Source organism: Oryctolagus cuniculus, chromosome 19, assembly GCF_051225735.1.
Source record: "Oryctolagus cuniculus isolate XC-2025 breed Fujian yellow rabbit chromosome 19, ASM5122573v1, whole genome shotgun sequence".
Classification (NCBI taxonomy): domain Eukaryota; kingdom Metazoa; phylum Chordata; class Mammalia; order Lagomorpha; family Leporidae; genus Oryctolagus; species Oryctolagus cuniculus.
In genome coordinates this window covers 43,860,484-43,979,379 of record NC_142885.1, presented here as the reverse complement: position 1 = coordinate 43,979,379, position 118,896 = coordinate 43,860,484, and the positions used below count along the sequence as shown (strand labels likewise).

At 59.9% G+C, this 118,896-nt stretch overlaps 8 protein-coding genes and 3 long non-coding RNA genes across 38 annotated transcripts; 3 read left to right on the top strand and 8 right to left on the bottom strand.

Moving 5' to 3' along the window:
• Nucleotides 1-15,184: 15,184 nt before the first annotated feature.
• LAT (linker for activation of T cells) lies at nt 15,185-19,906 on the bottom strand. Of its 5 annotated transcripts, none has more exons than XM_017342569.4 (12): nt 19,504-19,906; nt 19,342-19,372; nt 19,194-19,228; nt 18,930-18,999; nt 18,739-18,803; nt 18,444-18,473; nt 18,269-18,332; nt 18,088-18,182; nt 16,331-16,393; nt 16,164-16,226; nt 15,979-16,075; nt 15,185-15,850 (listed from the first exon to the last, which is right to left on the bottom strand). In XM_017342569.4, the coding sequence occupies exons 1-11, from the start codon at nt 19,604-19,606 to the stop codon at nt 15,993-15,995; spliced, it is 702 nt and encodes a 233-aa protein (XP_017198058.1). In that variant the 5' UTR covers nt 19,607-19,906; the 3' UTR covers nt 15,185-15,850; nt 15,979-15,992. The 5 variants fall into 5 exon arrangements, with proteins under 5 accessions (XP_017198058.1, XP_017198057.1, XP_051703605.3 ...); XM_017342568.4 differs by having other exon boundaries at nt 18,076-18,182; nt 19,504-19,903; XM_051847645.3 differs by having other exon boundaries at nt 18,269-18,473; nt 19,504-19,903.
• A 464-nt stretch (nt 19,907-20,370) lies between these two features.
• On the bottom strand, nt 20,371-27,882 carry SPNS1 (SPNS lysolipid transporter 1, lysophospholipid). Of its 2 annotated transcripts, none has more exons than XM_051847643.3 (13): nt 27,744-27,882; nt 27,200-27,492; nt 27,033-27,098; nt 25,224-25,360; nt 24,095-24,246; nt 23,898-23,964; nt 22,589-22,734; nt 22,152-22,307; nt 21,799-21,988; nt 21,553-21,618; nt 21,226-21,324; nt 20,860-21,031; nt 20,371-20,720 (listed from the first exon to the last, which is right to left on the bottom strand). In XM_051847643.3, exons 2-13 carry the CDS (start codon nt 27,438-27,440, stop codon nt 20,626-20,628), a joined length of 1,587 nt encoding a protein of 528 aa, XP_051703603.3. In that variant the 5' UTR covers nt 27,441-27,492; nt 27,744-27,882; the 3' UTR covers nt 20,371-20,625. The 2 variants fall into 2 exon arrangements, with proteins under 2 accessions (XP_051703603.3, XP_089177341.1); XM_089321215.1 differs by having other exon boundaries at nt 24,095-24,146; nt 27,744-27,834.
• A 5,050-nt stretch (nt 27,883-32,932) lies between these two features.
• NFATC2IP (nuclear factor of activated T cells 2 interacting protein) lies at nt 32,933-43,234 on the bottom strand. Of its 3 annotated transcripts, none has more exons than XR_016225911.1 (8): nt 42,777-43,234; nt 42,430-42,502; nt 41,028-41,145; nt 40,368-40,448; nt 40,107-40,293; nt 39,138-39,423; nt 38,897-39,006; nt 32,933-35,148 (listed from the first exon to the last, which is right to left on the bottom strand). XR_016225911.1 is itself a non-coding variant. In XM_002711880.6 (8 exons), exons 1-8 carry the CDS (start codon nt 43,155-43,157, stop codon nt 34,990-34,992), a joined length of 1,254 nt encoding a protein of 417 aa, XP_002711926.3. In that variant the 5' UTR covers nt 43,158-43,232; the 3' UTR covers nt 32,933-34,989. The 3 variants fall into 3 exon arrangements, 2 of the variants coding, with proteins under 2 accessions (XP_002711926.3, XP_089177342.1); XM_002711880.6 differs by having other exon boundaries at nt 39,138-39,282; nt 42,777-43,232; XM_089321216.1 differs by lacking the exons at nt 32,933-35,148; nt 38,897-39,006; nt 39,138-39,423 and adding an exon at nt 39,545-39,686.
• Nucleotides 43,235-51,543: 8,309 nt separating this feature from the next.
• CD19 (CD19 molecule) lies at nt 51,544-57,380 on the bottom strand. Of its 4 annotated transcripts, none has more exons than XM_089321214.1 (15): nt 57,259-57,380; nt 56,824-57,087; nt 56,369-56,539; nt 55,959-56,237; nt 54,615-54,739; nt 54,278-54,326; nt 53,900-53,988; nt 53,385-53,498; nt 53,153-53,257; nt 53,005-53,073; nt 52,839-52,895; nt 52,701-52,757; nt 52,116-52,202; nt 51,919-52,025; nt 51,544-51,755 (listed from the first exon to the last, which is right to left on the bottom strand). In XM_089321214.1, exons 6-14 carry the CDS (start codon nt 54,295-54,297, stop codon nt 51,934-51,936), a joined length of 690 nt encoding a protein of 229 aa, XP_089177340.1. In that variant the 5' UTR covers nt 54,298-54,326; nt 54,615-54,739; nt 55,959-56,237; nt 56,369-56,539; nt 56,824-57,087; nt 57,259-57,380; the 3' UTR covers nt 51,544-51,755; nt 51,919-51,933. The 4 variants fall into 3 exon arrangements, 3 of the variants coding, with proteins under 3 accessions (XP_089177340.1, XP_008256174.1, XP_002711925.1); XM_008257952.5 differs by having other exon boundaries at nt 54,615-54,725; XM_002711879.6 differs by having other exon boundaries at nt 51,927-52,025; nt 54,615-54,725.
• Nucleotides 57,381-61,837: 4,457 nt separating this feature from the next.
• RABEP2 (rabaptin, RAB GTPase binding effector protein 2) lies at nt 61,838-71,753 on the top strand. Of its 6 annotated transcripts, XM_051847638.3 has the most exons (13): nt 61,838-62,378; nt 62,873-63,082; nt 66,022-66,179; nt 67,820-67,930; nt 68,028-68,375; nt 69,006-69,101; nt 69,183-69,281; nt 69,662-69,820; nt 70,187-70,364; nt 70,517-70,528; nt 70,612-70,667; nt 70,837-70,953; nt 71,231-71,753. In XM_051847638.3, exons 1-13 carry the CDS (start codon nt 62,318-62,320, stop codon nt 71,330-71,332), a joined length of 1,707 nt encoding a protein of 568 aa, XP_051703598.3. In that variant the 5' UTR covers nt 61,838-62,317; the 3' UTR covers nt 71,333-71,753. The 6 variants fall into 6 exon arrangements, 3 of the variants coding, with proteins under 3 accessions (XP_051703598.3, XP_089177337.1, XP_089177338.1); XR_016225904.1 differs by lacking the exons at nt 70,837-70,953; nt 71,231-71,753 and having other exon boundaries at nt 62,184-62,378; nt 70,164-70,364; XM_089321211.1 differs by lacking the exons at nt 61,838-62,378; nt 62,873-63,082; nt 66,022-66,179 and adding an exon at nt 67,484-67,643 and having other exon boundaries at nt 69,666-69,820.
• Nucleotides 64,049-65,955, bottom strand: LOC149120521 (uncharacterized). Its single transcript, XR_016225909.1, has 2 exons — nt 65,821-65,955; nt 64,049-64,678 (listed from the first exon to the last, which is right to left on the bottom strand). It is a non-coding gene; the product is annotated as an uncharacterized LOC149120521 (long non-coding RNA).
• On the bottom strand, nt 71,708-87,845 carry ATP2A1 (ATPase sarcoplasmic/endoplasmic reticulum Ca2+ transporting 1). Of its 2 annotated transcripts, XM_070063745.2 has the most exons (23): nt 87,541-87,845; nt 87,209-87,226; nt 86,738-86,820; nt 85,206-85,310; nt 84,376-84,514; nt 82,584-82,664; nt 81,816-81,901; nt 81,379-81,676; nt 81,045-81,211; nt 78,215-78,303; nt 77,923-78,025; nt 77,525-77,656; nt 75,304-75,429; nt 74,970-75,188; nt 74,273-74,608; nt 73,930-74,150; nt 73,606-73,808; nt 73,264-73,349; nt 73,041-73,174; nt 72,811-72,928; nt 72,595-72,712; nt 72,315-72,356; nt 71,708-71,964 (listed from the first exon to the last, which is right to left on the bottom strand). In XM_070063745.2, exons 1-22 carry the CDS (start codon nt 87,656-87,658, stop codon nt 72,352-72,354), a joined length of 2,985 nt encoding a protein of 994 aa, XP_069919846.1. In that variant the 5' UTR covers nt 87,659-87,845; the 3' UTR covers nt 71,708-71,964; nt 72,315-72,351.
• Nucleotides 87,846-91,528: 3,683 nt separating this feature from the next.
• SH2B1 (SH2B adaptor protein 1) lies at nt 91,529-101,213 on the bottom strand. Of its 10 annotated transcripts, none has more exons than XR_016225902.1 (10): nt 100,876-101,024; nt 97,975-98,999; nt 97,706-97,807; nt 97,399-97,490; nt 97,126-97,301; nt 93,567-93,770; nt 93,164-93,358; nt 92,832-93,053; nt 92,421-92,556; nt 91,529-92,268 (listed from the first exon to the last, which is right to left on the bottom strand). XR_016225902.1 is itself a non-coding variant. In XM_051847634.3 (10 exons), coding segments are annotated over exons 2-10 (2,082 nt in total). In that variant the 5' UTR covers nt 98,911-98,999; nt 100,876-101,024; the 3' UTR covers nt 91,529-92,266. The 10 variants fall into 10 exon arrangements, 8 of the variants coding, with proteins under 8 accessions (XP_051703594.2, XP_051703595.2, XP_051703596.2 ...); XM_051847634.3 differs by having other exon boundaries at nt 93,164-93,375; XM_051847635.3 differs by having other exon boundaries at nt 92,421-92,520; nt 93,164-93,375.
• Nucleotides 101,206-111,964, top strand: LOC138847129 (uncharacterized). 3 transcript variants are annotated; one of them, XR_016225908.1, is made up of 2 exons: nt 101,206-102,183; nt 108,814-109,353. It is a non-coding gene; the product is annotated as an uncharacterized LOC138847129 (long non-coding RNA). The 3 variants fall into 3 exon arrangements; XR_011384752.2 differs by lacking the exon at nt 108,814-109,353 and adding an exon at nt 103,503-103,757 and having other exon boundaries at nt 101,280-101,506; XR_016225907.1 differs by having other exon boundaries at nt 101,288-101,506; nt 108,814-111,964.
• Nucleotides 111,965-112,605: 641 nt separating this feature from the next.
• On the bottom strand, nt 112,606-113,818 carry LOC138847130 (uncharacterized). The gene is made up of 2 exons (XR_011384753.2): nt 113,656-113,818; nt 112,606-113,152 (listed from the first exon to the last, which is right to left on the bottom strand). It is a non-coding gene; the product is annotated as an uncharacterized LOC138847130 (long non-coding RNA).
• Nucleotides 113,819-114,049: 231 nt separating this feature from the next.
• Nucleotides 114,050-117,096, top strand: TUFM (Tu translation elongation factor, mitochondrial). The gene is made up of 10 exons (XM_002711878.6): nt 114,050-114,177; nt 114,268-114,462; nt 114,759-114,925; nt 115,017-115,121; nt 115,215-115,379; nt 115,474-115,606; nt 115,844-115,948; nt 116,031-116,182; nt 116,277-116,396; nt 116,768-117,096. The coding sequence occupies exons 1-10, from the start codon at nt 114,132-114,134 to the stop codon at nt 116,939-116,941; spliced, it is 1,362 nt and encodes a 453-aa protein (XP_002711924.3). The 5' UTR covers nt 114,050-114,131; the 3' UTR covers nt 116,942-117,096.
• Nucleotides 117,097-118,896: the final 1,800 nt, after the last annotated feature.

Sequence of the window (118,896 nt, the reverse complement as noted above, 5' to 3'; positions counted from 1 at the left end):
AGCCAGGAACTCCACCCTGATCTCTTACATGGGGTAGCAGGGACCCAAGTACTCGAGCCATCACCCCTGCCGCCCAGGGTGCACATTAGCAGGAAACTGGATGGGGAACTGGGATTCGAACCAGGCGCTCTGATATGGGATGTAGGTGACCTTGCGGCGCCCACCTGCATGGCAGACACGTGGAGGGGAGCAGGCGGTCCCCAGGCCGTCCCCGGGAGCACCCAGTACACCTTTATTCTCCAACCAGTAAAGGCCTGACTCTGACACTTGCCCCTCCCCCCCAACACAAGGGAGACAGGCTCAGGTTCAGGCTCAGGTTCAAACCCGTCATTATGTTGGTCACCTTGATCCTGAGGGTGGGCCCCTTCCCCGCAGTAACCATCATGTTCTCTCCTCCCCGGCACTCAGCTCCGGGGCTGCCCTGGGACTCCCCTGTAGTTGCGTGGCAGGAAGGGGCAAGGGGCTGGTTCCCACCCGGCCTGGCCTGCCCACTTCAATTTCTCTCGAAGGCTGAAGACTTTCCTCTCCTGTCCTGCTGTGGTCCAGTCTCTTCAAGCCTCCTGCTCAGGCCTGACCTCAGCTACCAGGTCAGGACCCCTCCTAAGCCCCCTTCTGAGCCTGCAGAAGGTTCTAGAAGGCCTCGGGCTATCCTCCCCACCTCTTGGCCGTGTCCTTCGAGCACACCACATGCCGGTTTGTCTCATCAGGCGTGGGGCACTGAGTTACAGCTGAATTCCAGGTAAACAACAAGCAGTGTTGGGTATATGCAGGCCCCCATAACACCTCCTGTCTTTGCCAAACCTGGCCACCGACAATGGCTTTCTCCTCTCTGTGTCTCTCCCTTCCTTCCCCCTCTCCCCTCTCCCCTCCCTCGGCCCTTGGCTGCCTCCCTCAGACCCTCTTGCTGGTTGGAGAAACCTGCCCTCCCTCTGGGCTCACCCTGTCTTGTCTCACACCTGCCCCCACTCCACCACCCCAATCCTTTGAACTGACAGCTGGGCCTCCAGCCTCGCTCCCAGCAGCCCTGTACAAAAAGCACAAGGCATTGTTTGATGTCTCCAATTACGAGGCCGCGGCAAATCCATAGTCCGCGCCACACCAAGCCCATTGGAACCCTCCCATTGCACAGATGGGGTCACTGGAGCTCAGAAGGCCCAAGGGCTCGCACTGGGTCACATAGCTTGCGAGTGGTGGGTCAGGGGGGCTGCCCAGACAGGCTGTCACCTTCTAGGAGACTTGGGGTCCCTGCGGTGAGCGGGCAGGCTGTGCAGGGCGGGCTGAACCACCGAGCTTACAGGGCCCTGAGTCTGCAAGGCCTTGTCACACGGGAGCTGGAGCTGGAGCCGCAGCCGCCCGCCCGGTGCAGCCTCCCCACCCCCTGCAGCTGGTGTGGCCTCGTGTGTGACATTTCCTCCCCGAGGATCAGCCACAGCTGCGCCGGGCTGACAGGGAGGCAGGAAGAGGAGGCCTCGCGCCACGAGAGCTCCAGCACGGGGCATGTAGCAGCAGGTGCAGCCCCCCTCGGCACCAGTGCCCCACTCAGCAAGACCCAGGAGAGCCGCGTCCTGGCTCCAAGCCTGTTTCCTCGTCGCCCCCAAATGCAGTCGCCTTCATCTGTCGCAGTGCTGAAGGCAGGGTTAAAAGTGGCCTCAAAAGGGTGGACATTTGGTGCAGCTGCTAAGACGCGGCTTGAGACACAGGCATCCCATACCCGAGTGCCTGGGTTCAAGTCCTGACTCTGCTTCCAGCTGATGCACACGCTGATGCACACACCGCGAGGCAGCAGGGTTGGCTCAAGAGCTTGGGTCCCTGCCGCCCTGTGGGAGACCCAGATGGAATTCCTGGCACCCGGCTGCCGCTTAGTCCAGCCTTGACTGTAGTGGCCACTGGGGCACTGAACAGATGGAATCTCTCTCTCTCTCTCTCTGTCCCTCCCCTCCTCCCCCATCTCTCTCTCTCTTTCAAGATTTATTTATTTATTTGAAAGTTAGAGTTACATAGAGAGAGAAGGAGAAGCAGGGGGCGGGGTAGTTGGGTCTTCCATCCGCTGGTTCACTCCCCAGGTGGCCACAATGGCTGGAGCTGCACTGACCGAAGCCAGGAGCTCCTTCTGGGTCTCCCTCCCAGATGCAGGGGCCCAAGGACCTGGGCCATCTTCTACTGCTTTCCCAGGCCATAGTAGGGAGCTGGATCGGAAGTGTAGAAGCCAGGACTGGAACCGGCGCCCATATGGGATGCTGGTGCTTTGGGCCAGAGCTTTAACCCACTGCACCACAGCGCTGGCCCAGGACAGCACTCACTTAACATAAATTCCGTGCCAGACCATGCCCTAGGCACTCAGCTTAGCCATTGGAATGATGAAATCCTCCCCACCGGTGAGGTAGGCGCTGTTCCTCTCCTGACTTGATGGAGGAAGACACTGAGATGGGATGAAGGCCCCTGCTCCCCGGCTCGTGGCTGCTGGGTGTGTACCCAGTGTGTGGGAGGCACTCGGCAGGGAAGGGCTCGTGGAACCAGGGGTCCCCTGGTGACAGGACCGTACAACAGCCATTAGCAGAAAATCCAGAGACTTCAGCCCCATTTAACCATCTGGAAAAAAAAAATACTAGGTTCTCACTTTATCTACCCCTAAAATTAAAACAATAGAGAGGCCAGCGCCCTGGCTCACTAGGCTAATCCTCCGCCTGCGGCGCCGGCACACCAGGTTCTAGTCCCGGTCGGGGCGCCGGATTCTGTCCCGGTTGCCCCTCTTCCAGGCCAGCTCTCTCCTGTGGCCCGGGAGTGCAGTGGAGGATGGCCCAAGTGCTTGGGCCCTGCACCCCATGGGAGACCAGGAGAAGCACCTGGCTCCTGCCTTCGGATCAGCGCGGTGCGCCGGCTGCAGCAGCCATTGGAGGGTGAACCAACGGCAAAGGAAGACCTTTCTCTCTTCTCTTTCTCTCTCTCTCTCTCACTGTCCACTCTGCCTGTCAAAAAATTAATAATAATAAAATAAAAAAAATTAAAAATCCAAAAACAATTTTAAAAAAAGGATTTGAATGGAAGACATGTTGGAGTTTTTATTTTCACTCTCTGGATGGGAAAGGTCTAACCAACAAGACGTGGAATCAAAGACTGATCCACTTAACTATGGAAAAACAAAAGCTTCTCACAGCCAGAGCCCCCAGGAGGGGACCTGTGAGCCCCGGGAAACATGGGCAGCTGCGGGCTTGCAAAGGCGAGCCGGGCGTGTGAGACTCGCAAACAGGATAAGTGACAAACTGAAAATATGTTTGCTCCTGGTAAGGAAGCAAAAGACTTGGAGCCACCCCCAGAAAGCTTCATCAGGAGACGTGCCCAGAGAGAAGGACCCACGGAGACGCTCAGGCGCGCGGGAAGGCACTCACTGTGATAGGAGAAACGCAGGTTCCACCAACACCCACCTAGGATCCCACTTTGACCTAACCGTCTGGTAGCGCTTTGAGTGGGAGAGGATGTGGAGAGCAGGCGCCGTGGGCTGGAGTGACAACACGTCCCCCCCCCACCCCCCGGCCTGGGGAAGGCGACATCTGTCTAAATCCCAAGTGCACTGCGGCTAGGGAGTGGTTGCCCGAAAGTCCCCCCCGACTCGCAAATGACTGATGTCCAAGTCCAAGACTGTTCATTGCGGTGCTTTATAAAAAAAAAAAAAAAATCTGGTGAACTATTGGAAAGGATCTAAACGTCCATCCCTGGAGACTGAATTAGCAGCGTCCACCATGGCATACGATGCAGCTGTCAAAACCAAGCTGCAAGCATTTGGGTAACAACATCAAGCAAGCCCCAGGGCACAGGGTCTCCCCTCCCCCCATTCAAGGAGGATGCTACCCCTGGTAGCAAAGCCTGCACTCCACATAGGAGGTCAGAAAAATTTGCATAGAAAATGCATATTATGGGGGCCGGTGCTGTGGCACCGCCTGCATCGCCGGCATCACAAGTGGGCGCCAGCTCGAGTCCTGGTTGCTCCACTTCTGATCCAGCTTCCTGCTAAGGTGCTGGGAAGGCTGGGAAAGATGGCCCAAAGTAGTTGAGCCCCTGCTGCCCACATGGGAGACCCAGGTGAAGCTCCTGGCTCCTGGCTTTGGCCTGGCCCAGCCCCGGCCATTGTGGCCATCTGCAGATGGAAGATCTCTCTCTCTCTCTCTTGCCCTCTCTCTGTAACTCTGCCTTTCAAATAAAATATATTTATTTATTTATTTGACAGATAGACAGTGAGAGAGAGAGAGGAAGGTCTTCCTTTTTTTTCCTTTGGTTCACCCCCCAGTGGCCACTGCGGCTGGAGCTGCACCGATCCAAAGCCAGGAGCCAGGTGCTTCCTCCTGGTCTCCCATGTGGGTGCAGGGCCCAAGCACTTGGGCCATCCTCCACTGCCTTCTCCAGGCCACAGCAGAGAGCTGGACTGGAAGAGGAGCAACTGGGACTAGAGCCCGGCTCCCATGTGGGATGCTGGCACTGCAGGTGGAGGATTAACCAAGTGAGCCATGGCACTGGCCCCAATATTTTTTAAATGCATATTATGGGGGCCAGTCCTGTGGCTTAGTAAGCTAAGCACCCGCCTGCAGTGCTGGCATCCCATATGGGTGCTAGTTCATGTCCTGGCTGCTCCACTTCCGATCCAGCTCTCTGCTGTAGCCTGGGAAAGCAGTAGAAGATGGCCCAAGACCTTGGGCACCTGCACCCATGTGGGAGACTTGGAGAAAGCTGCTGGCTCCTGGCTATGGATAAGCCCAGCTCTGGCCATTTGGGGAGTGAACCAGCAGATGGAAGACCTCTCTGTCTTTCCCTCTCTCTGTAACTCTGCCTCTCAAATAAATGAACAGATTCTATAAAAAATGCATATTATGAAAAAACTCTGTATAGGTTTCAAATTTCATAAACCAGAATAAACTTTTTGAAAAGATTTATTTATTTGAAAGGCAGAGTGATGCAGAGAGAGGGAGAGAGAGAGAGATGTTCCAATCTGCTGGCTCACTCCCCAAATGGTCGCAACAGCCAGAACTGGCTCAGGCCGAAGCCAGAGCCAGGCGCTCCATCCTGGTCTCCCACACCGGCAGCAGGGACCCGAGCACTTGCGCCATCACCTCCTGCCTCCCAAAGCGTACATCAGCAAGCAGCTGGAATCAGAGGTGGAACTGGGACGCCCCGGTGGACTGTGGGTCTCTAGTGCCTTAACCAATGCAACAAAGTCCAGCCCTAAATGTTAATTTAAAAAAAAAGTCTTGGAGAGACAGATACAGACAGATAAAGCTCCCATCCAGTCTTTCACTCCCCAAACATCTGGAACAGCCAGGCCAAAGCCAGGAGCAGGAAACTCAATCTGCATCTCCCCTACTGGGTGGCAGGGCGCTGAGTGCCTGAGCCATCACCTGCGGCCCCCTAGGGTGCATTAGCAGGAGGCTGGAATCAGGAACAGAGCCGGGACTCGAACCCAGGCCCTCCAAGATGAGATGAGATCACCCCAAGAACGAAATCAACTTTTAGACTAAATGCTTTTCCCAAATTTTAATTTGAAATCAACATATTATAATAGTTTTCCAGCAGGTGGAAAGAAAGAGAATGGGCTCCTTTTCTGATTTGGAGACCCGCCTGCCTCCGCCTACTTTTTATTAAATTATTATTATTATTACTATTACTATTTATTTGAAGAGCTGGTGCTCCAAGGTGTTGGGCAGGCATCTTCACCACTAGGCTTGATGCCTGACCCTACAGAGTAGTTTGATTTTTTCTAATTGATTTATTTGAAAGGCAGAGTTATAGAGAGAAAAGGAGAGACACAGAGAGAGAGAGAGAGAGAGAGAGAGAGAGAGAGAGGACTTCCATCTGCTGGTTCCCTCCAAATGGCTGCAATGGCTGCGGCTGGGCCAGGCTGAAGCCAGGAACCTGGAACTCCATCCAGGTCTCCCACCAGGACGGCATGGGCCTGAGTAGAGTATGTGGGCCATTTCCCACTGCTCTCCAAGGCCCGTTAGCAGGAAGCTATATCGCAAACAGAACAGCCAGGACTCAAACCAGCACTGTCACATGGGATGCCCATGCCTCAAAGGTGGCTTCACCCACTGCACCACAACACTGACCCTCAGCAGTTTTATTTTATTTATTTTTTTAAAGATTTATTCATTTATTTGAAAGGCAGACTTACAGAGAAGCAGAGGCAGAGAGAGAGAGAGAGAGAGAGAGAGAGAGAGAGGTCTTCCATCCACTGGTTCACTACCCAATTGGATGCAATGGGTGAAGCTGGGCTGATCCGAAACCAGAAGCCAGGAGCTTCTTCCAGGTCTCCCACACAGGTGCAGAGGCCCAAGGACTTGGGCCATCTTCTATTGCTTTCCCAGGCCATAGCAGAGAGCTGGATTGTAAGTGGAGTAGCCGGGACTTGAACCAGTTCCCATATGGGATGCTGGCACTGGAGGTGGTGGCATTACCCATAGGCCACAGTGCTGGCCCCTATTTTATTTTAATTTTGAGGGCCTGCACACTGTTTTCTATAGTGACTGCTCTGTTTTTTACTCTCACTGACAGTGAGCAAAGGTTCCAATTTCTCTATATCCTTCCCAACACTTGCTAGTTTCTCTTTCGTTTTTGTTTTTCTTGTAGCCATCCTAACGAGTAGGAAGCAGATCTCGCAGTGGTTTTGATTCGCACGTCCCTAACCACTGCTGGTGTTGTGTGTCTTCTCACGTAACAGTTGACCATCTCTAGAGCATCTTTGGAAAAAAGGTCTGTTCAAATCCGTGGCCCAGGGGCTGGCGCTGTGGTGCAGCAAGTTAAAGCCCCAGCCTGAAGCGCTGTCAATCCCATATGGGCGCTGGTTTGAGTCCTGGCTGCTCTCTGCTATGACCTGGGAAAGCAGTAGAAGATGGCCCAAGTGCTTGGGCCACTGCACCTGTGTAGGAGACCCAGGAGAAGCTCCTGGCTTCTGACTTCAGATCAGCGCAGCTCTGGCTGTTGCAGCCATCTGGGGAGTGAACCAGCGGATGGAAGACCTCTCTCTCTCTCTGTGGTGGAATGAGAAGGCCATGCCAAGATGGCCACTGGCAAGCAATAGGCTGTGATTGGATGGCTTTGGAAACCACATGGCAACAGGGTGTGATTGGTTAGGGCATAGGCCGCCCCTTGACTGGATTGGCTGCCTTGGCTATTTAAGCTGCTGTACCAACTGAAATAAACAAGTCTGCAGGCTGTTCGCCTCTGGCTTGCTATTACCTGACTCCCGGGGTCTGTGTGGTGACTCCCTGCCTCTTGCCCCTACCACGCTCCTCCTCTCAGAACAAATCCACCTCAACATCTCTCTCTCTATCTCCGCCCCCCCTGTAACTATTTCAAATAAATAAAAATAAAATCTTAAAAAATAATCCGTGGCTCATTTTTTAAGTGGGTTCTTGGGTTTTGGTGTTGTGGTTGTTGTTATTGAGTTGTTGGAACTATTTACATATTCTGGATCTTACCCCCGCATATGATTTGCAAATGTTTTCTCCCATCCATAGTTTGCTTTTTCACTCTGCTGATGCACAAATTTCACACTTCATTCAGTCCCGCTTACCTGTTTTTGCTTTGTTATCTGTGCCTCTGGTCATGTCCAAGAAATCACTGCCAAATTCCATGCCATGGAGCTTTTCCTGCATAATTTTCTTCTAGTGGTTTTATGTCTTGCATTTTGGTCATTAATCCAGTTGAGTCAATGCTTGTATATGGTGCATTCTTTTCTGTGTGGATAGCCAGTGTTCCCAGCACTGTCTGTTAAAGAGATTGTCCTTTTGCCAATGAGTGATCTTGGCACCCTTGTCAAAGGTCACTTGACTGTGTGAAGGTTTTTTCTGACCCTGCTATTCGACTCCACAGGTCTCTATGCCAGTGCCACAGTTTTGATTATTGTAGCTTTGTGATCATTTTTAAATCAGGAAATATGAATCTTGTAATTTCATTCTTTATCAAGATTGTTTTGGTTCTTTGGGGTCTTTTAAGATGTCACATGATGGGGCCAGCGCTGTGGCGCAGCGGGTTAAAGCCCTGGCCTGAAGTGCTGGCATCCCAGATGGGTGCTGGATCTAGTCTCAGCTGCTATTCTTCTGATCCAGCTCTCTGCTATGACTTGGGGAAGCAGTAGAAGATGGCCCAAGCCCTTGGGCCCCTGCACCCAGGTGGGAGACCCCAAGGAAGTTCATGGCATCTGCTGTTAACCTAGCCCAGTCCTGCCTGTTGTAGGCATTTGGAAAGCGAATCAAAGATATCTCTCTCTCTCTTTCTCTTTCAAGTGGATGAAAATAAGTAAATAAATTTTTTTTAAAAATCAACATTATGAAGTCAATTTGGTGGGGTAGCTGGAGGCAGGTGAGTTTGGGGTGTCCGGAGCTGAAAGACCACGCCCGCTGGCCCAGGGAGCAGATGGGAGGTGGGCTTTCATCACAGTCTTTCATCAGGGACTGAGTCCCACAGCAGGTGGCTGTGCTGAGGCCCTGGGTGGGGAAGGGGCTCCGGGAAAGACAGGGGCAAGGCGGGAGGAGCCGTGGCGGGAAAGAGAGCTCCATGGCCATTGTCCCTGCTTGCTTATGTGGGGGAAGTTGCCATTGGGGTGGGGGGTTGGGGAGGCTTGGCTGTGGCTGGGCCAAGGGTGTAGGGCAGGTGATCCAACAGGCAGAGACAGTGAGAGCTCAAGCCAGTGGCCTGGCGGTGGGGCTGGGGGTGACTGGTGGCGACAGCAGTCACCTGCTCAGTGTACCCACGCCCACGCCCTGCTGCTTCCTGCTGGTTTTCCAAGCCCCTTCCGCCCCACCCCCACCCGGGTGCCCCCACCCAACAGCCCACGTGTGAGTCTCTGGCTTCAGAGCAACCCCCTGTTTATGCTGCCTCCCGCAGCTGCAGCAGCTCCACAATCATCCTGCAAATCCCACCCACCCACCCCGGCCATGGCTGCTTGGGTCCTAGCTCAGCCACTGACCGGCCGTGGGGTCTCTCGAGCAGGTGATCAGAGCAGCTATGGAGACAGGGCAAACCACGAAAGGGCTGTCCGTCCCCCGCCAGCTCAGGGCTTCCTAAACAGCAGGTCATCTGATTCTACATCTTTGCCTTTGACCATATCCTTAGCAGCCTGGACCTGGGGTTCTCATTAGTTTTCTATGAAATGACTTCCCTTTTTAAACTCCAATTCATTTCAAAGACAACCACATGTCACAGTCCTAAATAGAAAGCCAGTGTTGCTTGCCCTAAAGAACAGGAAGCCCTAAAAAAATGAACCCTGCAAAATCCAGGCTGAATCCCACAGGGCTGCCTGCTCGGGGGCACGGGACTTGCGCCTTCCGCCCTTAGGGTAAGAATGGAGATGAACAAGATAGGGACCTGCATGGCGGTTGATCTGCTGCTTGCAACGCCGGCATCCAATAGACATGGAGTCCCGGCTGCTCCACTTCCAATCCAACTCCCTGCTAATGCACCTGGGAAGGCAGTGGAAGGTGGCCCAAGCACTTGCCCCCTTGCCACCCGTGTGGGAGGGCCGGATGGAGTTCCTGGCTCCTGGCTTCAGCTCTGGTCGTTGCAGATATTTGGGGAGTGAACCAGCAGATGGGAGCTTGCTCTGTCACTCTGCCTTTCACAAAAATAAAATAAATCTTAAAAAAAAAAATAAGATGTTAAATAGCAGCCCCAGACTGCAGCCCCAGACGGCAACAATAATGAGAAGTGCAGAGTAGACGCAGGCATTGGGCATAGCACTGAAGTCACCGCCTGCAGCCCGTGTCAGAGGGTCGGTTGGAGTCCCAGCTGCTCCACTTCCAATCCAACTTCCTGCTAAGGTGCCCTCAGAGGCAGCAGATGATGCCGGGGTCCCTGCCACCTACATAAGACCTGAATTGGGTTCCAGGCTCCTGGCTTCAGCGTGGCCCAGCTCTGACTATTGCAGGCATTTAGGGAGTGAACCAGCGGATGGAAGAGCTGTTTCTCTGCCTTTCAAATACAATGAAAATAAATAAATAATGGAAGTGTGCGGGGGGGGGGGGGGAGGGTGAATTGAGATGTCAATGACTCTCTCCCTGCTGGAGTTAAAGGTGAACTTAAGATGCTTCTATTCAGGGCCCAAGAGCTTGGGCCCTGCACCTGCTTGGCAGACCTGGAAGAAGCTCCTGGCTTCTGGCTTCAGATCCGCCCAGCTCCAGCCATTGCAGCCAACTGGGGAGTGAACCAGCGGATGGAAGACCTCTCTCTCTCTCTCTCTCTCTCTCTCTGTAACTCTACCCCTCAAATAAACAAATAAATCTTTTAAAAAATGGGCGTGCACACAGCCTGCCCGTCTGGGAGGCAGCCCATCTAATTGGATCAGAGTCCTGTCTTGTTGCAGGTCCCCGTGGGCGGGCCACTCCACTGCTCTGTGTCTTGGTGTCCCAAGCTGTTAGGCAGACTCAAACAGTTGGGAGGAGAATGGGGGTGGGGGACATGGAGGGAGGGGGCGTTTGGCGCCATCAGCTAAGACCCCATTTGGGGCTCTGCTGAGTGTTTAGGTTCGAGTCCTGCCTCCGCTCTCCATTCCGGCTTTCTGATCATGTCCCTGCACCCACATGGGAGACCAGGACGGAGCTCTCAGCTCCTGGTTTCAGCCTAGCCCAGCTCCAGCTGTTGCGGGCATTTTGGGTCTCTGCCTTTAAAACAAATAAAATAGAAAGAAAAAGGAAAACACTAGGAGGCCCAACACGGAACAAGTGCTACCAAGCCCAGCCCGCAGGGACACCAGGGGGAGCCCCTGGGAGAAGACCCCCCCGCCATGCCTGGCCGGAGCCTCCCTCCTCTCAGCCCCTTGCTGTACACCCGCTCCTGCCCTCAGCCCCGAATCCCTGCTCACAGCCGCCCGGGGACAGTAGCAGGTGCAAGGCCCAGCTCTCAGGAAGGAAGAGTGAGGCCGGCACGGTGGTGACACAATTCCCCTGCCTGCCATCGCGCCTCGGGCCAGGCCAAGAGTGGGAGCCTGGGCCCCCACCCCCACCTGCCCCACCCCCCACATTATCTCGGTCCCGCAGCAGCTGAACGTCCTGATATCTCTCTCTCTGATCCTTCCGGCTCCCCCAAGACAACTCAGGATGTGGGGAGGGAGGGGCAGGGAGAGGAGGAGGAGGGAGCCCGAGAACCAGAGAGAGAGAGAGAGAGAGAGAGAGAGAGAGAGAGACTTCTGAGACCGAGAGAAACTCAGCAGAAGATGGAGAAGCAGAGAGCGAGAGAGGCAGGGATGGAGAGAGACACAGAGCGAGACAGGGGCGGTGGCCCCGAGACACGGGGGCAAAGAGAGGCAGAGGCCGAGACAAGAATGAAAGCAGTGCGTGGGACCGCGGCGGGGGCACACCGGGGTGCAGGGTGTTGCGGGGGACCTGAAAACAGAGAGCAAGCGGGTGAACTTGAGAGCCGGGGGCGGGGGAGGGGTGAGAACACTCAGAGGCCTGCCAGGCCCTGAAGGCGGACTCAGAGCCCCAGCAAGGGGGCAGGAGGGCCCCTAGGGAAGAGGCCAGGACCCTCTGGCCCGGGGCTCCAAGGCCCTGCCAGCCCCCAAGGGATGGCACCCTCCTGGACAGTCCCGGTGCCCACAGCCCCAGTGAGGGCCTGGGTGGGCAGAAGGCACCCTGTGAGAGGCCTCAGCTGCCCACCAAGCTGGGGGCGAGCTGGAGAGAGGGGCGCTGTGGGCAGGGCAGCCTCGTGGTCTGGCCATCTGCCTCCTCTGGGCCTCTTCATTTCCGACTATCCAAATCAAGGCGAATGAACCTAGCCCAGGGCCAGGGGCAGAGGCCTGAGTGTCTGGAGCACTTGCTGGCGGCACGGGCGGGGCACAGGGCAGGTGCCTGGAGGAGGGGCCCTTGTTGATGAAGGTGGCGCTCCCACGCTCCCACGGCATCCTGTCTCTGTGAGTCACGGCTCTTTCATTTGCAAACGACACAAAGCCAGCTGAAGCTGAGCCAAGCCAGAGAAGTGTTCGTTAACCCACATCACTGAGCCATTCACGGGCAGAGCCAGCTTCAGGAATGAGTGGATCCAGGACTCTGATGCGTGTTCTCACGCAACCCACCTCCCTCTGTGCTGCCTTCCCTCGGCCAGCTGCCCTCTCGCATGCCCCTGACCTACCTGTTGAGTGATCCCAGCTGGGAAAAAAAAAAAAAAAAAAAAAAGGAGCTTCATTCCCCCAGAGTTTTAGCAAAAGGCACTCTGACCCTCGGTGAATTTCGTTTCGGATTTGCCTTTTTGCTCTCTCCTTTTCCCACCAACTTCTGAGCAGGCTGTGGGCTTTGCTGTGTGACCCTAAGCAAGCCACCTGGCCTCTCTGAGCCTGCTTGCTTTTGTACAGAGCAGGGCTGGCTCCTCGTACGCTACAGACAGAGCTGTTGTGAGGTTCGGGGTAACACTGAGTGTGGCGCACACAGGAAGAGTGGGATAAATGTGTCCCAGTGGGCATCCTGTCTCCTACCAGCCCATGGCCCCCCAGCTTTCTCTGGACCCCACTTCCAGTCTCTTGGAGATGGGGTGGTGTGCTCCCGGCCAGGGACTCGGTCAGGAAGCCACGTGTCCCAAGCCAGCCCCAGCAACGCACGTTCAGGGCCTTTGCTGAAGATGCTGGGACGTTCTGTGCGTGCTGGGCTCCCTGTGGGCACCGGGGAGATTGAGGTTCCTGGAGCTGCCCGGAACCAATGCGTGACCACACAGGAGGGAAAGACGGGAGATGGAGCGCTCACGGAGGCAGAGAGAGAGGACACAAACCGGAAGCTGCTGGTGGGCATCTCACTCCTGCCAGCATTTGGAGAGTGAACCGTGGGATGGGGGCTCTGTCTACCTCCCTGTCAAATAAATATAAACGAATGACTGAATAAATAAAACGAGTTGTGAAAGCCCAGAGAGCTCTCTGAGGGGACAGAGGAGGGAGGCGGGCGCTGGGTGAAGAGGCAGGCCGGGCGCCACACGATGGTGATGGTGACAGTCGGGATGATGCTCATGCAGGCGTCTCAGAGGGGCAGGAGTAAGTCTGCCTCTGGGGCTGCCCACATCCCAAGAGAGCACCTGAGTCTGTGTCGCGGCTCCACTCCAGCTCCCAGCTTCCTGCCCAGGTGCACCCTGGGAGGCAGCAGGGATGACGGCTCAGACGAACAGACGATACCCATCCACACCACCCAGCCTTGCCCGTCCACCCACTGGCCGCTGGGGAGCGGCTGCCACGTGCCTGCACCGCGCCTTTCCCACCCCTCCTCCGGGGACTGGGGTCCAGGCTGTGTCCAGCCGTAGCCATGACAACACTGCTTGCACCTGCCTTCCCGGCCCAGGCGCCGCAGCTGCTCAGGGTTCAGACCCAGGAACTTGCTAGCAAGGGGAAAGGCACACACGGCGGCCAAGGTCCCCCAAGGTGGCTTCATCAGCGTGTCTCGGTCCCCTCCACCCAGGCACAAAGGCGCCTCAGCTCATTCCGATTCTTCCACATAAAAGGACTTCACGCCACCAGCTGATGTCCAGCCTGTGTGATCACTTTCCCAGACCCTCGCACCCCATCAGCTCTGACTGCTTCCCCATCGGCAGGCTGCCCAGTTACCAGGGCAACGGGGGCTGCTGAGCCGGGTCCCGGAGTGGGCCAGGCTCAGAGCAGCACCCAGAGCCACCTCTTCGGCTCCACTCCTGCAAGGCTGTTTTGCTACCTGAGAAACAGGGTTACTGACAGTGATGGGGGCGGGGGTGTCACGCAGTTAAGTGAGAGAAGTGAGAGACAGATCCACAGAGAAGCTCCAGATCTGGGTGTCCATCAGAGCGCCTGTGGGGGCAGTGACAGGAACCCCAAGCCAGGCTGGAAGGAGAAAGCCATCACTTAAGGCCCATGCAACTGGGAAGCCTTGGGGGGCGGCGTGGGTCTTGCTTCAGGTGTGGCTGCATCCAGGAGTTCTAACGTCACCACTAGGAGCTGGCCCTGTCTGTCTGGGACCACACTGCCCTTGTCGGTGGCACGGGGCAGGCTCTCCTGGCACCAGCTTCAGGATCAGATCCTTAGGAACGGCCGTGAACAAGAGCTGCTTCTCTCCAGCACTTCTGGCCCAACCCCCAGAGCTGCTCCTCCCACGCCCAGCTTCCCTGCATGCCTGGACCTGGGCCCGCACGGTGGCTGGGGGCAGGGCGGCAGCTGTGGTCCAGGTGCAACGCAGGTGCTCACCTCCTGGGTGGGGGTGGGGGTGGGGTAGGATGGCCCAATCTCGCCAACCAAACACAATGAGATCCCAGAGGGAAACTGAGGCAGAAATCCCATGATTATGGGAAGTGGATCCCAGCCAGGTCAAAACAAAGGTCTAGGGGCTGATGCTGTGGCGTCGTGAGTAAAGCTGCTGCCTGCAGTGCTGGCATCCCATATGGACACCAGTTCGTGTCCCAGCTGCTCCACTTCCGATCCAGCTCTCTGCTGTGGCCTGGGAGAGCAGTGGAAGATGCCCAGGTCCTTGGGCCCCTGCACCTGCATGCGAGACCCGGAAGAAGCTCCTGGCTCCTGGCTCCTGGCCTCAGATCGGTGCTGTTCTGGCCATTGTGGCCATCTGGGGAATGAACCAGCAGATAGAAGACCTCTCTCTCTGTCTCTCTTCTCTCTCTGCCTCTGCCTCTCTGTAACTCTTTCAAATAAATAAATAAATAAATCCTTAAAAAAAAACCAAAAAACAAACAAACAAACAAAAAAAAACAGGTCTTGGGGCAGCACCGTGGCACAGGTTAAACTGCTGCTGCCTGTGACACTAGCAGCCATATGAAGCCTGGTTCGAATCCCAGCTGCTCCACTTCCAATCCTACTAACTCCCTGCTAATGCACCTGGGAAGGCAGCCCAAGTCCTTGGGCCCCTGCACCCACGTAGACCAGGAAGAAGCTCCTGGCTTCAATTTGTCTCAGCCCCAGCCACCGCAGCCATTTGGAGAGTGAACCAGCAGGTGGAGGCTCTCTCTCTCTCTCTCTCATTCCGTAACTCTGCCTTTCAAATAAATAATTATTTTAAAAATACAGGTCTCTACCACACCGCTCCCTCCCCGAGGTGTGGCTTGTGGAGCGTAGTTTTGGAACCACATGGGCGTCCTAGGCCCCACCCCACCCAGCCCTTGGAACTGGACGCTCAGAAAGTGAGCGCGACCTGGGTGAGCAGCGTCTGAGCTGCACCGCGTGGCACGGGATCTTTCACAGTCGCCAAGGCCATTTTCACTGTTCTGTTTTATTGAGGACCACAACAGGTTACGGAGTAGGAGAGTCCTGGGAGGTCAGGTCCGGTGAGTGAGGATGGAGAAACTGAGGCCAGGAGCGGCAGGGCAGGGCGTGGCTGGTAGCGCCCTGCTCCACCACCAGCACAGCCAGTGGCTGCACCCCCGCCCCATGGGGACCTCCCTCCCCGCTGAGGACGGAGATTATTCGAGCCCCACAAGTGCCGACTGGGGTCCCAGGCCCCACGCAGAAGGTGAGACCCCTCCATCGCCAGCTGCCCTCTCACGGAGCCTGGCTGGGACCCCAGGGGTAGGGGGAGAGGGAGCCCCTGCAGAGGGGAGCCCCAGGACGCACACACAGAGGACAGGGACACACGCGGCCCCCTCCCCAAAGCCAACCACACACGGACCTTTCTTCTCTTACAAAAGGTAGGGCAGGGACGGGGGACTTTGTTCTCAGGCTGTGTCAGAAGGTGCAGAGAACTGGGGGAGGGGGGCACAGGCTGGACCCCAAAGTGATAATAAGTTAGGGGGAGAATTCTCAGGCTGTTGTCGGGCAGGGTGCCAAGGGGTCCCCCGCCCCCTTCCCTCCACTGGAGGATCCAGAGGCAGCTGCCTAGCCCAGGGGTCCCGGCAAGGCTGGGTCTGGGGGTGTGGCCGCAGGCTGAAAGACAAGGTAGGGAGCTGGGTCAGAAGGTGGCAGGAGAGCCGCAGGACCAGCCCCCCGGGGGCAGGGAGGGGATGCAAGGGGGGTGCCCAGGGCAGGGTGGACGGGCAGGGAGGGCCTCTCACCAGGTCCCCCATCTTCAATTAAGGCCCTGTAGATTCTCATAATCTGGAGCTTCCTCGTCTTCCTCCTGGTCCCCAGCCTCTGGGGCACTCAGCGTGGCTATGGGGAGAGGAGAGGGTGGGCTCCAGCCTCCAGGGCCACCCCCACCCTGCCCCTAGCCTCTGTAGCCCCCTGCCCTGGCACTCACCAGGTTGGATCCTGGCCTCCAGGGGCAGCTCCTGGGACACGTTCACGTACTCCCGGCTCCCATCTGTGGGGACAGGTCAGAGGAGGGACCGAGGGAGGGCTGTGGGTGCCCCACCCTGAGTCTGCAAGGGGTTGGGGGAAGGCCAGCAGGGCGCCCCGGTCACTCACCCAGGGACGCGTCTGCACTGCCCCCGCTCTCAGGCACGTTCACGTAATCATCGCCAGACTCCACTGTGGAGAGACCAGCAGGGCCCACCCCGCCCCAGCAGCGTCAGCCCGGCCCCAGAGATCCCCTAGCCTCGGGTGCCCGACTCCCAGGCAGTCCCATGGGGACGCGAAAGGAGCAATGGCAGTGGCCAGGGTGAGGGCCGGGGCCAGACAGAGGTGGCCCAAGCGGCCCCGGGGAGACGGGGACCCCAGCACGGCTCCCGGGCTGGGCGGCAGGGACACACAGCAGCTCAGAGCATGCGCACATGGCCCCCGGGCTGGGCCGCGGGGACAGACAGCAGCTCAGAGCATGCGCACAGAAGGGGGCTGACAGCAGTGTCACGGAGCCTGCCCCAGCTGCTGGCCCCCGTCCCTCAAGCCCCTCCTGGACACTGGTCACCCTCAGCGTCACTCTGTGAGCCGTCTGTGGCGTCATGTCACAGAGACATGGACAGGTCGGGCCTCAAAACCAGAGACTCTGGCCGCTCACCCAAGCTCAAGACCCAACTCCAGCACCAACACTGTGCAACCTCAGGCAACAGAAAACGGCCCACGTGCTTGGGCCCCTGCACCTGTGTGGGAGACCCGGAAGAAGCTCCTGGCTCTTGGCTTCGGATCAGCCCAGCTCCGGCCATCTGGGGAGTGAACCAGCGGATGGAAGACCTCTCTCTGTCTGTCTGTCTGTCTCTCTCTCTCTCTGTAACTCTGCCTCTCAAATAAATAAAGTGGCAGCCCTCAGCCAGCACGAGACGCTGAAGTCTCTGTGCTTTGCCTCAGTGGCTGTCACAGCCTGGCCTCAGCCCCATGGAGGCATTTGCAGGACAATGGGTGACAAGTGAATGAATGGATGGATGGATGGATGGGAAGCAGCACTGGGACAAACTGATGCAGCCCAGGACTTGGGATGGTGAGGGACGGCAGCTTGCAGGTGCGGGAGCCAGGGACCAGCACACGTAGCAGGCGAGAAAAGCCCCGGGGTGAAACCAAACTGAAGGGAGAAAGGCAGCTCCAAGGGGAGCAGAGGAAAAGGCGCCCCCTCCCCCAGCCATGTGTGCGCGCACACACACACACACACACACACACACCATCAGGTCCTCAGACCGACCAGATGGCGGTGGGCACTGGGCACAGCGGTGAAGACCCTGCGGGGGATGCCCACAACCTGTATTCCCAGCTCAGAGAGCCTGGGCTGGAGCCCCCTGCCCCTCCCCCTCCACTCCCAGTTCCGGCTTCCTGCTGCGGTGTACCCTGGGAGGCAGCCGTGGACGGCTCGAGCGGCTGGGTTTCTGCCGCGCACATGGCTGAGTTCCAGGTTCCAGGCTTCAGTTAGGCTGAGCCTTGGCTGTTGCCGGCATCTGAGCCACTGCCTCTCAAAATACATTTTTGCAAAATTTCTTTTTAATCTTTAGTTAAAAAAAAAAACAGAAATGTACAAGATGCTATTGCCTCCATGAAACAAGAACAGGGGGCTACAAAAAAGGAACATGCAGAGACCCAGAAAGAACTGGATAGGAGGGGAAAACATATATACAGCACAAGGGCTGCGAATAAAGGCAAGGACATCTCCCAGACAATAAAGGAGAAATCAAGGCCAGGGCAGAAGTCCGGCACCTGCAGCAGGGGAGCCCTGGAGAGGGAGCACAGGGGAGCGGGGTCGCTAAAACCTTCACAGGGCAGGGGAGCATGCGGGGGGGGGGGGCCGGCACCTCCTGACTCACTGGAGAAGGCACTGTCTCGGAGACCAGGGTTTCCGGGCGCAGGGGCGGAGGGGCCAGGGCCGCTGGTGGCCGGGCTGTCATCGGGAAGCACCTCCCTGAGAGTGAACCAATGGGGGAGGGGGTGAGGAAGCTCGCCCGGGGCCCCAGCACCCACCTGCCCACCTGCCCCCTTGCCACTCACAGGTAGCCCTCATTGTGAGAGTCCTCCTCATCCTCATCTTCATCCGCGTCCTCACAGGCCAGCTCTGCGGGCAACGACACGGGGTGGGGAGAGCTCAGCACAGCCCGAGACAGGCCCCCGCCTCCCCACCCGGCTGGGCCCCCCAACCCCGCCGCCCCCGGCAGCCCAAACGTACCCTCGTTCTCGTAGCTCGCCACGCTCTGGGCTTCAAGGAGAGAGCAAGAGGGAAACTGAGTCAGCTCAGGGTTGGGCTTCCTCGGATGGGTGAGTGGGTCCCCTCCACCCTGTGCCTGTCCCCCGCAATTCCCCACGGAGGGCTGGGCTGGGGGTGGGGGGTCTGGCTCGGCTCCAGCCCCCACCCGTGTCTCTTGCCAGTTTGTATATCCCTGTGAGTTTGATCAAACCGCCCTGTGAGTAGTTGGAGGCACCCCTGCCTTCCCGGCAGAGTGGGGGTGCCCTGCCACACTTACCGCCACCAGAGTCCCTCCGGGAAGACGGCATCCGGTGGGAATCCCCAGGGGGCTGCGGAGATCTCCTGGGAATCAAAGGTCAGAGGTCACACTCGATGCCAGGAGGGTTACAGCAGGGCGGGGCGGGGGGCACTGGAAAAACAAGGGAGTAGAGAGAGATTTGGAGGCGAAGGAGTTGGGGGGCTACTCACGGGATGGGGAGCAGGTCTGGCTGGCTCAGGGGTGGAACGGAGGTAACAGCCGGCCAGGGGGCAGGGGTATCTGAGGACACAGAGCTGAGCTGGGAAGAGTGACTTCCGACCCGCATCTCCCGCCTTCCTCGAAGCCCTGGTGCCCTGACCGCCCCCCACTCCCCATCCCAGCTCAAGCCAAAGCCATGTGGGCAACCTAGAACGAGGGGGCACCCAACGGAGGGAGCCTCTCTCCCAGAGGCAGGGGCGCCTCCAACTACTCACAGGGCGGTTTGATCAAGATGCTCCTGGGATACAAACTGGCAAGAGAGACACAGGTGGGGGCTGGAGCTGAGCCAGACCCCCCATCCCCCGCCCAGCCCTCTGTGGGGAATTGCGGGGGACAGGCACGGGGCGGAGGGGACCCACTCACCCATCCGAGGAAGAGGCACTGTTGTAGGAATCTGGGGGAAGAGAGGGGTTGGTGAGGCGGGGGCCAGGGCTCGGGGCGGTGGCAGGCGGAGGCAGGCGAGGGGGGCCGGGGACTGTACAGCGACTCCAGCAGGTGCACCCCCGCCCTCAAGCCCCTGCTCACCTGACAGCCGGCGGCAGCGCACACACAGGGCCATGAGCAGCACAGCCAGGAGCGGCCCCAGCAGGAGGCCCAGCGCCGAGTGTCCAAGGACGTTCACCTCCATCTGCTGGGCAGAGCCTGGCCCAGGTCCTCGGGGAAGGGCGCAGCGGTGGGGGGTAGGGGGCAGCGGAGCCCTCTGTGGGGGCTGGGCTCTGTGCAAGCTCTGGGGGACCCTAGCCCCCTAGGTCAGGCCAGGGCCCGGGCTGGGGTCCAGGGCTCCAGCCACGCCATGCAAGCGTGAGACGGGTCCCTGCACCCCAGCGGTACCTGCCCTGGGCCAGACGCCCGCCTGGCCTCGCCTCGCCTCGGCGCCCGTCCTCGGCAGGAAGCTGTGGTGAGCACCGGGTGAAGGCAGGAAATCATCGGGCTCCCAGCCCGCTGCACCGCCCCTTCCCACCCCCACCCAGCCGGTGGGGAGGGGGAGGCCTCCCCGTCAGGGTTCTCACGAAGGGACACTTGCCCGTGGGACGAGAGGCAGCTCCTCCGTGGGAGTGAAAGCCCGTGGCAAGCCACCGGGGGTCGGGGTCGGCGGCAGGCATTCCGCCAGGCAGAGGGCAGCGCCCACCCCAGCTCGCCCAGGCTGGCCAGGGGTTGTGTGCGGAGGGGGGGCGGGCTCCAGTAAGCCCGGCCGTGACTCAGGGTCACACGGAGCCAGCTCACTGGCACGGCGGTCCTCACTGCTGGGCGCTTAGCCCCACAGCACAGGGACTGGCCCGGTGGCCCCCCGGCAGCGCCCCCGCCGCCCCCAGGAGCCCTGGGGCTGGAGATGGCCAGCCAGAGGTCAGGGGTCACCAGCATCCAGACAAAAGACTCAGGTAGGCACTTGGGGTCTGGCTACAAAGTTTATTCGGTTACAAATAGCACCAACCCCCTGGGGCTGCTCCAGTGGAGGGGACCCCACCCCCTCCCCACCCCAGACCCCCAACTCCTCCCCTAGGCTGCCCATGTAGTGTCTGGGAGCTGGACAGGGCCCAGGGTCCCTCCTGGAAGCTGGGCCGGGCTGAGGGCTTAGGCCCGGGCACCTCGTGGGACGGGCCCCAGGGCCCGTGGCGGCAGATGTGCAGACAGGTGAGGGACGACCACTCAGATGAGCACACTGGACACGGGGACCCTGGTGGAGCGGCCACGCTGCGGCACCACGATGCGGTCATCTGCGGGTCCTGCCTCGGCCAGCAGACCTGTGGGGGGCGGGGTCAGAGCCAGGGCTGGAAGGTCAGCTGGAGCAGACCCGCAGAGCCACCACCAGGAGGGGGACACAGAGCCGCCAGCCCCAGCGCTGAGACAGCGGCCGGGAGCCAGGGCGGGGCCCGCACTGACCCTGCACGTGCAGCTGCGCCCGCCGGCGGTCACCCTCGATGAACATGGCGGTGCCCAGGAAGGCCGCCCCGCCCAGCGCCCCGACGAAGGCGCAGAGCATGAGCGAGAACTGCAGGGCCCGGAACTCGGACAGGAAAGATGGCGGCCAGCTGCGGCGGAGGCGGTCGGAGATCTGCGGGGGGCAGGGCGGAGCGTCAGGGGCAGCCGGGACAGCCATGGGAAAGGGGTGGGCCCTCAGGGACTCTGCCAAGACAAAGCCCTCCCCACCCAGGGGAGGCTATAGGGTGCCCAGCGCCTGCAGCCGCCCAGGTAGGCCACCGGCCAGTGCTGGGAGAACAGGACCCCCAAGCTCGGGGTGAGGCTCACCAGGCCGATGAGGTAGGGGCTCCCAGCGTCGCCCAGCAGGTGGGACAGCACGATCTGGAAGGCTTCGGCGGTGGAGCGTCGTGTGGGGATCACCACGTACTGGGGGAGGGGGGAGGGAGGGGCCTCAGTGGAGGCTCTCGGCGAGGTGGGGGGAGAGGTGGCGCAGGACAGGGCCATGGCTCAGCCTAGGCTGAGATCACAGGTGTGACAGGGGCCAAGGTCGCAGGGCCCTCGGGGACTGGGCTTTGCAGAGCACGTGGGGCCCCAACCCTAGTCCCTGCTCCCAAAGCTGAGGACAGCGGGGGAGAGGGCTGCCCGGCCACTCACCAGCAGAATGTCCGCCACAATGGCCCAGTTCATGGACAGCAGAGTCTCTCCGATGAAGATGAAGATCTGGACACAGCGGTGGGAGGGGCCTCACAGGGACCCACTCCCCAAGTCCTCCCCACACCCCGAGGGAGACCCGCGCCGCGGCCGCTCCTAGGCTACCACCACCAAGGCTGGGAAGGGCCAGAGCTGGGACTCTGCCCCAGGACACGATCCTCCTCCCTTGAACCTGCGCTGGCTACTCACGTAAGTGGCCACGATGCTCCCGCGGGCACAGGCGAGGGACAGGAAGAGGAAGGGTGCGGAGCCCAGGAGGCCGGCGGCACAGACCAGGGGGTCGGCCCGCGGGTTGGAGCGGCGCAGGCGGCGGCTGATCTCCACGCCCAGGCCCACACCCAGGACCCCAGTGAGGCAGGTGATGAGCCCGAAGATGAGGCTGGAGGTAGCGGGGGGGGGGGGGGGGCCACAGGGGCTAGCGCCTTGGCCTGCCAAGTCCCCCCGCTGGCCACCCTCACAAGCCCAGGCTAGGTGGGCACAGAGCTTCCCAGTATCCCCCAAGCCAGGACACAGGGAGACTCTGGGACCGCCCCCCGGGGTACCTGTCTGAGGAAGAGCAGGAGTCTCCAGGAAGGCAGGGGGGGGTCTCCCCCAGGACCACCCGGGAACGTAGCAGGAATGCAGGAGCCCAGAGGGCCAGGGAGCCGGTGACGAAGGCCACAGCCGTGAAGCCGAGGGAGGACAGGACGAAACTAGGGCTGCAGACAGTGGGGTGGGCTCAGACCCCAGCGGGGGGTGACAAAGAAAGACCCTCCCTGGCTCAGTTCACTAAGATCAGGACCTAGGATGTAGGCACGGTTACGCCCAAGGCCTGGGCCTGCAATAGAACCATCTGCCACAAGGGGGCAGTGCCAACTGAATTCCTGGCCAGGGTGGGGGAGACCACCAGACCACACCCACTTAAAATCCAATCCCAACCTGACTTCAAGGGGTCCCTGGGAGGCCTCCAGATGTTGGACTAGCATGGGACTAAACTCACTTTCTTGCCAGAGCCCTCAGATCCGCCCACCACGATGTGGGGTTCAGGGGTGGCGAATTTGAGTGGCGCTCCACGGCTCCCCGTGGTGGCTCTCGCACTACCAGGAACAGCAGCAGGACGGCCACCACTCCAAGACCTGGTGTCACCTGGGGAAAGAGCAGGCTTGGGCACGGGCACGGGCAGGGGCAGGCATACCCTCAACTGTGGGGCTGGGGGAGGGAGAAGGAGGCAGACAAGAACTGCTCAAGGACCCCAACCAACAGATGAGCACCTACAGTCTTGGGGCGGGGGCTGCCTCCCTGTTTCTCTTTATTTTCATTTGATCTGAGGGGTGGAGTGACAGGCAGGTTTCCCACCTGCTGGTTCACTCCCAAATGCCTGCACATGGCGGGGCCTGGCCCCTGCCCTCACCTGCTGCCTCCCAGGGGGTACAGTGGCGGGAAGCTGGCTGAGAAGAGGAGCTGCAACTCGAACCCGGGGCACTGCCATGGCCTGCCGTGGCCTGCCATGTCCTCAGGCAGCAGCACACCCGCTGTGCCAAACGCCTGCTCCGGGGGCCCCTCTCTGGCAGGCCTGACTTTGCTGCCTCTTTGGTAAAAGCACCTGGATTCTCTACTGGGAAACCCTCTCTTCCCCACTTCTCTCAATCAGACACGGCTCAGGCAGGATCCCAGCTGCGGCCAGGCCTCGGTGCTGGATTCTACGCTCCTCCCATCCGAGCAGGATTCTGCGCCACAGGAAGACGAGGACGGAGAGAACACATGGTGCAGCCTGGCCTCGGCTTTACGCCTCACTCACGCCGGGACTTCCCGGTCAGGAAAGCCAACGCAGCCTCCTGCCGGCGCCTCACAGTGAGGACAGCCAGGGGCACGCACGGCAGGCGCTGCCCAACAAGCGGGGCTCTGAGTGGGGCGGGCGCCCTGGCACAGCAGGTTAGGCTGCTGCCGGAGACCCCGGCATCCCACAGAGTTCTGCCTCCGGTCTCAGCCACTCCGTTTCCGACCCAGCTTCCTGCTAGTGCACCTGGGAGGTGGAGGCTCAAGAACCTGGGCCCCTGCTACCCATGAGGGAGACCCTGAAGGAGTCTTTAGCTCCTGGCTTCAGCCTGGCTCATCCCCAGCTGTTGTGGGCATCTGGGGAGGGCACAGGGGCTGGCAGATCTGTTTGTCGGCCTTTCAGATACGTGAATCTTAAAAACAAACAAGCAAAGTTTAAAGTGGAGCAGGGCTGGGTGGGGGGAAGGGAGGGAGGTCTGTAGAGAGGAAAGGGGGACCCCGAGAGCGCCCCCCCAGGTCCCAGCCAGACTCACCCGCAGAGCCCAGTGCCAGTCCCCAGCCACGTCCTTCACCTTGGAGCCTGCAATGTAACCCAGGCCACTGCGGGGCCGGGAGGGACAGGAGGGCCCGGCGGTCAGTGACACCGCCCACGCCAGGCCCTGGACCTCCCCCTCCCCGGCCCCGCCCCCGGCCCCGCCCCCGGCCCCGCCCCCGGCCCCGGCCCGCTCACCTGCCCACGGGAATGGCAAAGTAGAACACGCTGAGCATGCGGCTCCGCTGGTCTGCCACGAAGAGGTCGGCGATGAGCGTGGGGGCGATGGTGGAGTAACTGGCCTCCCCGACCCCCACCAGGCCCCGGGTCAGGAGGAGCAGCCAGAAACGCTGCGGAAGGAGACATGGGGGTGCTGGCACCCCGCCGCGGAACCAGCCGCCCCGAGCCCGCTCCGGGGGAGGCGCCTGGGTTTTCGCATCAGACACACGTGGGCTGGAATCCTGGCTCCACCCCTGCCTAGCTGTGACCGTGACAAAGTAACCTAACCTCTCTGACCCTCAGCTTCCTCACCTGCGAAAGGGGGACAACGACAGCTCGTTCACGTGGCCGCTTTCCGGCTCCTGTGCACCCAACAGGTGCGAAACAAAGCGGAGCTCCTCCCTTGCCCATCCCACCCAGGAGACCCAGAGGTGACTGAGGAGCTGAGGTGGGCGGTTATCTGGCTGCTTAAAGGCGCCCGACGCTGAGGGCGGGGCGCGGTCACCCAAGGAGAGTGCACAGCATTGCAGGGCAGAGGACGGAGCCGGCTACCAAGGAGCAAAGAAGCGACAGCCCCAGCCCGGGACGCAGACGCTGCAGGAGGATCAGCGGCTCAGCAGTGCCAAAGGCTCCCAGGGGACTTAGCCAGACCGGGACCAGGCAGTAGGAGGTGCCCCTGGCCACCAGGCGACTGATGTCTTTGGCAAGGGCAGAAGTCGGTGGGCAGGAGACGAGGAGGTGCGGACAAGGCCAGAGTCCTCCCCTGCCTGCTGCTTCCCCCAAGCTGCCCTGCGCTCCGAGGGGCCTGCTGGGAAGGGGAGGAGGAAGCGAGGGCAGCCTCCCCCGTACAGAAACATGAGCACTCGGGGATGGCGAGGAAGCAACCAGTGGGCAGGGGAAGAGGGGACGATGGATGGAAGAAGATTCTAGAAGAAAGGGGGAGGGGACAGCAGGCAAATGAACTCAGACAAGGAAGGGTATAAGACAGCACGGACCAAGGAGATCGCAGAAGCTCCGGGCCTGTGGAAAACTGACTCCCAGGGAGCGGCAGCCAAGACCAGCGGGGGAGCGGGGTGTGGCCACAGCAGCGGCCAGCTCGGGGCCTCACCTCTCTGGGGATGAAGGATGACCCCAGTGTCACCAGGGACCAGAAGGCAATGCCCCCACACATGAGATACTTCCGATTGTACCTGTCACCCAGGTAGCCAAACACAGGTGCCAACACCATGTAACTGGAAATGAACACTGGGAGGAAGCAGAGAGTCACAGCCCCGCCCAGTCCCCCTGCCCCTCGCTCTCGCCCCAGTCTTGGGGTGGGCGGCGCAGGACTGACCAAAGCATTAAGAGATCCCCTCCCCTCCCCACATCACGTCTCCCCATCCCTGTGTCCATCAGAGCTTCCTGCTGGTCCAGTCCCAACTTCAGTGTTTCTAAACCTCCTAGTACAGAACGAATGGGACAGCGGACTGGTCACTTCCTCCCGCCCAGGCAAGAATCAACCCCATGATTCCCCACCCATCCTGCCCCTGCCTACCTCCCCAAACTCATGGTCCCTTCCTCTCGATGCATCCCAGTGGCCTGATCAATCACCAAGGGCAACGCCATCGTAGGCACCTGAGTCCCCGCTGTCCCCTTTATCCCGGACACACTGCCCTCTGCCCCTGAATCTCACAGAGCTAAGCTCCCCCTCAACACCAACGCGATGGAAAACCACGCACTTTTAGTTCAGGGCTCACTGACTGCTGCCCCCTCTCGCGCAGCAGAAGACAAAAGGCCCCGACTGATCGCAGCCTAGCATAAAATATGTGCTCAATACGCGTGCGCAGTGAAAAAGTCGCGAAGCTGGGCTGTCTAGAAAGGTCTGCGTTTTCTCCAGCCCCACAGCTCTTCAGACCTCATCCTGTGGTGCCAGTCTCATTTCTCCCGAAACAAAGCACTCCATGTCCTCCCTTGGAAACAAGAACACAGCAAGGCCTGGTCTCGCTGCCCTGGCCTGCCTCTAACTCGCTGTGTGGCCTGGGCAAGTCTTAACTCTTCTCCAAGCCTCAGTTTCCTCACAAAGTGTGGGCAGCACCGCCCACTTCCTCCACGCAGCAGCAGCAATAGTACCTGTTCCTAGACGGGCGGCTGGGTCACAGACAAGGACAGGAAGCGAAGATGAGGGAAGTGGGGAAGGGAGGGAAGAAAGAGTGGACCTGGCCCTGGCTCTGCCTCTCCCACAAGCCCCAGAGTTCTGCTTTTTTGTTTTGTTTTGTTTTTTAAGATTTATTGATTTGAAAGCATTACAGAAAGGGAGGGAGACACAGAGATCTTCCAAACCACTGGTCCATTCCCCAGATGGCCCCAAGGGCCAGGGCTGGGCCAGGCCAAAGCCAGGAACTCCATCCAAGCCTCCCATGTGGGTGCAGGGGCCCAAGCACTTGGGCCATCCTCTGCTGCTTTTCCCAGGCCATCAGCAGGGAGCTGCCACGGAACTGGAGCAGCCGGGACTCGAACCAGTGTTCATATGGGATGCCAGCATCACAGGCGGTGGCTTACCTGCTATGCCCAATCCCAAAGTTCTGAAACAAGCAAGACTTTCCTCCCCCATTCCAGACAGCCCTTCCTGCTACTATTTCCAAGTGCCTACCAGGTGCCAAACGCCGCCCTCGGCACTTCGCCCTTATCCATGGAGTCCTGAGTGGACTCTGACTTAGAGTTACGGAGAATGAGGCTTAGAGAGGTTGAGTGCCTTGCCCACCAGCACACAGGGCACGGGAGATGAGATGGGAGCCCAGGTCTGTCTCAGCCACGGCACTAAGCTGCCTCTAAGCTGAGCCCAACTCCACAGCGCGATCACCATCGCCTGCCTTCGCTCTGGCCACTGAGCCTCCACGTGGAGAAAGGAAGCAAAGCACGCGCTGCTGGGAGCACTCACCGGTCTGGATGAGGCCGGAGCTGCTGTCTCCGATGCCGAAGAACTGCTCAATGTCGGGCAGGACGCCTGCGGGGAAGACCGGGGCAGGGCCCGGCCACGCAGCCTCAGCCCAGAGCCCTCGCCCCCTTGCCCTCGTCCACAGCTCCCTGCCGGCGGCCAGCCCCTACCCGCGACGGTGAAGCGGTCCATGTAGTTCAGGAGGTTGATGTAGCAGAGCACGGCCACGACGAGAGCCGAACGAGCCGCAGACAAGCCCGTGATGCGCTGCAGCCCCTCCCGGTCGGGGACCTGCGGCTCCCCGGACTTTGGGCTCCCCACGGACCCCGGCAACCCCGCGGGGCCGGACCCCGGCCCGTCGTCCGGGTCATCCGCCTGGCTGAGGAAGGGCGCGGTGTCGGACCCGGCCATGGTCCCGGGGGGCGCGCGCCCGCCCGCGCTCCGCTCGCACCGACGATCCCACCTGCGAGGGGTTGGAAGCTGGAGAGAGGAGGCTGGCGGGAACCCAGGAGAAGGAAGTCCGCCCCGAGACCGGCAGGAGCTGGCCCCGAAGCACAGAGCGTGGGGCTGGGAAGGGACCCGGGCCCGCTCATGCCGCCCCAACCCCCCTAGACACAGCGCGCGGAGCCGACCGTGGAACGCAGGTGATGCTGGGCACGGGAGCAGACCGAGGGGCACGTGATTCCCCCCTCCCTCGCTGGGACCACCCCTCACCCCGGCCAGGAGCTCCCCTACGCTCGCGCTCGCTCAGCCCCGGCGCTGCACCACGGCGGCCGCCATGTTGGCTCAAAGCCGGTCATGTGACGCTGGAGTCCGGGCGGGACCTCCCGGGGGAGCCAGCCCTCCATACGTGACCGGCCGCCCGGCTACGGAAGCCTCCCGGGCTGCGGCGGCGGCGCCGGCTCCCGCGTCACGTGACCGCCGCCGGTCGCCGGGGTAACCGGGGCCGGGTCGCAGACTCCGCGCTCCGGGAGCCTTGGGCTCCGATGCAGCTGTGGCACGCGGCGGGGTCGCCTCACCCCTCCGCAGTAGACTCCGTTTTGTGGCTCAGAGGCGAGAGGGAGCTCGAAGATTTGGGAGTAGTGGATATCTCTAGAGACGCCAATGACAAGTGCTGGCTCTCGGCAGTTACCCTCGCGGCCTCGTACGTGCTCAGCAGGCGTTGCACGAGGGCTGAGCAGCAGCCTCTGGTTCGGACTCCCCAGCGCGACCGGCCTGGGGTCCCCCGAGTCCTCTGTGTGCGCGCTGAAGCGTCGCCCACCAGGCCGGGGCTCCCCCTGGCTCCCACCGTCCCTGGGGTCCTTGCGCCCTCTGGTGGTCTCACGTAGGGGAGGTAGGGGCTCAGAGCCTCCGCACCCCCAGCTGTCGGACTGTCGGAGCCCTGGCACCGGAGGATCGCTTGGAGGGGTTTACAATGCTACTATTTCGAGGGGCCGGGTCAAGCCGCTGCCAGCGACACTGGCATCCCACATGGGCGCTGGTTTAAGACCCTGCCGCTCCACTTCCAATCCAGCTCCCTGCTGCTGCTCGTAGGAAAAGCAGAAGAGGATGGCCCAAGTGCTTGGGCCCCTGTACCCACGTGGGAGACCTGGAAGAGGCACCTGGCTTTGCGTGGGTCCAGCCCCTGACGTTGTGGCCATTTGGGGAATGAACCAGCAGATGGAAGGTCTCTCCCTCTCTGTAACTCTGCGTTTCAAGTAAATAATACAATTTTTAAAACAAACAAAACACCTCCTTTGAGGGGCACTGGGGGTAAAACACCCCCACCCCCACCCCGGCCCTCCGTATCAGAGTGCCTGATCCATATCCTGGTTTCTTTGCTTCTGATCCAGCTTCCTGCTGGTGCTGTCCGGGAGGCTTAGGCCCCTACCACTCACGGAGACCCAATGGTGTTTGATATCTGGCTTCAGCCTGGCCAACCCCCGGCTGTAGCAGGTATTTGGGGAGGGACCTGGTGGATGAGACATCTCTCTCGCCGCTCTCTCACGGTGCTTTCTAAATAAAATATACGAGCAGCTACTGTGTACCTGGCACCTTGCCAAGTGTTAGGCTAGGGATTTCATTCCTTCCCTCATGGAGCTTATCTGGGGGAGACAGCTGTCAGCACATACGCGAGATTGCACCCGGGGGGGCTGCTGGGATTCGGCACAGCTGTTGTGATGCCGCCATCCCATATCAGAATGCTGGTTCCAGATCACCTGCCCCGCTTCCAATCCAGCTCCCTGCTAACGCACCTGGGAAAGCAGCAGATGGCCCAGCCTTTGGGCCCCTGCACCCATGTGGGAGACCTGGATGAGTTCCAAGGACCTTGCTTCAGCCTGGTCCAGCCCCTGGTCATGAAGGCCATTTAGGCAGTGAGCCAGCAAATGGAAGACCCTTCTCTCTCTCTCTCCCTCTTTGTCACTCTGCCTTTCAAGTAAATAAGTTTTTTAAAAATATTTATTTTAGAGATAGAGACAGAGAGAAAGGTCTTCCATCTGCTGATTCATTCCCCAAATGGCTGCAATGGCTGGAGCTGAGTTGATCAGGAGCCAGGAGCCAAGAGCTTCTTCTGGGTCCCCCACATGGGTGCAGGGGCCCAAGAACTTGGGCCATCCTCCACTGCTTTCTCAGGTGCATTAGCAGGGAGCTGGATTGGGGACTCGAACCAGCACCCATATGGGATGCCAGCACTGCAGGCTGGGACTTTGACCCACAACACCACAGTGCCGGCACCCAAATAAATCTTAAAAAAAAAAAAAAAAAAAAAAAAAAAAAAGCCGCTGCCTGGGACCCCTGCATCCTACAGCAAGTACCTGGGTTTGAGTTCTGACTCCACTGCCAATTCTCGCTTCCTGTGAAGGCCCACGTATGTCCAAACAAAAGCTTGTTTATGAATGTTTGTAGGATTATTCACAACGGAAAAAAAAAAGGGGGGGGGAGCCCACATGTCCATAACCAGGGAACAGTGCACCCGTACGGCGACATGCTCCTGAGCAATAAAAAGGAGCTGTTAGCAGGCACAGGGATGCTCGCTCGGTGTCACAGGAGCCGCTCGGAGCAAAGCCTGACTCGTGACGAGGAGAGGCGGCAGTGGGGAGGCAGATGTCCCTGAAGAAGCTGCCTCCCGGCCAGCACCACAGCTCACTAGGCTAATCCTCTGCCTGCAGCGCCGGCACCTCAGGTTCTAGTCCCAGTTGGGGCGCCGGTTCTGTCCCAGATGCTCCTCTTCCAGTCCAGCTCTCTGCTGTGGCTCGGGAGTGCAGTGGAGGATGGCCCAGGTCCTTGGGCCCTGCACCCCCTGGGAGACCAGGAGGAAGCATCTGGCTCCTGGCTTCAGATCAGTGCAGCGTGCCAGCCATGGCGGACATTTAGGGGTGAAGCAACAGAAGGAAGACCTTTCTCTCTGTCTATCTCACTAACTCTGCCTGTCTGAAGAAAAAAAAAAAAAAAAAAAAAAAAAGCAGCTGCCTCTGGAGAAGCAGTGTGCCAGGGCCAGCGCTGGGGCTTGTGCTGGTTCAGCAGTCACCTGCCAGGCCAGCATCCCATGTGGGCGCCAGGCAGCTGCTCCGCTTCCAATCCAGCTCCCTGCTAATGACCTGGGAAAGCAGCAGAAGATGGCCCTTGTGTTTGGGCCCCTGCACTCACATGGGAGACCGGGAAGGAGCTCCTGGCTCCTGGCTTTGGCCTGGCCCAGCCCCAGCTGTTGTAGCCATTTGGGAAGTAAACCAATGGATGGAATCTCTCTCTCTCTCCCTCCCTCTAATAGCCAGGGTTGGGGGAGGGGGTTCCAGAAAAGGGAGAGTGGGAAGGCCCTCCTTGGAGCACACGTGTCTATGCACTGAATGTCCAAAAATCACTCACACTGGCTTCTTGCAGCGTCAGCCACTGCACGTCTGTGGTGGTCTGGCCCCTCGGAGTATGACATTGCAGAGAAAGTTCTCAACATTCTCTGAAAAGGAAACTCAAGGGGGTAAACTAAGTCAGAACCCCGCCCTGGTTCCGGTGCCTGGCTTGGTTCTGGCCCAGCCCTGGCTGTTGTGGACGTTTAGGGAATAAACCAGCAGATGGAAGATCTGTTTGTCTCTTTTTTTTTTTTTTTTTTTTTTTTTTTTGACAGGTAGAGTTATAGACTGTGAGAGAGAGACAAAGAGAAAGGTCTTCCTTCCGTTGGTTCACTCCCCTAATGGCCACTACGGCCAGCACTGCGCCAATCCAAAGCCAGGAGCCAGGTGCTTCCTCCCGGTCTCCCATGTGGGTGCAGGAACCCTAGGACTTGGGCCATCCTCCACTGCCTTCCCAGGCCACAGCAGAGAGCTGGCCTGGAAGAGGAGTAACCGGGACTAGTACCCGGTGCCCCAACCAGGACTAGAACCGGGGTGCCAGCGCCGTAGGCAGAGGATTAGCCTAGTGAGCTGTGGCACGGGCCATCTAACTTTCATATAAATACATAAAACGAGGGAGCCCCTGGTCTCCTGGAGGATTCTGAGCCACGTGTCAGGCCCACCGTGCAGACAGCTCTGTGGCCAGTGGCCAGTGGCTGGGGTGGGCTGCCTCCTCTCTAAGCCTCTGCAAGCAGAAGTGAAGAACCTCGCCTACCTCCCAGGACTGCTCCGGAGGGAATAAGGTTGTGGGAGAGTGCTGGGCTTGGCCTGTGGCTCCGGTGAGGCTCCCTCACAGCTCGGAGGCCTGCCATCAACAGGGCTTCACAAGACCATCTGGAACAATCTCTCTTGCCACAGGAGAAATGCAGACTCTTTTACCAAGAGTTGTCTTGCTCATAGGCTCCCCAGACGCGGTGCTGGGAAGATGGGAGGGAACTGGAACCTTCCAGCACTTGCTAGAGGGTTTAGACAGAGGTCCAGCCACATTGGTTAGGCACCTGGCAGAACCCGAGGGAAGCTGGGGAGGTGCCATATTCAATGAGCAACGAGGGCTTCCACTCAGGGCTAAATCCACACGGGTCTCCAAAGAGGACCCCTGGTTGTGCTTCCCATCGCAACCCCCTGGGGTCAGACCTGGGCACGAAATCCTCGGGTTACAGTGATTGAAACAGGACCCAGTCCCTCTCACATGGAAGCCCAGCGGTCAGCCCGAGACCCTGGTTCCTTCCTGAGGCTTCCGGGTCAGGAGGGCTGCAGCCAGCACACAGGAAGACGGGCAGGAGAGGGGCACACGCGGCCCACCGCCTCTCCCACTCACACCCAGGAGCCCCGGCCAGAGCCGCAAGGGGAGTCAGGAAATAGTCGTCCTTTGCATCCACGGGGAAGGGGTTCCAGAACCCACGTGGATACCCGGAACTACGGATGCTCAAGTCCCTACACACAGCCTCACACACACTTTCAATCATCTCTAGAGGGGCCAGTGCTGTGACGTAGTGGGTACAGCCGCTGCCTGCAGTGCTGGCATCCCACATGGGTGCCGGTTCAAATCCTGTTCAAATCCTGGCTGCTTCACTTCTTATCCAGTTCCTTATGTGGCCTGGGAAAGCAGTGGAAGATGGCCCAAGTCTTTGGGCCCTGTACCCAGGTGGGGGACTGGGCAGAGGCTCCTGGCTCCTGGCTTCAGATTGGCCAAGCTCCGGCCATTGCAGCCATTTGGGGAGTGAACCAGTGGATGGAAGACCTCTGTCTGTCTCTTCTTCTCCATCTCTCTATAACTCTGCCTTTCAAATAAATCAACCTTTAAAAAGCCACGCATGTGACTCTTTGCCCAAATATTTTGGGTCCATGGTGCAGAGCCCGCGGATGCAGGGGCTGACCCTGCGGGGTGGGCTCCGAGCACCTGCACTGCGCACAATGCCACGCTGCCCCCACCTGGGCAGGAGGGAGACCAGGGCTGAGGGATTAACGAACAGTCTCTGCCCCAACGACCTCGGAGTCACGTGAGGGCCGCAAAGGCGGACACGCCAAAGGACACACAGCTCAAAGTGCTCCCATTTATTTTGCTGGGATTGATGACGTAATTTTAATGTGTCAGACTTATTCATGGACATTAAAGGTCCAAAAAGCTGCAGCACTATCATGGGTCACCTAAATGTTATCAAACTCAACAGGAATTCCATATTCAACAAAGAAATGTTTTCAGCGGTTGACATACTTTTGCTAAAATCGTAGCACATATCAGTGAATGGCTTTTAGTAGACTGTATTGAGAAAACTGGCTCATCCCAGGTTGCAAAATAAACCTTGGTCTCAGATACAAAGGTGCGTTTCAAATAGTTTAAAAAGGGACATTCAGGGTTTAGCAACCACGAGGGCCTAGCATCCACCAATCGGAACCAGAACCGACATCAGCCCGGGCAAAGCACCAGGGGGCACCAGCTGGCTTTGGCCCTGGTTAGTGGCCTCTGTGTAGAAGGGCCGACCAATGAGCGAACAGAAGAAAATGTAAAACATCTCAACTCCTTTGAAATAAGAAATTAGAAAAAAAAAAAAAAGCAACAAACTTTTACGACAGAATAGTTCACACATCTACAATAAAACGATTACGGCCTAAAGGCCTGTTCAGGGAAGGCCGGCCCAAAAACACCGACAGACAACGAGCGGTTCTGAGTTCTTTGCAACAGCCCAGGAATAGACAAGCAGTTCCTGAGAACCAACCACGAAGAGATTAGGAGCTCCCGTTAGAAAACGAGCAATTCACAGACAGGAACACCAGAGAGGCTGGCACGTGAGAAAGGCCCACGACCAGTGGCCATCAGGTCAGCGCACATTCAACACAGCGCCAGGCTGGTGGCGGTCAGAAAGCGGGGCGACACTGAGTGCTGGTGAAGATGGCGAGACAGCCAAACCTCAAGTGGGAGGGTCAAATCCCACCTTAAAGAAAAATCTAGAAAGCCATCGAAAAATTGGCCCGTATGACCTGTAATCCCGTCCTGGGTTCACGTGCTACAATTCTCAGGCAGGCACGGACGGGGCCACATGAGTGGGGTTTTTATCATGGCCTTGGCAGTGCCACGGAGTTGGAAGCACCCAGATGGGCACGCCTTCGGGCTCCGAGGAGGCCCCGGGTGGCAGGTGGCACCGTGGGGAGCCATGCGCAGTGCCAGTGAGTGATGCAGACCTTGACTAAGCAACAGGGTTAGGTCTTCACACACGGTGAGTGAAGAAAACAGGACACCAGCGATTGCACGATTCCGTGTCAAGTACAGTAGAAGTCAGTGCACACACAAAACATTTTACAAGGAGACAGTTACATTCAAAGACATGGGGGAAAAAAAAACACGGATAGTGGAAAAATGGGGGGAAAGGAAGAAGAAGAAGAAAATAGACAGGTAATAAACACATAGACCGGGTGCCTATGGAATAGGCATGAAGAAATGCAGACGCCATGAGACCAGAGAATCCTTACATGGGTCTGCAGCCCCGAGATGCAAAGCGCAAGAGCTGGGTGTGCTCAGTGCTGTCTGACGCATGCGCACGAGGCCGCATGCGGCAGGAAGGGAGGCTCTACAGGGCCCCGTGGTGAGAAGGTGCCCAGGGCTGAGAACCCACGACTTCACCCTTCCAAAGAGCTGTCTGCCTGAGCTTCGGCTAAGGCGAGGGGAGCTGGGCCACCCCGGAACCACACCGGTGCGTGGGCCTCAAGCAAACCCCAGGCCCGGCTCCAGGGGAACAAGGCCACTGCTGAAGCCCACACCCAGCCCCCACTGCTGAGGCTCCCTCTTCAGATAGGAGCGACATCTCACCGACACACACCGGGAGGAAGGAAGGGTGGTGGTGGAAGGGAAAGGCTAGGGCGCAGACTCCTCCTCCTCCTTGCAGAGGCCACGCCCACCAACCAGCACCACACAGCTAACCAGGTAGTTAACGGCTTAATATCAGCGTTGACAGAAGGGGGGTCAAAGGTCACGCCTTGGTTTTGTTTCCGCTTAAAGTTAAATTCTGCAGCTTCTGCTAGCACTTACTGGGCAAAGGGGGGGTAAGGAGGCAGGCGATCTCCCCAAGTCCTGCCTGGGCCTCCGAACAGGGAGTGGGGTTTCAGCCCCAGACCTCAATGAGGTCCCCAGACTCCATGCCCAGATCGGCAGGCAGCTCCTTGCCTGAAAGCTTTGTCCCATCAAAGAAGAAGGAGAGCTTGTGTCCTGAGAGTCCCATGGCCTCCTCGTAGCGGGACATGAGGGTCTTGAGGGGAGAGGCCTGGAAGGAGAGGGAGAAAACCAGGGGTAAGTAGGTGACAGGAGGCGCCGGGGAGCTCGCGGGGACAGGGGAGGACAGAGTGCAGACGGAAGCCAGCGGCCGAGGAAGCAGAGCTGGGACAAGCCCCTTCCTCCCTCTGGGGCACAGCTTCCTCAGGTAGAGGGCGGGCGCGGTGCCACGGGTCTCGGGGTGTAGGCAAATTCCGCAAACCTCAATCTCCCCCCGTTAAGACGGAGGCGTTGATCACCAGATTTTCCAGCAAGAGGGACCCAAGCTGGAGGCCCGGCTCCCCTACTGCCTACGTGTAAGACCTCAAGTGCCCTGGGTTGGATGTATTCTCCAGGCCTAACCCCTGGCAAGTGTGAACGTCACCTTACTTAGGAAGAGCGTCTTTGCAGACATAACCCGGTTAAGACGAGGTCGTATTCGATGACACTGGGTGCTAACAGAGCAAGCACATTGGGCTCAAGTCCCAGCTGCTCCACTTCCAATCCAGCTTCCTGCTAATACACTTGGGAAGGCAGGGGAAGATGGCCCAAGTACCTGGGCCCCTGCACCCACATGGGAGACCCAGAGGGAGTTCTTGGTTCCTGGATCCAGCCTGGCTCAGCCCCAGCTGTTGTGGCCACTTGGGGAGTGAACCAGCAGTTGGAAGATATCTGTGTGTGTGTCTCCCTCTCGTCACTCTTTCAAATAAATAAATCTCAAAAACAAAACAAAACAAACACGGGAGGGGCGGGGTTTGCTCTGGGGAGGTCTCTGGCACAAATGAGGAATGCTACTGGAAACCAGAGTGAGGATGATGCTCCTCCTTAAAAGCAGCCACGAGCTTGGCTGAATGACATTCTACTGTGCACTGGCAGAAAATAGAATTTGAGAGGCTGGCGCTGTGGCGTAGCGGGTAAAGCTGCTGCCTGTGGCGCCGGCATCCCATATGGGCATCAGTTCAAGTCCTGGCTGCTCCACTTCCGATCCAGCTCTCTGCTGTGGCCTGGGAAAGCAGAAGATGGCCCAGGTCCTTGGGCCCCTGCACCCGCGTGGGAGACCCAGAGAAGCTCCTGGCTGGATTGGCTCAGCTCCAGCCGTTGTGGCCATTTGGGGAGTGAACCAGCATATGTAAGACCTCTCTCTCTGCCTCTGCCTCTCTGTAACTCTGCCTTTCAAATAAAACAAATAAATCTTAAAAAAAAAAAAGAAAAAAAAAAAGAAAGAAAGAAAAAGTAAAATTTGTGAGAGGAAGCAAGCAGGAGCCAGCGCGTGATGATCTGGAATATTCTCAGCCTACGCCGACAGCACGCTCTGGAGACAGGGCCGGGATGCACTAGACAAGTGTTTGCTCAAGAGCCAGGAGATGCGTGACTCGGGGACTGCACCTGCCAGAACCCCAGCGTCGAACGCAGCGGCCGCGCTCCGGGTCCACGTGAGACCCGCGGGGAGTCTGAGACTCTCATGCCAGCAGAAGCAGTGGGGGCTGAAACAGACAGCGATGAGACAAGAGGAGGGAAAGGACCGTGGGCTCGGAGGCCGCCTTGGGCTGAGCAGGTGGAACAAGAGCCACACGGGGGACCGTTCTCAACATTCCACCTCCACCGGGACGCGCGCTGCCGGGCCTGGGCTCCTCTGGGAAGTGGGCTGTCTGTCCCAAGCCTAGTCCATCGCTGTGTTTTGGCAGCAGATAATTTGCTTTCTGGGTTTCACAGGTCCACACATGGGGAGGAACTCTGTCCCAGGATGGACCACACTAAACCTCACCCACAAGTGACGTAGAAGACTGGGACTTTTTCTGGTTGATTCTATTTAGATGAGCATTGACTTAAGAGTGGATGCCAGAATGGACCAAGACTTTTGGGGATGTTAAAGTGAGGGGCAGAAATTTTGCACAGGAAATGGACATGAATTATAGTCTGCTAACAGGGCCAGTTGTTACAGGTTGAACTATGTCCCCCAAAAGACGGCTTGTGGTCCCTGTGAATGCGAATGTGGCCCTATTTGGAAGTAAGGCTCGTACAGATATAATCAAATGAAGAGGCCACATGAGCACACGTCAGAAACCTCATGGGAAATGCATATAATGAAAAAACTGTGCATGGATCTCAAAATTTTTTTTGCATCCAAATAAATGTATCTTTTAAGCCCATGCTCTCAAGAACCTTTCTAAAAAAAATTTTTTTTTACTTATCTGAAAGTCAAAGGAACAGGGAGATAGGGAAAGACAGAGAAAGAGAGACCTTCTATTCTCTGGTTCATGCCCCAAATACCCACAACAGCCAGGGCTGAGGCCAGGCCGAAACCAGAAACCCAGAACTCCATGTGGGTCTCCCTCTTGGGTGGCAGGGACCCAAGCACAGGGCACATCAGCAGGGTGCTGGGTCTAACACAGGATGTGGGTGTCCCAAGCAGCAGATGCAACATCCATCCTTGAACCTTTTTTAAAAAGGTTTATTTGTTTGAAAAGCAGTACAATAGAGAGAGCCAGTTCCGGCCCAGCTGCTCTGCTTCTGACCCAGCTTCCTGCTAATACAACCTGGGGGGAAGCCGATGATGGCTCAAGCGCTTGGGCCCCTGCCACCCAGCTGGGCGGCCCAGATGGAGTTCCAGGCTCCTGGTTTCTGCGTGATCCAACCCTGCCAATTGCAGGCATTTGGGCAATGAACCAATGGATAGAAATCTCTCTCTCTCCCTGTCTCTCACTCTGCCTTTCAAATAGATAAAAATAAATAAACATTAAAAAAGAAGACACTGGAACTATTAAAAAGAAGAAAAACTCTACAAAAACAAACAAGCAAGGAAGGGTTCAGTCCGGTCTCCGAGGACGCGTGGCCCTGCTGACGCCTTGATCCCAGACTGCCAGCCACCAGAAGGCAAGAGCAAGCAACAGGAGAGCTTAAGACTTCACGATGGCACTCTGAATGGAGTGCAACTTACAACTTACAACTTGGGGGCCGGCACTGTGGCACAGTGGGTTAAAGACCTTGCCTGCAGCACCGGCATCCCATATGGGCACAGTTCGAGTCCTGGCTGCTCCACTTCCAATCCAGCTCCCTGCTAATGTGCGGGAAAGCAGTGGAGGATGCCCGAAGTCCTTGGGCCCCTGCACCCACGTTGGGAGACTGGGAAGAAGCTCCTGGCTCCAGATCAGCTTAGCTCTGGCTGTTGCGGCCATTTGAGGAGTGAATCAGCGGATGGAAGACCTCTCTCTCTCTCTCTCTCTCCCTCTCTCTCTCTCCGTCTCTACCTCTCTCTGTAACTCTTTCACATAAACAAAATAAACCTTCACACACAAAAAAATTACAACTTGTTCCTTTCTTGATTTTTCCATTCGATACTGACTGCAGGTAACGGACCCTGCAGAAGGCCACACTGTGTATATGACGGGGCTGATGGTGTCCCGGCAGAGCTGGCCTAAGACGCCCCTGCAGAAGCCCCTCCAGCTCCGCACACTGGGGAAGCGAGGGTGACCGCCATGCTTTCCCACGCAAGACTGCCGTGACCTGAACACCCTGAACGTGAGGCGGTCACGCTCAGCACACGCCTGGCACTCAGAAGTGCGCCTTGCTTTTGACGGGTTTTGTTGGCTGCTGTCCGAGGGTCCTCCCCGGGGCGGTGGGGGGAGTCGCGAGACTGAGGGGCAGCATGGAGTGGAGCAGAGGGTCCCGCAGGTGCAGGGAGGAAGCTGGAAGATGGGTGGAGCCACAGAGAGGGGCCAGCCAGGCAAGGGGAGGGCATGGAGAGCGAGTCTCCCACTCACTGGGGACAGCGAGACCTCCAGCGTCTGGTGCTTCTCCTTCCCCTGCACCCGCAGCTGGAGCTGCTGGGACGCCTCCGTGGCCTCCGAAGAACTTGCCAGCACCACACAGTCTGTAGGAGGCGGGATGGGGGGCCAGGCCTGAGGAGGGGGTCGGAGGCAGGGCCCCCTCCAGACTCCTCCCCACTGCCCCCTCCGGGGGGAAAAGCCTCCACCAGGCCCCAGCTCCCTGCCTTCCTCTCACCAATGATGTCAGCCACGCCAAGCTTCAGGGTCCTCGGCGTGGCGGTAGGGGACAGCTCCGTCTCTCCAAAGAGCAGGAGGATCCTGCTTGGGGACACCCCGAGATGGGCGGCCATGTGGTCCACCACGCTCTGTAGGGGCTCCGACTAGGGTAGGGGACAAGAAGCAAAGGAGGCCTTCCTGTCTCGCTAATCCCCACCCCCAACCCAAACACCCCCACCCCAAGCCGAAGGTCCTGGCCTTAGCTATTTGCTGAACTCCTCAGCTGTGAGTCTCGTCATATTTACCTGGCAACACACAGAATACAATCATGTCAGTCAGGGCTTCAGGGGAGGAGCCGAGGAAATGAAGCAGCCACGGGGTAGAGACAAAAGGGAGTGGTGGGGATTGTAACAACCTGGAACTCACACGCCCCAGCAAGCCAGCTGTCGGGGCCAGCACGGTGGCACAGGGGGTAAAGGCACTGCCTGAGGCACTGGCATCCCCTACGGGTGCGTGCCGGGTCTTGTCCTGGCTGCTCCACTTCTGATCAAGCTCCCAGCTAATGCACCTGGGAAAGCAGTGGCAGATGGACAGCCCAAGTTCTTAGGCCCCTGCACCCACACGGGAGACCTAGAAGAAGCTCCTGGCTCCTGGCTTTAGATCGGCCCAGCTCCGGCCGTGGTGGCCATTTGGGGAGTGAACCAGCAGATGGAAGACCTCTCTCTCTGTCTCTCCTTCCCTCTGTAACTCTGTCTTTCAAATAAATAAATAAAATAAATCTTAAAAACAAACTGACTGTTCTAGGGAAAAAAAAAAAAAAGCAATTAAAACCTTCCAGCATAGGTGAAGTTTGCCAGACACAGCGGGGAGGGGGAGAAAAACTACAGCCAGAGGTGAATACCAGCAAGCGGCTAGTGCGCCTTTGGGACCCCACAGCCCCGCCCTGGGCAGCCCCCGGCCCCTCCCCCGGCCCTGCCCCAGCACTCACCATTCTCACGGGCAACCTGACCACCTCGGCCCGGCACCGGATCTTGAGCGGGAAGAGTCGGGGGTTGTCCGGGAGGACGGGCCCCTCCACGACAACCACCTCATCGTCTGGGCTCGGGGGGCCCGGGGCCCGGTGCTGCTTGGGACTCAGGGTGGATCGCAGATCTTGGAGGCGCTTGTTCACTTCCCTGGCGTGCACGCGGGACTTAGCCGGCCGCCCCTCCCCCCTCGACCCCTCCGCACCCCGCCCCGCCCTGGGCACCTTAACTTCCTGAGTGCCTGAGTGTGCTTTCTGCTTTTGCTCCTCGGCGGTGCTGCAGGCAAAGGGGAGGTGTCCTGTGCCCTGCGGAGAGACAGACGGGCTGGAGAGAGGCAAAACACAGCCCGGCCGGCTGCGCCTCACTCGCGACCACACGGCCGGAGGGTGCTCTCCGGGAACACCCGCTAGGAAAACGCACACAGAAACAGAAAAGCCGAGACGCCACCTTGACAGGACCCAAACGGGAGGCGGAGAAACGCCTCGCTTAGAGGTAAGTCACCTCCCGGGCAAAGACCCAACAACACCCGCCAGACGCGCAGTACTCCCAGTGCCGGGTGCTAACTCTGAACCCGCTCCAGGACTCCGGTCACTCGCGGATCCCACGGCCAGCCCCAGGTCCCGGGAGAGGAAGGAGACGCACGGAGAAGCCAGAGACGAGCCGGCCAGCCACATAACCCCGCGTTCCCGTCTCGGGCTACGCCGCCGTGGGCCCTCTGTAAGGGTCTGCCGCCGCCTCCTCCAGGAGCCTCCCGCCCTGCCCAAGCCCCAGGCCCCCTCTCAGCCCTTCTCCTCCCCGCTTCAGGAGCCACCCAAGGTCCCGCCCCGCTTACCCCTCCAGCTCCCTCCCTGCACCCAGGGCCCGAGAGCCCCAGGCTCACTCACAGAAACACCTCCTCTTTCTTCTCTTCCTCCTTATCCTGACTCCTCAGCTTCTTCCACGGAGAGCTGGTCACCAGGGAATCCTCAAGCTGGGAACTGCCAGGGTCGGCCGTGTCCGCCTCTGCGGGCAGAGGGGAGACAGGGGAAGAGTTGCCAGGAGGGCCAGCGGAGGCAGAGGCTTCAGACGGGTGAGCGCTGTGGAGCCGCAGGCGGAGCCACAGCTCGCGATGCTACAGCCCCGTATCAGAGTGCCTGGTTCGAGTCCCGGCTGCTCTGCTTCTGATCCGGCTTCCTGCTGAAGCGCCTGGGAGGCAGCGGAAGATGCATGGGTCCCTGCACCTACATGGAAGTCCCAGGTGAAGTCCCAGGCTCCTGGCTTCGGCCTGGCCCAGCCCCCGCTAGTGCGCATTTCGGGAGCAAACCAGCAGACAAAAGATGTCTCTGCTTCTCCACAGTTCAAATAAATAAATCTTTAAAAATTCAAAGGGGGCTGGCACTGTGGTGTAGTGGGCTAAAGCCTCCACCTGCAGCACCGGCGTCCCATAGGGGCGTCAGTTCGAGTCCTGGCTGCTCCACTTCCAATCTAGCTCTCTGCTATGGCCTGGGAAAGCAGTGGAGAATGGCCCAAGTATTTGGGCCCCTGTACCTGCATGGGAGACCTGGAGGAAGCTTCTGGGTCCTGGCTTCAGATGAGCCCAGTTCTGGCCATTGCGGCCATCTGGGGAGTGAACCAGCAGATGGAAGACCTCTCTCTTGTCTCTCCCTCTCACTGTCTGTAATTCTACCTCTCAAATAAATAAAAATCTTAAAAAAAAAAAAAAAACAAAAAACTTCAAAGCACATTCTGTCAGCTCTAGAGTATTCCCAAAGAACTTGCTGCAGGGGCCGGCGTTGTGGCGCAGTGGGTACGTCACCACCTGTGATGCCAGCATCCCATATCTGGGCACTGGATCAGTCCCGCCTGCTCTGCTTCCAATCCAGCTCCCTGCTAATGCGCCTGGGAAAGCAGCAGATGGGCCAAGTCCTTGGGCCCCTGCACCCACACGGGGGACTGGGATGCTATTCTTAGGCTCCTGACTGGCCCAGCCATTCGGGGAGTGGAACAGCAGATGGAGGATTCCTCTCTCCCCTCTCTCACCTCCCGTCACCCTGACTATCATATAAATTAAATAAATCTTAAAAAAAAAAAAAAAAGTTGCTGCAGATGTAACAAGCTGTCGGACTCTCAACACCTGCCCCCTGCAGAATTGGATCTGTGGGATCCTGAAGTTTGTGCGTGGGCCCTCTGGAGTACTCCGATCAGAGACGGCTTGGACAGCGCTTCAAGGCCGGCTCCTCCCAGCCACAGTGCAGCTCCCTTCCTGGCTGGGACACCGAGCCTCCCGCCCCTGGATGCCGTCCTTACCGTCCTCATCCCCCTCAGGGTAGAGTTTCAGGAGGGACAGGTGATCTGGGATCAGGTGGAGGCTGCTCTGCACCTGCAGGCGACAAGCGGGACGGCCAGTGTCAAGGTCCCTCCCTAAGGACCTGGGCACGCGACCCGGGAGGCCAGCTCCTTCTGGGCCCACAAGTGTAGGATTCTTCCAATCTCAAAATCCAACAACGCCCCAAATCCCAGCCCCAGGTCTTCCGGTGCCTCCAGAGCACAGCTCCCGGGGAATCCCTTACTCCGAACACATCTGCACCCGTTCTCAGCGATCAGCGGAAACCCCGAGCCCGGGTCGCGGGCCCCCCGCGGGGACCTGGCCGCACCTTGCCGGAGTACACGGGGACCACCGGCGCGTCCGCTGGATCCAGTAGCAGCCGCCGCCGCCGCCTGACCACGGCCCGCGGGGGCCCCGCAGCCCTCGCGTCAGACCCTTCACTGTCGCTGTCGTCCCCGGGCGCGGCCGCCACCGGGGGCTCCGCGGGCGGGACCTCGACCGGGTCGGCGACACCGCGCGCCGTTGCGACCTCCAGGACATCCTCGTCGCTATCGCTGACCAAGTCCACGAGCACCGGGTCCACACTGCGCTGGGCTGGGGACTGCGGGACTCGAGGACGCCGTCTCCGGCCGCCATGGGACCCCCGGGCCCCTCGGCCGACACCTCCGCCTCGGGGCCTCCGACCCCGTCTCCTCGCCGGTTCCGCCATGGCATACACACTCCGCCGCCACACACGCCAGCCTCTACTCGCCTCGCCCCGCCCCGACGGCGACTTCCTTCTTCATTGGGCGAATAGGCTGCTAGTCAGCACCTCTCCCCGCCCACACTCCCTGGATCCGCCTTCCAGAATTTTCATTGGTCAATGTATCCGCCCATCACACATCCACCACTAAAAGAAAGGCGCCAAAGATTCCAATCCCTTAGGCACAATCAGCGTAGGCTTCAATTCCGTCCGACACACCCATTGGCCGGGTTTCCTCTCCTGTGACAGACCTTCTTCCGAACCCGCCCACTGAAGAGACCATCTTCCTGTTTGAGGAGTGGGGCTTGCTGGGAATTGTAGTCCTTAAACCCTAAGGCTGTTGAGAGCCGGAAGGCGAGGGAGAGATCGCTTTAGAAACTGTGAAATTAGGCATGAGGCAAACGCATATCCCGTTGTGGTACCCAGTGTTCCACTCGGCGCCACATACTGTCGCACACACACCCTCCCTCGCCCCAGCAGCCCCTCCAAATACATGTCCTACACAGCGTCGACACATCCTCAAACTATGTTCATAAACCCATTTAGCTAGATGCAAAGCGAAGCAGCCCGGGACTCAAACTGGCGATCCCATATGGGATGCGGGCGTCCCAGGCTGTGGCTTGGCCCTTTGGGCCACAACGCCCACCCCAAATTTTAATTCCAATTTCCATGAACTTTAAGCAATTTTTTAAAACATTTTTCTCCCCAGGGACCTGTGTTGTGGCGCGATGGGTTAAGCAGCTACCTATGACGCCCAATGGCACCCAATAGGGCGCTGGTTGGAATCCTGGCTGTTCCCCCTTCCAATCCAGCTCCCTGCTAATGCACCTGGGAAAGCAGCGGAAGATGGCCCAAGTGCTTGGGCCCATGCAACCACGTGGGAGACCTGTGTGGAGTTCCAGGATCCTGGCTTCAGGCTGGCCCAATACTGGGAGTTGCAGCTATTTTGAGGGAGTGAACATCTCTCTCTCTCTCTCTCTCTCTCTCTCTCTCTCTTTAAGATTTGTTTTTATTTATTTTCAAAGGCAGAGTTAGAGAGACAGAGACAGAGGGAGAGAGATCTTCCATCTGCTGGTTCATTCCTCAAATGGCCACAATGGCCAAGGCCACAGCCTTGACCCAAGCCAGGAACCTGGAGCTTCTTCTGGGCTTCCCAGTTGGGTGTGGGGGCCCAAGTACTTGGGTCATCTTCCACTGCTTTCCCAGAGATACATAGTGGGGAACTGGATCGGAAGTGGAACAACTGGGTCTTGAACCTGCACCTGTTAGGTAGGAAGTCAGAAACTGAGCCTATGCGTGTGAGAGACAGGGCTGAAGCCCAGCACCCACTTCGGAAGCTCCAGAAGCCCAGCATCTTGCACTTCAAAGCCCTGCCCAGACCCTGGTAACCTCCCAGGTGGTCCCAGCCCTTCCCCCAAGGGAAGCTCTCAGGAGAACTCTCTCTCCTCAGGACCAGAGGGGTTACCTGACCTGATAACATGGGGCAATGAAACCTTCTCAGACGCCCTAAGGGAAGCCCCTCTGCTCTGCCCCGTGCCAACAAATCTGGGGAGGAATTTTCTAATTTTCTTTTTTTTTATTATTTTTTTTTTGACAGGCAGAGTGGACAGTGAGAGAGAGAGACAGAGAGAAAGGTCTTCCTTTGCCATTGGTTCACCCTACAATGGCCGCCACAGCTGGCGCGCTGCGGCCGGCGCACCGTGCTGATCCGAAGGCAGGAGCCAGGTACTTATCCTGGTCTCCCATGGGGTGCAGGGCCCAAGCACTTGGGCCATCCTCCACTGCACTCCCTGGCCACAGCAGAGAGCTGGCCTGGAAGAGGGGCAACTGGGACAGAATCCGGTGCCCCGACCGGGACTAGAACCCAGTGTGCCGGCGCCGCTAGGTGGAGGATTAGCCTATTGAGCCGCGGCGCCGGCCTGGAATTTGCTAATTTTCACCCAACAAACCCTTCCACCAGGACTCTCCATCCTTTGTCCTGGAGGAGAGGGGGAAGTGGGTAGACAGACACCCTTAAAAACCTAGGGAGTCCAAACGGACTGTGTGCTCAGCTCTCCGCTCTCTGCTGAGCTGCCCGCCTGGCCTGCCCAGGTGTATTCTCTCCACTCAACCATGTAACCTCGCTCTTCCCAGTCCGAGCGACTGGGCGCTGTCTCTCTGTCTTCCGTTCTGACAGATGCCCTGCCCCCAATAAAGCCTTATTGCTCCGCTAGCTGTCTCATGCCTGAATTCTTTCTTGCGTGAAGACAAGAACCCACGGCCTTTTCTCCGGTGACACACCCAATATGAGAACCCAGCGTCACAGATGGAGCTTAACCTGCTATGTTGCTATGCTGGCCCCGATCTCTCTCTCTCTCTCTCTCTCTCTCTCTCTCTCGCTCTCCCTCCCACCTCTCTTTCTCTCTGCAACTCTGCCTTTCAAATAAACTTACTATTTCCCCCAAAAAAACTCCAATTTTTTTCATTTTATTTCTTTTTATTTTTTATTTTATTTATTTGTATTATTTTTTTCTATTTTATTTGAAAGGCAGAATTACAGAGAAAAGGGGAGAGATGGAGACTAAGAGCTCCTCCATCTGCTGGTTCACTCCCCCAAGTGGCCACAACAGCCAGAGCTGGGTCAATCCGAAGTCAGGAGCCAGGAGCTCCTTCTAGGTCTCCCACATGCGTGCCAGGGACCCAAGCACTGGGCCAGTATCTGCTGCCTTCCCAGGTACATTAGCAGGGAGCTGCATTGGAAGCGGAGCCGCTGGGACTCAAGCTACCGTTCCAATAAGGGATGCTGGCATTGTAAGCAGTGGCTTTACTCACTGTGCTGCGATGCCGGGCCCACCCTCCATGAACTTTCTGAAGTGCCCTTGTACACCCCACAGCATCCTTCACCCCTAAGACCCACACGGTACACACTCAACGCCACACGCCTTGCATACACACATGGTGTTCAGACTGCTCGTACTGCACACCTCCATCTGGAACAGCACCTTGACCCCACCCACATGCCACCCATACACCTGCACCTCCGCAGCCTCCTGACACCCCCCACACACACACACACATAGTGCCTCTGCTCAAGCCTTTGATGCTCTGAGCTGGCTCAGCCCAGGTCAACACGCCAGGCACACAACTTCCAGCAGGTGGCGCTGTTTCCCAGGGAACAGAGGGACCCCGGGGGCGGTGACAGAGGGGACTCCAAGGACTTCCCAGCTCCCAGAGCCCTTCAGCCTTTCTTCATAGCCGGCCATCCACATTGCAGGAAGGACCCTTATGGGAGACCAAACCAGGGCACCGCAATGCTTCTTTAGCAAATTCGAGAGGGCTCTGCAGCGAGTCTGCAGACTCTCAGCGAGTCTGAGAAGCTGTCATTTGTAGAAGACGTTCACAGCCATAAAGGAAATCTGCATCAGAGCAGGTGCAAGCCCAGGCTGTCTGTGACGTCCTCATAGAGAATGACTGCTGGGGCCGCTGGAGCTTCCGGGTCTCCCACGCGGGTGCAGGGGCCCAAGGACCTGGGCCATCTTCTACTGCTTTCCCAGGCCACAGCAGAGAGCTGGATCGGAAGAGGAGCAGCTGGGACGTGAACTGGCGCCCATATGGGATGCTGGTGCCACAGGTGGCAGCTCTCCTGGCTAAGCCACAGCACCAGCCCCTGTGTTTTTTGTTTGTTTGCTTGCTTGCTTTTGTTTTTCATTTGAGAGGCAGAAACAGAGAGGGCTCCCATCTGCTGCTTTGTTCCCCCAAATACCACCACCAACAGCTAGGGCTGGGCCAGGTTGAAGCTGAGAGCTAGAAACTCAAACCAGGTCTCCCATGTGGGTGTCAGGAGTCCGGCCACAAAAAGCCAGCAGCACCGCCTCCCAGGGTGCACCTTGGCTGGAAGCTAGAGTCAGGAGCTGGAGCCAAGTATCAACTCAGGCTCATTTTTTAAAGGCAGAGACAAAGAGGGCAAGCGGGGGGGGGGGGGGGGGGAGAGAGACAGAGAGAGAGATCGTCCATCTACTGGTTCATTCTCCAAATGGCAGCAACAGCTGGGGCTGAGCCAGGCCAAAATCAGGAGCCCAGAATTCCATCTGGGTCTCCCATGTGGGTGGCAGGGATCCAAGCATTTAGGTCATCATCCATTGCCTTCCCAGGAGAAGCCAGAACTTGAACTTGAACCAGTACCTTTTACATAGGATGCCAGAGCTGCAGGAGTTGCTTAACCCACTGCACCACAACACCGGTCCCCATTCTTTTTTTTTTTTAATATTTATTTATTTATTTGAAAGTCAGAGTTACACAGAGAAAGAAGTAGTGAGAGAGAGAGGTCTTCCATCCACTGGTTCGCTCCCCAGTTGGCCGCAACAGTCGGAGCTGTGCTGATCCGAGGCCAGGAGCCAGGAGCTTCTTCTGGGTCTCTCACGCGAGTGCAGGGGCCCAAGGACTTGGGCCATCTTCTACTGTTTTCCCAGGCCATAGCAGAGAGCTGGATCGGAAGTGGAGCAGCCGGGACTAGAACCAGCACCCATATGGAATGCCGGTGCTGCAGGCAGAGGCTTTTAACCCACTAGGGCACAGCGCCAGTTGGAATGTGGCTTCTTGCCCGAGCAGGTCTCTGCACAATGGGTTGGTGTCTCCTGACTCCTGGTGCACAGTAGACCCCTAATACAGGCCAAATAATCAACAGGTATTTGAGTGCTCCCTACGCCACCATCAAGTGCTTTATGTGTCTTTTAGACTAAGGAAGCTATCCTTTTTTTTTTTTTTTTAAGATCTATTTATTTATTTGATGGGCAGAGTTACAGAGAGAAAGAGAAGGTGAGACAGAGAGAGATCTTTCATCCACTGGTTCGTTCCACCAAATGGCCACAACAACTAGGGCTAGGCCAGGCCAAAGCCAGGAGCCAGGAGCTTCATCCAAGTCTCCCATGCCTGTGCAGGGGGTACCCGGGGACTTAAGCCATCCTCTGCTGCCCTTCCGGGTATATTTAGCAGGAAGCTGGATTGGAAGTGGAGCAGCCGGGACTCGAACTGGCACCCATATGGGATGCTGGCATTGCAGGCAGAGGCTTTATCTGCCATGCCACAAGGCCAACCCCAGCACCCCAGCACCTATCCTTATTATCCCTATTTTACCCACCAGGAAACTATCACACCCCGGAAATGGCTGGAGCTGGGATTCAAACCCTGATCCTCGGATTTCAGAGCTGGGCTGGAGTTAGCACACCTGGGCTCCAATCTCCACTCCCCTCCCCACCAACTTGCCAGTGGGGGGTGGGGTGGGGTGGGAGGGTCCAAGCCGCTGGGGTGCCGCCCTCCTCTGCACCCTGCCTGCAGGAAGCACCTGTCACAGCCCTTCCTGCAGAGTCTCACTCCTCCTCCTTTGCTGCCCACTCGTTGCCCGAGATCTTTGCCCCACTCTGGCCGGGGACCAGAGACACACAGAGATTCAGGCCTGGATCCAATCTCGCGAAGGCAGGGTATTTTCACCAGGAGTCACAGCGCAAACTCAGACAGGCAGGAAGCTGACATGAATGAGACTGAGTGAAAGATGACAAAGAATGGCAGGGATTATGGCAATGGGGGCGGGGGGTCCAGGGGCTGGGGTGAGCCAAACCAGATTGTTTCTAATTTTTCTTCTTCTGTTTGTTTTTTGTTTTGTTTTGTTTTAATGGGCAGCTGAGAGGCCGATGCTGTGGGGCAACAGGTTAAGCTGTGGCTTATGACACCAGCATCCCATATAAGGGTGCTCCTTGGAGTCCTGGCTGTGCTGCTTCCCAGCCAGCTCCCTGCTAACGTGCCTGGGAAGGCAGTGGAAGATGCTTCAAGAACTTGGGCCCCTGCAACCCACGTGGGAGACAGGAGGGAGCTCCCGGCCTCTGCCTTTGTCTGCCCCAGATCTGACTGTTGTGGCCATTTCAGGGGAGAGAACCAGCTGCTGGAAGATTCTCTCTGTCTCTCTCTCTGACTCTGCCTTTCAAATAAACCTTTAAAAAAAAAAAAACTCACGGAAAGAATGAATTAAAAGATTAAAGAAAAAAAGAAAGGGAAGGAGGGAGGGAGGAAGACTATATCATATTTTTTGCTTTGTATATTTACTTGAAAGTCAAAGTTACAGAGAGAGAAGGAGAGAGAGAGAGAGAGAGAGAGAGAGAGAGAATCTTCTACCCACTGGTTCACTCCCCTGATGGCTGCAACAGCTATGGCTGAGACAGGCTAAAGCTAGAAGCCAGAGGCTTCATCTGGGTCTCCCATGTGGGTGGCAGGGCCCAGGTATTTGGGTCATCTCCTGCTGCTTTCCCAGGCCATCAGCAGGGAGCTGGGTTGGAAATGGAGCAGCTGGGACTTGAACCAGTGCCCACAGGGGATGCTGGCAGGGCAGGTGGCAACTTTACCCACTACTCCACAATGCCAGCCTGTGGTGGAATGAGGCCTCAACAGCAGCCCATCATTAGGTTCTTAGAATTGTACCTATGAACCATATTGAATCTGTTAAAAACTAATTAAAATTTTAAAAAACAATAAATTAATTAATTAAAAAAGAAAAAGATAATTGAACTCAAAAGCAGGACAGAATCTCCTTGGTACCAGGGCTGGGCATTGTGCCACAGCAGGTAAAGCTGCACCCACAGTGCCGACATCCCATATGGGCACCGACTGGAATGCTGGCTGTTCCACTTCCGACCCAGCTCCCTGCCGATGGCCTGGGAAAGCAGCCGAAGATGGACCAAATGCTTAAGCCCCTGCCACCCATGTGGGAGACCTGGGTAAAAGTCCTGGCTCCTGGATTCAACCTGGCCCAGTCCTGGCCATTGCAGGCCAGCTGGGAAATGAACCAGCAGATTGAAGATCTCTCTCTCTCTCTCTCTCTCTCTCTCTCTCTCTCTCTGTAACTCTGACAAATAAATCTTTTTTTTTTTTTTTTTTTTTTTTTTTTTTTTTTAAGAATCTTCTTGGTACCAGAAATACAGAAGGAAAACAAAGTTACAATGGTTGCGGGGCGGTGGGGGGTGGGGAGCCCAGCAGCCATAGGCATGCTGGAATGTCTAAGACTGGAGTTTTAACACCCACAGGGAACAGAGGCCAATTCCAAGGCCCCAGGAACAACAGGGAGCTGAGCTCTGGGACAAAGCTGGGGGCTGAGAAAGGGCGATGTCTTCCAAGCACAGAGATGGAGAAGAAACCAATTCTTCCCCAAGTGCTGGCGTGCAATATGGAAGCAAAGCCCACTCCCAACAGGCTAGGGATGGACAAGGCCATTGTGGGCAGTTGGAACCCCAAGTATGAGCCTGGATTCACACTACACCTCTGGTGTGAAAACCTGTTCTGAGGGGCTGGCGCTGCGGCATAGCAGGTTGAGCCTCCCTCTGCAGCACCAGCATCCCACACAGGCGCCAGTCTTGGCTGCTCCACTTCCGATCCAGCTCTGCTGTGGCCTGGGAAAGCAGTGGAAGATGGTCCGAGTCCTTGGGCCCCTGCACCTGCATGGGAGACCCGGAAGAAGCTCCTGGCTCCTGGCTTCAGATCAGCCCAGCTCTGGCCGTTGCGGCCATCTGGAGAGTGAACCAGCGGATGGAAGTCCTCTTTCTCTGTCTCTCCCTCCCTCTATCTGTAACTCTACCTCTCAAATAAACAAATACATCTTTAAAAAATAAACAAACCTGCTCTGAGAAACTTATGAATCTTTCAGCAGTCTGGGTAGCCTGTAAAACTGTGGCACAGCCAAAGCCAGCTGTTCCCAGGGGTGCCCCAGGGAACTGTGGGATCTCCACAGGCAGAAGCACAAGGAAGAAAAAGAACACTTCCCTGGGGACCAGCATTTGGCCCCGTAGCTAAGCCAGGGCTTGGGATGCTGGCATCCATATCTGAGTGCCTGGGTCTGAGTCCAGCTCTGCTTCTGATTCCAGCTTCCTGCTGACGCGCACCCTGGGGGCTCACGTCCTTGGGTCCCTGCCACCTACAGTGGAGACCAGGATTCAGTTCCTGGTTTCTGACTTCTGGCTGTGACCACGCCCAGTCCCAGCTATTGAGGATGGAAGATCTCTGACTGTCCACCTCTCTCTGCCTTGCAGATAAAAGGAAAATAAATAATACATCTAAAAAACTGCGCAGACCCTAGTAGAACAATACATAAATACCCAGTGGTGGTGCAGGACGTCTCGTCCCTCGACTGCTACTTCCTGGACGGTTGCCTCTTCACTGTTGGGCTCCGGGCAGTCTACCGCTGAACCAACAACGGTTGGGTGAGCGGGTGGTGGGCATGGGGCAGACAAGTTAAGGAAAGAGGAGCGACGGCCTGCTGTGCAGAGTCGGGGGACAGCGGTGCGACCCTGTTCACCTTTTCTTTCCCTCCCACACAAGGGAACGACTCCATAGGACTGGAAGAGCTCGCCGAGTTTATTTGGGGAAAGCAAAAAGGGAAGGGAGTTTTACTTGCACACACACACACACAAACACACACACACATGCACACGTGCAAGCACACACGCACACGTCCTGAGCAATGCTGTTCCACAGGTTGACACCATCTGCTTGCAGTCCCTAGATTTCAGAGTCAGGTGTGGCTCTCAGGGGTCTCAGGAGCCCCAGCTATGTAGGAGAAATGGTAATGAGGTGAGGAAGGGTCCAGGGGCCCAGCTTCTGCCCCCGCCACTCCAAGGCCCTGGGAACCCTGCCCCCTCCCTCCCTCCTAGCCAGCCCTCCACTGCCTTCCCTGCCTGTCGCCTCCCTCCTCCTCCTGTCCCTGGGGTACCTGGTCACCTGGGGGTCACCTAGTGCTCCAGGTCCCCCCATGGCCCCCTGCTCCCCACGCTGGTTCTGGCCCGTCGGGATTGTCCATGTTCTCGTAAGAGTCTGCATCTGGATAGGAGCAGGGAGGGGTGCAGGTCGGCTGGGAGGGGCACTGAGACCAGAGGACCCTGGTGGTGGGGGAACCGCAGAAGCACCCACCTTCCTCATAAGAGGGCCCTGGCCGTGAGGAGCGGAGCTGGGGAGCCGCGTACAGGATCCCTCTCATATCCTCATAGGACTGGGAGCCTGCTTGGGCGGAGCGTGGAGGATTGGAGGCTGGCAGCCGGGCTGGGGACTGGGGAAGGGAGGTACCCTAAGGAGCAGGTGCCGAGGGGCAGGGGAAGGTGGCAGGCTTGACCCATGGTCTACGAGGAGGGGTGATCGGGTGGGTCAGCTTCAAGTCTGGGCCCTGGGTAGCTGAAGGGTCAGGGTTAACCAGGGGTTAGGTCAAAGAAACGGTCAAGAACCAAACTGGAGGGAATCAGAGCCATGAGGACATCTGTGCAGGGCTGGGGTCAAAATTGAAGTCTGCATTAAAGCTGGGTTGAAGGTCAAAGCCCAGTGTGGAATGGGTTTGGGCTGTGCTGATGTTCAAGGTTAGGGATGGTGCAACTACTGGGGGTTGAGGTTACAGTTAGGGAATCGAACGGAAGGTCAGGGTCAGGTCAAGGTTGGGCCGGGGTCAGAGCCGAGGCCAGGTCCGCCCAGGCTGGGCAAGGCGGGCTGGCTCCAAGGAGCTCTCACCAAGGGAGACTGCTTCCCGGCTGGGGTCCCAGGCAGACCCGTGGGGGCTCAGGAAGTCTGGAGGAGGAAGAGGGGCGTCACCGTGCTGCTGGCTTGCAGGCCGGCCCGTCCCGGGGCATGAGGCTGCCTCCCACGCACCTGCTGTCCTGGTGACCGGCGGGGCCAGCTCCTCATCCTCATTCTCATAGGACTCGGCTGCGGGACAAGAGAGGGACTCCAGGGACCACTCCTGCCCCCGCCGCCAGGCGCTCCAAGCGTAGGCATCCTCCCACGGCTCCGAGACCCCACGAGGACCCCGCGTTACCGTTGGAGAAGGAGTCATCGTCCTCAGGACCCGACGGCTCCTCCTCGGGGTTCTCATAGCCGCTGCCGTCTAGGAGAGAAGGAGGGGCGTCCGGCGGGGGTTCACAGCCCGCCGCGGGGGCGTAGGGGGTGGGAGTGGGCAGCCTTACCTTGGGAGAGCTGGTCCTGCGCCGGGTTAGAGTCGTTCTCGTAGAACTCGGAGTCCGCCTCACTGTCCGGCTCCTCGTAGGCCTCCCCTTCCTCTTCTTCTGGGCCTGGGGGTGTGGGATAGGGGTGGGGGACCGCGCATGCTCCCTCCTCCAAGCCTCAGTGCGTTATCCGTGCCACGGACCACTCCAACACCCGCTCCAAGTGGGGACTGACACCCCCTTCCTCACTCACTGGCTCTTGGCAGGCTCCGGGACCCCGCGGCTCCAGCCTCCTGGACGTCGCTGAGCGGATGTCCATAGGGTGCGGCGGCGCCCCCCAGGCTTGCCGCCCAACGCTGGGCGCGTCCTGGCGAGAGGGGCGGCGCGAGGCGGGGTCAGAGCGCTGGGAGCGCACAGCGGGCGGGATGCTGGGGGCTCCACCGCGGAACTCCGGGTCTGTGCACCTGGCCCTCAACCCGGGAGCGGGATCTCAATCTAGGGGCGGGGCCTCAAGCTGGGGGGTGAGGGACCCGCTGCCTGGGCGTCTTCGGGGCGGGACTGTGAGTGTTGGGGGTGGGCGTGTTTCCAGGGGCACGTGGTCAAACCTGGGCGGGGCTCCACGCCCCTGGGGCGGAGTTCTGAGCCTGAGAAGCGGTGGCTCTCAGGGGATTGGAGGAATGAGAACAACTGGGTGGAGCTCTACCTCTGGGGGCGGAGCTAAAGGCCGGAGGGGCGGACCCGGGCCAGAAGCCTGGCAGGACCTCTTACCTGTGCCAGAGGTGGGCGTGGGAAGAGAGAGCACGTTCCCATACTGGCTCTGAGCCCCGTTTCCTGCGGGGGGCGTCACTTTGAAGAATCTGGCAGGAGAGATGCGCAGTGAGATCAGGACTGGAAGGGACCAGATGACACAAGATACAGACCAGGCCCTCCGAGGTTGAACATGGCGCCCTGTGATTTGCTCCCCGAGGCCGGGACAGCTCGCGGAGGGCTCTGGGACCACTCCAAGGAGGTCTACGAAAAGGAGGTAGCTTTGGCGCTGAGCTGGAGACTGGGCCGTATCCCAACGGGTAGAGATGGGACAGAGACACGCTGGAGGCAGTGACTGCAAAGCATGGCGGGAAGAACGGGGTGCACTTGCCGCCTTACCTCCTGGTGGGGTCCGTCATTCTCTTTCTTTTCCTTCTCAGGATCAGGGCTGGTGGGGGAGTTAAGGGGCGTGGTCAGAGGGCGGGCTGCTTGGCAGGGTGAGGCTTTGGGGGCTGCTGGGGAGTTCGGGTTGGATGCATAAAAGGAGATGAGAGTTCGAGTTTCCAGGGGCTTGAGAAGTTTGAGGTGAGTTAGAGGGCCTGGGGTGGGGGGTGGGGTGGGGGATTCTGGGGTTTGTGGATGAGGGACAGGAGGAGAAAAACACGGTGGCCAGACGTGAAGTGGCTTATCTTGAGGAAGAAGGGTTGGTGCAGACTGGCTGGGGGCCAGGACTCACCTCTCCGAAGGTGAAGAAAGCTCACCAGGCAGCCCAGGCAGAAGATCAGATAAAGCAAAGCCACAACTGGAACAATCCAGCCGCTTTTCCTCTGCAGCCAGTGCCATATTGCTGGGGGGGAGGGGCTATGAGAGGAGGACCCCAGCCTGGCATCTCACTTCCCAACCTCAAGACCTCCAAGGACCATAAATCAGGGGTGGGGTTGGGGGGGAGGAACAAGACCCAGGTTCAAAGTCCCAAGCTATGAGGAGGGCGCTCATCCCTCCATCTAAGGAGTCGTGTCCCCCGAGGGTGGGGACTGTTCCGCAGAACCTGGCCCAGGGCTCGGGGCAGCCTCTAGTGAGCAAGCCAGGGTAAGAGTCAGAGACCGCATCAGGATTAAGGGGAGCAGCACCGTCAGCTTCCTTGCTGCAGTTACACACGGTCATGGTCAACGCGAAGTACAGAGTGGAGTTGGCAGGCTAATGTCGGAACCCAGCACATTGCTGAGGTCAAGTTTGGAGTGACCGTTGAGGCTGACTTTGAGGCGTGTGATTGGGAGAAGAGCATGGTAGGATTGCATTAAAATGAAGACTAGGTGGCCAGTACAATGTGGCCAGTTCACTGGCTGGGGTGGGGAGAAGGAAGAAGGCCCAGGTGTCTGGTTTGGGCAGGAAGGCAAGTGGTATGATGTCCTTCCCTCAATGGGAGGCACATGGAAGTCTACACCTGGGGATGACACTAACTTTTTTTTTTTTTTTTTTTTTTTTGACAGGCAGAGTGGATAGTGAGAGAGAGAGAGAGAGAGAGAGAGAGAAAGGTCTTCCTTTGCTGTTGGTTCACCCTCCAATGGCCGCCATGGCCGGCGCGCTGCAGCCGGCGCACCGCGCTGATCCGATGGCAGGAGCCGGGTGCTTCTCCTGGTCTCCCATGGGGTGCAGGGCCCAAGCACTTGGGCCATCCTCCACTGCACTCCCTGGCCACAGCAGAGAGCTGGCCTGGAAGAGGGGCAACCGGGACAGAATCCGGCGCCCCAACCGGGACTAGAACCCGGTGTGCCAGCGCCACAAGGCGGAGGATTAGCCTAGTGAGCCGCGGCGCCTGCCTGACACTAACTTTGATTTTTGTGTATGTGCAGTCTACATGGAATGGCAAGTCCAGGAGATAGGGGTCTGGAGCCTGAACTAGAGTGATCAAGGCATGGTGACTCCTCGGGAGCAAAGGAGGTCCCATGGAAAGAGGGTGTAGACGAGAAGAGGCTGGGACTAGCCCTCAGGCTGGGAGTCCAAGATGGCCTGGCTTCCACTTCCTCCCCGTAACCCCCCTCTCCCCAGCACCTGCCCCCACAGTGGGGAGAAGCCCTACCTGGCCGGACAGTGATTGTCACGTGAATTTCCGTGGTCAGGTTGCCACGGCGACAGACATACATCCCAGCATCCACAGCTGTGACCTGGGGCAGCATCAGAACAGGCCCCAGGACCCACATCTCTCTTGCTGGGGATTCCGCGGTCAGGTTTAGGCTTGGCAATAAGATGTTGGGCTTCGTAGGGTGTATGTGGGCCCAGGAAACGGGGCCAGTGGCCACAGAGGCAGGGGGCACCCCACAGGACAGCCAGACAGTGGAGCCAGGGGCCACGGTGAGGTCTGCGGCAGGGAGAGACAAGGAAAGTGATACCTAATCCTTGGGGTGTTGTCTCCCCAACCCCTTCTGTTTCCAGTCACTGCCCCCCAGGCAGGACCCCCATTTCCTGGCACCCCCCAGCATTTCCCCTCACCCAGGCTGGAGCTCTGGTTCAGATCACCCCTGGGGGAAGCGCAGGCAGGCCCCATGTCCCACTCCTTGGGGTGGTCTCTGTCCCACACGTACGGCTGGGAGCTGGAAGACTCATTGCCCAGGCCACAGCCTGGGCCACCTAGGTCCGAAGCATTCCACCGGAAGAGCTCCCCTGGGGAGAGACCCAGAACCAGATACAGAGGCTCCCAGGAGAGCAGGAGAGGCAGAGGGACTCGGGGACGGCAGAGATGAATAGAGACACAGAGAAACAGTGACTCGCAGAGAGAGGGGAGGGTGGGAGAGAGACAGGAGGCCCTCAGGGGTGGTCTCAGAACCACAGGAGGCGACTCCTCAGCCCTCCCTCCAGCTCCGCTCTGGCCGCTGGCTACACTGGGCTCTCCACTTCCCATCCAGCAACTTCCCCCCTCCCTGACCCCAGGCCGGCCCAGCCCTCACCGCTGCCCTCCACGCTGACCGTCCAACCAGGCTGCCAGGCCTGCTGGGAGGGGGGCGCTGGCTGGCACAGGTAGAAGCCCCCCATCTCATTAGAGACGTTGAAGATGAGCAGCAAGATGCCAAGACGCCCCACATGGATGCCCAGGCCTGGGGACCCGGGGCTCAGCTCCAGGAAAGGCCCTTGGGAGTCCCGAGACCAGATCAGCCGCTCAGGGGGACCATCCGGGGGGTCCTGGAGGCACGGCAACACAGCATCACTTCCCTCTGTGGGCAGAGAGGGAGGGAGAGTCCCAGCCCCTTCCCGTCACTGCCCCAGCACCTGCTGGGTCACAAGCTAGAAAGGCTCAGAGAGGGTGAGCCACGCTGTGGAGGGCACCCAGCCCAAACCCAGGCTTCCAACCCCGACTCCCTCCCTCTCTGCCTCTTTGGACCTACCTTCCATCTCCACCTGCAGTAGTTTCTGGGGCCTGACTCTCCCCAGGGTCAGGAAGAGGAGGAAGGCGAGCAGGAGAGGAGGTGGCATGGTGGCCAGACTCCCCGGGCCGCCCAGCTTCCCCGCGCAGGGGATGCTGGGGCAGGCAGGGGCCTGCTGGGCACTGAACCATGGACGCCTGTGGGGGCGAGCAGGCAGTCCCCTCAGAGAGGAAGGGGTGGTCACGCCTCGGGCTGCTTTCTCCAGGCCCCCTCCAGACCCACACAGCTTGCTTCCTCCCCGTGTGCTGTCTTGTTTTCGCCCCACACTTAGCTCCACAAGAACTGATTGTGTGTGTCTCTCTGTGTGTGTGTCTGTGTGTGTGTGTGTGTGTCTCTGCGTGTGTGGAGGGGCTCACTTCTGTTTTCTCCACTAGTGTGTGAGCCCCTTGGGAGCAGAGGCAGAGTCTCGTTCCCCTCCCTGTGCACACGGTCCCAGGACGGTGATTGGCACAAAGGTGGTGACGGCGAACTCTGGGTTGAATGAGTGGATTCCGCTTCAGGGGCTTCCTCCTGTTCCCCCCTCCCAACCCCAGGCTCCCTTCACACCTACACCTCATTCTTTCATTCAACAAACATTTCTTGGACCTCTTTCCACCCCCCACCCCTACCCCATGACCACCTGCGGCAGACCTGAGTTCAAATCCTCCACCTCTACTTGTAGCTAACTTCCTTCAGCACGCAAAGCCTGAGTTTCTTCTTCTGTCCACTGGGGAGAATGACAGGACTATAAGTAATGTTATTTGGAGGCAGCCATTTGGGACAGTGGCTGGGTAATCCCTTGGGATGCCCATATTCATATTGGAGTGCTTGGGTTTGAATCCCAGCTCTGTTTCTTGTTCCAGCTTCCTGCTAATGTGCATTCTGGGAGACAGCAGGGGTGGCTCAAGAAATTGGGTCCCTGCCAGCCACATGGGAGATCCAGATTTGAGTTCTGGGCTCCTGAATTCCATCTGTCCCAGCCCCAGCTGTTGTGGGCATTTGGGTCGTGAACCAGCAGATGGAAGATCTCTCTGTCTGTCTCTCTACTTTTCAAATAAAATGAAAGTGATTTTTAAGATTTTTAAAATATTGTTTATAAAGATGAAAGAGGACAATACTTGTTGGACATCGTTTTTGTGTTGTTTTTTTTTTTTTTTTTTTTTGGACAGGCAGAGTGGATAGTGAGAGAGAGAGACAGAGAAAGGTCTTCCTTTTGCCATTGGTTCACCCTCCAATGGCCACCACAGCTGGCACACTGTGGCCAGCACACCGCGCTGATCCGAAGGCAGGAGCCAGGTGCTTCTCCTGGTCTCCCATGGGGTGCAGGGCCCAAGCACTTGGGCCATCCTCCACTGCACTCCCTGGCCACAGCAGAGGGCTGGCCTGGAAGAGGGGCAACCGGGACAGAATCCGGCACCCCGACCGGGACTAGAACCCGGTGTGCTGGCACCACTAGGTAGAGGATTAGCCTAGTGACCCGTGGCGCCGGCCCTTGTGTGACATCTTTAGCCCAGCAGCCAGCACACAGTAGGCCCTCAGTTAATCAGTTCATACGGAGGAGCTCAAGCCAGACTGCCCAGCTTCAAAACCATGGGTAAGTCTCCTTCTTTGTAAATTGGAAGTGCGACTTTCTCGGCAGATTGTCCCGATGATAAATCCAGTAACACAGAGAAAGCTAGCAGGGGGAGCAGGGGGCTGGGCGGCTGCGAGGCTGGGGCCACAGTGGCTCTTCCTGAGAAGTCACTGACTCAGCAGCTCTGCCCCCAGAAAGCCCCTGCTGCAGTTCTGGAAGGAGCCTTTTTAGAAACGGGGAAATGGGCTGGTGCTGTGTGCAGCAGGTAAGGCCAGCACCTGCGGCACCCGCATCCCAGAGGGGCGCCAGTTCGAGTCCCGGCTGCTCCACTTCCGATCCAGCTCTCTGCTATGGCACCTGGGAAAGCAGCGGAAGATGACCCAAGTGTTCGGGCTCCTGCACCTGTGTAGGGGACCTGGAGGAAGCTCCTGGCTCCTGGCTTCAGCCTGGTCCAGCGCTGTCCACTGTGGCTACCTGGGCGTGAACCAGCAGATGGAAGATGGCTCTCTGTCTCCCCCTCTCTCTCCCTGTAACGCTGCCTTTCAAATAAATAAATAAATAAGCCTTTTTTTTTTTTTTTAATAGGGAAATGGAGGCCCCAAGCAGGGCAGGGCGTTCCCTGAAGTCACACACAGAGCTGTTGGCGCTGCGAGCAGCAGGGCCCAGGAGGCCCCCGACGCCAGACTGCCCCATACTTCCTGTCCCACCCCTCCCATCTCTCTCAGGGAAAGGATCCCGGGACCCAGGAGACCTGTCTTCTCAGTTGCGGATTCCCAGGCCTGCCTGTGTCACTGCCCTGCGGCTTCCTGTTTGTGCTAAGCAAACCCCAGGGGACCCTACAGGTGGCAGGGCCCCACTTCCCTCGGGCTGACCGGAGGGGAAAGAGCGAGGCACTGGAGAAATGATGACGGCAACCAGACCCCAACAAAATCTCTCTCCAGCTCAGCTCTTGCTAGAGTGTGTCAGTCCCCCACTGAAAACACTTCCGTGGCTTCCCACCCACCTGAAAGGAAAACTCCAAACCAAGGCCCACCTACGTCGGCCACTCACCCCCCCGCCGCCACTGTCCTCCTCCACCCACGCTCCAACTTGCCACCCACGGTCCCAGCCCCAGGGCCTTTGCACTTGCTGCCCTTGGCATGATTCATCCACTCCCTCCATCCCTCTGGTTTCTCCTAATCGCAAATGTTACTTCCGTAGAGAGGCCTGCTCTGACCCCTCTCCACGAACTTTTTTGTTCTCAGGTTCTTGTTGGATTTCCTCTCGGCACTTTCCCCAAATCTCAACTTTGGCTTACTTATTAGTGTTCTGACCGCCTCCTGCACTAGATGCCCTTTCTTGGAGAACGGGGATCTTCTCCGTCCCCGGATCGACACGGGCATCTACAGACGCTCAGGAAGTTGAACAAAGGAAGGAAAAGGGCAGGTGTTTGGCACAGCGGTCAAGGCACCACCTAAGTGGCCGGCGCTGTGACGTGATGGGTACAGCTACTGCCTGCAGCGCCGGCATCCCATATGGCTGCCGGTTCAAGTCCTGGCTGCTCCTCTTCTGATCCAGCTCTCTGCTATGGCCTGGGAAAGCAGTAGAAGATGGCCCAGGTGCTTGGGACCCTGCTCCTGCATGGGAGACCTGGAAGAAGCTCCTGGCTCCTGGCTTCAGATCAGCTCAGCTCCGGCTGTTGTGGCCATTTGGGGAGAGTTAAACAGCAGATGGAAGATTTCTCTGCATCCCTCTCTCTGTTGGCAACTCTACCTCTCAATAAGATCTTAAAAAAAAAAAAAAAAAAAAAAAAAAAAAAGACACCACCTGGGCTGCCAGCATTGTCCGTCAGTGTTTGGGTTCAAGTCCCAGCTCCGCCCCCAGTTCCAGCTCCCTGCTTCTGTGCAGCCTGGGTGGCAGCCAATGAGAGTTGCATAGATGAGCCAGGTTGGGTTCTAGGCTCCTGGCATTGGCCTGGGTCCAGCACCAGTCACTTTGCTGGCAGCAGTACAGAAAAACCCGGTTCCTTTGCACACTCAGCGGCATTTGGCGTTGTTACTCTGTTTAGCCACTGTTAAGATGTCCATGACCCTGTCTCCTGCTGCCTTTGATTTCTACTTCCCTAATGGCTAATGATGTTGAACATCTGTTCATGGCTGAATTTGCTGCCTGTGACACGGTGAAAAGTCTAACCAGTTTCAAAGTGGCCAACTAGGTTTTTAAGCAGGCACAAGCATTTTTTTTTTTTAAAGAATTATTTATTTGAAAGGCAGAGTTACAGAGAGGCAGAGAGAGAGAGAGAGGTCTTCCATTCGCTGGTTCACTCCCCAGATGACCTCAATAGCCGGAGCTGTGCCAATCTGAAGCCAGGAGCCAAGAGCTTCTTCAGGGTCTCCCACATGGGTGCAGGGGCCCAAGGGCTTGGGCCATCTTCTACTGCTTTCCCAGGCCACAGCAGAGAGCTGGATCGGAAGTGGAGCAGCCAGGACTCGAACCGGCGTCCATATGGGATGCAGGCACTGTAGGCGGCGTCTTCACCCGCTACGCCACAGCGTCGGCCCCCACTTCACATGTTTCACAGAGGTGATTCCAACTGCGTTCTGCAGAACTAACTAAAGGGGCCTTTGTAATGTGTGTGTGTGGTGGAGGATGGTTACTAAGCAGGACGGAGATGATGGGGCCAGAGACTAGGGGTCAGTACTGGAAATGGAGGGAAAGGAACACCTTCTGGAATATTCGGTGCACTGGAGGTCGAGTTACCAGGGCTTGCAGCAGGAGGCCAAGACGCAGGAACTCCCAGGACAGGTTTGGGGGAAGGGCTGTCAAAGCTCCGTTTGAATTCCTGCTGCCGAGCCGGGATAAGGCAATCGTGACCCAGGACAGAGGCCGGCGGAGGAGGGATTTGAGAGGCACTGGGAGGGGTTGGGGGATTTGCAGGAAGCCGCGACTGGTGGAATACCAAGTGGGGGTGGGCTCGTGGAAGTCTGAGACTTTTACGACCGGCTACGTGGACACTCTGGCGCCCAGAGAAGCGAAGTGGATCCAGCCCCGGCCCAAGGGACAATCGGCGAGAGCCCGGCCCCAGCTCGCTGTAACCTGAGCCGGGGCTGCGGCGGGAGGGCGGCCAGGGGCCGACCTGAGGTGGCGCGGGGAGGGCCGCAGAGGGCGCTTTGGCCGGCGGCCCTGAGCAGGCGTGACGGAGCAGAACTGCTGAGGTCACCGCTGGACGCCAGCGACCCCCTCAGCCGGAAGAACTCGGGGGTCTGAGGGGCAGACGTCGCGCCCCAGCGAAGAAGGAGGGAGGCGGGGCTCGGGCGTGCACTCGGGAATCTTCGGCCGACGCTCGGCACTTCCCTCGGCCGCCCGCCAGGACCTCGATCCCGGGCCGGTCCGGAAATAGCCGAGCGGATCCGGAAACAGCCGAGCGGACCCGGAAGCGGCGAGCTCCGTCACCAGGGAGTGCGGGAATCCGCCGTTTGCGCCGAGGCGATGGCAGCAGCTGCGCCGGCGACTGCGGGCGCGGACGGGCGACAGAGGCGGCCGGGGGCTGGTACGTGAGGGCGCGTCCGTGCACGCGGGGGGCGGTGGAGCCGGAGGCGGGGCCCAGCTCGGCCGGCGGGTGGGGGGTGGAGAAGGGAGCCGGGAGAGGGGCGGGGCACGCTGGCGGGAGAGGGGGCGGGGCCTTGGGGCTACCGGCGAAGGGGGCGTGGTCTGACCGCCCCGAAGGGGGCCAGCGGTGGGACCCGGTAGGGGAAGGGGCGGGGTCGCTGCCGCGGAGGGGAGGGGGGGTCGCGTCCGAGCCTCCGGGGGATTGGCGGGAACCGAGACTCTGGGAAGAGGCGGGCTGTAGGCAGCGCGAGGTCCGGCCAGGTGCCCTGCTGGGGGGCGTGGCCAGGTGCCCTGCTGGGGGCGTGGCCAGGTGGGGGCGGGGCCAGGTGAAGGTGGGGCTGCAAGAGTCGGTTGCGGTGCTGTTTTGCCGGGTGTCCTGGAGTGTTGGGGATCCGGGCAGTGATGGGACGAGAGTCTGATCCCTGTCCTCCACAGCGCTGGACCCCCAAACCCAGACGGGACCGCAGGCTGAGGTCGAGGCCGGTGAGCTGGGCCGGCTTCGGGCTGAGCTGGCCGGCGCCCTGGCCGAAATGGAGACCATGAAGGCCGTGGCGGAGGTGAGTGAGAGCACGAAGGCCGAGGCCGTGGCTGCGGTGCAGCGGCAGTGCCAGGAGGAGGTGGCTTCGCTGCAGGCCATCCTGAAAGGTGAGAGGCGCATGCCCGGGGCGGGCCGTGCTAGACGAGGGGCCAGGGCTGGGGGGCGAGGGCGGCAAGGCTGCAGCGACGCAACGAGGCAAGCGCCCCCTCGTTGAATTTGCCTAGAGCGCAGCCCTCGGGTCACAGCTAAGTTTAGCTCTCCCGACCCCCTCGCTGTGTCATTTCTCGTCCCTCACTGATGGCTGATCAACCCTGAACCTGGGCAAGAAACTTCTCAGTTCCCCAAACCGCCCTGCTTTTGGGCCTGGGCCCTGCCTGCCCCCCCCCCCCTCAGGTCCCCTCCTCCCTCGCAGGATGTGACTCCGGGCAGGGGAAGCACAGCTTGGGGGCCCAGGACCTCCCTGCTGCTTTTCTGCTTAGCTCCTCCCCCTCCCCAGCCGAGGCCCGAGTCTGAAACAGATGTCAGTGACGGGGGCACCTCTCTGCTCCCACTGCCCCGCCCCGCCGCGGCCCTGGGGCCCGTGGCACCTCCCTCCTGGACCACTGGCCTCCAGAAAACATTCGTCTCCGACTCCCACCCCACAATGCCAGTTCTTTCTCTTTTCCGTTTCAGTGTCCTTATTTGAAAGGCAGAGCAAGAGAGGGAGAGGGGGAGAGAGAGCGAGAGAGCGAGTGAGCCCACAATCTCTTGGTTAGCAGCCAGGGCTGGGCCACACGGAAGCCAGGAGCCCGGCACTGCATCCATCCAGTTCCCCGCGTGGCCCGAGCACCTCTGTCAGCAGGAAGCTGGGTTGGAAGAAGAGCGGAGCAGCTGGGACCTGAGCCAGTGCTCCGGTGTGGGACGCGGCTACAAGGGGCAACAGCTTCACCCGCTGAGCCCCGCCTCCCACCCTGGCCAGCTCCCTCTCTGGACCACCCCCCCCTCCAGCCGTCTCCACCTCCGGGGCTGTGTTTCCCACATTTCAGGCACCCCTGAGCAGCACGGTTGCATCCTTATGCGACTTGTGTCGGTTATGGAATTTTTTTTTAAAGATTTAATATATTTGAAAGACAGTTACAGAGAGAGGTAGAAACAGAGAGAGAGGTCTTCCATCTGCTGGTTCACTCCCTAGATGGCCGCAATGGCTGGAGCCAGGAGCTTCTTCTGGTTTCCCATGCGGGTACAGGGGCCCAAGCACTTGGACCATCTTCCACTGCTTTCCCAGGCCACAGCAGAGAGCTGGATCGAAAGAGGAGCAGCCGGGACTCGAACTGGCGCCCATATGGGATGCTGGCGCTGCAGGTGGTGGCTTTACCCGCTACGCACAGCGCCGGCCCCAGCAGCTAGTTTGTTGTCGAGCGTTGTTTGCCAGGCTCTGAGCTGTTTTGCGTGTATTGTTCACAACCAACTACGAGGCAGGAACTCTTAGCCGTGTCCACGTACAGAGGAAGCTGAGGCCCAGTCCGGGGTCACACAGCAGAAGATGTGAAGGCAGGCAGTCTGGCGGCTGAACCTTTACGGCTACCATTAAGATGAACCGTGTACACATGAGAGAGGGAGGCAGACAGGAGCCAGCGTCACAGTCCAGGTCTCCCACGTGGGTGGCAGGGACCCAAGCAATTGGCCATCACTTGTTGTTTCCCAGGGGTCGTGTTAGCAGGGAGCTGGAATCAGGAGCAGAGTCATGTATCAAACCTGGGTGCTCTGATCCTGGGGACAGACATCTGTGAGCCAGACGCCCACCCCTAGTGGAACGTATTAATAACAATAGATAGGCCCGGCGCTGTGGGGTAGCGGGTAAAGCCACCGCTTGCCGTGCGGGCATCCCATATGGGCGCCGGTTCGAGTCCTGCCTGCTCCTCTTCTGATCCAGCTCTCTGCTATGGCCTGGGAAAGCAGTGGAAGATGGCCCAAGTGCTTGGGCCCCTGCACCCACGTGGGGGACCTGGAAGAAGCTCCTGGCTCCTGGCTTCAGACCAGAGCAGCTCCAGCCATTGTGGCCATCTGGGGAGTGAACCAGAGGGTGGAAGACCTCTCTCTCTCTCCCTCTCCCTCACCCTCTCCCTCTCTCTCTCTGCCTCTCCTCTCTGTGTAACTCTTTAAATAAATAAATCTTTTTTTTTTTTTTTTGACAGGCAGAGTTAGAGAGAGAGAGAGAGAGAGAGAGGAAGGTCTTCCTTCCGTTGGTTCACCCCCAAAATGGCCGCTACGGCCAGCGCTGCACCAATCTGAAGCCAGGAGCCAGGTGCTTCCTCCTGGTCTCCCATGAGGGTGCAGGGCCCAAGCACTTGGGCCATCCTCCACTGCATTCCCTGGCCACAGCAGAGAGCTGGCCTGGAAGAGGGGCAACCGGGACAGAACTGACACCCCAACTGGGACTAGAACCCCGGGTGCCAGCGCTGCAAGTGGAGGATTAGCCTAGTGAGCCGCGGCGCCGGCCTGTTTATTTTTTTATTTAAAAGGCAAAGAGTGACAGAAAGAGAGGGAGAGAGACCACGTGTCCATCCACTGGTTCACTCCCCAGGTGCCCGTGACTGCCAGGGCTGGGCCAGGCCAAAGGCAGGAGCCCGGAGCTCCATCCAGGGCTCCCACACGGGCAGCAGGAAGCCAGGTGCTTAGGTCCTCCGCCGCCGCCTCCCAGGGTGCGCTGGCAGGAAGCTGGACCCGGAGTTCAGCGCGCTGGGACTCAGCCCCACTGCAGCCTGGCACACAGGCCTCCCAACCAGCGCTCACCTCACCCGGCTGCTGCGCCCACCCTGTGCCTGCGGCTTCTGTCACCAAGTGCGCGCGTCCCCTGGACCCGCACCTGCCCCAGCTCGGTGGCCCAGGGCACCGTCTCTGCGGATCCAGATCTGTTTCAGCCGGAACGCCAGGGATCCCCGCCACTCCGCCAGGCCCTGGAGAGGGTTAACCCAGCCCCCAGCTGCCGGCCACACCCAGCACCCCCCCCTCCGCCCCCTCCTCGGCCGGCGTCCCTCAGCGATTGCTGCCTCCTCTGCCCCGGCAGACTCCATCAGCAGCTACGAGGCCCAGATCGCGTCCCTGAAGCAGGAGTGGCGGCAGCAGCAGCAGGACTCAGAGGAGAAGGAGCGGGAGCTGGGCCGCCTGAGGCAGCTGCTGTCGCGGACGCACCCGCTGGACTCCCTGGAGCAGCAGATGGAGAAGGTTGGCCTCGGCAGAGACGGCGCGCGGGGGGCTGGCGGCCGGCTGCCCGGTCCGTGGGCCCAGGGTCAGGCAGGGTCCTGGGGGTGGGGGGGCCTTGCAGGTTCACATCCAGAGTGAGGTCGCCCACGTGCAGGGACAGGAGCTCACGGCAGGAAACCTCTCATGCACTCAGCGCTGTGCGGGGCGCCTGCAGACCCGCGCAGGAAGCCCCCTAGACTCATTTAGCAGATGAGCACAGTGAGGCCCGGAGCAGCCCGGTTCTCCGCGTTCTGTTTGTCCGCCTGTGTTCCGGTCGCCACCACTGATGGTTCACAGGAAGCACGTTCCCACGCCCCCACGCCCCCACGCCCCCCAGGAGGCAGGGTCGCCGCTAAGAGCCCACTGCCCGCAGCAGGTCGCCGAGGCTCGGGGAGACAGAGGGAACTGCGGGGTGAGAGAGGCAGAGCCCAAAGCAGGAGCCCAGAGCAGGAGGGCGTCCAGCCCCCAGCGGCCCAGCGGAGGCTGCTTCCTGCGCACAGAGGGCCCGGGAGGCCGTGCTCAGTGAAAGCCCCCGCACCCCCACCCCGCCAGCACCCCAGGGATCCACAGGCCGGCCCCTGTGTGCCTCCGTGGAGTCCACGCGCCAGGTCTTCGGCCGGGCGGCGTTTTGCTGGGGCCAGGCCGGCCCGCTGTGCCTGCTGGGACTGCTCCTGGCGGGTGGGTGGGGTTGGCTGAGCTCCCTGGAGAAGGTTTTAGATGACTCCGGTGACAGCCTCGGCGTTGAGTGGGAAGAAGGCGGCGCCAGGCAGCGGTGACTGGCAGGTGTCAGCCATGAACAACTGGGCGGCTGGCAGGGCCGCCCGTGCTGACCACGCGCTTGTGGCGGGAGGAGCCGGGGCCGGGCGCTGACGCGGTTTTGGCCATGCTAGGTTGGAGGAGCCTGTGTGACGTCCAAGTGCAGACGTCCAGAGGCTGCTGGCCGTGCAAGGTCAGCAGGACCCCAAGCTCAGAGACAGATGGGAAGGGCACGGGCGGACAGAGCTGCCAGGCTGACGTTTGGCTGATGTGACGGAAATGCAGAAATCAGCAATGGCTTCAATAAGACAGAAGTTGCTTTTCCAGAAAGTCCAGAGGCAGGCACAGTCCGGGAGGACAGGTGTAGCAGCTCAGTAAGTCAGGAGGAACCCAGGCTCCTGTGTTGCTGTTTTGCCATAGGTAGCAGATTGCCTCATGGTCCAAGATGACTGCTTGAGTGCCAGCCATCATGTCCACATTCCAGCCAGCAAGAAGGAGGAAGAGTAAAGAAAGGCACACCCTCTTCCATCTGGTTACACCTAGCTAGCTGGAACTTAGTCATGCCATGGTGTTTAGCTGCAGGGAGGCTGAGAAGTGTAGGTGGCGTTCTAGAATGTAGGCCACGTGCCCAGCTAAAACTCTGAGGTTCTATGACAAAAGAAAATCCGGATGTTGGAGAAGAAAGTTCTGGTGAGTAAGTGGGCGACAGGGAGACAGCTGTGACCTTGGCCGGTTTCCCTGATGCACTGGGGCCCATGCCGTCGGCCCTCGGGGCGTCTGTGTCTTAGCTCTGAGATGGGTGGACAGCACCTCCTGGGAAGGGAGGGGCGGGGGAGGGGACGTCACCGCCCACGCACCCCCCGCAGGCCCACGAGGACTCGGAGAAGCTGCGGGAGATCGTGCTGCCCATGGAGCAGGAGATCCAGGAGCTGAAGGCCAAGCTGCTGCGGGCGGAGCAGCTGATCCAGGAGATCCAGGTGCGCGCGGCCGGCCGGGGGGCGTGGAGGATCGGGCGCCCCGCCCCCGGCCCGGCCCCGCCCCGCCCCCCAGCGCTCCCCTGCCTCCCTCCCCCAGAGACGGCCCCGGCAGCCGCCGGCCCTGCCCGGCTCCGCGGAGCCGCCGCCCCTGTCTCGGAACCCGTCCCCGCCGCTGGAGCCCCTGGACGAGGTGAGCGGAGACGGCGGCCCCGCGGCCGAGGCCTTCGCCCGCAACTGCGACGACAGCGCCTCCATCTCCTCCTTCGCCCTGGGCGGCGCCGGCGCGGACAGCTCCCCGCCACGCGGCCGCCAGGCCCTGAGCCCGGAGCAGGAGGAGACGGCCTCGCTGGTGTCCACCGGCACCCTGGTCCCCGAGGGCATCTACCTGCCGCCGCCCGGCTACCAGCTCGTTGCCGACGGCCAGTGGGAGCAGCTGCAGGCCGAGGTGAGCGCGCAGGGGGGCGGCCCAGAGGGCCCAGAGGGGCGCCGCTCCACTTCTGATACAGCTCCCTGCTGTGGCCCGGGAGTGCAGTGGAGGATGGCCCAAGTGCTTGGGCCCTGCACCCCATGGGAGACCAGGAGGAAGCATCGTGGGCGCAGCGTAGTTTACGCTTCGTTTTATTTTCCTGGCTGTGTTTATCCATTTTCATTTTACTTGAAGCAGACAGAGGTCGTGCACTCACTGGGTCACCCCCCACACACACCCAGGTGCCCACCACAGCCAGGGCTGAAGCCAGGAGCCCAGGACCTGAGCCTGCACCTGCTGCTTCCCGGGGTGGGCGTTGCCGGGAAGCCGGGGTCCGAGCCGGAGCTTAGGCTCGAACCCGGGCCCGCGGGTTCTGCGTTGTATACTGGAAGGAGCAGGAAGCCCCCGCTGGCTTCTGGGCTTTTGGAAGCTCACGCGGGCCTCGGTGTCGGGGCAGCAGTGGCTGCTGGGGACTGGGGTTCCAGGGAGAGCAGCAGAGACGGAGCCCACTGGGGAGAGGACCTGGCGGGGCGGGTGAGGCGTGGCCAGGAGGGGAGGCCCCGCCCCACCCGCTCTCCGATGTGGACGCTGGGTCCGGGTCCGCGGCAGGGCCGGCAGCTGCAGCAGGAGCTGGAGGGCGTCCGGCGGGAGCGGGACGAGCTGCAGGAGGGCCTGAGACGCAGCAACGAGGACTGTGCCAAGCAGGTGGGTCCCGGCCTCCGCTGGCGCCGCCGGCCAGGGCCTCCGGCCGCCCCGCCCTCACCCTCGTCCGCCGTCCACCCCCAGATGCAGGTGCTCCTGGCCCAGGTCCAGAACTCGGAGCAGCTGCTGCGGACCCTGCAGGGGACTGTGAGCCAGGCCCAGGAGCGTGTGCAGCTGCAGATGGTGAGCGCTGGGGGCGGGGCCTGGGGAGGGCGTGCCCAAAGGTGAGGCACCTGCCGCCCCTGGTGGGGAAGGGGTTTGGGGCAGCCCTGGCCGTGACCAGAGCAGGGGCGCTGAGCGAACCCTGCGGAGCCCAGGGCCCCAGTCTGCGGAGATGTGTGGGGTGCTTCCCGAGCCGGGAAGGGGGGGCCTCTGGCCCCCTGCCGCCAGCCTGAAATCTGGACCATTTGTGTGTGGTCTCCCAGCCTTTAAATTAGCAACTACTTCGGGGTTTTAAACATGGGGCTGGTGACCGCTGAGTCAGCAGGGCCGGCGCTAGGACTTCACGCGGACTGGAGGGAGACAGCGTGTCCCTCGCCGGCTTACACCCCACCTGCTCCCAGGCAGAGCTGGCCACCTCCCACCGCTGCCTGAGCCATGAGGTGAAGCGGCTGAATGAGGAGAACCGGGGGCTCCGGGCCGAGCAGCCCCCGCCGCCCGCCACCCAGGGCCTCCTGGGGCAGGACGAGGGCGCGGAGGAGCCGCTGCCCAGCTCCGTACAGGTGAGCGGGGTGCGGGCCCCGCCGGCACAGCAGGGCTCCGGCTGAGCCCTCGGGCCCTGGGGACAGACTCCTGCAACACCGTGGGCCCCCTGCCCCGTCCAGCGTTGGTGTGGAGAGGAAATGAGTTCCGGGAACTCGGCACCAGGCATGCCATCGTCGTCTCGCGAGACGCGTGTTCACGTGTTCCCGGGGCCCTATGCAGCGCCTGCCTGGCCATAGTTGGCTTTTGGTGTAGGTGTCCCCACACGGGCCATGGGGTGCTTCGCGGGGGGCCGGTCTGAGCTTCGTGGAGGGGACCCTGGGAGCCCCCGCTGTGTGAGCCTCCCTCTGGCCCCCCGCCCAGCGGGTGACCCGGGTCCCCTCCAGGACCTGCAGCAGCTGGTGCGACACACGCGGCAGGAGGCCCGGGCCCAGCAGCGCGCGCGGGAGCACGAGGCCGAGCGCCTGCGCATCGAGATTGTGACCCTGCGCGAGGCGCTGGAGGAGGAGACGGCGGCCAGGGCCAGCCTGGAGGGGCAGCTGCGGGGGCAGCGGGAGGAGACAGGTGAGGGAAGGGGCGGAGCCGCCCACCCTGCTCCCAGGGGCCCTGGGCCGGGAGGGGGTGGCCGGAGGGGGAGGGGAAGTGGTGTGAGAACTCGCCTTGACCTCTCTCTCTCTCTCTCTCTCTCTCTCTCTCTCTCTCTCTGCTTCCCACAGAGGTGTTGGAGGGTAAGTAGGCATGGGGGGGCAGGGTGGGGGAGGGGGCGGCTCAGTGAGAGGCCGAGGCCCTGATCAGCCCCCTGCCTTCCCAGCCTCCCTCTGCAGCCTGAGGACAGAGATGGAGCGGGTGCAGCAGGAGCAGGGCAAGGTGAGGCCAAGCTGGGCCGTGCCGCCCCTCCCGCCCCTTCTGTCTGCCTCAGGCCCGGGCCAGACCAGGCGGGAGGAGACCGAGGCAGGGGTGGTTGGTGGGGAGGGGGTTGCTTGGGCCTTGCATGCTCTCTCGCCCCGGGCTGAGCCTGGCCCCCCTTTTCCTGCAGGCCCCGCTCACCGACCTCCTCTCAGAGCAGAGGGCCAAGGTGCTGCGGCTGCAGGCCGAGCTGGAGACCAGCGAGCAGGTGCAGCGGGACTTCGTGCGCTTGTCCCAGGCCCTGCAGGTGTGGCGCACCCCTCCCTACCAGGCTGGCGCGACTTGGGGGGGACCCCTGGGGCCTTGCAGGTTGGGGAGGGGATCTCTTCCTCCCTGAGGTCGGTTGCCCTGGGCTAGAGCTCCGGAAACTGAAACGTGGAAGCTCCGCCTTTTCCCTCCCTGACCCCAGTTCACCTGGAGTGGGGGTGGGGGCCGCCCCTGGGCCCTGCCCTTGAGGGCTGGCAGCTGGGGCAGGGGCCGTGCTCCACCCCCCCAGGACCCGCTTCCCTCGCCCAACCCCGCAGGTGCGCCTGGAGCGGATCCGCCAGGCAGAGACCCTGCAGCAAGTGCGCAGCATCATGGACGAGGCGCCCCTGAGGGACGTCAAGGACATCAAGGACACTTGAGGGCCTGGGCGCGAACGCCCCTTCCTCCGGCCCCCAAGGACTGCTTGTGTCCACTGCGGAACCGGCCGCCCGCCCCCTCCGAGCTGGGGGTTGGTTGCAGTGCCCTCCCGTGCTGCCCCCCCAGGGCGGCCCGGCCTCCTCCTCCTCAGGGATGACACGGGGGAGGGCCCCAGACCCCTCCCGGAACCAAAGTGCAGCTCCCACCCGCGGTCTCCCGCCCAGCCCCACACCGAGCCCGGCTGGCAGTGGCTGTTACCGCCTGGCTCCTTCCAGGCCACCGCGGAGCCTCCCTCAGCGCCCCCTGGGGACAGACAGCTGCTTTCCAGAGCGCATGACACTACGACCCTCGTCCCAAGACGCACAGGGAGGCACGGCCAGACTCTTGTGTTGTTTATTTTCAATAAATAAGCAGCTGAGCTCAGTCGGTCGCCTTGTCCCTGCAAGCCCCATGGGGTGGGGAAGGGGGATTTACAAGGTGCTGGGCGGGGTGGGGGTGAGGGACGTCATGTTTACAAACAGAAACTTGGGGCGGGGCGGGGGGGGGGGTGTGTGCCACAGCCTGGGCCGAAGATGCGTCTATGGGGGCGGGAGGGGCGGGAGGACTGGTTACTTCCTCCTTTCATCTTCTGGATCTGGAAGGAGAAGAGGGTGGGCTGAGGCTGGAGGCAGAGGGACAGTGGGTCCTGGGTGTCTGTTCCCTGGGTCCCCTACTCACCTGTGTCCCCCTGTCCCCAACACCCCCTCCCCTGGCCCAGCCCAGCAGCAGACAGCGCGACGCAGCGCAGGCACGCCGGTGCCCGGGCCGAGAGCCTGGCAGCAGAGCTGCCGCCCAGGGCAAGGGCAGCAGCGCAGGCCGCCCGGCAAGCGCGGAGGTGGAGGCGGCAGCGGCAGTGGCTCCGGACGGAGCTGCGAGCGCGGGTGGGCTAGGGGCGCAGGCGGCGGGCACAGCAGCTGGGGCACGCATGAGGAGGGAGGGCGATACCTGTGACACGGGTTCAAAGACATGGAGGAGGGGGTGCTTATCCTATGGCCAGAGAGGACAGAGAGACAGCGTTAGGGGCCAGGGCTGCAGCCCCACAGGCACTGTGGGGGTGGGGAGAGGCCAGGGTGCCCCTCCCTGGGGGACGCTGGTCCCACCAAGACAAAGAAGAACTCGCCCAGCTACAGAGGAAGAGGGCTGGCGCTGCGCGTGTCCGCAGCGCAGAGGGAGGGGCCGGGGCTCCAGGAGAGGGGAGGTGCAAGGTAGGGGGGTTGTCCCTTACCCTCCAGGTAGTTCCGAGCAATGAACTTGAGTATTTCATCCAGCCCGATGACTGGAAGTGAGATCTTGAGGACCATGAGCCACTGGGTGAGGTCCAGGGCCTTGAGCTTGAAGATCATCTGGGGTGGGGGTGGGGTAGCAGCCATGAGGGAGGGGTGGTCCCCACCTGGGCTCCCTGGGGGCTGTGAGGACTGGGCGGGGTGGGGGGCAGGCTCACCGGCAGGGGGTCGACGTAGAGGATGAGGAAGTGGAGGGACATGGACAGGCAGATGGAGCCCAGCAGCCAGATGTTCACCCAGGGCGGCATCCGCATCAAGGACTGGTTCTCGGACAGGCTGCAGCGAGGGCCGGCCGGAGCGAGGTGGGACAGCAGGGGAGACAGGCAGGTGAGGCAGGAAGGGGAAGGCGGGTGGGTGGGGCGCGCGGGAGTTGGGGTGGGGAGCCCACCTGTTGAGAGCATTGCACATCTCGATGGTCACCAGCACAGACAAGGCCATGGTCATGGGCTCTGGGGCCTCAAAGATCTCACAGTCCAGACCCTCAAAGTGAGGGTGGTCCTCGGTGCACTGCATGAAGTGGGTCTGCAGGGCGACAGATGGGAGGCTGAGACCCCGTGGAAGGTGCCACCCCCCTCAGAGCAGCCCCCACCCCACGCCGCACCCTCCCCTACCAGCTGGTGGTAGGTGACACCCGGCCCATCCTCCGCATACATGAACCACCAGGCAGCGGCTCCCACGGTGGCTGCACCCACATAGCCTGCAGCAGAGAGAAGATGGCAGTAGTCAGGGTCAGGGCCAGGGATGGGCGCTGTGGCGCAGCGGGTTAAGCTGCTGCCTGCGATCCTGGCATCCCATATGGGCGCCGGGTCAAGCCCCAGCTGCTCCACTTCCCATCCAGCTCCCTGCTGATGCACCTGGGAAAGCAGGGGAAGATGGCCCAAGTGCTTGGGCCCCTGCACCCACGTGGGAGACTCCAAACGCTGGGAAGGACTGGGGCCTCCCTCCCTGCTTACCCCCGATGGCCATGTAGCGGAAGAAGAGCCAGCCACTGATCAGGGGCTCCTTGGGACTCCGGGGGGGCCGGTCCATGATGTCCAGGTCTGGTGGGTTGAAGCCCAGGGCTGTGGCCGGGAGCCCGTCCGTCACCAGGTTCACCCACAGCAGCTGCACAGGGATCAGGGCCTCGGGCAGCCCCAAGGCGGCCGTCAGGAAGATGCTGCCAGGAGGAGGCGGTCACGCGTGTGACCTGGGGTCAGCCCCGCCCCCCAGTGCATGCACGCGCACGCACACACACATGCACACGCACGCACGCCGCCCAGTGCCACCCGGCTGCTCACCAGACCACCTCGCCCACGTTGGAGGAGATGAGGTAGCGGATGAACTGCTTCATGTTGTTGTAGATGGCGCGGCCCTCCTCCACGGCGGCCACGATGGTGGAGAAGTTGTCGTCCGCCAGCACCATCTCAGACGCTGTCTTGGCCACGGCGGTGCCAGATCCCATGGCTATGCCGATCTCGGCCTTCTTCAGGGCAGGGGCATCGTTGACGCCATCCCCTGTCTGAGGCAAGAAGGAATGAGTGGGCTCAGGGCCCCCTGCCACGCACCCGTGCTGAGAGCCTCCCTCCCGCCCACGGCCCCTACCCATCTCCCCCATGGATCCTCCCGAGGTGGGACCCTCACCATGGCCGTGATCTCATCGTAGGACTGCAGGTATTCCACGATCTTGGACTTGTGGGAGGGTTCCACGCGCGCGAAGCAGCAAGCGCGGCGGCAGGCTTCCCGCTGCTCGGCCAGGGGCAGGTCGTCGAACTCGCGGCCGGTGTAGGCGCGGTCTGCCACCTCCTCGTTCTCCCCAAAGATGCCGATGCGGCGGCAGATGGCGATGGCCGTGCCCTTGTTGTCGCCGGTGATCATGATGACGCGGATCCCGGCGTCCCGGCACAGCTGGATGGAGCCCATGACCTCCTTGCGGGGCGGGTCCAGCATGCCCACGACGCCCACGAACGTCAGGTCCGTCTGGGGAGACAGTGCAGAGGGCAGCGGGTCAGGGAGGGCCTTGGAAAGCGGACGGGATGAGGGGCGAGGCTCCAGGGGCCTGGGAAGCTCCGAGGCGGGAAACCTTGCCTGACAGTGCAGAGAGCACGCGGCGGAAGTGAGGGTGGCGCCTCCTGCTTTGGGCAGTGCCGGCACTTAGACCCCTCTCGCTCCCCGGAGAAGGGAGGGAGGGTCCCACGTTCCGCTGCGCACCTGCCCACGAGTCACGCTGCAAGCAGCCCTGGAGCCACCCTCTGACCCAAGGTTCTGTGCAACTCCGGCGGCCAGCGCTCCCGAGGCCGCGCTGCGGGACACGGCCGGTGGGCAGTGCCCCTCTGCTCACCTCGTACTCCATGAACCGGGAGGAGTCGTCCAGCACCATTTCCTCTCGCTTGGGCGGCGTGTCGCGGGTGGCCAGGGCCAGGCAGCGCAGCGTGTCCCGGCCAGTGCCCCACTCCTTGATCACGGAGAGGATCTTCTCCTTCACCGGCCCAGTCATGGGCACCCGGGTGGTGCCGACTCGCACGTAGTTACAGCGGTCGATGACCCCCTCGGGGGCGCCCTGGGAGACCAGAAGGGCGGCGCTCAGAGACCGAGGCACAGCGGCACGGGGCGGGCACAGGACACAGGACCCGAATTCGGAAGAACAGAGGCCCGGGTGCGTTCCAGTGTCTGACCTTGACAAACATCTTGTTGCCCACAGCAGCGCGGGAAGATTTGGCTGGAGAACAGTACACAGACATGGACTTCCTGTCTCGGGAGAACTCCAGGGTGAACTCTTTCTTCATGAGCTGGCGGATCACCTAGGGGAGAGAGACCGGGAGGGGCCGGCGTTGAGGCGCAGCGGGCTGAGCCGCCGCTGGGGACCAGCACAGGCCCTGTCAGGGTGCTGGTTCCAGGCCTGGCTACTCAGCTTATGATCCGGCTTCCTGCTGATGTGCCTGGGAAGGCAGCAGAAGACGGCCCAAGCACTAGGGTCTCCGCCACCCACGTGGGAGACCAGGCTGGAGTTCCTGGCTCTTGGTTTCAGCCTGTCCCAGTCCTGGCTACCAGAGCCGTTTGGGGAGTATACTGGCAGATGGGAGTCTCTCTCTCTTTCTCTCTCTCATAAATAATAAAAAAAAAGAAAGAAAGAAAGAAAAGAAGAAGATGAAAAGAGGAGACAGGGAGGGAAGAGACCAGCCCCCTTAAAAGAGCTAAAAGGATCTGGAAGTTGGAGCAGAGCCCGGCCAGAGGCTGAGGGTAAAGCGAAGTCTGGCGCCTGCTGCGTGACAGTAGAGGGTTCCAAGGCTCGTGTTGCCACAGCGTCCGGTTTAAAGGCCTGCTGCAGCAGGCTGGCCTCACGCAGCCTTGTGTGACAGAGGCTTCGGTGATGACAGAAACGTCACCTCACCTGCACTGGGCAGTAGGATGTCCCTGAGCGATGCCACTGAGCACTGGACACGTGGCTCGTGTAACTGGAGGACTTTTCCTTTTATGTAATTTTAATTAACTTAAAGGGGCTGGCACTGTGGCTCAGTGGGTTAAGCCGCTGCCTGTGACACCGGCTTCCCAAACTGGAGCTCTGGTTCGAGTCCCAGATGCTGTGCTTCCAATCCAGTTTCCCTGCCTATGCACCTGGGAAAGCAGAGGAAGATGGCTGAAGTGCTTGGGCCCCTGCCACCCACGTGGGAGGCCCTGCTGAAGCTCCTGGCTCCTGACTTCGGCCTGGCCCAGCCCTGGCTCTCGTAGCCATCTAAGGAATGAACCAATAGTTGGAAGATCTCTCTCTCCGTGACTCTTTCAAATAAATAAATAAAGCTTTGACCAAATTTATCACAGATATTTTCCCACAGTATGGCAGCAGAAGCCTGAACACTTTGGCCATTTTCCGCTGCTTTCCCAGATGCATCAGCAAGGAACTGGATTGGAAGTAGAGCTGCCAGGAATCAAACTGGTGCCCATATAGGATGCCAGAGTCACAGGCGATGGCTTTACAGTGCCCAGTCCTCATTTGGACATTTTAAAAATTAAGCTGCTAGAGGCCAATGCCATGGTGTGGGGGGTTAAGCCTCTTGCCTGCAGCACCAGCATCCCATACAGGCACCAGTTCGAGTCCTGGCTGCTCCACTTCCAGTCCAGCTCCCTGCTAATGCACCTGGGAAAGCAGTGGAGGATGGCCCAAGTCCTTGGGCCCCTGCACCCATGTGGGAGACCTGGAAGAAGCTCCTGGCTTCATATCAGCCCAGCTCTGGCAGTTGTAACCATTTGGGGAGTGAACCAGCAGATGGAAGACCTCTCTCTGTGTCTCCTCTTCCTCTCTCTGTAACTCCACCTCTCAAATAAATAAATAAATAAATATATCTTTTAAAAAAAACACACACACAAATAAATAAAACTAAGCTTCTGACAGACACTGAGGCAGTTTTCACTTTTTAGGGTCCTATTATAAAAAGCAGTGAGCATCTTGCATGGATGGGAGCTGCCCACAGCATTGACATCCCAGAGCAAATACAACGAGAACTCCCAGCGAGTCTGGCCCAGCTGGCCTGGTTCATCAGGACAGGGAAGTCGTCCCCTGTGCACCGGGCAGCCGCATCTCCCACACCCTAAAGCAGGGCCTGAGACCCCATGAGAACCAGCGTGCTTCCGGAGACAGGGCGTTGTGCGTTGAGATCACAGCTGCCCGAGCCAGGTCCCTTGGGTCCCTGCACCCAGCTCTCCCTTTTCGACCTGGGACGCCGCAGGAAGTGACATTCGATTCATCAGGGGCATTGCAGCACAGGCCGCAGAGGGCCAGGTATGAGTCCAGGGGCCGTGGTTCCCCCTGATACCAGCAGCGGGAAAGGTCGGCTGCCCGGCTCAGCTCCCCGGGGTGTGGGCCTGAGGAGGCCCCTGCGGCAGGGCGCCCAGGCTCACCGAGTTGCAGGCGTTGGCTCTCTCTACTTTCGAGAGGTTCCGCACTTCCGTGTTGAACACGTTCATCTTCTCCACCAGGGTGGTGAGCGCCGTCTCCGTGGCCTCACCCACCTTCTCATAGACGCCTTTGGTCTGAGATGGGCATGAGAGGAAGAGCCAGGTCGGCACCGGGACACCTGGGCCCTGACTCCCCAACCCTGCACACCCGCCTTTCCCCTAGAAGGGAGCAAACCACACTTTCCTCTCAGCACTTTGTGCATTGGCCTTGGTTCCCCAAGGGCCCCTTCCCAGACCCCTTCCTGGCCTGCTGGCGAGCCCCACACTCTGGCCAACTAGCAGGGCTAGGGGAGCTGTTTTGCTGCTGGTGGTGCTGGTGGGGGGTGGGGCGGGGCGGTTACCTCATTGAAGTCCAAGGAGGAATCATTGCACAGGGCACAAATGGTGGCCAGCTCCACCAGCCCATCAAACTGCCCTGACCGGATGGGTTTATCATTCTTCAGGCTGGCGGTGGGCAGGCAGGGAGGAGGAGAGCAAAGAGACAGTGGAGAACGGGGAGTGAGCTGCAGAGAGAGAGCACAGGCAGAGCAGAGCGAGCAGGGCGCGGGGCGGTGGGGCTGGGGTGGGGGAAATGGCAGTGAACTTGGAGAAAGGAAGACAAAGCCAGCAGGAGCCCCGGGTGCAGGGACTTACACCTCCCCCTCTGGAGCGTAGGTGGAGCCGGTGATGGAGAACTCATTCAGCGAACAGAAGTCTCCGTCCACCTTGTCGATGATGAACATCTGCGGGGGAGAAGGGCGCACACGGATGTCCCCTGTGCCCATGCCCCAGGCTCCTGGCGCCCACCCCCGGAGCACATTTGCGGAGCGCGCCACCGTGTCCCGACCGCTTCTGGCCTCTCCTGATTCCTCCCTGGACCTGATTCCTCCCACCCCGCCTTCCCAGCCCTTCTCCATGTTCTGTGCTGAAACGAAAGTGACTGCCAGTCACACCGGGGCTTCCTTAGATCAGGCATTAAAGTAACAGGGCCGGCGCTGTGGCATAACAGGCTGAGCTACTGGCTGCAATGCTGGTGTCCCATATGGGTGCCGGTTCGAGTCCCGGCTGCTCCACTTCCGATCCAGCTCTCTGCCATGGCCTGGGAAAGCAGCAGAGGATGGCCCAAGGGCTTGGGCCCCAAGTGTGAGACCTGGATGAAGCCCCTGGCTTCGCCCTAGCCATTGGAGCCATTTTAGGAGTGAACCAACAGATGGAATCTCTCTCTCTCTCCGTCTCTCTCTCTCCCCCACCTCTCTCTATAACTCTGCCTTTCAAATAAATAAGATAAATTTTTAAAATAAATAAACGAGATGGTGTTAATAGAGCATGGTGGGGACTGCGGCTAAGAGCCCACCTGTCGGCACCTGGCCCCTTTACAGGTGCAGCTGCTCTTCCAGGTTTGCAGGAAGAGCTAGAAATTCCAGTCATTTTCCCATGAAATCTCTTGACTTTCAAACACGGGCAATGAATTCATCTTTATGAAATGGGCCTGGAGCCTGCGGTCTGGCTTTGAAGCCTTGTGCATGAGACGGGTGTGGAACTCGCAAGCCCAGGGGGTGGGTGGCAGCCAGCGGAAGCCAGGGAAAGCAGCCAAGAGACGGAGCTTCCCATTCCACCAGGGAAGGGCGGCCTGACAGGTATTGCGCGGGGGGGGGGAGGGGAGCCACATGGGCCTGAGAGACGGCCTTCCTCCCCCCCAGCTGCCCACACAGCCCTCACTCCTCAGAACAGCAACTTCCGCTTCACGGGCTTTGTCCACAGAACTCTGTTTAGGGCAGGGGTCCCACAGATGACCCCTCAAGGAGTCCATGAATTTAGAGGGCCCCAAAACAAAGCAAAAAAGTCTTTTACTTTTTCTCTAACTGGTCTCAGCATTTCTTTCCAGTTAGGAACTGACGATGGGTCCGATGGTATTAGCGAGGCCTGTGATTCTGCCGCCAATACAACCTCACTTTCCTGTCTCATTCCTGCCGGGGCGGATCTTTCAAAACGGCGTAACTGACACTCATCACCGCTTCAGCACCTTGATAACTCAGACTCACTGCTGGAACTTGCTATTTAACCCATGAATGAAGCAGTGTGGACTGGCACTGTGGCACAGTGGGTGAAGCCACGGCCTATGATGCCGGCATCCCATAGCACAGCACCGGCTCCACTTCTAATCCAGCTCCCTGCTAGTGCACTTGGGAAAGCTGCGAAAGATGGCCCAAGTGCTTGGGCCCCTGCCATCCACATGGGAGACCTGGCTGGAATTCCTGGCTCCTGACTTCAGTCTGGCCCAGCTCCAGGCATTCAGCCATGTGGGGAAGTGAATCAGTAGATGGAAGACCTCCCTCTGTGTCTCTCCTTCTCTCTCTCTGCCTTTCAGACAAATAAAATAAATCTTAAAAAAATAAATAAAAGATAAAGCAGCAGATATATAACTAAATCATGAATTTGTTTTGAGAATATTTTGAGTACTACTTGGGACCTTCAAAAAGTTCACAGAAATGGGTATTATGAAAAAAAAATATGAAAAAAAAACCCTACACATAGGTTTTTTGCATCAAAATAAAGTTATGGGGGCTGGCGCTGTGGCATAACAGGTGAAGTCGATGCCTGCAATGCCAGCATCCTGTATGGGCGCTGGTTTGAGTCCCAGCTGCTCCACTTCCAATCCAGCTCTCTGCTATGGCCTGGGAAAGCAGTAGAAGATGGCCCAAGTGCTTGGGCCCCTGCACCCACATGGGAGACCTGGAGGAAGTTCCTGGCTCCTGGCTTTGGACCGGCGCAGCTCTGGCCGTTGCAGCCAATCGGGGAGTGAACCAGCAAATGAAAGACCTCTCTCTCTCTCTCTCTCTCTCTGCCTTTCCTTCTCTCTGCATAACTCTGACTTTCAAATAAATAATCTTTAAAAAGCATAGAGTTATCTTTTAATTCTGCTTTCCACAAACTGTTTGAAGCCGCCTTGGATTCAGTCACTGGTTTCCTCTGTGATCCTACGAATCTTAAAAACAGCCCTGTGTGTGTTTGCTTTTTAGACATTTGGGATGACCTACTGTGTGAGGCCCAGGGGAGTGCGGGGGGCCTGGTCGGGAGATGCTGCCCCGGCTGGGCATGGCTGGGCCCCCCACCATGAGGCAGCCCCTCTGCAGGGCCGACCGACAGCTCAGCTCTGTGTGTTCCCCACTGCATCTGTGAGCCAACCACTGAACCCCCGAGAGCCTCAGTTTCCTTCTCTGAAAAATGGGGTGACTGAGACCTTGCCCTACACAGGCTGTTGTGGCAGACTGAGACACCCCATGGCGGTGGCCCAGTGAGCTGGCTGCCTGGGCCGGGGGTCTGATTCCCGCCTCAGCTGGCACTCTCTCTGCCCTTGGAGCATGGCGCACGCAGGGGTAACTCCTCTCCGGAGGGCTCAGTCCCTGCCCCCAGCAGTCTGGAGTGGGCGTGTCCTCCCAGGCCCCACCCTCAGTGGTGGTGATGGGTGTGTCTGGCCCCTGACCTTGCACACAGACATCTGGTTGGTGGTGAGGGTGCCAGTCTTGTCAGAGCAGATGACAGAGGTGCAGCCCAGGGTCTCCACAGAGGGCAGGCTCCTCACGATGGCGTTCTTCTTCGCCATCCGGCGGGTGCCCAGGGCCAGGCAGGTAGTGATGACAGCGGGAAGACCTGCGGGGAGGGCGGTGAGGAAGCGACCCCCAGGGAGGGGCCAGGAGACCTGCTGTGGCCCCCAAGGCTATCAGCTCCTGACCCCTGGCACCTGGCACCGAGACATCTGGGAAGACAGCCTTTGCTGATGAGACTTACAAACAGGAGGAGAAAGAGGCTGCCGTTACCTTCTGGGATCGCAGCCACAGCCAAGGCCACGGCGATCTTGAAGTAGTAGATGGCACCGCGGATCCAGGAGCCCCCGTGGACGGGGTCGTTGAAGTGGCCGATGTTGATAAGCCACACGGCCACGCAGATGAGGGAGATGACCTTGGACAGCTGCTCCCCGAACTCATCCAGCTTCTGCTGCAGCGGCGTCTTGTCCTGCTCCGTGGCGGCCATCTGGTCACGGATCTTCCCGATCTCGGTGCTCACGCCGGTGGTGGCCACGATGCCCAGGGCCTTGCCGGCCGCGATGTTGGTACCCTGGGAAGGTGAAGGAGAGGCAAGGCGTTGGGCTAGGGGTGCCCCGCCCCCCTTCTCTCTCTTCCCACGCCTCCTCCATCTTCCTCCCAGAGCTGGGCTCCTGGCTGGAGCACGCGACAGCTGGCCCCGGGCTGCTCACCGAGAAAAGCATGTTCTTCTTGTCCTGGTTGACAGCCCGCGGGTCAGGGACTGGCTCCGTGTGCTTGATGACGGACACGGACTCGCCTGCGGAGAAGGGGCCGGGTCTTTCAGGTGACATCACCTCCTTCTCCCTGACTCCCACCCCACCCCACGCCCTCCCTGCTCAGCAGGGACAGGGCCTGGCCAGGACCCAGCGACGGCCCTGCAGGCAGGCTGGGCCCTGGGAGGGGCTGCACTGGAGCAGGAAGCCCTTGTCTCGCCAGCTGCACAACGTTGCGCGCTTAACCTCCATTTGCCCCTCTGAAAAATGGGGACACTTGAGCACTGTGTTTTGGTGACAATCAAAGCAGCCGATGTATGCAGAGGTGCACTGTCCAGTGTGGGTCACACCCCTGGGAGGGACAGGTCCCCGCCCCCTCACGGCTCCTGGGCCAGCCCGGCCTGGCCTGCTTGGACCACAGGGAATGTTCTCCAGCTCTGCTCGCCGCCTCCCAGGGGAGGAAGGGATGCAGCTGAGACTGGGGGGGACATCCACACCCTGCACTTTCCCCTGGAACCCCATGGTCCCTCGCTCGAGGACCTCTGAGGACACCAAAGGAGGCGGCACAGCTGTCCAGGTGTGGCTGTGACTACGTCCCCGTGGAAGAGGTGGGCCGACGGCCACATGGCAAAGGGGCCCTAACGTGCGGCCTCTCCCCAGGGCCCCGGATGATGGAGGAGGCCAGCAGAGGCTCCTCCTCCCTGCCTGTCCCCCCAGCCCGCACACCTGTCAGGATGGACTGGTCCACGCGGAGGGTGGTGGACTTGATAGACAGGATGCGGATGTCTGCAGGGACTTTGTCCCCAACTGTGGAGAGAGCAAAGTGAGGTCAGCTGGGAATGGTATCTTCTCCCTACCTAAGAAAAGCCCAGGCTTTGTCCAAGCCCCTCACCTCACCCATCCTTTGGGATTCAAGGCTGGGGCCCGGTCCTGGGCTTAGGTCAGGCCTTCGGCAGGTGCTCCTACAGCCCCCAGAAAGCACCCCTGGGGCCCCCAATTCTCCTGCCCCCCATTGTAGAATGCTTCCCACGATAGGAGGGGCCCAGCATCCTGCCTGGCACACAGTAGGTGCTCAGTTAGTGTCCCCTGAACAACCGAAGGGGCAACTGGGGACAGATCGGATGTACAGAGAGAAAGGAGAACAGAGAGGCGGGGGGGGGGGGGCAGAGTGAGGTAAAAAAGCACCCAAAGAAGTGGGAGCAGGGGTGTCAGAGCGAATTGCCAGGGTGAGAAGGCAGGGGAAGGCGGGAAGACGTGAGGGAAAACTCCAGAAGGTCAAGGTTAACGGAGAGAAACAGTGCAGCAGGAAGCAGGAGAGAGGGAAGGCGACGAGGGAGGAGGCCAGCGGAGAGGGAGCAGGTGTGGGGTGAGTCTCGGAGGGGACCGCGTATCGGGAGCCCCTCAGCCTGGGCAGCTGACGGAAATCAGGGGCTGGGGGTGGGCCAGAGAGGAAACAAGGTGGGCTTGGAAAAGCAGAAACTGCAGCAACGTGCTGCAGCTGGGACACGCAGAGGCCTGGCCGGGAGACACATGGGGGCCGGCTGGGTCAGCCCGGAGACCACCTTGGGGAGTACTAAAGGCTGGGCGCCCCCACCAGCCTTAGGGGCCTGTAAAAGAGGCTGCACCCCTCCCGGAGGCTCTGCTCGATTCCACCCTGGCCCCCACAGACGACACTGGGGCAGGGCTTGGTGGATTTCCCTCCGCAGCCAGGCCGGAGGAAGCGGCGGCTGCGGTGGCGCTGGGCGGGACACCCTGTCACCCAAGCCCAGGCGATATTTATAGACATTCATGGTGCTGACTCCAAGCTGTCACGGTGGCAAGTCGGCCCTGTGATGGGATGCCGGGGTCTCCAGCCCGCCCTCACTCCCTCGCCCCAAGCTTCCCAGGGTAGCGGCGACTCGGGTGTCTAGGGAGGGCAGAGGCCTAGGAAGACGCGGTCCCAGTGCCAGGGGCCTGGAGACGTGGGGAGGCCTGCTCGGGGCAAATATAAAAACCGCTGAAGGGGGCAGAATCCCAGTCATCTTAGTCACTCGGCCCCCACCCCTCCCCGGGCAGGAATTAAGTGTCCCTCACTGGGGCGGGGCCCTCCTTGGGCTCGCCTCCTCCCTGGTCCCGTGCTTGCGGGCTGGGGCCTGAGTTTCCCATACATGGCCGGGGGCTCGAGCCTTTGGCCCCCCTCCTCCCTTCTACCCTCGCTCCTTCCCCTCGGAGAGGCCTCAAGGGCACAGAGAGGTCAAGACAGAAAGCTGACCAAGCTTGGGGGTGGAAGGAAGGAGAGGGAAGGCCAGGCCTCGGGAGGGGGTGGAGATGGGGCCGTTGGCAGGGCCTGGGTTCCACCTGTTGCATGCAAGTGCTGGGGGAGTGGAGGGGGAGCCGGGGGTCTGCCTGTAGCCTCAGGGACAGGACTGGCTGTTCCTGTGGCAACTCGGCCCGGAGCACTGCTACCTGGCGTGACCTCCCAAGGAGTCTGGGAAGGAGCGCCCAGACCCCACCCGAGGCTGTCGCCCGCGTCACTCACCCGCCACCTCCACGATGTCCCCGGGGACGATGTCCCGAGCCTTGATCCTTTGCACTGACTTGCGGTCAGCCCGGTACACCTTCCCCATCTCGGGCTCATATTCCTTTAGCGCCTCTATGGCGTTCTCAGCGTTCCGCTCCTGATGGCACAGGGCAAGAGGAGCCGGCCATGAGAAGGCAGGGGCTGGGGCTGAGGGGGAGTGGGGAGTGATGGAGGAGCGGAGCCGGGGCGGGGGGGGGGGGGGGGGGGCTGGGGCCTGAGAGGTGGGGACCTCGCAGAGGGGGCAGGGCTAGGCAGTGTTGGCTCTCAGAGCCAGGGAGTGCTCAAGACCCCACAGGAGGACAGGGGTGTGCGTGTGCGGTGAGGGTGTGGGTATGGGTGTGCGGTGGCTGTAAACAGGTAGAGACGGTTTTTTGGGGGAGAAGAAAGAAGAACCAAAGAAAATTTAAAAAGCAGAAACCAGAAAAGGCAGAGGGTGGAGAAGAAAGAGGTGGAAGGAAATCAGAGGAGCACGTGAGGAATTCCCCCCTTGGCACCCGCACTCATACGCTGCGACTCATTCAGTTTGGCCACTAGTCTGAGGGCCGGGATTATTAGCTCCATTTCACAGGTGGGGAGACTGAGGCTCAGAGTTAGGCTGGAATCTCCTCCAACAGCCAGCAAGCAACAGTGGTTCCCAGCATCCCAGCCTCTTCCCCACCCTGCAACCCCGTTTCCAAACTGGGTGAAGAGGATCAGGGGGAGAGGCAAACCTAGAGGGAGGTGATGGAGGAGGAGCCCTGAGGGAGGGTGCCGGGACCCGGAGGAGTGAGCAGGGGGTCCCAGCTGACCTGCCAAACTCCCACGATGGCATTGGCAATGAGGATCAGGAGGATGACAAAGGGCTCAACGAAGGCAGTGATGGTCTCTTCCCCTTCTTCAAACCAGGCCAGCACCTGGGGAGCAAGGGAGGGGCGGGTAACAGGCAGCGACGCCCCTCAAGTGGGGAAAGACAGGAAGGGGGAGGGTTTGCAAAGAGCACTTGGAGGGAAGCTGCAGGCAGGACGCGGGCAGGGGCCCGGAGCCCACATCTGCAGGGCACGCCTAGCGCTGCCACGGCCATGATTCAGCGCGAACAGGTGGGCACAGACGTGTACAGCATGGGGGATTAACTGTAGGTTTCCCTGACCAAGCTGCTGGCTGGTAAGCGAAGCTCAGGGGACACTCGGGCCAACCACCCCTAAAAGCCGCATCCATCCTACGGGGAGCCAAAACTCGATAGGAAAAAAACCCTGTGGTCCTCGCAGGCACCCGGCCCACCCACAGCCCTTCTCCCCCCGCCTCCAGCCGAGGCTGGGGAGCTCCAATTTCACAAGGGAGCAGGACGGAGGGGATAGTGTTACTGGGCCTCCTGCACACACCCCGCCCCAGCTGTTGCAATGCCAGGCAACAGCCACCGGCAAATGTCAAGGAGCAAATCTGAGAAGGGAGAGGGAGGCCCTGGCAGCTGGACTTAGGGGCAGACCGGGCCTCTGGGAAGGCGCCCGACCCAGGCAGAGGGGGGTTTTGTGCTCCAGGGTCTTGTCCTCCTCCTGCTGGACTCAAGTGTTAAAGAGACTCCGAAACGCAGGACGGATCGCGGGGATGGCAGGTGTGGTGCCGGTACCGAGCAGGGGCCGTGGATCCCGGAGGGGAGGCAGCCACCAGGGCAGGAGAGGTGGCCGAGCCACGAGGCTGTGCGGGGCCTACTGAGGCCAAGGCCAAGGGGTAGGGGGCCCGTTAGGCAGGGCGGGTGCGAAGGCTCCAGCCCTGATAAGGGCAGAGGGGTGGCTAAGCCTGGGGACCGGTGAGTTGTCGGCGCCTTAGGGGGCACCCGCAGTCACCCTCGCACCGCTCGGCTCTTTCCCGCTTCTCGGAACGAGTCTTTCCCTCGACCAATCAGCGTCAGGAGGCCGGGGAGGGCGGGGCAGGGGCGCCAGGAGGCCCGGGGATTGGTGGAGCGTCGTGGCCCGGGGCATGCTGGGAGTGGTAGTGGCTGCAGAGCCGCTGCCGGCGTTGGAGGCCGGGAGCCCTGCGCTTGGTGGGGGTAACCCGAGCTGTCAAAGCCCTTGAAGCTGCGAGGGTGGCTTAGCTTTAGTGTTTTGGCTGAGAACACCCTTAAAGCCTAAAATAAAACCTGCCTGCAGGGTGTGGGGGAGGCCAGAGGAGGACGAGAATCAGCGTCCCACAGCCTCCCAGCTCTGCTCTGTAGAACAAGGATGCTCGGGGCTCGGCGCTGGAGGATCCGGGGAGCCGCCCACGGCTGAGGGCCCAGCTGCGCGCACACGCTCCTCGCCCCCCCAGCCAGCCCCCAGCTGCCCCCACCCCACCCCAACACACTTACAAAGGAGATGCAGGCGGCCAGCAGAAGAATCCGCACCAGGAGGTCTTCAAACTGCTCTATCACCAGCTCCCACAGGGATTTCCCTGGGGAAAGAGGCCGCGGGGTCAAGTCCCCTGAGGGCAGGCTGGGGCCGGGCGGGGGTGGGGGTGGCCGGGGGCTGCAGTAGGGGGGTCTGCAGCCCCTAGGGTGACTGGCAGGCAGCTCACGGGGTAGGGAGTGGGGGGAAGGGCAGGGACCACCCCCCAGCTCCGGCTCCTTGAGGTGGAGGCAGTTGTTAAGGGTTGGGTGTCTTAGGAGAAGGTGCCAGAGACTTCTAGCCCTGGCTGGGCTCTAACCTTTGGGGTGGAATGTCTGCCCTTTGGGGAAGGGGTATTTGCCTGAGAGGCTGCAAAGAGCAGCCCCGGAACTAGAGAGCAGAGGGCAGGAGTGGGAGGGCCAGGGAGCAAGAGCTCAGGGATTCGGGTAACTCACCTTCCTCAGCAGGAAGCTCTACCCAGGGAAAAAGAACAAAAGGACATACTCAGTTGGGGTTCAGCCTCGCGCTCCCCACACCCGGGACTTTGTGGCTAAGGTAAGGGAATCAAGCCACCCAAAGGGCATCTGAGGTTCACCAGAATCATTCTGGATCTCAGAGACTTGCTTTCTCAGTGTCCCCGCCCCCACCCCTGGACCACAGTAGATACCCTGGAGGGAGAGGCTCCCGTGTGTGTGTGTGTGTGTGTGTGTGTGTGTGCGCGCGCGCATGCGCGCCCCCGTGCGCAGGGTGCATGAGAGTCCCCAGCCTCTCCTCGAGGGACACTTACCATTGTGGCCGTATTTCTCTAGATGTCGCTTCACTTGGTCCGGGGTGAGGCCTGTGGTCTCGCTCACCCCAAAATAGGCCAGACATTCCTCTGTGCTCTTGGAGTGCGCGGCCTCCATTGCGCTCCCTTCTTGGGGGCCCCAGGAGCAGTGGGTTCCTTCTGGGGGGGTCTCACGCGTCGGGGGCCTTCTTCAGTGTATCCTCCTGCCTGTCGGTCTGGGCTTCTTCCTTTTCCTCTCCTGCCCCCCCCAGGTTTGTCTTCCCTCCACGAAGCTCTGACCCCAGTCCCACTTGTAGCAGCCGGCCACCCCCCCAGCCCCCAGCTGGTCTTTATGAGGGAGTGGGGGGGGCCAGGCTCCCCCCTCCCCCAGATCAGGGATTGGCTGGCCGATCCTTCAGCAGGAGGGGTCAGAGGAGAGAGATATTTCTGCTGACAGAGGGGGAACAGTGGGGCTGCAGCTGAGATGTCACTCATGAGGGAAGCAAAAGTGGCCCCAGCCACAGGGAAGGGGGGCAGGGAGGGACTGCACTTGCTGTGTCCTGCTACTGACCCCCCCGCAATCACCCCCACTTCCCCTGGGTTGCTGAAGTCCCCGGTTCTGCCCCAAAGACCCCCGCCACCCTGGAGCCTCAAGTCTCCCTTCCTCTCCCATCCACCCTGGACTGGTGTCCACTGCCACTCTCCTTGTCGACTTTGTTGAAGGAGCAGCTACTCCAAGCCTGCGGGGGACTGACGCAGGGGAGGGTATCTTTTGGGGGCCAGAGGAAGTGGCCGTAGAGGGACGAGGGGAAGCAGAGAGGGGAGAGGGTCAAGGGGACAGGGCAGAAGATGGTAACCCTAGCCTAGGGAGGGGCTGCCACAGCCATCAACAAGGGATTTAGTGTCCAGGCCCTGGTGAGCAAAGCCAGGACTGCCTGTCTCTCCTCTAAACCGCCCCCGCCCCCCGCGCCATCGCTCAGCTCAGCCTCTGGGAACACGGCCTCCAGGGCCCCCCCATCCCTGACCGGGAATCCCCCCCGCCCCAGAAAACGGGACACCCAGGCAGCCGGGTAACCCAAGAGGCCACAGAATGTGCTGATGGTGAAGGGAGAGGGATAACTTCCAGGGTGGGGGCGGGGGTCACCATAAGGCATGGAAGGAGGGTCACCTCCTCGCACCCGTGCGCGCTTGAACCCCAGGGGTTTAGGTAGTGGACCCCGAGACATGGGTGTTCGCTCCCTTGGGCCGTGGTGCGTCTGCCCTCACAGGGCACGGGGACCAGACCTGTGCTGTGCGCTCAGGAGCTGGGCCTGTCCCACTGAGAGGGGCCTGGGGAACTGGAGAAATAGAGGTGCCAGAGCTAGGGGTGGGGGAGGGGCACGGTTCTGGGGACAAGTCTGGGGGAAATGAGGACAGAGACCGGGCGGGCGGGGAAGAGGGAGCCCGGGACAGCGCTGCCCCTGCCCGGGGTCAGAGGGAAGTCTGAGGAGCAGTGGGGAAGAGGGACAGGACAGCAGGGAGCTGGCCGTCTGCCACCAGGTGGGCGGGGACCCTGGGGCTGGGTGCAAAGCCACAAGTTGTTGCGGAGCGGCTGGCCTCGGTGTCAGCTTCCCCGGAGAAGCAGCTGCTCGGAGCCCTGCTCCAAGTTGAGGCATCTTTGGGTTACCACCCCGGGGGCAGCTGCTGGAGGAGTGGATGAGGGTACCATGGCTTCGGGCAGAGGACGGCACTAGGGAGAGGCGGGCGAGGGGAAGGAGCCTCGTGACCCTGGGCTCAAGTCCTTCTGCCCGCATGGCCTCAGTTTCCTGAAATGAACAAGGAGTATGGGGGACAGAAAGCGTTCCCAGGGTTGCTTCCTACTCTCGGGCCATTCCTAGGCAGGGAAGGGCATAGGAGAAGCGGGGGGCGAGGCAAAGGGGAGTCCGGCTCTTGGGCAGCGGTGATGGCCAGCAGGGGTGGATGGAACTTAAGGATCTGGCCTCCCAGACAAATCCCTTCTTCTGCCTGTGCTGGGGGAGGAGCAGCCTCAGGGTGAGCTGAGGACAAGGCGCTCCGTTCCTCCCCTTTTTCACAGTTCCCACCAGCCCCTCCCTTGAAGCGAGTCCTGCTGTAACCCGGAGGGGCGTGGTGATGGGGGGGTCACACCTCGGGGTTTCAGTGTTGGGGGGTCCCATCCACAAGCACCTCCACCTGGCCCAGCACGCACCCACTCAGGCCAGAGTCCGGCTCAGCACCCGCCAGGGTCTGACGCTGGCTGGCTTCTCCCCCCCAGCACCTGGAGGAGTGACAGGGGCCACTGTGTGGCAGCAGGAATGCCCAAACATGGAGAGGGGACGGCAGGAGCCGGGGGCAGCTTCAAGGGAGCTGAGCGCAGGAGCAGGAGACGGAGGGAAGGAGGCAGGCTCTGCAGGAGGCCCCTGCCAACAGGGCTCTTTAAGGTGATTAATTCCTGCCTTGCCCCACCTTCCAGAGCCGGGAAACTGGAGCCAGGAGCTACCAGGGAGGCTGGCGATGGAGAGCGCTATTGGCTCCCTCCCACTGGGGGTTCCCCAGGCCGAGGGTGGCAGGGGTTCTTCCTCCTGAAGCTGAGGCCGGGGAGAGGCGGGGAGGGAAGAGCCGGCCCATCCCCGACCCACTGTGCACCTCAGTTAAAGCATCCCCTCGAGGGACAGCTGCTGTCAGGCAAAGCCACTGTTGGGTGGCTACTAGCTGGAGGGCTAGGGGGTGGTCCCCTGCCCCTGCCTGCCCCCTCTTGGGCAGGCAGGTCCCCGAAGACTGGCAGGGTTTGGGGAAAGGGTGAGCCTCCTCCAAGCACCAGTTGCTGCTAGATTAGGAGAGGATCAGGACCTGCTTACCCAGGGGCGCCAGCGCCTTCATTTGCCATCGCCCATTAGCACAGCACCCAGGTGTCCAAGGCATCCCCTGCCCTCTCTGCCAGGCCAATCCTGTTCCTAGGCTCCTGAGGCCAAGGTTTGGGGGAGCCCCAGGACTGAGATAAAACAGGGAGAGCCAGCAGGCTTCCCCGGCAAGCCCCCAGTCTGCACCCAGACTGCCCAGCTGTCTCCTGTCCATCTCCTGACAGGACGCAAGGCCCAGAATAGCAAGGTCATGGGCACGGGTAGGGCCTCCTGGAGGTGGGGGCAGAGGCTGGGGGCCTGGGCTCCACTCTGCCTGAGGTGGACAGTGGAGGGGGCCTGAGCATTATAGATGTGGTTCTTCAGACCCTGGCCCTTCCAGCCCCAGGACTGGGAACAGCAGGGGTGCCCTCTGTTGGAGAGGCAAAGCCTCTGCTCTGGGGACCAGCTCTGAGAGCACAGCCTGAATTTAAGAGGGGCGGGGGCGGTGTTGCCAACCCACCCACTCACCCACCCGCCCGCCCACAGGCCAGGCTTTCCAGGTGCGGGAAGGAGGCCCAGCTGGAAGGTGCCCGGTGCAGCTGCACCTGACTTCAGAGGGCGGTCACCAGCTCGGATGCAAGGCTCCCATGTGGTGTCACAGCCCTCGGAGCGTCCTCACGTACAGAGCCCAAGGCCCAGGGTGGCTTCTTGTCGCCCAGGCCGCGGTCAGGGCAGACAGCAGTGCTCTGTGCTCAGCCATTCTCCACCCTGGCTCCAGCAAGGGGAGCAGTTGACCTGCCCTTGGGCCCCCGTGCAGCTGGATCCTGCGGCTGCCCCCAGTAAACCTCTCCCGACAGTCCCCATGCCCGGGACCCCTGCCCCGACTCCTGCTCCCTGTCTGCTTCCTCGCTAGGGTAGGAAGGACCCTGGGCAATCATTAGGCCTTTTGTGTGCTGTTCCGTTCAGGGGACTTGGAGACCCCAAGGAGCTCAGCACTTCCTGTTCAACACGCTGGACAGCCCACAGCGGAGTGATGGGCCTCAAAGCACAGCACTGCACAGCCATGGGGATGTGACCTGGGCCTGCTCTCTGGTCCCCCTCCGGACAGTGTCCCCTTCCCAACCCACCTGCCCCAGGCCTCGTTGCAAACACTGGCCACAGCCCTCACCATGGACTGAGATAAACCCTTTTATTTATGTATGCTTCTCCATTTTGTTTAAAACAACAACAATAACCTTACTATAACTGACAGCCCTTCCCCCCCTCACCCTGCCACGGGCTGGGGGGTTGTTAATGGGGAAATGGCCCCCAGGGGTGGGGCTGACCGTAAGAGCCCCTCAGGGAGGTAACGGGGCACCTGTAGTGTATGCGCGAGGGAGGTAACAGGGCTCTTGAACCTCTGCTTGTACCAACATAGACGCCTTTGGCCGACGAGGGTCAGGAAGCACATGGGGAGGGGACCCCAACCTCTCCTTGGGACCCTCCCGGCCCGGCCTCAAGACCCGAGGGCTGGGGAGCAAGAAGCGTGGAGGGAGGTTGGGTAGGGTGTCTCACACGAAGGAGTACTGGTTATTAATGGCTCTGGGATGGCCCCCTTCTTCTCCGTCGCCCCCTAGTGGCAACTGCTGGAGCTGTACCGTCGGGCCCACCCCCGCAGCACCTCCCAGGGCCTCGGCGCCTGGTGCTATGGCCTCTTCCAGTTCAGCCACGGGGACCAGCTCAGCCAGGGGGACCAGCTCTTCCGGGACCCCTCCACTGCCCGCTTTCTCTTTCTCTTGCCTCTCTTTGGCTGCTGCGGCTGTTGCTGCCGCCACTTCTGGCGCCCCCGACGCCTCTTCTGCCCCAGGATGTAGGGGATCTGTCCATGAAGGGGGTTCAGGGGGCTGGGGTGGGTCACGGGAGGTGTTCGGTTCTGGATGGGAAGGGTGAGAAGACAGAGGGATTGTGGAGGGAGGCAGGCTCTTGCCCGGAGCCATGTGCTGTCTCCCCAGCGGCCCGTCTCCTGAGCGACCCCCCCCTGTGAAGATGGATCATGGGCGGCGGTGAGAGGAGGACCACACTTACACACAGTCACTCGCTCCGAAGGGCATGAGGGTGGAGGAGGCATCGGGGTAGCATCGGTCTCCCTCGCACACCCCTGCATGGCTCCCGGCCTGCTCCCGGCCTGGGGGGGAGGGGCAACGTGGGGACAGATGGGACGCTGGGGTGGGGGAGAGGGAGAGATCAGACAGGGACGTCAGACACTGAGGGAGGAGGGAGGGGGATCACGCCAAGCATCCCCAAGAAGGGCAAGGCGGGGTTGGGGGGACGGCTCCAGGAGACAGACACATGATGAACGCAGGAGTCATGGAATGGGGATGCGCCAGCCCAACCCTCAGCTGCCTCCCGGCGCCGGACCCGTGCGCGGGCAGGACCCTGGCTGCCTGCCCTGCTCTCCCCTCACAGCCCCCCGCCCCGCCTCTCTGGTACACACACCTCACTTCTTGGGTGCACGGGCACCTCCTCCCCTGCAGACCTGCTCTGCTCACCCTGCTGTCGCTGGGAGGGCACATAGCTGACAAGGACAACGTCACTGGAGCCGCCAGACTCCAGGGGGATGGGGTGCACCCGGAAATGCTCAAGCATATCGAAAATGGACTGGAACCACAGGTGCTGGACCCGGCACTGGCCCTCCTCGTTCAGCGACAAACGCAGGTGCTGAGGGCAGGATGAGCAAGTGAGGTGGGAGCCGAAGCCCCCGCAGGTCCCAAGCCCCCTCCCTTCCCCCACCTCCGGCCCACTCCACCCAGGGAGTCCGGGTCACTCACCTTGGCCTTGCCCTGGAAGTTGAAAGTGAGGACGTATTCACCCCGCCTCGTCTCACTCTGACGCACCAGGAAGACACCGTGGGAGCCGGTGCCTCCCTCCAGCACTAGCTGGGCGGCCTTGAGCCGAGAGAGCATCCCATGGAACCAAGGGTATCCGGAGAGGGGCTGCTCCCCTTCAGCGCCCTCTGACTCCCCCTGGAACAGGAATGACCCTTCAGGAAGGAGAGAGGGGGGAAACCAGGGTGTCAGGGAAGCCTCCCCCAGCGGGGGAGAAGCAAGCCTGGGGCGCCTCCTCCCCTCGCGGCCCGCCTCGCCCAGCCCCCACCCAGGGCAGATCCCCAGTCAGGATCCAGGAGGGCCGGCGGCCCGGCCTGGTGGACAGACACACTCACTCGGCTGGTACCTTTGGCTGTTTCCGGAGTGTCCAGGGGAGGGTAGGGGGCTGAGAGGGGCTGAGCTGTCCCTGCTGGGGGTCCCTCCTCAATGGGGATGCGGGGAGGCAGCTCAGGGGGTAGCAGTTCCATTGAGTCAAAATGGGAGGCAGCAATGGAGGCGGAACTAGGGGAGATGGATGCCGAGGGGCGGTCTGAGAGGCCCCCGTACGCCCCTAGAAGAAGACAGAGGGCACAGGTGAGGACTGGGGAGCTCCCGGCCTGCAGCGCGGTCTCCTGCGCCCACTTCCCCTCCAGCCCCAGGTGCGCTGGCAGGAACGCCCACCTCTGAGGGTGGCAGCCCCGGCGGGTTTTCACCAAGGCTCCCAGGTGCTGCCGCCTGCACCGCGCAGGGAGGTCCTGGCGGCCAAAAGTGCTGCATTTGCTGACAGTGCTGCAGGGCGGGGATGGGGTGGAACCCCGGGACACTGACATGGACAAGGACCACAGAGAAAGCCCCAACTCTAAGGCGCTCCTGCAGGGGCCAGTGCTGTGGCGTAGTGGGTGACGCTGCCACCCGCAGCCCGTGTGGGCGCCGCTTCATGTCCTGGCTGCTCTACTTCCACCCAGCTCCCTGCTAACGGCCTGGGGAAAGCAGGGGAAGATGGACCTCGTGTCTGGACCTCTGCCACCCATGGGGGAGACCCGGATGGAGCTCCTGGGTTTTGCCTGGCCCAACCCACTCCCTATCTGGGGAGTGAACCAGCAGATAGAAGATCTCTCTGTTCTTCTCTTTCAAAAAAATGCAATCTTTTTTTTTTTTTTTTTTTTTTTTGACAGGCAGAGTGGACAGTGAGAGAGAGAGACAGAGAGAAAGGTCTTCCTTTGCCGTTGGTTCACCCTCCAATGGCCGCCGTGGCCGGCGCGCTGCGGCCGGCGCACCGCGCTGATCCGATGGCAGGAGCCAGGAGCCAGGTGCTTTTCCTGGTCTCCCATGGGGTGCAGGGCCCAAGCACCTGGGCCATCCTCCACTGCACTCCCTGGCCACAGCAGAGGGCTGGCCTGGAAGAGGGGCAACCGGGACAGAATCCGGCGCCCTGACCGGGACTAGAACCCGGTGTGCCGGCGCCGCTAGGCGGAGGATTAGCCTAGTGAGCCGCGGCGCCGGCCCAAAAAATGCAATCTTAAAAAAAAAAAAAAAAAAAAAAAGATGCTCCTTCCAGTCGCCCCTAAGCTAAACCAACTTCACCTCCACCGGTAGCCACACTCCTCCACTGCAGCCCATCCTATCTAATTTTTCCAAATACCCTGGGCCCTCCCCACTTTGGGCCTCTGCGCCTGCCGCCTGCCACCTGCCTCCCTGGGCTGTGTTCCTGGCCCTCACCTCCCCTGAGCTCCCAAGGCGCTTCCTGCTCGTGTGCTTGGAGGACACCAAGCACAGGCTCTGAGGGGCCTGCTTCTCACTCAGGGACGTCAGCATCCGTGGAGGGCGAGGAGCTCATCTCGGGCGTGAGTCCCCGTCCTGCCCAGGGCCTGTGCCAGGCCCAGGCGCGCTGAGTGGCTGCTGGGTGGCAGACTTGAGCCCAGCGGACTGTCCCTGGAGGTCAGTGCTCAGGAGCCGCGCAGACATGGCAGACACGCGCTCAGGGCAGCAGGCTCTGCCAGTGCCACTCAGGAGGGCCTCAGAAAAGGCACCTGTGGGCGCCGCTCTGGCTCTGAGATCTGACCGCTCTGTTCACTTGCTGAGGACAGCCTGACTTCTCAGCGCCGGGACGCTGCAACTTACAACACAGGGGCCGGAGACAGGGCAGCAGCAGAAGCAGCCTAGTCTACACATGGCCTGGGGGGTGGGGTGGGGGTAGTCTGGGAGGGGTGAGAGCAGTGTGTGTGTAAGGGTGTGTGAGAGGGTGGGAACAGTCTGTGTGTGAGAGGGAGGGTGGGGGCAGTGTGTGTATGTATGTGTGTGTGAGGGGGAACAGTCTATATGTGTGTGTGTATGAGGGGAGCAGTCTGTGTGTGTGTGTGAGAGGAAGGGTGGGAGCAGTGTGTGTGTGTGTGTGTGTGTGTGTGTGAGGGGGGGGGGAGCAGCCTGTATATGTGTGTGTGTATGAGGAGAGCAGTCTGTGTGTGCACGCATGTATGGAGGGGAAGAAGTCTGTGCGGGGGAGCAGTCTGTGGGGGGGAGTAGTCTGTGTGAGAGAGGGTGGGAGAAGTCTGTGTGTCTGAGAGTAGGAGCAGTGTACGTGTTTGTGTGTGTGTATGGGAAGGGAAGCAGTCTCGGGGGGAGCAGTCTGTGTCTATGTGTGTGTGTATGGGAGGAGAGCAGTCTGTGGGGGGAGCCGTCTGTGTGAGAGTTGTGGGAGGGTGAGCAGTGTGTGTGAGGGGGGAGTTGTGGGAGGGCAAGCAGTCTGGTGGGGGCAGTCTGTGTGTGTTTGAGGGGGAGCAGTCTGTGGGGGGGGAGCAGTCTCTGTGTTGGGGGGAGCAGTCTGTGGGGGGGCAGTCTGTGTGTGTGTTTGAGGGGGAGCAGTCTCTGTGTGTGTGGGGGGCAGTCTGTGTGTGTGTGTGTGTTTGAGGGGGAGCAGTCTGTGTGTGTGTATGGTCAGGCCAGAAAGTAAGAGTCGAAAGGGAGGCCGCTGCCACTGCCCGACACGCGGAGGCAGGGAAGAGCTAACCTAAGATTTCTTGCCGGCGTGCTGGCGGCCTGGAGAACCGAGGTGCTGGCCTGTGGGCAGCTTGGGGAGAAAGCGACACGGCACAGGGCGGGCGCCCAGCACAGCAGTCAGGACGCCCAGGCCTGTACGGGGTGCCCGGGTTCATGTCCCAGCTCTGCTTCTGGTCCAAGCTTCTTATCAGTGCGGCAGGTGATGGCTCAAGGACTTGGGTCCCTGACACTCACGTCAGACACCCGGATTGGGTTCTAGGCTCTGGCTTCAGCCTGGTTCAGCCCTAGCTACTGTGGGTGCTGAGGGAGCAAAAAAGCCTATCTGTTTTAAATAAAAAATGCTAATACAAATTTCAAAGTGCCACAGCTGTTGCAGAAGGCTGGACAGGAATTTGCTCGGGGCCTGGGTGGGGTGGTGAGGGCGCTGATTCTAAACAGCCAACAGGGGGCCGGCACTGTGGTGCAGCAGGTTCAGCGGCCGCCTGTGGTGCCCGCAGCCCGCATCAGAGCGCCGGTGCCAGTCCTGGCTGCTCTGCCTTCCATCCAGCTCCCTGCCGATGCACCTGCGGACGCAGCGGAAGACGGTGACCCCAGTACATGGCCCCTGCCACCCACGTGGAAGAACTGGGTGGAGTTCCTGGCTCCCGGCTTCCGCCCAGTCCAGCCCCAGCTGTTGCAGTCACTTGAGGAGTGAACTTGCCCGTGGAAGACCTAGCTCTCCCTCTCTCTTTCTGTCACTCTGCCTTTCAAATACATAAAAATGAAATCTTTATAGAATACAGCCAATGGTGGCACTGAGAGTGGCGGCGTGTTCAGGTACAAAAGATGGGCTTTGGCAGGGCGGCGCGCTGGAGAACCTGCAGCGCCTGGGGCCGCATGCGCGTGCGCGGCGGGCTCCGAGGCCCAGCTCCCGAAGGCTGCGCCCTTACCCTGCGCCAGGCGGTCGTTGCTCTCACTGGCTCCCAGCAGCAGGTCCTGGCTGGGCAGGCTCTCCGAGTGGTTCAGGCATGGCAGCTCCAGGCTGTCTGTGTTCTCCCGTGTGAGGAATGAGGTCCCAGGGGCCAGAGGGAGGGTCATGGGGCGGGGGCTGGTCGTGGGGCAGGGACTGCAGAGACAGGAAAAGTGAGCCAGGTGAGCGGCACGGGGCTGCCCCCCCGCCCCCAGCCCCAGGGCCCTGCGGCAGCGGCAGGCGGGCTCCTCACCCCGGGCTCAGGCACTCCTGGATGTCGGACACCCAGGCCTTCACGTGCAGCGCGTCGGCCGTCTCCAGGATATACTCCGCAGGGCCTTCCACCTGCAGCGGCAGAGGACAGTCCCAGCCAGCGCCAGGTCCCTTCCCGATCCTGACGCCTCAACCCCGCTCTGATGAAGGAAGCACTACCTCCCTCTCCATGCCCTTCCGGAAAAGCGGCAGGCCCGGCCCAAGGACGCGTCTTGGGGCACCTGACTTGCACGACCCCTTCCCCCAAGGGCACCTGCTCCGGTGCACGAGCACCCGCGGGCTCCTACCTTAACCACAAACGTGTTCTCCCGATCCGGCATCTCCAGGGCGGTGGTGGTCCGCACGTCCGTGATGGCAGAACAGGGAATGCTGAGTCGGGGCCGAGATGCCTAGGTCGGGAACCGGAAGGAGGCTCTGCTGTGGGGTGCGGAGAGACCCCTTCCCCTCTACATCCCCGGGCTCTGCTTTCCCAGTCCTGCCTGAGGCCCACACAGCTGGGAGGACGCGGGGGCGCTGCGGGGCTCCCTGCAGGACTGCGCCCACCCCGGGGCCTCACCTTGGGCGGCACAAAGAACTCCAGACGGCTCCCTCCTCCTCCTTCTCCTTCGCTTCGGAGCAGCAAGCGACACTTCTGCCACTGGGGCGGCCCCCCGGCTCCCGCCGCCAGCCCAGCTGTCCCCCCGGCCCGGCCCACTCCGGCTGGCTCGGGGGCTGCCTCTTCAGCCCCCATGAAACTCAGCAGCTCTTCCCTCTGCACCGTCCCTGCCCCTTCCTTCGGGCCGCCCCCTCCCCGACTCAGTCTCAGCCTCTCGAAACGGTGAGTCCACCTCTCCCCGGGGGAGGGGCCGTCACTGGCCAGTCCCCGGCCAACGGTCCCGGCTCCACCAGAGGAGTTGGAGTTGGTGTTTCCGCCCAGGACCGGGGGGCCTGACGCCGTCTCCAGGGGCCCGGCCGAGGAGGGAGGGTCCACGGTGCCCCGCCACTGCAGGATGCCACGCACCGACCCCCGAACCGAGCGGCCCACTGAGCGGAGGGAGAAGCGCTTCTTGAGCTTCGGCTTCGAGGAGGAGGTCGTCGTAGAGGAGACTGAGGAAGGGAGGGGGCCGGCCAGGTCCTCGGATGAGCGAGAAGGGCCCAGCACGGCCAGGGGCCCGCCCGCCCTGCAGCTCTCAAGGGGCAGGTCGTGGGGCGGGATCTCCAGGCCGGGACTCAGCGGGGCCGGCACCGGTGGCGGCGAGAGGGAGCCCGAGGCCCGGGCCACCTCGGCTTCGAAGTGCTGGAGGAAGAGTTCGGCGAATCGGCGGGAGAAGGCGGCCTCGGCCCCGGGCCCCGCGTACTGCGGGTGCGAGGCCAGGTAGAGGCGGAAGCGGCGGGCGAAGTCCAGGGCGGCAGCCCGGGCATGGGACTCACAGAACTCCCTCCAGCTGGGGGGAGGGGGCGGCGGCAGCGGGGGCGGGGAGGCCCCATCCTCTGGGGAAGGGGCACCATTCATGATGGCCCCCAGGAGGCAGAGTGGGGGAGCCTGCGGGGAGGGGCAGCAAAGAGGGAAGCGGCCAGGAGACACGGGGTGAGCGGCAGCAGCTGCAGAAGAGAGAAGCACACGGAGGGGTCACCGCAGAGCTGCGACTGGGGCAGGTCGCCCCCACCCCAGCAGCCGGAGACCCCCTGTTGCAATGCAATGGGGAAGAGACCCAACCTGCTCCTGGCCCAGTCCTGGGAAACCATCGGCCCAGCGTCTCGCCTTCCCGACCCCGGCCCTGCCTTGGCCGCCCACCTGCCTCCCCAGAGGAATCTCTTCTGGGTCCCTTCCTTTTCTAAGACGGACGCTCCGGCGTGTCTTACACGCTTCCCGTGGGCCATTCCAGAAGCTTCCAGGTGCTCACCTTACCTTTCCTTGGGAGAGCGTCTACCACCTGAGGCTCAGACAAGGCTCCGAGCTCCAAGCCTACCGTTTCTCCCACTGCACAGCGTGTCCCCCAGGGATCGGCTGGACCAGCCGCAGCCTCGGCCCCTTACCACCCCGGCTCTCGGGGGCCCGAGGGGAGCTGGGACTGCGGAGCCCGCCTCAGACATCCCCGTGCGCGGCTGCTCGGCAAGGCGGATGGATGGGTGCCGGTGGACGGAAGCAGCGGTCTCGAAAGCCTAGCGCCCCAGCCCCGGCCCAGTCCTTCCGTGCCTCTCCAGTCTGGGGCCCAGAGGCGGCACAAGCAGAGGAGACCCTAAGCTGTATCAGGGCAAATCGTTGCTGGCCACAACACAAATAAAACGTCCCAGGGAGGGGGGAAGAGGTGTTGGGAAAGATCCTAGGGTTTGTTGTTGTTGTTTTTTTAACTTCCCTCTTCTCACTGGGGAGCGTGCCCTAAAGGCCGGTTAGCCTGGTGGTTAATAGGTTCTGAAGTCAGGCCTGGACCGAAACCCCAGCTCAGGCACCTGTTAGCTGTGCGATCTCGAGCAAACGCACGGTCCTCTCTGTCTCTCTCTGAGCCTCAGGTTTCGTGACTGGGAAGACAGACCCGATGATCCCTACCGCCTGGAACTGGTCGGGGAATCCCAGGGACTGGAACAAGCTGGCGCGCGGCACAAAATAAGCGCACAAGAAACGCACCCGCCACTATTACTCCTCTATGGGGGAGGGCAGTGCCAGGGTCCGAGTGTCCTAAAAGGAAGCGCTTTCCCAAGTTCTCACGACCAGCTGCGTGTGGAATTTACAACCTTTGGCTCCTCCCTCCTGCTTTTAGGGGAAGGTGGTGGCCCCGGGACTTGGGCGAGAATAGCTCAGGAGAGGCTCCCCAAACCGCACCCCCCCACCCAGCCAGGCTGTAACCCGGGCCACCCCTCCCCTCCTCCCTGGCCTAGGCCTTACACACTCAGATGGCCCCGACCACTGGGACAACTCCACACCCACGAAAAGCGGCCAGGAGATGCGGGAGTCATGGAGCGCGGGGAAACCGAGCCAAGAGATGCGGACCCAGCGGAGAGCGGTGTCCAGCCCGGGGCCGGCTCCACTCACAGTGGCCTCCCCCCAGCCCCCGTCAGGCCCGCTGACCCTGCAGCTCCTAGGCTGGTGACTCAGTTTCTCTTCTGCCAAGCGGGAGGACTCTGACACATTTTCCCCCGTGCACCTGCCTCTTGGCACACAGCTCTGCTATTTCCCGAAGGGCGGGTGGTGGAGGGTGCAGGCTCCGCTCCCGGCTCAAGACCCTCTGGGGCCCGTGGTCCATCCACTCCGACCCGACCCTACTCCCTGGACACCCCGCACCGGCCCATTCCCGGGGGAGGGGAAGGTGTCTCAGTCTTCTAGGGACCAGTCCTGTCAGCTGCACTCTCCCGGGCCGAGCGTCCCTGCTGTCCCCGGACCCCCACGCCCACCCCCACCAGGGCTCCTCGCAGGCTCCGGGGCCGGGTCGCGGAGAGGGAAGAGGCACTTGAAGAGGGGGGGTTCCGGTTCCGGTCCCACCTGCATCTCGGTCCCCGCGGTTTAGCTCCGGCGGCGGCGGCGGCGGCGGCTCCCGCTCCCTGCACCCCCCACCCCCCCACCTCAGCGACGAGCGCCTAGCCCGGCTCTGCGCAGGCGCGGGGACCCCCTTTTCCCGTCGCCGAAGGAAGCGACCATAGAGGAGAGGGGCGGGCGCTGTCATACTCACTTCCGCCATCCTTCTACTCCGCGCCGACAGCTCGGGAGCCGAGAGCGTGGCTGTCTTGTTGTACTTCAGGGAGTTCTCTGGTGAAGAGGCCGACGTGGGAAGGGGTTGTGTCCGGCCAGAGAGTCCTCCGGGAGAGAGTCGGGACAAAAAAGAAGAGCCGCCAACCATAGAGAAGCCGAGCTCTTACCGAGGGCTAGAGTAGCCGCGGAGGACCGGAAACCAGCGAGACGCTCAGGCTTCTGGGAGGACCCGCTGCAGCCTAGAGCGCCTGGCTTTGGTACTGAGGGGGTTGCGGAGACCGCCCCCAAGAATCTGGGCCGAGGAACGAGGCAGGTGACCTTGGGGAAGGCCCCGCGAGGAGGCGGAGCCTGAACTTACGACCTTGGTTTCTTTAGGAGCGGGGCAGGCCTTCGAGGAAGTTCATCGCTCTGGCGGGAGATACAGGTGGGGAGGGGAGTGATGGCCAGTTTGGGATGTGTCTGTGGGACATCGGGAGGTGGGTGGACATGCAATCCCGGAGCGCAAGAGCCGCACCGAGGCCGGTTATGGAAATTGAGGACCGTTAAGGTATAGCGGGTCATTGAAACCATGTAACAGTCTCTCACTGGCCCCGCTCCGACTGACCTGAACAGTAAAGGAATTCAGGGATCGAGTTATTGCAAAGTGCGAAACGAATCACGCTTCTCCGGGAACAGGTGAATCCAGGGGCCCAGCGGTATCCAGAACCAGCGGCTCAGCACCCGTGGTTCTGCTGTCTGGGCCTTTGGTTGGCTCATCTTAGTGGCAAGATTTGCATAGCTCCAAACTTCAGTCCCAGAGCTCACGAACTGTAGTCGAAGGAGCGTCTCTCTCTTCTGAGGTTCCCAATAAAATTTCCAAGACTGGCAGACGGATTTAAGAATTAAGTGCCTCTGGAATACAGAGGCGAGTCGTCTGAGAGGTACCGGTGGATAAGAGCGCCGACTCACATGAGGGTGTTCCGGGCTAGGTGTTCGCTCTAGCCGTTAAGACTCCGGTCAGAATGCTCACAGCCCATATCGGGATGCCTGGGTTTGGTACCTGCCTCTTGCAGTTGGTGTGTGGCCATCATGGAAGCCGTGGTCACGAATGGGCTTGTCAAGGTGATGTATGCAGAGAGGAGAGGGCCTGGGGCTTCATTCTGGGGAACAGTCAACGCTCAGCAGGCCAAGAAAGAGAAGTAGGAAGAGCTGAGGCCTGGGTGACGGTTCCTCCTCCTCTAGACAGGACTCGTGGGTAAAGGATGTGTTACCGGAGAAATTGCAGGGTTCTTGTCTTCGCGCAAGAAAGAATTCAGGTGTGAGACAGAGAGTAGTGGGAGGTAAAAGTAGCAAAGTTTATTAGGGAAGGGACATCCGCAAGGATGGATGGGCACCTCTCCAGACAGGACCTGAGAGAGAGTGCAGAGATTACACCTGGCCAGACCAGGCGGGCAACTCAGCAGAGAGGCAGAGGGCTGAGCGTGCAGTCCGGTTGAGGGCAGGGGTGGGGGTGGGGTGGTGGTGGTGGTGGTGGTGGTGGTGGTGGTGGTGGTGGTAAGGAGATGGGTCTTGCTTCCCCACCTCTGCTCCTCTTGGAACAAAGGGCTTTTTGGATGTAAATAGAAAAACTTCTATCTGAGTTTTCCCCTGAAGGTATCGGACTGGAGGAAGCCTAGCTGGCACCATCCTGGGTTCAGAGGAAGGGCAGGACCCCCTAGAAAATGGGGATTCCAGAGCAGGGTGTTTGAAATGCAGATACTGGGCTGCATCTGGGAGATTGTGGATTTGTCAGGCAGAAGGGGTGGGGATCCCGCACCTGGCAGTTTATCAGGTAGAAGGGGTCAGGCAGGGCAGAATGTGAATACCGGGCTGCCCCTGAAACACCATCAGGATGACTTTGAGATGCAGATGCATATGCTGGACATAGATGTCTTCTCTTTAGGCCTTTATGTCACACACACATAAGCTCATAACTGACTTCCTACCTAACAGATGTATTTAAAAGTTCAGAATGGACGGCACCGTGGCTCACTAAGCTAATCCTCCGCCTGCGGCGCTGGCACCCTGGGTTCTAGTCCTGTTCTGGGCGCCAGATTCTGTCCTGGTTGCCCCTCTTCCAGGCCAGCTCTCTGCTGTGGCCCGGGAGTGCAGTGGAGGATGGCCCAAGTGCTTGGGCCCTGCACCCGCATGGGAGACCAAGAGAAGCACCTGGCTCCTGCCTTCGGATCAGTGCAGCAGTGGCTGGCCATTGGGGGGTGAACCAAAGGAAAGGGAAGACCTTTTTCTCTGTCTCTCTCTCTCACTGTCCACTCTGCCTGTCAAAAAAAAAAAAAAAAAAAAAGTTCAGGAGCTGGCGCTGTGACGTAGCGGGTAAAGCCACTGTCTGCAGCGCCAGCATCCCATATGGGTGCCGATTTGAGTCCCGGCTGCTCCACTTCCAGTCCAGCTCTCTGCTGTGGCCTGGGAAAGCAGTAGAAGATGGTCCAAGTCTTTGGGCCGCTGCACCCGCGTGGGAGACCTGGAAGAAGCTGCTGGCTCCTGGCTTCAGATCAGCACAACTCTGGCCATTGCAGTCAATTGGGGTGTGAACCAGCGGATGGAAGACTTTCTCTCTCTCTCTCTCTCTCTCTCTCTCTCTCTCTCTCTCTCTCTCTGTAACTCTGACTTTCAAATAAATAAATCTTGATAAAAAGGAATGTGGAGAGCTTTCCTATACCACTTGGTCGAGAAGCACAGAACAGGGATGAGCCTGGTGGTTTGAGAGCGTGGGGAGATAGGAATATGTTGGGAGTCTGGGGGAAGCGCCGGTTGAGAGGAAGGTCACGGAAGGAACGAGCTTCTGGGAAAGAGGGGAGAGGATCAGGCCCCGGAGTCCCGGGATACACCAAGGCGGACGGGCGCTTCCTCAGACGGGGACTACCCAGGATGTTTTCAGCTATCCATCATGGAAACTCCAATTTCACTTCGTTTACACTTGCAAAGGAGTTTACTGGTTCAATGAGTTTTGTTTTGTTTTGTTTTTGTACATTTATTTTATTAGGGCCGGTGCTGTGGCGTAGTAGGGTAGGCCTCTGCTTGCAGTGCCGGCGTCCCATGTGGGTGCCGGTTCACGTCCCGGCTGCTCCTCTGCTGATCCAGCTCTCTGCTGTGGCCTGGGAAAGCAGTAGAAGATGGCCCAGGTGCTAGGGTCCCTGCACCTATGTGGGAGACCCGGAAAAAGTCCTGGCTCCTGGGTTCGGATTGGACTAGCTCTGGCTGTTGTGGCCATTTGGGGAGTGAACCAGTGAATGGAATACCTTTCTCTCTCTCTCTCCCCCTGTGTCTCCCCATGTCTGTAACTCTGCCTCTCAAATTAATAAATAAATAATTTTAAAAATGATTTATTTGAAAGGTAGAGAGAGAGAGAGAGAGAGAGAGAGAGATCTATCCACTTGTTCACTCCCCAATGACTGCAATGACCGGGGCAGGGGCAGGCCAAAGTCAGGAGCCAGCAGCTTCATGTGGGTCTTTCTCTTGGGTACAGAGGCCCAAGCACTTGGGCCATCTGCTGCTGCTCTCCCAGGTGCATTAACAGGGAGCTGGATCGAAAGTGGGGCAGCCAGGGCTCGAAATGGTGCCCATATAGGATGCCGGCATGGCAGGCAGGGCCCATTATACCACAACACCAGCCCCTCAAGGAGTATTGAAACTCAAAATGCCTTTAGGCATGGTTAAAACCAGAAGCTGAAAAGATGCATTGGAACCTGGCCTTGGGCTCTGGGAGCAATTTTCCCTGGAGCTGCCTCCTTCCCAAGGAGACTGTCCCCCCCCCCCCCCCCCCAGGCTGCCGGATGGCCCAGAGCTCCCGGGTTTGCTCTGCCTGCAGGAAAAGATCATGGCCACCACCCCAGTCCGTGCATCAGATGAAAGGGGCTTGGGAGAGAGAGGAGGAAGAAGGAGAAGGGAGAAGGGGAGGGAAGGAAGACCACCACCCACCTGCTGATTCATTCCTCAAATGCCCCCAACATCCAGGGCCGGGAGCCAGCAGCCAGGAACTCTATCCAGGGCTCCCACGTGGGTGGTAGGCACCCAAGAACTTGAGCCATCATCTGCTGCCTCCCAGGGTGCGCATGAGCAGGAAACGGGTCAGCAGCAGAGCTGGGACTTGAACCAAGGCACTTGGTAGGGGATGCAGGTGTCCCAAGTGCAGGCTGATTGCTGTGCCAAGCGCCTACCCTATAGCTTCCGGATGGGATTTCCTGGTAGAAATGCCTTGTTATTCATGAATCCCTTAGAGCACACTGGAGGTTTTGCTAATAAAGGACTCAGGCCAGGTCCCTAGGTAGCTTCAGGATGGAGGCTGGTCACCAGCTCTATGATTAGATGGTTGAGATTTTTAATTTTTATGTTTTTAGGATTTCTGTATTTATTTGAAAGAGTTACAGAGAGAGAGAGATTTTCCATCTGGTTCACTCCCCCAAGTAGCTGCCACATCGGGGGCTGGGCCAGGAGCCTGGAACTTGATCTGGGTCTCCCAGTGGGTGACAAGGGCCACCTTCCACTGCTTTGCAGGTGCATCCGCAGGGCTGCTGGATTGGGAAGGGAGCAGCCGGGACAGGAACGGGCACCCATGTGGGACGCTGGCATTGTAGGCAGCAGCTTAACCACGATGCTGGCCCCCATGGCCAGTGTTTTAATCGAACTGTGCTTTGCAGGGTCTTAGTCCACCCGTACGGGATGGACTGGGCCCCAGGAAAGGTAAGTGCGCCACTCGCCCCTTCCCCAGCCGCCCGTTCCCCAGCCTCCCAATCCCGGAGACAGTCAGCCGCAGCCAGCGGGGAGCCAAGTCTAGCAGGAACCATTTTGTGCGTAACAAAGCCTTTTAAAGCACAAAACTGCAGAGTCATTGGGGCAGGGCATAAAGACCAACCAATCGCTTAAAGGATCACTTTATGGGGCAATTTTCATAGGACTGGCCATGTCTGTATACTTGCCATCAGTTGTTGCCACTTCGCCTGATGTTGCGTAGCCAATTAGTTTTAGTGGTAAACTTTGAGTTCCACCCATCTTACTTCCGCTGGGCGCCATCTTTGAATTGCTTCTTGTAACTAATTTCCCCACATATTCCCCCTTTTTTGTAAGCACTCGACGTGAGAGCTCGGTGCTGTCCTGGCCTGCAGGTGGGCTGGCAGGCTGGGAGGGCGGCGTGTGGGGAGAGGACAGTGGAGGCCTGGGACTGTCCCACAGCTCACCCTGCGTGTGTCTCTGGCTGGTCCTGGTCTGTGTCCTTTCTAAGACTAAGCCCACGTGCAGCACTCGCCTGCACTCCGAGTCTTCCTTATGAATCACTGACTTCCAAGGCGCTCTAACAGCCTCTTGTGACTGACCCGCCAGGGCCGGCCTTCTTTTTATAAGCTGTATGTATGTATTTATTTAAAAGGCAGAAAGAGATTTTTTTGTTAAGATTTTTTATCTATTGGGGCCGGCGCTGAGGTGCAGCCGGTTAGCACCCTGACCTGAAGTGTCAGCATCCCATATGGGCGCCAGTTAGAGACCCGGCTGCTCCACTTCCAACCCAGCTCTCTGCAGTGGAAGATGGCCCAAGTGCTTGGGCCCCTGCACCCACGTGGGAGACCCAGAAGAAGCTCCTGGCTCCTGGCTTTGGATCGGCGCAGCTCCGGCCGTTGCAGCCAACTGGGGAGTGAACCAGTGGATGGAAGACCTCTCTCTCTCTCTCTCTCTCTCTCCCTCTCCCTTCCTCCCTCTCTTCTCTCTGTGTACTCTGACTTTCGAATAAACAAATAAATCTTTTTTAAAAAGTGATTTTTTTATCTATTTATTTGAGGTAGGATTACAGATAGGGAGACAGAGAGGTCTTCCATCCACTGGTGCGCTTGCCAATGGCCACACGGCTGGTGCTGGAGTAATTAGGAGCCAGGAGCCTCTTCCAGGTCTCCCACACAAGCGCAGGGGTCCGAGTACTTGGGCCATCTTCCATTTGCAGAGAGCTGGCTCGGAAGTGGAGCAGCCAGGATACAAACGCGCCCACATGGGATGCTGGTGCCTCAGGCAGAGGCTTAGCTCGCTACACCACAGCGCCAGCCTCCGACAGAAAGAGATCCTCCGTCCACCAGATCACCCCCTGAAATGGCCACAACAGCCTGGGCCAGCCCAGCCTGAAACCAGGAGCCAAGAATTCCAACTGCGTGGCAGGGACCCAAGCCCTTGGGCCATCTGCTGCTGCTTTCCCAGGAGCATTAGCCGTGAGCTGGATCGGAAGTGGAGCAGCCGGGACTCGAACCAGTGCTCCAATATGGGATGCCGGTGTCACAAGTGGCTTAACCTGCTGTGCCAGGAAGGCATTCAAGTGCATTCTACTCAGATATTCCTGGAGTGTTTCCAGTTGGGGTGTCACTGGTCACAGATGAATGACTTGGCTGTCATGGGAGCTGTGTTTGCAAGGGCACCTAGGGCCAGTATGCAGGTGTTGGGGGAGGCATACAGGACGGTGGTGGAGCGGGCCAGGAGAGGCGACCCTGACCAGGCCAGGGAAGTGCAGTGGAGTTAGTGTCCAGAGGGACTCCTGAGGGGGCACTACTAGGCTGGCCTGGGGGGAGGGGAAGGTTGCTCGGGAGCTCCGCATGGGGTTTGGTGAGTGGTGCAGCCTACAAAGCTCTGGGACCCTGTCCTCAATTTGCTACTAAGGTGTCAGCCAGCTCAGTCATTCCACTTATACCAGCCCCACCCTCCTTTTAGAAGTCTTAGAACTGGGGGTTGGTGTTGTGGTGTAGCCGTTCCAGTCCCGGCTGCTCCACTTCTGCTCCAGCTCCCTGCTAATGTGCCTGGGAAAGCAGCAGAAGATGGCCCAAGTGCATGGGCCCCTGCCACCCATATGAGAGACCTGAAAGAAACTTTTGACTCCTGGCTTTGGCCTGTCACAGCTCTGGCCATTGCAGCCATCTGGGGAGTGAACCAGCAGATGGAAGACCTTTCTCTCTCTCTCTCTCTGATATATAAAAAGTCTCTCTCTATATATATCTGACTTTCAAAATAAATAAATAGATCTATAAAAAACAAGCAAAAGTCATAGAACTATAGGAAAACAGAGACCACACAGTTTAACTGCCATTTCCAACTTACAGGTAATAAAACTGAGGCCCCCAAGTTACAGCAACCCATTTTTCTTTGCAAAATGAATATGAATATAAAATTTGCTTTCCGTTGAAAACATCAGGAAACATAATGAGCCCAATATAAATGCTCAACCAAAATGACTTTTTACGTCACAGCGCCAGCTTGGGGGCTACTTTGTATAGGAGAGGTGACGTCCCAGGTGGGACATGGTAACGCGGGACTAAGCCCCAGGGAAGAGTTGCTCTGGGAAGGGGGAAGGACAGCTGCAAAGGGCCTGGGGTGGAAAACAGCGGGAAGTTGGCGAAACTGGATGCCGGCCAGTGTGGCCAGGGGTGCTGAGAGGAGCAGGTTGTGCCAGATGGGTTCACAGGGGTGGGCAGGGGCCAGGGCATGTGTGCCACAGGGATGAGTTTGTGCTGTAATTGTGGGCTTATTTATTTATTTATTTGCTTATTTTGAAAGAGTGACAGGGAGAGAGAGGGAGAGAGAGAGAGAGATTGCATCTGCTGGTTCACTCTCCAAATTCCTGCAACAGTCTGGGCTGCATCAGGCTGGAGCCAGGAGCCTGGAACTCCATCCAGGTCTCCTACATGGGTGCAGAGACCCAGCTACTGAGGACATCATTTACTCTCTTCCCAGGTGCGTCAGCAGGAAGCTGGATCAGAAGTGGAGCAGCCGCAGCCGAGACTTGAACTGGTGCTCCAGTGTGGATTGCGGGAGTCCTGAGCAGCCGCTTAACCCACTGCGCCACAGCACCTGTCCCTATTAGGCTTTGTTTTGTTTTGTTTAAAGATTTGATGAAAGGCAGAGTTACAGAGAGGCAGAGAGAGAGAGAGAGAGATCTTTCATCTGCTGCTTCACTCCCCAAATGACCACAATGGCCAGAGCTGAGCTGATGCGAAGCCAGGAACCTGGACCTTCCTCTGGGTCTCCCATACAGGTGCATCCAAGCACTTGGGCCATCTGCTGCTGCTTTCCCAGGCCATAGCAGAGAGTTGGATCTGGAAGTGGAACAGCTGGGACTCGAACTGGCGCCCACATGGGATGCTGGCACTACAGGTGGCAGCTTTACCCGCTAAGCCACAGTGCCAGGGGATGGGGGGGCATTATGTTTTTAACATAATAATGAGAGATAATTCACCCACCATCACTGAGATACAATTAACTCATTTAAATTAAGAATTTGGGTTTTTATTCTAGGTGTAATGAGTCACTGAAAGGGAATAAAAAGATTTATTTATTTATTTGAAAGTCAGAGTTACACGGAGAGAGGAGAGGCAGAGAGGTCTTCCATCCGCTGTTTCACTCCCTATGCCAGCCTGCAGGACAAAGAACCGGGTTTCCTGAAACAGAGTGGGAATGCAGGGACCAGGACGCAAAGAATAGAGCCAAGTTTATTCAACAAATCCAGTAGTATTTAAACATGACCAGTTGTTTACAAGAAGGAGCACAAAAGATTTACATATCAAAAAGGCTTTTAAGGTTACAAAGAGTTCCCTATAAGGTTCTTAATTATTGATTACAAGGGTACAATAAAACACTTAGGTGATTAATGCAGGTTCCAGGTGTGACTGATTATCTATATCATCTCTTGTGAGAGGTTTAGCAGTGAGATAAGGTTCTTCCTGCCTCTTCCCGGAATCTCCCTAGTCTAATTGTCTGGAAGTCTCTATCCATATGTGTAAGTGTAAACAAAGGGAGCGACTGCCTGTGGCTGCCCACAACTCCCCACCAGCCGCAACGCCAGAGCTGTGCCAATCCGAAGCCAGGAGACTCTTCGAGGTCTCCCACGTGGATGCAGGGGCCCAAGGACTTGGGCCATCCTCCACTGCTTTCCCAGGCGACAGCAGAGAGCTGGATTGGAAGTGGAGCAGCCAGGCCTCGAACCAGCACCTGTATGGGATGCTGGCACTGCAGGTGGCGGCCTAACCCCCTATGCCACAGTGCCAGCCCCTCTGATGCACATTTTTTAAAATTTTTATTTATTTTTCAAAGTTAGAGTGACAGGGAGAGAGGTCTTCCATCTGCTAGTTCACGTCCCAAATGCCTGTAACAGCTGGGGCTGAGCCAGGCCAAAGTCAGGAGCCAGAAGTGTCTTCCAGGTCTCCCGCTAGGGTGCAGGGGCCCAAGGGCTTTGACAGTCATCTGCTGCTTTCCCAGGTGCATTCGCAGGGAGCTGGCTCAGAGGTACACAGCAGGGGGGACCTGAAGCAGAGGCCATATGGGATGCTGGCGTCACAGGCGGCAGCTTTACCTGCTGCACCCCAGTGCTGGCCCACAGACGAGCTCTTGAGGTTACCTGGGTGAGCCATGATCCCAGACTGCACCACGGTGTCAGCAGTGAGATTCGTGTGGCCACATGTGGGATATAGTTTGGAGAGAGAACCAGCGGCTCCAAGCAGTGGCGTCGGCGTGGGGGTGATGGAAGGGAGAACGGCAGTGCCACATATTCAGGTGTGTAAGGAGAGCGAGGGAGAAGACCAGAGTTCTGTGCCAGCAGTTCTGTGTTAGGTCCGGAGATTGGATGACTCAATAATAGGTCAAGTGCAAACATTTCACAGTGGCTACAAACAAAGAAACAGGGCCAGCCCTACGAAGGCCACTGAGTCTCAGGGGTGAAGCCAAGAACTACATCTCGGGAGCGGGTGCCATAGAGAGGACCCGTTAGCATGCATCTGGCTGCAAAGATCGGACCCCTGGCCTGGGCTGAAACAGGCACATTCGTCATCTCCCACCACAAGGAGCCCAGTCTCCCAGGATGCTGTCCCTCAGAAGGAAAGTGAGACCACTGGAATTGGACTAGACCCGTCAAGATGCCTCCCAGGAGCCAAAGAAAATCAGGACCCTGCTTGCAATAAGATGGGGAAACTGGATGGAAAAACAAAACAAAACAAAACTCGCGGCTGGCCATGTGACACAGTGGGCTAAGCTGTTGCTGGCCAGGCGGGCATCCAGTATCAGAGCGCATGTCCTGCATCATGGCTCTCTGCTTCCCATGCAGCTCCCTACTACTGCACCTGGGAAAGCGGCGGAACACGACCCGAGAACTTGGGCACCTGCCACTCCCATGGGAGACCAGGATGGAGCTCCATGCTCCTTCACGCTTCAACCTAGCCTGGCCCAGCCCCAGCTGTTGCAGCCATCTGGGGAGTGAACCAGCGGATGGAAGCCCTCTCTGTGTCTCCGTCCTCCCTGCCCGCCACCCAGCAGGATGAGGTCACCGGGAAAGAGATCTGATTTCAAGAGCACCTTTTAAAAAAGTTCAAGATTCTGCACAACTTTTAGTCCTTTCAGTGCAGTCACAGATGCAGTCAGTGTGCGAGGGAGAAAGCCCCCCTCCTTCTCCAGGCAAACTCAGCCTCCTTAAGGCCCAGCTGTTCTTTGGCTTCCTGGGTCCCTGTCCCTTCCGTCATCACCTTGCACGCATGCTGCTGTTCCCTAGTCACCAGTCTGCCCTCACCAGACACCGTTCATATTTGCAGTGGGGCCAGCGCTGTGGCGTAGCCAGGTTAGGTGTCCACCTGCGATGCCGGCATCCATATGGGTGCTGGTTTGAGTCCCAGCTGCTCTCCTTCCAATCCAGCTCCCTGCTAATGCACCTGGGAAAGCAGCAGTGGAGGATGGCCCCAAGTGCCTGGGCCCCTGCCACACACGTGGGAGACCCCGAGGAAGCTCCAGGCTTTGGCCTGGCCCAGCCCTAACCATTGCGGCCATCTGAGGAGTTGACCCAGTGGCTGGAGGATCTCTCTGTAACTCTGCCTTTCAAATAAATAAAACATATTCACAGGTGGCTGGCTGCCTGGGTCTCTAAGTCTGAACCCACCCAATTAACATGTCCTTTCATAGCTGTGGCTACATCCATGCTCCGGTGTCTGCCTGGCTATTAGGCTCCGCCCCATGACATTGGTCGTGGGTTATTTCTGGGTGTATCCTGCAGACACTTCTCTACCTGGGGAGATTCGCTGCTGTCGGTCCTGCTCCCCAACATCAGAGTCAGATCAGAGTACCAGCTCCTGAGAGAGACCGCACTGGGCTACGGTCCAGGAGTCCAGGGGTCCACGTCCCTAGGAGGCTGTGAAGTCAGCTGGGGTTGGAGTTGCCAGGAGGGGAGGGGGGGTCGCTCTCTCGGTGCCACTGCGGTAGCTGATATAGATGCGTCTAAATCCCGGCAGGTGACGGTCTGGTGGCAGTGACTTGGGACTGCTTCTCCAAGCCGCCTCGTAACCCTGCCAGCTGCCTGACCCCCTTCACTGACTCCCCGCTTCTGCTTTGCCCCGCTAGGGTAAAACCTGAGACCAAGAGTCCCACTGCGCCGCTCGTTACCACGGAGGTGGCTATGGCCTTTTCTCCCCTGTGGACTCCCTTCACGTCCCACCTCCCCAGACGTTGGCACATGCTCACAGCCCCCATAATATCACACGCCAGGCAGACTCATTTTCTAAACTTGAACTTTATTCATGCCAGTCGTTTCCAACGGGTACACATCGACATAAACACCAAAACATGAGCTCCAATACCACCCCTCCCCCCCAAATCCCTTACATCTTGTTCGTGGCCGACAGTGTCTTAGGATAAATTTCCACGAGTGGAGTCACAGAGGAACAAGGTGTAAATAAACAAACAAGAGCCCTAGGTGAGACTGTCCCAGCCCTCCTGGCCACAGAGAAGTCTCCCATCCGAGCAGCCAGTGCCGTGGTTAGATGCACACTCGTGGGGTTCCGAGGCACTCTGATCCTCATCTGTAGAATGGGAGGCCGGCGGGGGGAGCCCCTCCCACGCAGGGTTAACACTGGGACAACTGGTTGTGAAGCACTACGAATGCCGGATAGGCGGAACGCTCCTGAATTTCAGAAGGGCGCGTGTGATCCGGTTTCCCTGTCTCTGCCTCCACTCCCCTGACTGGCAATCGGCACAAGAGGAATCGGGGAACAAACGCTGTTCAGTGATTGCATCTTGGGATCTGCTGCGTTCCAGAAACCTAAGTCGGGGTTAAGCAGCTGTCACCGCACCCCAGGGCAACCCTGGAAGCTCTGATGAGATAGAGGAGGCGAAAGCGAAGGGTCCTGCTGGACCCTTGCATAGTCATTCCGGCAGCGGATTGCGCGCCCCACGCCGGGAACAGGCTGGGCCCTCGCCCTGGGAGCCACCTGCCAACTCGGGTGGGTGGGGCCGTGGTCCAGGGGACTGCACCCGATGCTGAGGTCCCGGGGCCGGGCAGCAAGGCTCTCTCTGTCGGGGGCGCTCTGACCCCGTGTGAGGTCAGGCAGTACAAGGTCCCCGCAAGCCATGAGTCCGAAGGGCAGGTACCCGAGAGTCAAGGGCTGGGACCTGGGGTCTCATTTTCTCTCGGGGCCCGATGTCAGCACTTCCCGACGAAGTGGGTACTGCGTCCCCATTGTATAGGTGAGCAAGCAGAGGCTAGGCGGAGAGAGCAGTCGCGCTGAGCCCCGCTCCCAAAGAGCGTTCAGGGTCTGCCCCTACCTCCAGCTGCGGCACACGGGCGGTCAGCCCTCTCGCGAGACCCGCATAATGACTCGGTCGGTCTCCAAGAGGCTCGGCGCCTTTCTCCGCTGGGGCTAAGGACACCCGTAAGCAGTCAGCGTCCGTCTCCCAATGGAGCCCGGGACGCGCCGCGCTGGGAACTACAACTCCCGTGAGCCCGCGGGGCGCTGGTGCATCATGGGACGCCTCACGTTGCCCCTCCAGCGTCGCTTGGGGAGAACTACGTCGCCGTGAGCGCTGGAAACTCCCTTCTCCCGGAGACGCCAGCACCCGCTTCTTCAGCCGCCAGCCCGGAACTCGGCGGAGAGGGCCACAGAAACTGGAGGCTAGAGCGCCCACACTTGCCCTCCGGATTCTCACTTCCGCCGGAAGCGGCCTTCAGCCGCGAGTGCCCTTCCTCACCTGCACGCGCGGGTCCACCCCGTTCCCGCACCCGGGGCGCGAGTGCGACCACCATGGCGACCGCCGCGGCCCTGCTGCGCGCGACGCCCCGCTTCAGCGGTGAGGGTGTGGGGCGCGCGGCGCCGGCGGCGGCGGCGCGGGGGGCTGGGCGCGGACCCACGGTGTGACGTCGAGCCTGTGTCCCTGCAGGTGTCGCCGCCAGCCCGACCTCCTTCCTACAGGGCTTGTTGCGGCCGCCCAAGGCGCCGGCAGTGCCCGTCCTGAGCCGCGGTCTGGCCGTGGAGGCCAAGAAGACCTACGTGCGCGACAAGCCGCACGTGAACGTGGGCACCATCGGCCACGTGGACCACGGCAAGACCACACTGACCGCGGCCATCACGAAAAGTGAGCGGGCTCTGGGTGGGCAGCAGGGTGTCGGGGCCTCCCCGGGCGGGCAGAGGATGCAAGGAACGGGGTTTTCCGGAAGGGGCACTTGGTGGCGGCGCCGTAACCTGGGGGGTGGGGGCCTCGCTCACGCTTGGAGGATGTTGTACCGGGAGAAGTCCCCGGGCACGCCCTGCAGCTCCTGCTGGAAGCTGTCGGCTTGCGGATGGTCGGGTAGTTTAGGCGGGAAGGGGCCGGGCCGGGGGTGTGGCCCGAGCCCCGCCTCCAGTCCCGAATCCCCCCCCCTTCTCCCGTAGTTCTGGCCGAGGGAGGCGGGGCTAAGTTCAAGAAGTACGAGGAGATTGACAACGCCCCAGAGGAGCGAGCCCGGGGCATCACCATCAATGCAGCCCATGTGGAGTACAGCACCGCGGCCCGCCACTATGCCCACACGGACTGCCCGGGCCACGCGGATTACGTGAAGGTGAGGGGCGCTGGCTAAAGGCTAGGCCTTGGCGGGGGGCCGCCCGGGTTGCAGATGTGCGGTGCCACTGAGTGTTCCTCCCTGTGCCCAGAACATGATCACGGGCACGGCCCCCCTGGACGGTTGCATCCTGGTGGTGGCGGCCAACGACGGCCCCATGCCCCAGACCCGCGAGCACTTACTGCTGGCCAGACAGGTACTGGGAGCCCGGCGGGGCGGGGCGGGGCAGGGCGTCGGGCCGGGGGAGCCGGGCCGTGCGGGACCGACGTGCACGCTCTCCCGCCTGCAGATCGGGGTGGAGCACGTGGTGGTGTACGTGAACAAGGCCGACGCCGTCCAGGACTCGGAAATGGTGGAGCTCGTGGAGCTGGAGATCCGGGAGCTGCTCACCGAGTTCGGCTACAAAGGGGAGGAGGCCCCTGTCATCGTGGGCTCTGCCCTCTGTGCGCTGGAGGTGAGGGCGGGGCTGGGTGGGCGCCCCGGCCGTGGACCTGGGCAGGAGGACGGGCGGCTGGAGGCTGAGTGCCCTCACCCCCCCCCCACCGCAGCAACGGGACCCCGAGCTCGGCGTGAAGTCGGTGCAGAAGCTGCTGGACGCCGTGGACACCTACATCCCGGTGCCTACCCGCGACCTGGAGAAGCCTTTCCTGCTGCCCGTCGAGTCTGTCTACTCGATCCCGGGTGAGGGCCGCGTGGCTCCCGCTGCCCCTCCCCCTCCGGCAGGGGCCTAGCCCAGGGTCCCTGACAGCTTGTCCTGTCCCCTCCCAGGGGCTCCCCCTGCCCCTCCCCCTCCGGCAGGGGCCTAGCCCAGGGTCCCTGACAGCTTGTCCTGTCCCCTCCCAGGGGCTCCTGCTGCCCCTCCCCCTCCGGCAGGGGCCTAGCCCAGGGTCCCTGACAGCTTGTCCTGTCCCCTCCCAGGCCGGGGCACAGTGGTGACAGGGACGCTAGAGCGCGGCATCTTGAAGAAGGGAGACGAGTGCGAGTTCCTCGGCCACAGCAAGAACATCCGCACGGTGGTGACAGGTTCGGGAGGGCGCCCGGGCCCCGCGGCCGGCTCCGGGATGGCCTGGGCCCCTCCCTGCCTCCATCCTCTCTTCACCCCTAGGCATTGAGATGTTCCACAAGAGCCTGGAGAGGGCCGAGGCCGGGGACAACCTGGGGGCCCTGGTCCGAGGCTTGAAGCGGGAGGACCTGAGGCGCGGCTTGGTCATGGCCAAGCCGGGCTCCATCCAGCCCCACCAGAAGGTGGAGGCGCAGGTGAGGAGGCCGGGGCGGAGCCGCAGCGCGCCCTGGCGAGGCATCGCCTCTCCACCAGGCCAGCCCGACTTCCCCGCGCTCTGCTCTCCTCTAGGTTTACATCCTCAGCAAGGAGGAGGGCGGCCGCCACAAACCCTTCGTGTCCCACTTCATGCCCGTCATGTTCTCCCTGACCTGGGACATGGCCTGCCGGGTGCTCCTGCCCCCAGGGAAGGTGTGTGTGTTGGCGGGGGACGGGGCAGGGGCGCTCTTCCTGTCCAGAGTTCCCAAGTACGCTACGGCAGCCTGGCCACCAGACAAGCTGGCTGCTGCCGCTTACGTGACAACTGTCGGAGGGTGGGCTTGGGCAGTGGATTTAGTGGGGGTCCATCCAGGAGGCCCTGGGTGAAGCGTAGCTGCAGCAGCATTTCCCGAGGGAAATTTCCTGCAAGAGGGTTTCTGCGTGCCCCGACACTTCCCCAGCCCGGGCGGCACTGCTCCCCGGTCCCTGCCTCTGTGCCATGTGCTGTGTGCTGCAATCGGCCCGACTTCTAGCCAGCAGACAGCTAACTTAAGGTCCCACATGCCGTCCCTCTGTGTCCCCAGGAGCTGGCTATGCCCGGGGAGGACCTGAAGCTCAGCCTAATCCTGCGGCAGCCAATGATCTTAGAGAAAGGCCAGCGTTTCACCCTGCGGGATGGCAACCGCACCATTGGCACAGGCCTCGTCACGGACACGCCCGCCATGACTGAGGAGGACAAGAACATAAAGTGGAGCTGAGCCGGGCTCCGCTCAGGACGTCTGGGGTTGAGGGCCGCCCTGGCCAGTGTTCCCTCCCCGGCAGAGCACAGCCACATGGACACTGCCCGCGCTCAGAGGGCTGGCCTGCCATGGCAGGTGAGGTGGGTCAATAAACTAATGTGAATAGTAAGCCAGCCGTGCGTGTCCGTGTGCTTTGTGCAGGTGGGAGAGGGCACGAGTACCAAAAGGGAGCTGAAGCCCCGGGCAGAGAAGAGCCACTTGGCTGTAACCAAATCCCTCGCCGGGGCTGGCATTGTAGCGAGCTAAGCATCCCGGATCAGGGCGTCAGTTCGGGTCCTGGCTGCTCCGCTTGTAGTAAGCAGTGGACGACCAGGCCTGTCGCTCACTTGGGAGACCTGGATGGAGTTTCAGGCTCAGCTTCAGCCCAGCCTGGCTGCTGCATTTGGGGACTGAGCCAGCCCAGGGCGGTGTGATTGCCGCAGTAGAGCATGGTGGGGTTGTCACCAAGGCAGCCACCTCGTCCCCTGGGTAGTTCCTGGGTTCCTGACCGGCTCCCCGTGGAGCTCTAGGTAGGAGTCTGCTGTGTTCCTCTGCTGCCGGAGCACTTAGTGCACAGGCAGTAGCGAATATTCATCTCAGCAAGCCACATGGTCGTTAATTCCTGAAGTGTGCTCCAAGCAGGTCCTTGTTGCTGTCACCAGTCTCAAGGAGGCGTGAGCTTTCACTCTCAACATCTACTGAGCCGTAGAGGAAAAGGGGTAAAATGCTGAGTTTTTAAGACTTGGAATGCCTGACAAGGATGCTAACAAATAGGGCACACACAGCAGGGGCTGGCGACTGTTCATGCTGTTCACGCAGCAGGAGAGGGGAGGGGCACCTGGGCTCAAGGCAGGGCCCACAGGTGCCACAGGGGATTCCTAACTGGAGGCAGGCTCACCTCCCTCCCAACTGTGTGCTTGGGGCTGGCGCTGTGGCCTAACAGGTAATGCCGCCTCCTGCGATGAGTCCCAGCTGCTCTACTTCTGATCCAGCTCCCCGCTAACGGGCCTGGGAAAGCAGTGGACCATGGCCCAAGTGCTGTTGTGAGCAGACAGCTCACTCGGTAAAAGAAGTCTACAAAGCTCCTCAAATAGTGAAGTACATGAGGTGGCATGTCACCGTTATCTGCAGAAAGATGAGGGAAGACAGCTGGAGTCAGCTCACAAGGCCCCCTCAGGCAGGGGAAGAACTCCAGGGTGTGTGTGTGTGTGTGTGTGAGATGCTTCGCAGCCCCGCATCTCTGTTCCACCAGGCCCCAGTCCACATTCCCATCTACCCTGTTATGGAACTTCCACTTGGAACCCCAACCATCATTTCTAGCAGCCAAGTGGTTCCCACACCCCCAGAACCCTTTACTTAGCAACTGGCAAGTCCGATGTCTAGCCCTCATCCTTCCCACCTAGTGTCACCCACTTCTCCGATCCAGGCACCAGCAGTACCCTCAATCCTCTAAGGGCTAAATTCTCTCAATTTTACAGGTGAGGGAACCAAGGTGAGGTCGGAGTCCACAAAACATGTCCTCTTAGGTCTATGGGCATCTCTGCATCCCATGGTTCAGAATTCTGCCCCAGGGGCTGGCACCGTGGCACAACGGGCTAACGCCCAGGCCTGAAGCACCGGCATCCCATATGGGTGCCAGTTCTAAACCCGGCTGCTCCTCTTGCAAACCAGCTCTCTGCTGTGGCCTGTGAAAGCAGCATAAGATGGCCCAAGTTCTTAGGCTCCTGTACCCCCCATAGGAGACCCAGAAACTCCTGGCTCCTGACTTCAGACCCGCACAGCTCTGGCCACTGAGGCCATCTAGGGAGTGAACCATCAGATGGAAGAACCACTCTCTGCATTAACTCCGACTTTTGAATAAATAAATCTTTTTTTAAAATTCTATCCTGCTGTAGCCCTAATTTAGCTTGTTCCCTAAACCCGATTCCCAAACT

Coding starts and splice junctions, on each gene's coding strand:
- SH2B1 (XM_051847631.3), bottom strand. CDS start 98,910: ATGAATGGTGCCCCTTCCCCAGAGGATGGGGCCTCCCCGCCCCCGCTG. Junction 97,491..97,705: donor AGAACACGTTTGTGGTTAAG/GTAGGAGCCCGC, acceptor CTGCCGCTGCAG/GTGGAAGGCCCTGCGGAGTA. Junction 93,771..97,125: donor CAACGACCGCCTGGCGCAGG/GTAAGGGCGCAG, acceptor GTCTTCTTCTAG/GGGCGTACGGGGGCCTCTCA.
- ATP2A1 (XM_070063745.2), bottom strand. CDS start 87,658: ATGGAGGCCGCGCACTCCAAGAGCACAGAGGAATGTCTGGCCTATTTT. Junction 84,515..85,205: donor CCATCGTGGGAGTTTGGCAG/GTCAGCTGGGAC, acceptor CTGTGCCATCAG/GAGCGGAACGCTGAGAACGC. Junction 78,026..78,214: donor TACGCTCCAGAGGGGGAGGT/GTAAGTCCCTGC, acceptor GCCCACCGCCAG/CCTGAAGAATGATAAACCCA.
- SPNS1 (XM_051847643.3), bottom strand. CDS start 27,440: ATGGCCGGGTCCGACACCGCGCCCTTCCTCAGCCAGGCGGATGACCCG. Junction 21,619..21,798: donor GGAGCATCGTGGCCACTTAC/GTGAGTAGCCAG, acceptor CGCTGTGTCCAG/ATCTTCATCTTCATCGGAGA. Junction 21,032..21,225: donor GCCCCTACCTCATCGGCCTG/GTGAGCCTCACC, acceptor TGCCCCCCGCAG/ATCTCCGACCGCCTCCGCCG.
- RABEP2 (XM_051847638.3), top strand. CDS start 62,318: ATGGCAGCAGCTGCGCCGGCGACTGCGGGCGCGGACGGGCGACAGAGG. Junction 63,083..66,021: donor GCTGCAGGCCATCCTGAAAG/GTGAGAGGCGCA, acceptor CTGCCCCGGCAG/ACTCCATCAGCAGCTACGAG. Junction 67,931..68,027: donor AGCTGATCCAGGAGATCCAG/GTGCGCGCGGCC, acceptor TCCCTCCCCCAG/AGACGGCCCCGGCAGCCGCC.
- NFATC2IP (XM_002711880.6), bottom strand. CDS start 43,157: ATGGCGGAACCGGCGAGGAGACGGGGTCGGAGGCCCCGAGGCGGAGGT. Junction 42,503..42,776: donor TCCCCGTGTACTCCGGCAAG/GTGCGGCCAGGT, acceptor TGTCGCCTGCAG/GTGCAGAGCAGCCTCCACCT. Junction 39,007..39,137: donor TGGCGTGGCTGACATCATTG/GTGAGAGGAAGG, acceptor CGCCTCCTACAG/ACTGTGTGGTGCTGGCAAGT.
- CD19 (XM_008257952.5), bottom strand. CDS start 57,346: ATGCCACCTCCTCTCCTGCTCGCCTTCCTCCTCTTCCTGACCCTGGGG. Junction 54,726..55,958: donor GACAATCACTGTCCGGCCAG/GTAGGGCTTCTC, acceptor CCTCCCCCCCAG/CAATATGGCACTGGCTGCAG. Junction 53,258..53,384: donor CCGGAGCCTGCCAAGAGCCA/GTGAGTGAGGAA, acceptor CCACACCCCCAG/GCCCAGAAGAAGAGGAAGGG.
- TUFM (XM_002711878.6), top strand. CDS start 114,132: ATGGCGACCGCCGCGGCCCTGCTGCGCGCGACGCCCCGCTTCAGCG. Junction 115,380..115,473: donor CTGCCCTCTGTGCGCTGGAG/GTGAGGGCGGGG, acceptor CCCCCACCGCAG/CAACGGGACCCCGAGCTCGG. Junction 115,607..115,843: donor GTCTGTCTACTCGATCCCGG/GTGAGGGCCGCG, acceptor GTCCCCTCCCAG/GCCGGGGCACAGTGGTGACA.
- LAT (XM_051847645.3), bottom strand. CDS start 19,606: ATGGAGGTGAACGTCCTTGGACACTCGGCGCTGGGCCTCCTGCTGGGG. Junction 16,394..18,087: donor CCGAGACAGTGCCTTCTCCA/GTGAGTCAGGAG, acceptor GTCTCTCCACAG/TGGAGTCTGGCGATGATTAC. Junction 16,076..16,163: donor GGAGGCCAGGATCCAACCTG/GTGAGTGCCAGG, acceptor CTCTCCCCATAG/CCACGCTGAGTGCCCCAGAG.